The sequence below is a fragment of the Rattus norvegicus genome, chromosome 15, assembly GCF_036323735.1.
Source record: "Rattus norvegicus strain BN/NHsdMcwi chromosome 15, GRCr8, whole genome shotgun sequence".
NCBI lineage: Eukaryota > Metazoa > Chordata > Mammalia > Rodentia > Muridae > Rattus > Rattus norvegicus.
In genome coordinates, this window is record NC_086033.1 from 78,230,058 (window position 1) to 78,374,236 (window position 144,179).

Consider the following 144,179-nt stretch of genomic DNA (forward strand, 5'->3'; position numbering starts at 1 on the left):
CCATTCTGTGGACCATACCCCGACTTTCTATGCTGATTTCTTCTAGATGCCTCTGGGTGATCTCCCTGTGATATCTACATTAATTACAACACGGAATAGTCATGTATTTCATTTATACAAAAGTTGTGTTATAAGTGTTATACTGCTCATACAACTCAGAATTTTCTACATATATGGACATATGCATGTTAATAGAATAAGATTATATATATGGGTGTGTGTAAGTATAATTAATTAAGAATATATTTCTGAACTGCACTGTCTTCCTGTCAATACACTAAATTCTCTGTGTACTATAATATACATTTGCTTATTTTCCATAGTTATGCCATTAATAAGTAAAATTTTAAAAATCACTAGAAATAATGTGTCACTATCTCATAGTTCTTACTGGAATCTGAATAGAAGTTAATTTTCCTGGTTTACTAGCTATTTCAGATGACTTTTCTTCACAGAATGTGTTATAATTATTCAAGTAGTATTCTAAAGTGATGGAACCATAGGTACATAAAAAAATCATAAATGAGAAATCATCCATAGAACCTAGTTTAGATTTCATTCATAGTCTCCCTGTATTAATGAATGTATTTTTAAATATTATCATTAGAAAATGTTGTTTTTTCCTGTAGATTTTTCAATTTATGCATATCATCCAGTTCCAGCATTCTAAACAATTTTTAGATAAAAGTTTTGGGAAAATAAATAAGAGCATGGAAATGACATTACTGCTTAGAGTTCTTTGTTCAAGTTTTGAATTTCTTTGGATACTTTTTGCCCTTGTGCATTTTTCATAGTCTTTGCAGAATTGATCTGAGAAATTCATCCAAAAGGTTGAATTCTAGGCTGTGGGGAAATTAATCCCTAATGGGTTTACATCACCTTGCAGCACCAGAATTTCAAGATACAATAATTTAATCAAAAACGAAAATTTGCATTACATAAAAGGAAAATATTGCTGCCAATATTGGAATGTTAGACTAGAATTATTTAGAAATAAATGCTGACAAAGAAAATTTGTAATATATATTGAATATCATCTCTGTGTCTAATAAAATCTTCAGTATATTATTTGTATTGCATTATTTGAGTATTTTAATGTGTAAACTTATTTAAATATATAATTAGTATTCAGTTTGAATCCTCATAATATATTAGAAACTCAGTAAATAAATAAAAATAAAATAATATAAGTAACATTTCTATTAAAAAAGGATGTGCTGGGCAATGATGTCACTGCCTTTAATCCCAGAACTTAGGAGGCAGAAGGATACAGATTCCCAAGTTCTAGGGTAGCCTGCGCTATAAAGCAATATCCAGGGCACTCAGTATTACACAGAGATATCTTATTTGGCAAACCAAAAATCAAACAGAAAAGAAAGAAAAAAGACAGAAAGACAGACAGACGGATAGAAAGAAAGAAAGGAAGGAAGGAAGGAAGAAAGAAAGAGAAAAAATCAAACGGATAAAGGGAGGAAAGAAACAATAATATAATAACAAGTAATAACTGGATAGTATTAAGAAAATCTTGAAATGATCTAAGAAAAAAAGATATGTCATATTTTACATTTATGAAATAAAGTATTTTTATGTTTTGTACATAAATAATTATGTATATTTATAACCTTGTAAATATTTATGTATTTAACAAGATAATTATATAATGTTTGATTGTTATATTACAAGTAGCCAATTTAAATAAAAATATCCAACACTGAATATTAATTGTATAATGTCTATTTAAACTGTACTAAGAATAGGGTATGAAATGTTCTCTTTCTGTGTAAGGTTGTGTCTCTGCATGCATTAAAGTTAACTAACTTAATGTTTCAATAAAAAGGGCCACATACATGAGCCAAAGACAAACAGTACACTGACAACATCTCTGTGCTAGTGAATGTCCTATTTACCTTGGCTGCAGCATCCCATTAAAAGCCATATAAATTATTATCCAGTTTTGCTCCAGTGATTCAAAATATATTACTTACACATCTCTTAAGGATTAACTTATCTCAGCATATACCTATAAGTCACGCAGAAAAATCAAATTATCCTCAAATGCCCATAGACTCAAATTCTTCATTTATAATGACACACATTTCATGTACAGACATTTAATGGTGTAGCACAGTTAATATGTTTCCAAGATGACCCTATAACACTCAGGATTATTAACTACAAGAACCGAGCAGCAATTCAAGGCTGGTAGTTACTTGACAGTATAATAGATCATTTTAATACAAAGTATACCTGATAAATTTCTGCTACTCTACACATCAAAATACTCTTTCTTTTGCCTTCTCCCTTTAGAAACAATAAAAGAAAAATTTTAATTTTCCTTTACTTATTCTAGATCAATACTGCTAAAATCTACCCTGCTCCATAGATATTTTTCAGCTTTCTAAATGTATTCCCAAAGTACATATTACCAACTTATAAAAAACAAAACAAAACAAAAAAAAAACGCAAAGCTGTTACTTTTGAAAACACATTGCATTTTTATTTTACTTTAAAATAATCTCGTGGTAGTATTTCTGTCAGAGCCATCAAAGTAAACTTGAGAACCATACTGAAACAAATAGAAATGTAATTAACATGATCTGTTCACTTAAACTTACATTAGATAAAATGTATATGAATTAAAATTACAAATATACACTAGAACTTCATTCAGAGGTATATATGTGGTACATAAGTTCTTAATTTCCTAATTCTTAGGAACTAGCTATAAAGAAAAATAAACACAAAAATTGTCAATGAAAGTATTATGGATTTATCTCTGATAAAATGTTTATCCTGCTGGGGATCAACTGTATACTGTAGACATTGAAAACAAGTACTCCGAAACTGAGAGATCTACCATTTTGTTTCAACATGAATTGTAAGCATTCTATGTATTTCTCATTTTAAAAAACCATTTATTTCGTTAGTTTTATATGTTTTAGTACATAAATGGGTATGTGTATTCATGTGTGGGTGTGACTGTGTGTGTGAGTACTTGCTTGCTTGCTTGCTGTCAGCGTTAGCATGTGTGCATGGGCATGCCTCTGTGTGTGTGTGTGTGTGTGTGTGTGTGTGTGTGTGTGTGTGTGTTGTATGAGTTCCTGCTGTATGTATGTGTACCTTATGCGGTGCCTGTTTGGTGGACCTGGAGCTCTGAAAGGCTGTCAGAAACTTTGAGCTCTGGTTACAATCTGCAATGATAGCCATGGAGGGGCTAGGAATCAAATCACAGTTAACATGTAATACTCATTTCCAGCATCTTGATTCATGATTAACAGATGTTTAGATTTCTGCATAGCTCTAAAAATAATACAATATTCTTCAAAATTATTTTCAACCTTAAGAATTAATTATATAATGAGAAGAACGGTAAATGTTAAATGAGATTCAAACATGTATCATAGAATGTATAGAACATTAGGAAAATGCAATAGCAATGGCTAAAGGGATTCACTAATAATAAACAAAATATTCTTCTTAATTTCCAAGAACATAAGACACCCCAATGAAATTTTGATCCTGAGCCTTGATCATATTTTTAATCAAGAAGCAAATTGTTTCATTAGCAGATATTCTACTAATAGCTAATTTAAAAGTCATTATATTATTTTTCCCTTTAAAAGTCACATGCACATTTTAATATTTTGGTGTAACATTTAGATAAATACTAATAGATTGACTTCAGCATGATTTTATTATACTAAAAGCAAGTATTTAGTCTGCTAAAGTGTGATAACTTTACTAAACACATAGATTTATTCCGAACAAAATTAGTGGATAAATGAAAGAGTCAAAAAATGGGTAATAAAGATAATTTGAAAGAAAGACTTTTATAAGAGGCAATAAAAAAGTGAGTAATAAATGTTTCATTATATCTATGATCAACATACTAGTAGCATACTGGTTCATGTTTAGTACTTCTTAGCATGGTGAACAAAATATTCAGGAGGAAATACAGAGACAAAGAATGAAGCAGAAACTGAAGGAAAGGCCATCCAGACACTGCTACACATGAGAATCCATCCCACATGCAGTCCTCAAACCCAGTCACTATTGTGGATGCCAAGAGAAGCATGCTGACAGCAGCCTGATATAGCTGTCTCCTGAGAAGCTATGCCAGAGCCTGACCAATACAGAGGCGATGCTCACAGACAATCATTAGACTGAGAACAGGGTCCTCAATGGAGTAGTTAGAGAAAGGACTGAGGTAGTTGAGGGGGTTTGCAACCCCATAGAAAGTACAATATCAACCAACCAGACACCCCAGAGCTCCCATGGACTAAACCACCATCCAAAGAGTACACAGGGAACTACCCATTGCTCCAGCCACATATATAGCAAAGCATCATGTGAAGAGAGGCCCTGGGTACTGTGAAACCTTGATGTCTCAGTGTAGGGGAGTGCCAGGGTAAGAAGGCAGGAAGTAGTGGGTGAGTATGTAGGTGGGGGAGCACCCTCATGGAGGCTGGGATGGGGTAGTGGGAGTCCCTATCTCTGAACTCAAGCAGTATTACACAGCAATAGTGATAAAGACTGTATGGTATTAGTACAGAGACAGGCAGATAGACCAGTGGAATAGAACTGAAGACCCAAAAATGAACCCACACACCTATGGTCACTTGATTTTTGACAAAGGAGCCAAAACCATCCAATGGAAAAAAGATAGCATTTTCAGCAAATGGTGCTGGTTCAACTGGAGGTCAGCATATAGAAGAATGCAGATCGATCCATGCTTATCACCCTGTACAAAGCTTAAGTCCAAGTGGATCAAGGACCTCCACATCAAACCATATACACTCAAACTAATAGAAGAACAACTGGGGAAGCATCTGGAACACATGGGCACTGGAAAAAATTTCCTAAACAAAACACCAATGGCTTACGCTCTAAGATCAAGAATCGACAAATGGGATCTCATAAAACTGCAAAGCTTCTGTAAGGCAAAAAACACTGTTGTTAGGACAAAATGTCAACCAACAGATTGGGTAAAGATCGTTACCAATCCTACAACTAATAGAGGACTCATATCCAAAATATACAAGGATCTCACGAAGTTAGACCGCAGGGAGACAAATAACCCTATTAAAAATGGGGTTCAGAGCTAAACAAGAATTCACAGCTGAGAAATGCCGTATGGCTGGGAAGCACCTAAAGAAATGTTCAACATCTTTAGTCATAAGGGAAATGCAAATCAAAACAACCCTGAGATTCCACCTCACACTAGTCAGAATGGCTAAAATAAAAAACTCTGGTGACAGCAGGTACTGGCGAGGATGTGGAGAAAGAGGAACACTCCTCCATTGTTGGTGGGATTGCAGAGTGGTACAACCACTCTGGAAATCAGTCTGGAGGTTCCTCAGAAAATTGGACATTGCATTACCTGAGGACTCAGCTATATCTCTTTGGGCATATACCCAAAAATGGTCCAACAAATAACAAAGACATGTGCTCCACTATGTTCATAGCAGCCTTATTTATAATAGCCAGAACTTGGAAAGAACCCAGATACCCTTCAAAAGAGGAATGGATATCGAAAATGTGGTACATTTACACAATAGAATACTACTCTGCTATCAAAAACAATGACTTTATGAAATTCATAGGCAAATGGATGCAACTTGAAAATATCATCTTAAGTGAGGTAACCCAATCACAGAAAAATATATATGGTATGCCCTCTTTGATAAGTCGATATTAGCCCAAATGCTCGAATTACCCTAGAACATATGAAACTCAAGAAGGATGACCAAAATGCAAATGCTCCACTCCTTCTTTAAAAAGGCAACAAGAATACCCTTGGGAGGTAATAGGGAGGCAAACTTTAGAACAGAGGCTGAACAAACACCCATTCAGAGCCTGCCCCACATGTGGCCCATATATATACAGCCACCAAACTAGGTAAGATGGATGAAGCAAAGAAGTGCAGGCTGACAGGAACCAGATGTAGATCTCTCCTGAGAGACACAGCCAGAATACAGCAAATACAGAGGCGAATGCCAGCAGCAAACCACTGAACTGAGAACAGCACCCCCCAGTTGAAGGTGTCAGAGAAAGGACTGAAAGAGCTTGAAGGTGTTTGAGACACCATATGAACAACAATTCCCACCAACCAGAGCTTCCAGGGACTAAGCCACTACCTAAAGACTATACATGGACTGTCCCTGGACTCTGACCTCATAGGTAGCAATGAATAGCCTAGTAAGAGCACCAGTGGAAGGGGAAGCCCTTTGTCCTGCCAAGACTGAGCCTCCAGTGAATGTGATTGTTGGGGGGAGGGTGGTAATAGAGGGAGGATGGGGAGGGGAACACCCATGTAGAAGGGAAGGGGGAGGGGTTAGGGAGATGTTGGCCCAGAAACTGGTAAATGTAATAACAATTGAAATATACATAAGAAATATCCAATTTAATAAAGATTGAGCAAAAAATACAAATAAAAATAAAAAATAAAAATAAATAAAAACACTTTCATAAAAAGAAAAAAAAAAAGGAGCCTCTCTTGCAGTTTTCCATTGCCTGCACATTTTGACGGTTTTACCAGCTATTTCCCCATCTGTAAGGGGATTCCAGTAAACCCAATATTGGGCAGGACTCCAATACTAATTACAGCAACTGGATGTTCAAACTGCACATTCCTCAATTCTACCTATTCATTGAGCTGGGCAAATTTCCAGAAGAATTCATGATTTGATGACTCGAACTCAATTTACAGAGACATTTAAACACTATTTACACATAATAATCTATGTACCTATAAATTAATTTAAGGAAATATTCCTAAATTTATACATTTGCATTGTTGCCTTGGCTCATTTTTTCTTCTTAATGTTTCTCTGAAGAAATTGAAATTATTCACACTATTTTATAAAATAAGATCTCACTAATGCAATACTTTGTAAATGGCAATCTTGTAATCTCTTAAGTATATGAATATATGCTATTGATATCCACATATCTGCTGCATAGATGAGTGAAAATGTATTTAATGTGAGGCACACTGATACTCCCTTGGATCTGGCTTGCCATTGGTAGGCCTTCTTGAGATACAAAATTTTACTTACAAATTTAACAAACTAATAATATTTCAATCAACTTGTATACTTACAACCAGCCTGAGAAGTGGGTGGAGTAAAAGACAAAGGAGCCAGTCATCTATGATGTTATAGAACATGTAGGGTTTAATATTTAATGAATGAAAAATGGAAATAATTAATTCAGTTACAGCCCAGTGAGCTGATCTTCACCCTGTGAAAGTAATGCCGTCTATGGAAAGCTAATGGATGAGAAAAGTGAGCCTCAGAGGAATAGTTTGTGTTGTTCCAAGTTGTAGTTAACTACAACGATAAAGTTGTCACACATCTATTTTTATCTTAGGAAAAGAAAAACAAAAAACTATAATCTGCCAAAATACTAGCCAGTAACACCTTACTATAAAATAACAGTTTATTACTAGAAAGCTTCGAATACAAACTTTATGATTTAGGAGTCATATGATCTCATTACAGATAATTATATAGAGAATATTTTCTCTGTGTCATTATGGGACATTATTAAAAGTGCTGAGCCACATTTATTTAAAAGATTTCAGGATTTTATACTGTAAAAATTTCTTTTGGGGGGTTAGAGGAATTCTTTTTTTTTTGGAAAAAGATCTCAGTATAATAAAGCTGAGGAAAGCAATATTTTGCTGCAATTTTTTTCTTCAGATTGATTTCTTATACTCTACAAGAACCCAGCAAATGATAAACAGACTGTTGGATAAATTCCCCATAAAAAAAGCAGTATCATTTACAAGATCGCTGCAGTGACTAGCAAGATATCGTCCAGTCCTGTGAATGGTGAGTGGTTACTTTGTAGGCTGCTTGGGTACACTGTTTTGTGGGATATAGCAACGATTTTGAACATTGTTCAATTGCACTATTTCTTACACATATAGGTAACAATGGTTCAATATTTGCTATACTATTTTTATTTGCTATATTTTCTTTTGTAAAATTCAAAATATTTTCTCACTTTGGAAACAGTTTTAACTTTTCTTTGAGAAATGTTCTTATTTCTTCTAGTGCTTGGCCATACTCTGCATAGGAGGCAGAAGCAAACCAAAGGACAGATAACAGTGTGCAGAGAAATGTTGTTTTTAAATGTACAAGGTCATGCCAGTCCCTTTAAAAGAGGACACTCTCCTTTCTAAAACATAATTCACTTTTTCTTTCATGAAAACCCACATAATCCACATATAAAAGCATGTATTTCTCATGTAAAATTGCTTCTCCCATGATGCACGTATTGTTCCTCGGCTTCATTCTTTTTGTCTATTTTATCCTGCATTTTGCCAACTTCTGGAAAACTGTGAATTGATTCCTTTGAGACAGCTGAGATTCATTTTTAGACTATTAATAAAGCATACATAAATTTTTGGCACTATATCAATTTTGGTCAATGTTTTTGAAAAACGCATTTGTGATAAATAAAACCATTTTAGTTTAAAAAGGGCTTTCAGCAAAGTTTTCAGCTTACATCGAACTTTTTAAATTTACATTCCAGTTGTAACATCCTGTCCTCCCTCCCACAATTCCTCACCCCATTCCTCCTCCCCCTTGCCTCCAAGAGGGTGCCCCCCCAGTCCATTTGAGCAGGAATCTCCCTTCCCCGGGGTTTCAAATTTCTCAAGGATTAAGCTCATTTTTCTCCCACTGAGGACAGACTAGGCAATCCTCTGCTTATATATGTGCCAAGGGCCTCTGACCAGGTCTTAAGTGCTGCCTGGTTGGTGCCTTGGTTGGTATCTGATAGCCCCTCCCCCATGCAACCCCACTCCAGTGCTAACTCCTGTTCCCCAAGCCTACATAATTCCATTCATTCTCTTGGCCCTCTGTTCTTCTCTCCTGTTTTCCCCATAACTAACCCTGTTCCCCCTTTGGCTTTCCTCTCCCTTCTCCTACCCAGGTCCCTCCGACCCTCTGCCTCCTATGATTATGTTCTTTTCCCTTCAAGTAAGTGGAATTGAAGCATCCTTACTTTAGGTTTTCTGCTTCTTAAATTTCTTATGTTGTGTGGGTTATATCCTAGGTATTTTGTACATTTTGGCTATTATTCAGTTAGAAATGAGTACAAACCGTGTATGCCAGCTTGAGGCTGTTACATTACACAGGATATCTTCTAGTTCCATCCATTTGCCTAAGAATTTTATGTAGTCATTGTTTTCAATAGCTGAGTAGTACTCCATTGTGTAGATGTACCATATTTTCTGTATCCATTCCTCTGTTGAAGGGCATCTGGGTTCTTTCCAGCTTCTGACTATTATAAATAAGTCTGCTAAGAACATAGTAGAACATGTGCCCTTGTTTTATGTTAGAACATGATTTGGGCATATGCCCAGGAGTGGTATAACTGGGTCCTCAGGTACTATTATGTCCAATTTTCAGAGGAACCTCCTGACTGATTTCCAGAATGGTTGTACCAGCTTGCAAATACCACCAACAATGGAAGAGTGTTCCTCTTTCTCCACATCCTCGCCAGCATCTTTTGCTGCCTGAGTTTTTCAATTTAGTCATGCTTACTGGTATGAGTTAGAATCTCAAGGTTGTTTTGATTTTCATTTGCTTGATGGCTAAGGATGTTGAACATATTTTAGGTTATTCTCAGCCATTCAGTATTCCTCAGTTGAGAATTCTGCATCGTATTGGTTCAGAGATAGGCAGGTAGATCAATGCAATAGAATTGAAGACCCAGAAATGTATTCACACACCAATGGTCACTTTATCTTTGACAAAGGATCTAAACCCATCCATTCGGGAAAATATAGCATTTTCAACAAATATTGCTGGTTCAACTGGAGGTCAGCATGTAGAAGAATGCAAATGGACCCATTTTTATATTCTTGTACAATGTGCAAGTCCAAGTGGATCAAAGACTTCCACATAATACCAGATACACTCAAACTAATAGAAATAAGGGGACTGTGGAGAACCTTGAACACGTAGGCACAGGGGAAACTTTCCTGAACAGAACACCAATTACTTATGCTCTAAGATCAAAAATTGACAAATGGGACTACATAAAACTGCAAAGCTTTTGTAAGGCAAAAGACACTGGTCAATAGAACAAAACAGCAGCCAACAGATTGGAAAAAGATCTTTACCAAGACTACATCTGATAGAGCGCTAATATCTAATTTATACAAAGAACTCAAGAAGTTATACTTCAGGGAACCAAATAATACTATTAAAACATGGGGTACAGATCTAAGCAAAGCTTCTTGCACCTTTATTGTCATCTTCTTTATGTTAGGACATTTTTTATTTGCTTTAAATTATTTTCTGGTCCTTTGAGCTTGGAATTATTTCTTTCTCTTAGTTTTATTATTCTTAGGTTTGGATTTCTCATAGCATCCCAGAATTCCTCAATTTTTTTGGGTCAGGAATTTCTTTTAGATTTAATATTTTCTTTGACAATAAATCAAAGTCTTTGTGAATGTGTGTGTGTATGTGTGTGTGTGTGTGCGTGTGTGTGCGTGTGTGTGTGGATGTGTGTGTGTAGTGTTTATACTTTTTATTGGTTATTTATTTATTTACAATTCAAATGTTATCCCCCTTCCCAGTTTCCTCTCCACAAACCCCCTATCCTATCCCCCTTTGTCATTTCTTTGATGGTGCTCCCCACCCATCCATCCACTTCTGCCTAGTACCTTCTCTGCCTGTGATTCTCTCTGCTATCTCTTCTACTGCATTGGAGATTCTTGTGTCTGTCGTTCCTTTGCTTGGGTTCAGCTTTGTTGGAATACCCAGGCCTTGCTGTAATAGTGGAGTTGGGCTCTGGTGCTGTCTTATTGCCCTGGCTCTTGTTGCCTGTTTTTTTATGCATGCCTTCAGTCATCTGATTTGTAATGATTGTAGGTGTTGGTACTGATATCTGAGATAGTCTTTTCTGGATGGATTTGGGGGAGTGTTAATTCCCTTGCTTTCTATTTTGTTTCTGGATTCTGGTCTGAGTGATTTATTGTTCTGGGGACCGGAGTCTTCAGAAAGTAGCATGTCTTTATTGAGGTTTGACTAGCATGACCTCTGGGATTCTGAAGTGCTAGGGTTAGATATAGCCTCTGTGGTTCTAGATAATAGAGTGAGTTCTTGTGCTCCAGGTACCCATATGGTTTCTGGAGTTCTGAGTAACAGATTTGCCTCTGGGATTCCTAACGCTTGGGCTACTGTAGAGCACTCTTCTTTTGCCAGATTTGTGAGCAGGGTTATGAAGCATTGAGGTGGTATCACCAAGAGTTATTTTATTTGATGTACTGTGATAAAGAAAGAAAAGCAAGACCATTTAATGAGAAAATAGATTACAGAAAGGGGATACAAATAGATTACAGTGAAACGAGGGAAGACACCTATATTTTCAGCTCTGAGTTTATAAAGTGTTAGAGGTCCTATTAAAAGTATAATAGTAACAGTGTCATAATATATTAAATCTCAAGGGTAACCTCTGGTTTTACCACTGAACCAAGAATCTTTCCATTTCTATGTTTCTCTCTCTCTCTCTCTCTCTCTCTCTCTCTCTCTCTCTCTCTCTCAGTGTGTGTGGGGGTGTGTGTGGGGGTGTGTGTGTGTGTGGGTGTGTTGCTCTTTCTGCAAATTTTTTCAGAAGATACCATAAGAAAATTTAAAAGACAGGTTAGGCAAATTCATAGGCGAATGCCAGCAGCAAACCACTGATCTGAGAATGGGACACCCGTTGAAGGAATCAGAGAAAGGACTGAAAGAGCTGAAGGAGCTTGAGACCCCATATGAACAACAATGCCAACCAACCAGAGCTTCCAGGGACTAAGCCACTAGTCAAAGGCTATACATGGAACTACCCTAGCTCCAACTGCATAGGTAGCAATGAATAGCCTGGTAAGGGCACCAGGAGAAGGGGAAGCCCTTGGTCCTGCCAAGGCTGGAACCCAGTGAATGGGATTCTTGGGGAGAGGGCAGTAATGGGGGGAGGATGGGGAGGGGAACACCTACATAGAAGGGGAGGGGGAGGGATTAGGGAGATGTTGGCCTGAAAACTGGGAAAGGGAATAACAAGTGTAAATAAGGAATAACCAATTTAATAAAGATGGAAAAAATTAAATTAAAAGAAAAAGAAAGAAATGGCTAATAAAAAGACAGGTTAGTGATTGAGATAAGATATTTATAACTCATTTAAGAAGCAAAGGATTAAGATTAGGAACTTATATACAAAAATAAAATTTCTGTAAAACTAAGGGACAAAAACCAGTCAAGAAGAAAACAACCATAACCTACAAGCCTATGCAAATATGCCTACTAATGCCTAAAGCTGAAGCAGTGATAAGATATTCCAACAATGCTGCCATCATTTTAGAGTTAATTTTTTAAAGAGAAGGTCTTGTTTTTCCACCTATAGTGGGATAATTTAACTTTTTGGCTGCAGTGATCCTCTGTCTCAACATTGTAAATGGCTGGAACTATGAGTGTATGCCACCCTTACTCTAACCACGTGATATATATAGTTTTAACTTCACATTGTAATGATGGATGACAAATATTTTAGTATTAATATATAAATTAGTTTATAATTTTGAGAGCAATTTGCAGAATCTGCCTGATATTCAGACACTTTTACGAGGAATGTAGACTTTCAGAAAAATTTTTGTCTAGAAGTTTTGGATCAATGGATTGGTATAGGACAGAATGGGTCCTCGTGCAGTTGTGTTCATATAGATATACGTAAGGTTAACTGAAAACAGTGTCATAACAGTTGGGAAAATTAGAAGTCCAGTTTTAGGCAAGTTGGGTGTAGATGCTACACCCATATTCCTCAGTAATTAAAAAGAATCAAGTAGGCCAGATATGAACACCTAAAGAAATGAACAGCTTGCTAGGTTTGCATAATTAAAGCTGCAGGAGTAAAGTCCACAACATCAGCACATTAAAGCAACAGCTGATTATATTTTTGTTTACAGTTTCTAGAAAGTTCTAGATGCTGACAGAATGTACTGTGCAAATATAAAGGGTCTCAGAATCAAAAGCCAGCTGTATGGTCTCTGGTTCATGCTGGTTGGTGATAATCAGATAATCTTAATGCACTTACTTGAAGCAGTTAAATATCAAGAAAGAGCCTTTTTGTTTTTTTTCAAAATAAAATTTTTTTATGATATAACAAAATTTTGTCATTTCTGTCTTCCCTTTCTTTTTTCTAGAACCCTTTATCATTGTCAGTACCATGCCTTTGTGGTAAAAGGCCTTGTGTCTTCAAAGCCTACAATTTTTTTTGTTTAAATAAAGACAAAACAACAAAAAACAAACAAAATCGTTGAGTATTTCCACAACTTCACATATCTGATCACTCGAGTCTTAATTTTACTAATTGTAGAATTGCCTTCTTGGCAAGAATAAATAGAGAAAAAATAAAGTATTTCTTTATAAAACCACAAATAAATCTGAATGTGTATTTATTGATCTAATGTAGTTAAAATACTACCATGGTATAATAGATACTGTATATGCTGGTTAGCTTAATATCAACTTGACACAAGTTAGTCTTATCTGACAAGATGGACCCTCAATGGAAAAAAAAGTCTTCATAAAATCAGGCTGGAGGCAAGCTTATAAGACATTTTCATAATTAGTCATTGATGGGTAAGTGTCCAGTACATTATGGGTGAAGGCATCCCTGATTTTATGATCCTGGAGTCAACAAGAGTACACACTAAACAAGCCATAATGAATGAGTCAGTAAACGGCACTCCTCCACGGCCTCTGCATCACATCTTGCCTCCAAATTACTTCCCCGTTTGAGTTCATGTCCTGATATTTGCAATAATGAACAGTGACATAGAGTGTAAGCCAAATAAACCCTTTCTCACTTAAATTGCTTTCATCATTGTGTTTCTTCACAATAATAGGAGACCTAAGTAAGAAACTGGTCATGTTTTCATTTCAATGTCCTTTAGCTTACTTGAAGTCCTATGGCTATGAATTATTTATCAATAATCTTTTTAAAGTAGTGTTTGAAAATGTAAAGACCCCTAAAATGCATTTTGCCTTAATATAACAAAGAAATCTTGCCAAGATGCAAATGACATGGCATATTCTTATTGAACAATACTTTTCTGGACACAATAATTAGGAAGGTTATTCAGCAATTTTTCTTTTTAATTTGGATTGTTTTTAGCCCTTGTTATTTAACAACAGAAACTGAGGAATTCAAAAAATCATCAGATCCTACTACAAAAGCCTATACTCAACAGAACTGAAAAATCTGGATAAAATTGACAATTTTCTAGACAGATACCAGATACCAAAGTTAAATCAGGATCAGATAAATCATCTATACAGTCCCATAACTCCTACAGGGACAGAAGCAGTCATTGAAAGTCTTCCAACAACAGCAACAAGACACCCAGTCTTGGAGGGGAATAAAATCTGGAGTATAAAAATAAGTAAATAAATACAGAAAGAAAGGAAGAAAGAAAGAAAGAATAAAAGAAAGGAAGAAAAAAAGAAAGAAAGAAAGGAAGGAAGGAAGGAAGAAAGAAAGAAAGAGAGAAAGAAAGAAAGAAAGGAAGGAAGGAAGAAAGAAAGAACAACCCTGAGAATCCTCCTCACACCAGTCAGAATGGCTAAGATAAAAAAACATCTCATGTGACAATAGATGCAGCCCAGGATGTGGAGAAAGAACAACACTCCTCCTTTGATGGTGGGATTACAAGCTGGTACAACCACTCTGGAAATCAGTCTGGATGCTCCTCAGAAAATTGGACCCAGCAATACCACTCCTGGGCATATACCCAAAATATGCTCCAACATATAACAAGGACACATGCTCCACTGTGTTCATAACAGCCTTATTTATATTAGTCAGAAACCGGAAAGATCCCAGATGTCCCTCAACAGAGAAATGGATACAGAAAATGTGGTACATCTACACAATGAAGTACTACTCAGCTATCAAAAACAATGACTTCATGAAATTCTTAGGCAAATGGACTGAACTATAAAATACCATCCTGAGTGAGGTAACCCAAACACACAAAAAATAATCATACATGATATGCAGTCACTGATAAGTGGATATTAGCCCAAAAGATTGGATTACTCAAAATAAAATCCACAGACTATATGATGCTCAAGAAGATGTATGACCAGAGTCCAGATGCTCAGCCCTCCTCAAAAGGGGGAAACAAAATATTCACAGGAGAAAATACAAAGTTTGGAGCAGAGACTGAAGAAAAGGCCGTCCAGAGACTGTCCCACCTGGGAATCCAGCCCATAACAGCCACCAAACCCAGACACTATTATTGATGCCAAGAAGTACATGCTGACAGGAACCTGATACAGCTGTCTCCTGAGAGGCTCTGCCAGGGCAACACAAATACAGAGGCACATGCTTGCAGCCAACAATTGAACTGAGTATGGGGTCCCAGTAGAGGAGTTAGGGAAAGGATTGAAGGAGCTTTAAAAGGGTTTGCAACCCCATAAGAACAGCAATACCAACAAACCAGAGCTCCCAGAGACTAAACCACCATCCAAAGGATACACATGGACAGACCCATGACTTCAGCTGCATATGTAGCAGAGGATGGCCTTGTGAAGTAACAGTGGGAGGAGAAGCCCTTGGTCCTGCCAAGGCTGGATCCCCAAGTGTAAGGGAATGTCAGGTCAGGGAGGCAGGTCATGGGGGAACGTACTCATATAAGAAGGGTAAGGGTGGGAAGGGATAGGCAGTTTATAGATGGGAAGCTGAGAAAGCAGGTAACATTTGAAATGTAAATAAAAAATTCCAATAAAAAAGTCGATTTCACTCAATGATTTCATATACATTTCTCTTATTCACACTAATACTTTCAATTTTCTTCACACACACACACAAAAGCACATACAGACACACACATGCACATACAGACACACCTACACACACACACACACATGCACTGGTATGCATACAGGGGTTTAAGAAAAAGAAATGGAATAAGTAAAAGAAACAAGAAGTACTATATTACCCAGAAATATTATTCTATGATACACTTTGTATCAATATAACATATATTACTGGCCCATCTACTTCTCTTACTGTTATCATTAAGAATTATAGCAAATTATGAAATCATGAAATCAACCTAGGAATCCATAAAATCCAATAAATTGAAAAGAAAAATATATGCTGAGAACCTAGTGGTTGCCTCTGTGATTGCTGCTTTGGTCACTGTGACCCTTTATGATACCTTCTTAGTTGATTCTGTGGGATGTGTTTTTCTGTTGTTTTCAGCCCCTCTACCCCCTACATTTATTTCTCACCCTCTCCTAAGAGGTTCCAGGCACTCTAAGAGGAAGGACACTGTGAAGAGTGCTTCAATTTCAGATCTGTCTTCCCCTACTGAATGGCTTTGGGTTTCTACTTCTGCTCCAATAGCTAGTACAGGAAGCCTCTCTGATGACGATTCAGCTATGCACTAGATTTATTTGTACAGCAGAATGGCCTCAGGAGCCATCTTACTGGTTAATTTTCTTCCCTGTTTCTCTAGCTTCCGGTTCCTTGTCATCATGGTGGTGTCAGACATGGCTCCATCTGGTGATATGGGCCTCAAATTACGTGATACATGGAGTGACCACTCTCACAAGTTTTGTGCCTCTATTTTCCCAGCGCATCTTTATAAGAAAGATTGAAGGTTTGGGGCTTTGATGATGTCCTTATCCCAATAGTGGAAATCGCTAGATTACAGAAGATAACCCAGTTCAAATTCTGCACTCCATTACTTGAAGTCATAGTAAAAGTCACACTCATAGAATCCTGGGAATTTCAACTGCACTAGGTTTTGACATTGCCTCCAAATGCCCTCCAATTTCAGTTGAGTAGGTGACATCATGTTTGGTAAGAGAAAATAAATTTTCCCCTTTTATTTTTTGAGATTACAATAAAATTACATCATCCCCCTTTATCTTTCTTCCCTCTGAAACTTCTCATAAAGTTTTCCTTGAACATTTTCAAAGTAATGGATTTTTTACATACACATATGTATTCCTCATATATTTAACATATATTAATTATACATATATTAATTATACACAATTGGCAAATGAATGTGTTTATATATAATTAAATATAATTAGTATTATACATTCCTAATATATATTTCTAAATACAGTCTTCTCTGTCAGTATAATTTTACTGCAAAGTATGTTTGTAGAGCTGACCCTAGATACCATTTGTTATGCTCAAACTTCTTAGAATTCTTTTAGGGTCTTAGAAATTAAAATGATTGATCCTTCTTACTAGGGTGCAAGTATTATGCATTAGTCCTCTTTAGTAATGGATCAGGGATGCTAATGTGAAGATGACTATCAGTTTAGTCTTCACACATCAGGGACTCTTCCTGTAGTCTTCCTTCAAACTCTCTAATAGTGGACACATACTGCCTATTTTCCTGGAAAAGAGAATTATGTTTTTGAATCACAGACAGTGAAATGAAAAGGAGCTTTATCATTAATTAGGAACTTTGTATTATGAGCACAGTTCTATTCTTTGTAGCAGCCTGCCTTCAGTGTCTAATACTTTTCATGTCTGAAAAGATTATTTCAAAGTTGAAATGATACTTGTACTGATTAGAAGGGAACAGATTTGTAATGAAAGGCCATTGATTCAATGGAGAAGCCTCCTCTCTTTAAATATATATCACCATCTCATTTTTGTATTCACTGAAACACAATGTCAAATTATTATTGTTCAAAATCCCAGCAGGTCTATATTATACAAGGGAATAAAAGTTTTCACAAATACATTTGTGGAATGTTGAGTGAAATCTCTGTGTTTTTATTAATTTTTTTTATAAAACACCTTCAACATATCTGCTTAATGTAGTTTCCCAAAGTAAATGAATGCTCAAAAAATAATGAAATTATTAAATATGAATGAAAAATATACAAAATGTGAAAAAATACATGAATAACCCTGTCACAGAAACTCATCCTTGAAAGAAAAATTTTAGTATGACTATTTCTTCTTATCCTTCTTTCATTTATTCTTCTCTTCCTCTCTTTGGGATATATACAAAATCCTATATTATGTGCTATATATTACATGATAAAAATTACCATAAAAGTAATCTAGTTTGCTAAATACATGTATTATTCACAATTCTCTAAAGTAATAGAACTGAAAGAATGAAGATATTTGTTGAACTTATTACAATGATTTATAGGGTGTTGTCCATCTGGAGGTCTCAGAATTCCTAGTGTTGGAATCCCAGAGAATTACACTTAAATAAAAATGACCCACATAAATAGAAAAAGAAATGATTTTAGGTCATTTAGTTAAATACTAAAAATAACTAAAGAGGAAAATTTTGGAAATGTAAACTTACATTCAACTCTTGGAAAAGCCATAAAATACATAAATTATAAAGTAATGCAATTAAATAAAGATTAAGTCAAATGTAGTAGTCATAGAGCCCAGTTTCCACAAAAAGCAATGGATAGAGAACCTGTACAATGGGATCTGCAAAAGCATAGGAGATTTGAATTCCAATGTTCCTGAGCTTAGCTTCGGTCAGGTAATGGGTAAGTTCACATCTCTTCTATTTGCAGACCCTTACACTGTTTCTAAGACTCTTCCACAAAGTTTTCTGAGTATTAGAGATGTTGACATTTAGAACATTCCACACAGTCTGTATTTTCAGGACCTTAAGCATCCATAGATAAGCATTCATCCCTAGTGAGTAATATGATACATGTCTCTGATTAAAGTTAACATAGTATTCTATTATACATATATCAAATTAGATATTAGATGCTAGTTTGAAACTATGACAAAAAATAATTAGTATGTTGCCGCTGGAACCTATGTATTTACAATATTAGTCATAGATTCCATAGTTTGGTCAGAACTCAAATCTAAGCATAGAGCTGGTAGTTAATCTTTAGGTTTATCATGGGTTTATCTTGATCTAGAAGTAGGAATTGTAGTTAGCATCTTTGATGACAATTTATGATTTACCTACCCTAGTAGTCTGCATAGAAATACAAAGCTAGCAAGGAAGATGATGTCTCAAAATTAGTTCCAACTTGATTTGTCATTGTGATCAATGATTATTAGCAAACAGGCCTAATCAACTAGTTCTGATGGGAAATCAAGAAGAGTGTTATAATCAGCAACCTGTAGCAGCTGGGGTTACCTAAACTGGGTTTGCATAAGACTGGCCCTGTCAATTGTCATTCATAGATGGAGGAGATATCCATATAACCATGCCCCTCACTGTTGAACTATAGGGTCATGAAGTTTTATATTTTGTTTTATGTGTATTAGGTCAGTGTCTTGTCTATATGTATATCTATACACTAAAATTATGGTATGTCTATGGAAGCCAAATGAGGGCATTGGATATGAAATGGAGTTAGAGAAAGTTCTAATCGACCATATGGATACTGGAATTGAACCAAGATACTTTCCAAGTTAATCCCATACTTTTAATTGCTGGGTCATGTTTTCTACCTTAGAAGTGTGTCCTTGTTTTCTGTTACATGGCTATTTGTAATACTACTGGGCTACAACAGATATTGTAAAACTATAGTTGCACAAATAGCCCTTGTTAAACTCAGTGAAACACAAGCAAATAGATAGGAATGTGAAAACCAGAATTTTTGAAGGTGAAGGGGATTTGATAAAAGTGGGCTGGAGATAGAAGTGGTTATCACAATAATCAGAATGAATTATCTACATACATTAAATTGTCAATGAACAAATTCAACTAATAAAACAATAAAAACAGGTATATCACACACTCACAGTAGTTTGATAATTTCTTGAGGCACCTGTTAAAAATCATAATATCATATACATAATAATCAAGGGAGCTAATAATAGACACAATACACAGACCACATGAAGCTCAAGAAGAAAGGTGACCAAAGTGTCTTCAGTCCTTTATAGAAGTGGGACAAAAATTTCCATAGGAGGAAATATGGTGACAACGTTTGGAGCAGGCCATCCAGAGACTGCTCCACCTGGGGATCCAGCCCATATACATATAGCTGCCAAACCGAGACAATATTGCTGATGCCAAGAAGTGCATGCTGACAGGAGCCTGATATATCTGTCTACTGAGAGGCTCTGCCAGGGCCTTACAAATAGAGAGACAGATGCTTGCAGCCAACCATTGAACTGAGAATGTGGTCCCCAGTGGACGAGTTAAAGAAAGGATTGAAGGAGCTCAAGGGGTTTGCAACCACAAAAACAATACTGACCAACCATAGCTCCCAGGGACTGAACCACCATCCAAAGAGTATACATGGGCAGACCCATGGCTCCAGCTGCAAATGTAGCAGAGGATGGCCTTGTTGGACACCAGTGTGTAGAGAAGTCCTTGGTCCTTCCAAGGCTCAATGCCCCATTGTAGGGGAATATCATGGCAAGGAGGTAGGAATGGCTAGGTGCATGGGTAGGGGAACACCCTCATAGAAGAAGGGGGAAGGCGATGGGATAGGGGATATATGACAGGATACTGGGAAAGGGCATAACATTTGAACTGCAAATAAAAATATATCCAATAAAAATAAGATAAAAAGGAGAGCTAATGACAATAAAGAGTTTAAGTAATATTAAGAAATAATAATGCTGTTATTTAGCAACATGTGTTTGTCAATAAGGTGTAAAAATAAAACTAATGTTCAAAGTTTCAAGGAAAATTTGATTAGATTAATGAAATAATCTCACCCCTGGAGGTGAGAGACTCAAAGGGAAGAACCTTAGATGATCTGCCCAATAGGGCAGAGAGGGAACTTGTTAAGTTTACCTGAAGTAGAAAGACGGGACATCATGTAGGGAATGGAGTTGCCATCCCTCACTCAAAAACTCTGGCCCAGAATTATTCCTGTCTAAAAGAACTGCAGGGACAAAAATGAAGATGAGACTGAAGGAAAGGAGGTCCAATGACAGGCCCAACTTAGAAAACCCGTCTCAAAGGGATGCCCCAAGGCCTGATACTATTGCTGATGTTGTGGTGTGTTTACAGACACGAGTCTATCATGGTTGCCCATAGAAGGGCCCAACAAGCAGCTGACTAAGACAGAAGCAAGTACTTAAATCCAACCAACTGAACTCACAAAGATCTCTGTAGTGGAATTAGGGAAAGGCCTGAAGAAGCTGAGGAGGAGGGCTACCTCATAGGAAGACCAGCAATTTCAACTAATCCTGTCCCCCAAGATCTCTCAGACACTCAACCACCAACCAGGCAGTATACACTAACTGGTCAGAGCCCCCACCACCACCCTTGATACGTTTGCAGCAGAGGATTTCCTAGATCGGTTTCAATAGGAGAAGATATGACCAACCCACGGGATACTTGAGGTCCCAGGGAGTGTGGGAGGTCTGACAGAGGTAGACGGAGGGACATCTTCTTGCAGACAGGGGAGGGGGAATGGGATGAGAAACTGTTCTAGGGCAGAACGAAAGAGGAAAAAGGCTGTTCTGTAAAAAAAGATTAAAGATAAAAAAGCAGAAAAGAGGACTGAAAGTGAACCCAAATTTCTCTACTATGTAGCTGTACAGCATTTTCTACTTGAAATATTTTTTTTGAAAACTGAAAACAAATGATAGATTGTGGAAAAGAAAATTGTTGGTGAAAATATATAGAAAGAGAATATATGTACTGTTGTTCAAAGAGCGAATCAGCATGGGTTCTTAATTATTTTTAAACAGAAATGCCATGATTTAATATTTAGATATATACGAAGTAGAAAAATCCTCATTTGAAATTTTTTTAACCTTTTAGTGAGAACTACGACTGTCCTTGAAATTGATTTGTGGGGTTTGACAATGGTTCAATTGGTAGCAGTTGAGGCTACCAAGCCTGACAAGCGAGGTTTGATCCTGTTGGCCATGGAATACAAGGAGAGATCCAACTCAGGCAAGTTTTTTTCTGACCTCCACATGCATACCATGGCAAGTACACACATGCAAAGACCCAAATAAATGTGTATTTAAAAATTGGATACTTTGGTGGATTTAGTTGCACATATTTTATATTCAATAACATTTCTGAGTTCTTGCTTACCGAGGTGAGAGGTTTCTGCATAGCATTGGACGGTCCAAACTCAGGGTCCTCACCGATGACTGGAGTGCAGCATATCAAACATACTGTGTCTTAATCAGGGTTTCTATCCCTGCACCATCATGACCAACAAGCAAGCTGTGGAGGAAAAGGTTTATTCAGCTTACCCTTCCATGGTGTTGTTTGTCACCAAAGGAAGTCAGGACTGGAACTCAAGGTCAGGAAGCAGGAGCTGATGCAGAGACCATTGAAGGATGTTTCTTACTACCTTGCTTCCCCTGGCTTGCTCAGCTTGCTCTCTTATAGAACCCAAGACCATCAGCCCCAGGATGGCACCACCCACAATGGGCTGGGTCCTCCCGACTTGATCACTAGTTGAGAAAATGCCTGACAGCTGGGTCTCCTGGAGGTATTTCCTCAATTAAGCTTCCTTTCTCTGTGATAACTCCAGCTCCTGTCAAGTTGGCACATAAACCAGCCATTACACTCTGCATTCACTATGTACTTGTGTTCTGTTTTGTTAATTTCTGTCTTTAAAATTTTATATATTATGTCAGCTACTGAAAAGCTTTGCTCTACCATGCAATCCCTTCACTATATCATTAATTGCTTGTAAAAATTACTTTCATGTATTTTCTACTTGGGGGAATCTAAAGCTACATATGTATAGTCTGCTTAAGTATTTGCTTTGCCCCAAATTTTCACCCATGTAGCTTGATGAAGAACATTTAGTCAATTTACCTCTCTAATCTTAAGAAAATTCTTAAGTCAACTTATAGATTTACTTTAGTGAGCAAATATAATATATCCAAAAATATGAATACTTATTATTTAGACACATGGAATTAAATTTGTAGAAAATTTTTTTCTTTCTTTGATGCATCTTCAGAACTGTGATTTTAATTTGAAGGTTCTTATTCCCCAAGACCTTCCATTAGAAAATTAAATATATGTATATAGGTAAGAGAATAGGCAGATTGATAGATTTGAATATAACAAATCATCATTCTTATTTTGAAACCAATTCATGCATAAGTATAATTCACCATTAATCTAATTATCATGAATTTAATAATCAAAACATAATTAAAATGATTATGAATGTTAACAGACTTCTTTACCATATAATAAGAAACAATTTTAGTTTTCTTTTCCATTTGGTTACTAATGTTAGTGATTCATTTATTTTTAATTTATACAGCTTTTCCCATTTGGCTTTGGCATTTTAGTCTCTAATTAGGAATTAATGTACGGTATGTGGGGAATTAATAAGTGTTTTCATGATGCTAATGAATACACATTTGCTAGGGAATTAGTTTCATATTATCCCAGCTGCAGAGTGGATACATACAATCTGCATAATCCACAGAGTCCTGAAAACTAGGAATAAGGTTTCTTATTATTATTCCCTTTAAAAACATAAAAATTGTATTACTTTATAATAATATAACATTTTATGTTACAAAATTATGACTATCTTCTAATGTTTCTGTGACTAAGGATAATTTATGACTTAGTTCAAAATTTATGAGATTACAATATCTTTTGGAAAAACATGTTTGATGTGGTCAGAGTGAACAAAAATTTCTGACTATATTTTTGCTGAATTTATTTAGTTTTGTATTGCATATAAATTCTATGTTAATTTATTAGATTTTGATTTGTTTTTGCTTGCTAGGAATGAAAGCCAATGCTTTGAGAAGAGAGTGCAATTGTTTAAGACTGGTACACATCTCAGTCCTGATTCATTGTTCTTTAAAACAAAAATAGTTTTGATTTTTAATTAAGAACAGCTCAGTCTCCATATGGGTGCCCCAATAACTGTATTTGGAATCTTTCCCCAACAGAGCTGCATTGTCTGGCCTCAGGTTGCACCTAACCCTGTAGAGACAATGCTCCAGGGAGGGGTGGTATGCAGGGTGGGGTGGGTTCCCTCACATTGAAGAAGGGGAGGGACTATATGACAAGGTAGGCAGCAGACCAGGAGGGGGTGGTGGTGATTGGGATGGAAAGAAAGAAAGAAAGAAAGAAAGGCAGGCAAGGAGGAAGGAAGAAGGAAAGAAAGGAAGGAAGAAGGAAAGAGTTGTCTGGACCCAATAAATCACTGAAAATTACTGAGTAATTTAATTTGATAAGGATAATTAATAAACATTTTGGAGAATGCAAGCATTGTACTTATTTTTATATGCAGCACTTCTTGATTTAAATTCTGTAATACTGTTTAAACTTATGAAATGTTCTATCACTGATGGACCATTGTTCCAGACAATGAATATATCATAAGAACATATCTATCAGAAAAGTCTAACATCTAGTGCTTACAATATTATAAAACACCATTCCAGGTTTCAAATATTTTGAAAAGAACAGTACTTCAATGAAAATATGGATCATTCACATAAAAGTTCATATATATATACATACATACATACACATGTATTCTATATTAGTTTGTGTATACATACATAAATATTCAATAATATCACTTAGTAGGACTACATATGTGTGTATGTTGTGTCATAACTGTTGTTAAGTAGGTAGTAAAAAGTTATTAAAAACAACTATAAATGTGTCTTAATAAATATTAGATAGTATTTAATGTTTGTAAACAAGTAAAATTCACTGACAACTAAGCTCCAATGAAAATAGTAAGTTAAAAAAGTACCAAAGGAACTTCTAAATTTTAAATTGTGTTAAGAGTAATAATGATATTTAGAAATAAAATTAAAACGACATAATAACAATAATAACAACAACAACAATAACAACACAATGGATTAATGATACAGAGTTGATTCTTTGAGAAAATGAATGATTTAGAAAAAATCTTATCCAAGTTACCAAAAAGGCTGAGAAAGCATAACTGAGAAAACAGAATTAGAAATGAATGTGGAGACTTAAGAACTGTATGAAAAAATTTAAAGAAAAGGAAATTGTTCTGAATCTACCTACAAAAGTTAAATCAAGATCATATAAGTAAATCTACCAGACCCGTAATCAATACTGAAACAGAAGCAGCCATTAAAAGCCTCCCATCCATAAAAACCCATGTGCCAGACGGTTGTACCACAGAATTTCTGCAGACTTTCAAGTATGTACTTAATGCCACTATTCCTCAAAGATTATTCCACAAAATAGAAGGAACACTGAAACAGAAGAAACATTGCCACAGTTAATTTTATGAAGTCACAGTTACCCTGATTCTGAAAAGACATAGTGACCAAAGGAAGAAATTTACACGCCATGTTGTCGTGTGAGCATAGATGCAAAAATTATCAATAAAATACTTGCAAAGTAAGTCCAAGAACACCCCTTGCCCTAAAAATGTACTATGAAGAAATAGATTTCATCAGAGATGCAGGGAAGATAAAATATATGCAACTCAATAAATGTAATTTAATACACATACACACACACACTCACACACACACACACACACACTCTTTAAAAAATTTAATCGTCCCATGAGATGTAGAGAAGACCCTTGAAAAAATCTTACATTCCTTTATGATAAATTTGCTACAGGGATGAGGACTACAAGGACCATACCTCAGTATAATAAAGTTAATTTCCAGCCAGGCATAACCAACATGAATAAACTTTTGTGAAGAGAAACTCAAAAGTAATTCCACTAAACTCTGAAACATAATGAGGTTTTCAACTCTTTACATACTATTCAATACAGAACTTGAGGTCTTAATTAATCAATAAAACAAATGAAGCAGGTCGAAAGGCAGACAGATTGAAAGGAAGAAATCAAAGTTTATTTTTGCAGATGATATGATGGTATATATACATGACCTGAAAAATTGTCCTTATAGCTGATAAAAACTTTCAATAAAACAGCTGGATACAAAATGAACTCTCAAAAGAATCAGAAGACTTTCTTTCTTTTTTTTTTTCTTTTTTAAATTCAGACTTATTTATTGTTTAAATTCTGTCAGTTTTTTTTTCTTTATTAACTTGAGTATTTCTTATTTACATTTCGAAAGTTATTCCCTTTCCCGGTTTCTGGGCCAACATCCCCCTAACCCCTCCCCCTGCCCTTCTATATGGCTGTTCCCCTCCCCATTCTCCCCCATTACCACCCTCCCCCCAACAATCACTTTCACTGGGGGTTCAGTCTTAGCAGGACCAAGGGCTTCCCCTTCCACTGGTGCTCTTACTAGGCTATTCATTGCTACCTATGAGGTCAGAGTCCAGGGTCAGTCCATGTATAGTCTTTGGGTAGTGGCTTAGTCCCTGGAAGCTCTGGTTGGTTGGCGTTGTTGTTCATATGGGGTCTCGAGCCCCTTCAAGCTCTTCCAGTCCTTTCTCTGATTCCTTCAACGGGGGTCCTGTTCTCAGTTCAGTGGTTTCCTGCTGGCATTCGCCTCTGTATTTGCTGAATTCTGATTGTGTGTCTCAGGAGAGATCTACATCCGGTTCCTGTCGGCCTGCACTTCTTTGCTTCATCCATCTTGTCTAATTGGGTGGCTGTATATGTATGGGCCACGTGTGGGGCAGGCTCTGAACGGGTGATCAGAAGACTTTCTACTTACTAATGACAAATAGACTGAGAAAGAAATCAGAGAAAAACACTTACCACAATACCATCAAATAATATAATATATCTCAGGATAGAAAGATGCTTTCCATAAAATCTTCAAGGCTTTGAAGAGAAATTGAAGAAAATAAAAGAATATCTCTCATATTCATGTATAGATAGGATTACCATAGAACAAAACAGCCATCCTGCCAAATACTATCAACAGATTTAATGTAATCCCAGTAAAAATTCTAACATAATTCTTTACAGTTTTTCAGAGCATGGTTTTTTTTTAATTTTGTTTCAAAAACTTATAATAGGTACTATATTTATAAATAATAAATTAATTCTTGGCAGTATCTCCAACTCTCTCCTCAGATTGTACTACAGAGCTATAATAATAAAAACAGTAGTAGCACAAAAACAGACATGTTAAAAATGGGATAGGATTCAGAACCAGATATAAAATGAAGCACCTATGGATATTTGAATTATTTATTGGACATTTTCTTTATTTACATTTGAAATGTTATCCCCTTTTCAGATTTCTTCTCCAGAAATCGCCTATGCTATTGCCGCCTTGCTTCTATGAGAGTGCTTCTGCACCCACTCCTTCTTACCTCCCTGTGCTAGCATTCCCCTACACTGGGGTATCTAGTCTTCACAGGACCAAGAGCCCCTTCCCCCATTGATGCACAACAAAGCCGTCTTCTGCTACATATATGGCTGGAGCCATAGGTTGCTCCAGGTACAATCTTTGGTTGATGATTTAGTCTCTGGGATATCTGGAGTGTCTGGTTGCTTGATATTGTTCTCCAAAGGTGTTACAAATCCCCTCTTCTACTTCATACCTTTCTCTAACTAGTCCATTGTAGCCCCATTATCAGTCTAACGGTTTGCTACAAGTGTCCACCTCTGTGTTTGTCAGGCTCTAGCAGAGACTCTCAGAGACAGCTATATCAGGCTTCTGTCAGCATGCACTTCATGGCATCAGCAATAGTGTCTGAATTTGGTGACTATACCTAGTATGGATTCACTGGTGTGGCAGTCTCTGGATGGGCTTTCCTTCAGTCTGTTTCACATTTTGTCTCCATATTCCCTCCTGTGAGTATTTTGCTCTGCCTTTTAAGAAGGACTAAAACATCCACACTTTGGTCTTCTTTCTTCTTGAGTTTCAAGTGGTCTGTAAATTGTATCTTGGGTATTCTGAGCTTTGCGGCTAATATTCACTTATCTGTGAGTGCATACAATAGGTGTTGTTCTGTGATTGGGTTATCACACTCAGGATGATATTTTCTAGTTCCACCCATTTACCTAATAATTTCATGAAGTCATTGTTTTAACGAATTGGGTACTCCACTGTGTAATGTACAACATTTTCTGTATCCATTTTTCTCTTGAAGGACATCTAGGTTCTTTCCAGGTTCTGTCTATTACAAAATGTAAATGAAAGGGGGAAGGCGGTAATGGGGGGAGGATGGAAAGGGGGAACACCCAAAGAGAAGGGGAGGGGGAGTGGTTAGGGGGATGTTGACCTGGAAACCGGGAAAGGGAATAACAATAGAAATGTAAATAAGAAATACCCAAGTTAATAAAGATGAAGAAAAGAAAGAAAGAAAAAAAGGAGCTTGCAAATAAATAAATAAATAAATAAATAAATAAATAATACATACATACATACATACATACATACATACATACATACATACATACATAAGGCTGCTATGAACATAGTAGGTCAAATATCCCATTTACATATTGGAAAAACTTTTTGGGGATATGCCCAGGAGAGGTATAGCTGGGTCTTCAGGTAGTATCATGTCCAATTTTCTGAGGAACATCCAGACTGATTTCTAGAGTGGTTGTACCAGCTTGCAATCCCACCAAAAATGGAGGAGTGTTCCTCACTCTCCACATCATCACTAGCATCTGCTGTCACCTGACTGATTGGTGTGAAGTTGAATATTAGAGTTGTTTTGATTTGATTGCCCTGATGACCAAGGATGTTGAACATTTTTTTATATGTTTCATAGACATTTGATTTTCCTCCGTTGAGAATTCTGTTTACATCTGTACCTCATTTTAATAGTATTATTTGATTCTCCTAAGTCTAACTTCTTGAATTCTTTGTATATATTGGATATTAGCCCTCAATCTGATGTAGAATTGATAAAGATCTTTTCCCAATCTGTTGGTTGTCATTTTGTTCAATTGACAATGTCCTTTGCCTTACAGAAGATTTGCAATTTTATGAAGTCCCATTTGTCAATTCTTGATCTTAGAGCATAAGCCATGGTTCTTCTGTTCATGAAATTTTTCACTGTTCCATGTGTTCGATACTCTTCCCCACTTTCTCTTCTATTAGTTTCAATGTATATGGTTTATTTGGAGGTCTTTGATCCACTAGTACTTGATCTTTGTACATGGAGATAAGAATAGATCTATTTGCATTCTTCTATATGCTGTCCTCCAGTTGAAGTATCACCACTTGTTGAAAATGCTCTTTTTTCCACTGGATGTTTTACATAATTTTCAAAGATCAAGTGACTATAGGTGTGTGGGTTCATTTCTGAGTCTTCAATTCTATTCCATTGATCTACCTGCTTGTCTCTGTACAAATAACATGCAGTTGTTAGCATTATTGCTCTGAAACGCAGTTTGACATCAGGGAAGATAATTCCCCCAGAAGTTCTTTTGTTGTTGAGAATAGTTTTTGCTATTCCATGTTTTATGTTATTCAAAATTGATTTGTGAATTGCACTTTCTAACTCTATGGTGAATTGACTTGAAATTTTGATAAGGATTGCATTGAATCTGTAGATTGCTTTCTGCAAGATACCCATTTTTACTATATTGATCCTACCAATCCATGATCATGTAAGTCCTTTCCATTGTCTGAGAGCTTCTTAGATTAGATTTCTTTCTTCAAGGACTTGAAGCTTTTCTCATACAAATCTTTTACTAACTTGGTTTGAGTCACACCAATGTATTTTATATTATTTGTGACTATAATAAAGTGTTGTTTCCCTAATTTCTTTCTCAGCCTGTTTATCCTTTGAGTAGAGGAATGCTACTGATTTGTTTGAGTTAATTTTTAAATCACACCACTTTCCTGAAGTCCTATATCAGGTTTAGAAGTTCTCTGGTGGAATTTTTGAGGTCACTTAAGTATACTATTATGTCATCTGCAAATAGTGATATCTTGACTTCTTTCATTCAATTACTACTCTTTGAACTCTTTTTCTTGTCTAATTGCTCTGGCTAGGAATTCGAGTACTATATTGAGTAGGTAGGTAGAGTATGGTCAGCCTTGTCTAGTCTCTGATTTTAGAGGGATTGCTTCAAGTTTCTCTCCATGTAGTTTGATGTTGGCTACTGTTTGCTGTATATTGTTTTTACTATGTTTAGGTATGGGCCTTTAATTCCTGTTCTTTCCAAGACTTTTATCATGAAGAGGTGTTGAATTTTGTCAAATGTTTTCTCCGCATCTTATGAGATCATTATGTGTTTTTTTCCTTGAATTTGTTTATATAGTGGAACATGATGATGGGCGTCCTTATATTTCCCTGTGTCCATGGAATGAAGCCTACTTGATCATGATGGATGATTGTTACAATGTGTTATTGGTCTCGGTTTGTGAGAATTTTATTGTGTATTTTTCAGTTGATATTCATCAGGGAAATTGGGCTGAAGTTCTCTTTCTTTGTAGTGTCCTTGTATGGTTAGGTATAAGTGTAATTGTGGCTTCATAGAATGAGTTGGGTAGTGTTCCATCTGTTTCTAATTTGTGAAATAGTTTGAAAAGTATTGTTATTAGGTCTTCTTTGAAGGTCTCATAGAATTCTGCACTGAATCTATCAGGTCCTGTGTTTTTTTTGGTTGAGAGAGTTTTAATGACTGTTTCTATTTCTTTAGGTGTTATGGGACAGTTTAAATGGGTTATCTGATCCTGATTTAATTTTGGCACTTTGTATCTGTCTAGAAAATTGTCCATTTCATTCAGATACTTCAGTTTTGTTGAACATAGGCTTTTGTATTAGGATCTGATTATTTTTTGAATTTCCTCAGTTTCTGTTGATATGTCTCCCTATTTATGATTTTGTTGATTTGGACACTTTCTCTGTGCCCTCTGGTTAGTCTGACTAAGGGCTTATCTATCTAGGTGATTTTCTCAAAGAACCAGGTCACGGTTTTCTAGATTCTTTATATAGTTCTTTTTGTTTCTTCTTGGTTGATTGTAACCATGAGTTTGATTATTTCTTTCACTCTACTCCTCTTGTGTATATTTGCTTCCTTCTATTCTAGAACTCTCCGGTGTGCTGTCAAGCTTCTATTCTGTGCTCTTTCCAGCTTCCTTTTGAAGGCTTTCAGCACTAAGACTTTTCCTCTTAGCACAGCTTTCATTGTGTTCCATAAATTTTAATATGTTGTGTCTTCATTTTCATTAAATTCTTAAAGTCTTTAATTTCTTTCTTTTTTTTTCTTGATCAAGTTGTCATTGAATAGAGTGTTGTTTGGCTTCCATGAGTATGTGGCCTTTCTATTGTTTCTTTCCCAAGGTAATATGATAGGATGCATGGTATTATTTCAATTTTCTTGTATCTGTTTATGCCTGGTTTATGACAAATTATTTGATCAATTTTAGAGAATCTAAGAAGTCCTGAGAAGAAGGTATATTCTTTTGTTTTAGGATGAAATGTTCTATAGATATCTGTTAAATTTATTTGAGTCATAACTTCTGTTAGTTTCACTGAGTCTCTATTTAGTTTCTGTGTCCATGATCAGTCCATTTGATGAGAGTGGGGTGTTGTATTCTCACACTATTATTGTATGAGTTGCAATGTGTGCTTTGAACTTTAGTAAAGTTTCTTTATGAATGTGGTCACCCTTGCATTTAGATCACGTATGTTCAGAATTGAGAGTTCATTTTGGTAGATTTTTCCTTTGAAGAGTATGAAGTGTCCTTCCTTATCATTTTGATAACTATTGGCTGAATGTTGATATTATTCAATATTAGAAGACCTACTCCAGCTTGTTTCTTAGAACCATTTGCTTGGAATTTTTACACTGAGGTAGTGTCTGTCTTTGTCACTGAATTGCATTTTTTGTGTGCAGCAAAATGCTGGGTCTTGTTTATATAATCAGTCTTTTAGTTTATGTCTTTTTTTTTCTTGGTTGTTGTTGTTAGAGGTGGAATTATGTTTGTGTGGCTATCTTCTTTTTAGCTTGGTTAAAGATTATTTTCTTGCTTATTCTAGGGTGTAGTTTCCCTACTTTTGTTGGAATTTTCCATCTATTACCCTTTGTAGGGCTGGATTTGTGGAAATATATTGTGTAAATTTGGTTTTGTCATGGAATATTTTAGTTTATCCATCTTTGTTAATTGAGAGTTTTGCTGGATATAGTAGCCTTAGCTGGCATGTATGTTTCTTAGGGCCTTATTACATCTGCCCAGGATCTAACTTTCATAGTCTCCGGTGACAAATCTGGTGTAATTCTGATAGGTCTGCTGTTTTACGTTACTTAACATTTCCCCTCATTACTTTTAATATTCTTTGTTTTGTTCATTTGTTATTTTGACTACTAGGAAACAGGAGGAATTTCTTTTCTGGTCCAATCTATTTGGAGTTTTGTAGGCTTCTTGTATGTTCATGGGCATCTCTTTATAGTAGGGAAGTTTTCTTCTATAATTTTGTTGAAGATATTTACTAGTCCTTTAATTTGGGAATCTTTGCTCTCTTCTATTCATATTATACTTAGGTTTGGACTTCTCATTGTGGACTGGAATTTCTGAGTGTTTTGGTTTAGGCGTTCCAATGTTTTCTAAGGTATCTTATGCACCTGAGTTTCTCTCTTCTGTCATCCCAACTTTTTTGTAAACCCGAAATACAGATTGGAACAGAAAGAATATCTTTAAGGAATGTTGTGGCTCAACTAGATGATGTCATCCAGAAGAATCTAACAATATATGTATAACTATCACCCTATATAAAGTATAACTTCAAATGGACTACAGACTTCAACATGAAATCAGATACATTGCATATGTTAGAGGAGAAAGTGGGAAACTGTTTGACCTCACAGACACAAAACCGAAAATGATTTTCTGAACAAAATATCATTAGCACAAGCACTGAGATAAACAATGAAACTGAGAATTGTTGTTTTGTAAACAACACCTACAGAATGGAAAAATATTTTTACCCAGTACACTTCTAATAGAAGGCTAATATTCAAATATAAAACTTGTGACAACTCATGATATAAAGAATGTGAATTAAAGGAAATACTCAACATTGTTTGTGGAGTACAAACTTATCCATCTACTGTGGAACTTAGTGTGGCAGTTGCTCAAAAAGAAAATTTCTATCTACTGTAATATCCAGCTATAGAACTCTTGGATATATATTACAAAAGCCATTTTAAAAAATGACATCATTCACAGATAAGAGGATGGAAGAAGAAACAAGAAATCATCCAGAGTGAGATCTCCCAGATACATAAAGACAAATACTGTATATATTCGCTTACGTATATAAATTTACTGTTAAGTCAATGATATCCAAGCTATTATCATTGGAAACACAGAGGTTTGGTATAGAATAAGAGAGTAGGAGACAGGAAGATCTCCATAGGAAAGGGAACCAGAATAGATAGGGATGGAGCGAGGTATAAGAACCTCATGGTGAAGTGGGAAAGAGGAAAGAAAACTGAGATGCTGAAGGCAATACAGGGAAGTGCAGCTTAAATTAAACGGCATTTGAAAAAGTAGTATAGAAACTTTATAGAGTAGAAGCATCCTAGAATATATCCATATATGAAGCAGCTCTAAATGAAGTTTCCAAATAATGTGGGAGGCAGAGAACTAATGGAACATCTCTCATCACCAAATGAAGCGTCCAATAGTAGAACTGTGTAGCATTTAATTCAGTGATTAATTAAAGAGATCCCAAGGGACCCCTTTAACCTAAACCCAGCTCACCCAAATCCAAGGTTGTTGGCAATGCTATAGGTTGCTTTGCACAAAATATGCCACCAAGGTTCTACTAGTGAAAACAATCTGACACTACTCAAGAAACATGGTGCTAACAAAGAGACTTCACTCCTACTTTCTAGTATTTTTGGTACAAGAAGTGACTCTAAATGCTATAAAAGGAGAACATAAATTAAGTCACATACTCTTTTTTGTTGTTGGATATAAACTTGAAGCAATCCCACTAAAATCAGGGACTACACACGACTGCCCACTCTCTCACTATTTATTCAATATAGTACTCGAAGTCCTAGCCAGAGCAATCAGACAGAAAAAGAAGGTCAAAGGGGTACAAACTGGAAGGGAAGAAATCAAAATATCACTATCTGCACATGATATGATAGTGTACTTAAGTGAGCCCCAAAGTTCCACCAGAGAACTACTTAACCTGATAAACAACTTCAGCATCCTCTATAGTGGTTACATCCTCTATAAGATAGTGTCCAGAAAAACATTACATGACACAAGAGAGTCCCCAGAGAAACCAGAAATTTCTACTTCACTAAGGTTGAATTGCTATTTTCCTTTGCATTCAATGTATTTAAATTAAAAGGTTACAAATTGCCATGAAATCTACTCAGCAGTGGAACAGCACTAGGAATATCACAGTGCAGATATTATTACCTAAGATTATATGGAACAGATAACACAGCATTGAGACCTTCAGAAATGATAATATAAATCAGGTACAGGAAGACATTTCCTAACACTTTATTCTTTGACTTGACTACTGATTCCATTTTATATTAAAATGGTGATGATATGATGGACACCTTCTGCAATTGTCCCACATCATCTTCCCTGACATTTTCTAGGTAGGAGAGGAAGACAAGAAGCCATCCTCAAAACTCACTTCATCTACTATGCAAATTACGTTGGGAGATCAGGCATGTGCACATACTCCTTCAAGGATGATAATCTCCAGGGATTGTTTTGTGTCTGTAGGTGACAAATTAGAAAATTATCCTTCTTTTTTGAAAGAATTCAAAGACAAATGTAGAAGCAAAGACTAGAGTTGGACAAAAATTTATCAAAGAAAATTATGACATTTGGCTATGAATTCATGTAAGAGAAATGAAAGCAAAATAATTGTTTCTTATAAACCCAAAATTAACTTGACACCAAACTGCGAGAGACATGATTATAGAGATGTTCAAGGAATATTTGAAGCATAAATATCTGCTATTGCTGAGAGGAACAAAGCATAGAAATAAGCAATTTTTATCAGTGTCTTAGTTGTATGTAAGTGCTCCCTCCCTTTTTGGAATTGTGGCTAACAAAGTTAGATACCCACATGTTAAGTCAAACAGAATTAACATAGAGTGGCAGTCATTATTAGAAACATTTGTGCTTTTCTTTTAGTCTTGAAAAGGATAGAAATGACCAACAGGAGTGCCAACATTGGCTTCACGCTGAGTAAGAGCTCCTCTTACAATAAGAAGAAAACAGTTTCAGAATAGGCAGTGATCACACCCTGTTATTCTGCCAGAGTGGATTTCAGGAGGTCATGCAGGTAATGATCTTCAATGTGATAATAAAGTGAAATATAAGGCTTACTGTTTTTACTGTTTTTATTTTCCATTTGTAAGAAAAAAAAAGAGGAAAATATGAGGATACATGAACAAGAACAAAAAAGAAATCCTGAATCTGAGAACATATAAAGCAATTAGTGGTAAACTTGAAAGAATATTTTATGAATGTTAAAACCATCAAAACAAATGTCAGCTAATACTGAGACTGGTTACTTAAATGTGAGGTTATTTGCTAAAGGGAGAATTTATTTATTTCGATTTTACAACACAGTATGTATATCTGGCTAGTGATATATGTACAAAATTTTAATATGGATTTATGTAAAAATAATTTAATGCCTCAAAAATATTTTCTTTCTTTTGTTCCAGAATAACCCTATACAATGGTTTATAAATTAATAATATAGTCCTGTATTCTTTAGAATAAAATTTGAAATGGTACCATATTTTAAAACCATAATTTTCTCCTAGAATTCAGTATGTCAGACCCACTTTAAGCTGCATCTTCCTTTGAACAAGCTCTTTGGTATGTAGAGATTTTCGTTTCCTGCTGTCTTTTTGCAGCACGTGGGAATCTGTATTAATTTAAGACCAGATCCCTTTGTTCTGTCCATTTCATGCTCCACATCCAAAATATTAACCTGCGGATTACGACAATTTTCCCTCCCTGAGAATGCGTTTTCCTGTAATACAGAAAGGAAATGAAGAAAGAAATTCGAAATGTCCAGCTGTTTAAAAGCCACAAAGAAGCAATTTGCTTTAGCACAGAATGTATGTGTTGTCCTTGAGTGAAGATTAGGGCAATTAATTTTGGTTGTTACCTTACCTGAAAAATCAATCAGGCAATGATGATATCATCGTGTCCATCAAAGGTTTTAAAGAAAACACAGTAAACAAGACTTAATTACCTCACTCACTACACAGGGGTTCACTCTAGGAACCTAAACTATGAGGCAGATTAATTTTCCTCTTTTTACTTTGCTTTCCCTGTAGAGATTGCTATAGCAACAAAACTGAAAAGCATGTGAGGCCAACATCTGCAGATTTTAAGGCAAATAGCTACTGCCTTGCACTTCGAGGTTTTAGTGCTAAAGAATCAATAGTCATCCCAAATGTTGAAGGATCCGCTCCAAAAAAGGTGCGGTTTAATGTGTATTTAATATATTTTATTGTTTTAAAAGATAAAATCTTTGAAAATTCAATTGCGTTTATGGACATTGCACAAGTGGTTGCTAGGCAAAGAGTTCCTTCTACAGAAAGTGTAAAAAGAATGCAACCTGCTCTACAGAACGAATTAAATATAACTGTAGTATTATTTTGGCAAGGTATTTTCCCCTCAATAAAACAAACTCCAGAGAAAGTAGAGCCATTGGAATATATATATATATATATGCATATATAAAATATATAGTATATATGCATATATAAAATATATTATATATGCATAATATATAATGAATTTTGCTTATTAATTTATTTATACAATATAAAAATTTTGAAGAATATGTAATATACTTAATATATGTTATGGTTTTTTTTTTACATTTTTTTTTATTAACTTGAGTATTTCTTATATACATTTCGAGTATTATTCCCTTTCCCGGTTTCCGGGCAAACATCCCCCTCCCCTCTCCCCTTCCTTATGGGTGTTCCCCTCGTAACCCTCCCCCCATTGCCGCCCTCCCCCCACCAGTCTAGTTCACTGGGGGTTCAGTCTTAGCAGGACCCAGGGCTTCCCCTTCCACTGGTGCTCTTACTAGGATATTCATTGCTATCTATGAGGTCAGAGTCCAGGGTCAGTCCATGTATAGTCTTTAGGTAGTGGCTTAGTCCCTGGAAGCTCTGGTTGCTTGGCATTGTTGTACATATGGGGTCTCGAGTCCCTTCAAGCTCTTCCAGTTCTTTCTCTGATTCCTTCAACGGGGGTCCTATTCTCAGTTCAGTGGTTTGCTGCTGGCATTCGCCTCTGTTTTGCTGTATTCTGGCTGTGTCTCTCAGGAGCGATTTGATTGTACTTAAAAGATACTTTATCAACATGAGAAGAATCTATGATTAATGTTTGTGGAGATAAATATAGTTTGATTATATTTTATCTAATATTATTTACAAATTTAAATTTGTAAAATTCCAATTTTTTCTTCCTCTTCCTCTTCTTCCTCCTCTTCCTCTTCTTCTTCTTTTGAGACAGGATTTCTCTCTGTGGGCTTGGCTATCCTGAAGCTTGCAGACATTGAACTTAGAAATCACCTGCTTCTGCCTCCCATGTACTTGGGTTAAAGGTATGTGCCATCAATGCCCAACTGAGAAGAATTCAATTTTGCAACAAAATTGTTGTATCTGTCTGAGCTGGTATTAGATTAGTTTTGAAGCCAAGTCTTTTATAGAAATGACAGTTCATATCCTTTTGGAAACATTAACTGGAAATGAACTGCAGCATTTGCAGAAAAGTATAGGCAAATAAGTAAAAATACACAAAAGTTTTTGATGTTTTGTTACATGACCTAGGAAATTTTAAAATGTTTGCTTTGAACTTGTTACTTATATCCATATATATTCTTGATGGTCTAACATCTTTATACTCCTTTTCTCCTACAGACCTTATAATCTCTCTCTCTCTCTCTCTCTCTCTCTCTCTCTCTCTCTCTCTCTCTCCTTCCCTCTCTCTCTCTCTCTCCCTCTCTCACTCTCTCTCTCTCTCTCTCTCTCTCTCTCTCTCTGCCTTTCTTTCTTCCTTCTTCCTTACCCTCTGATCAGTTTTTATTCTCTCCCTTCTTTCCTTCCTTCCTCCACTGATTTCTGTGTATTCCTCTTCTCCTTCTTTCCTCTCTTCTCCTTTCCTTCTTTCCTTCTTTCGTTTCGTTTCATATTTTATCTTCCTGAAACACAATGTAACTAAGAAAAAGACCACTTTTACCACCCCAAGCAACACTCTTGAGATCTTTTCTGGGTCTCATACTTTTTCTACTGCGTTTTACGAAGCAACACTTCCATAGCATAACAATTGTATGTTTTAAATAAAATTTACATCACATCATACCTAAGGAACCCCCTATTAAACTAGGAAAATCAGAATTATTGCACACCACTTGTCATCAAAACGTTTGAGGCTTATCCTAAAACAAAATGATAAGTTTAGGTAAGTTTACCTATCAAGATAACATTTGGTTTTAGTGAATCATAGATGTATCATCATCATCATCATCACCACTACCACCACCATCAACAGCAGCAGCAGCAGCAGCAGCAGCAGCAGCACCCCACAACCACCACCATCACCACCACCAACCCCAGAGAATAACTTCTTCATATTACATCCCCTCACTTATGAGGTTGTAATAATGATATTGATTGAGCAAAAAGCATACTCTATCAAATAAATCTCCTATATTATTAAAGTGCAGATAAAAATAAAAATGGCTTACAACTTCTCATGACACTCTGGAAATCATGGGTCATTAAATCTTCTACTTGATAAATATAAGTATAAAATCATCATTAGTATGTTACATTTCTAAACATAGATATGGTAGTCTTTATTGGATGCTTTTGTGTGTGTGTCTGTGCGTGTGTGTATGTGTGCGTGTGTGTGTGTGTGTATGTGTGTGTGTCTGTATAAGTGTCTAATGACCCCAAATGATTCAGATGACTAGTTAGCAGATATCCATATATCAAGCTTATGAAGAAATTTCAATTTCTTGAAAAGCAATGCAGTGAATGCTCACAGGAATTTCTCCACAGTCAAAGCCAGTGCTGGGGATTAATTTTGTCATCCCATTCTCAGTCCCTGTAACTCCTTATCTGATTGACCTTCTCTCTTCATTCAGGTTTTATCTTTTTTAGAAAATCAGAAAAGAGGACTCTTCAACAAGTGGTCATTAGAGACAGACTCCATCATCTTACCCTTTAAGATTTGCAAATATTTTTATATAAATCAGTGAAATCTGATTTGGCCAAATATGTTGGTACATCTACAAATGAGCATCCTTAATATTCTGAAACGTTTGATTTAATGAACACACTGCTTTCTTATATTTTTTTAACTTCACCAGGATGATATTTGATGGTTCCAGTTGTTTAAATTTTGAAATAGGAGTTCTGTAGTCATTTATGTACATGATTTTGTGTAATATGTTTTGTATAACACTGTTTGCTTTTCTTTGGTTCATTGTGACAACTGAGACTATTGACCCATTAGGTAGTAAAGGAATCACCTTTCGAATAGTAATCCTTAGCTTTGTCACTCAGTGACAATATAGGTTTGTACTTTCAGAGTTACAAGCCATTATTTTCCTTGTTATGAATCCACAGTAGTTCACTTGGTATTACCAAAACACAAATATTTCTAATTTCTTTGTATTGAAACCTGTGTAGATTTCCTTCCTGATAAAGAAAGTCACTTGATAGCTTTCTCTGTATTTCATATCCTTTTTATCTTTGTCTTATCTTTCTTCCTTTTTTGTTTTGTTCGTTTCTTTGTGACAGTCTCAAAATGCATGACAGGCTGCCCTGGAACTTACCACCAAACTGACTTTTATTTCACAGATATACTCAGTTTCAGGTTCAATTTATATCCCGTAAACACAGTAACTTATTACCCATGGGAGACTGTGGTACATATTTCTAAGATGTTTTTGACAAATATTAGTTAAATACTAGTAAGGGCAGTTTGCTACCTACATTTTTCTCATGCCCTTTAATTCTTCTTTTTAGACTTCATTTTGAGCAAAATGTAAATGGATTGATAAGAATGATTTATTCAGTTGATCTAAGTTGTTAAATACAAACGTACCAAGTTCTAGGCAGTCCGTGCTGATGACTTTAGTCCCCTATTGTTTGTCATGGTATCTCCATACTCATTCTTCCTCTTCGTATGCATCACTTTCTTGCTCATTATGTCATTCATGAAATCTATCAACTGAATTCAGTAGACCAACACATAATTGCTGTTATTTCTATCTATGGGTTTTCTTTCTGCTTCACTTATTTTCACATCTATTTTTAATCTCTTTCTCGGGACCTTCTTAAAATTAAACATCATATTGCTCACAGGAGACCCTGTATCTTCTTTGTTTTAATCATTTTCTGGCACGCAATTTTCTCAAGGCACTGGTTAAGCATAATTCTACAAAATTTTATATATTGTAATTCTATGGTTATTCAATTCAAAGTATTCTCTGGTGTCCTTCAGAAAGAGCCTTGATGGCTTTCTAAGTACTTTGAACTGAGGTGTTATTTTATTTCAAGTGTTTGGAGAATTTTCTTTGTGATTTTTATAGGTAAGATTGTGTTTTAATTCCTATCACCTTTCATTTTTTTGATGCCACAGCTAATATTTCTTTGTTGAATGCCTTTGCTAATTATGTCATACACTTTGGTTTTGATTTTGTCTCTTCATGTCACCAATGATTTGTCCAGTTGTTCACCCTTTTACATTTTTACTTATTTAAATATTTTACTTGTAATATCAACCAAGTCATTTTCATGAGCTCAATAATATTGTACAAGTCACATTAAATATTTTTATAGGTATGATAGCTACTATTTATTATCAGCATCCCAGGAGTTACAACTACCCAAGGGACAAACCTTTGGATATGTCTTTGAGGGAGTTTGTATATTGTGTTAATTAAAGTAAAAATACCAACTTTAAATTCAGCACCATTCCATGGGCTGAATTCTTGATCTCAATTAAAAGGAAGAAGCCGATTGAGCAGCATTTACTTCTCTCTGCTTCCCGTTGGTAGATGCTGTGTTATAAACCCCTGCACTTTGTGTTGCTATGGATTCCTTGCACAGATGAGCTGTAATCCTTGAAAACTGAGATGTTTTCCCTCTATTAACTTTACTTTTTGAGATTATAGTTTAACTTAAACATTTATTCCTTCCTTTTATTCCCTCCACATTGTCTCAAATGGTCTTCCCACACTTTTCAAATTTATGGCCAATTTTAATTAGTTTGTATTACATGCACATATGTATTTGTGTGGATATATAAATATATTCCTATGTATAAGCTATAGAGTCCCCCTTGGTTGCAAGAGAAGAATGTGAACTAATATTTATTATGCCACATTTTTGTGAGATACAATATATTATGTTTATATTAAGATAAGTATTTTATATTTACTCCAAAGTATATCTTTAGTTATTTTCAATATTACCCTAAACATCTTTTCAAATTTAATCCTTACTTATTTCTGTCATTATGTTCTTCTTAAATTTGGCAGTTGTTAGTAGTTTTGCTGAGATTTATAGGAATCTCTTTAGGATATGTTTGGTGAATGCTTTTCCATTGGGTAGGGTATTAAATTTTTAACTTTTCTGAAAATTAGCAATAATTTTATATCAGTAGTTGAATTTGACTGATATATCTGATTCAGACACTATGATAGTTATTTTTTAATGTTGACTAAATCTTAAAGGCTTTTCAGTGCTCCTCTGACTCGTTTTACATTAATCCTATCTGGGAGCTACACTGCGAGCTGAAAAGTTGTTTTATTCTTAGTCTCATACATTGAACTCGCTTAAAGATAAATAAAACATGTGATTTTCTAGGGTTTCGTTTACACAATCTCCAGTGGAGTCAGTTGGTATATATCCTGTGATTCTTCTTCTCTTCCATTCCCAGTACCAAGCCCTTCTGGCTCCTTTAGAAAGAGGTAGTAGATTATAACAGACATCTCCCATAAAATATTACAGTTCTCCTTGCCGTATCAACTCTGAAAAGAAGCAAACAAAACTAAATCATAGTTTTTATTCTGATGTGTTTTGTTTGTTTGTTTGCTTGTTTGAAATTTAGCTTATTTTTGGCTTTTTAGATTTAGTAGTAATTTCCCATACTTACACACATGCATACCATAGCTACTTACAGTGATAGTTATTCTTTCAAAAATAAAATTAAAAACAAAAAACATTTTACAGCTCTCCTGATATTTTTGCTGACTTTGTTGATGACAAATTTGAAAATTTTGGAATATGGTGGAGACCTGTCTGCCGACCTGAGGGGAATATAAAGAACCTCAGGGATATTCAAAAGTGTTTCCTAGCATGAAATTTCAGTCACCTCTCCTCTGTCAACCTTCAGGCCCTTCTATCACATCTACAAAGCTTGACATGTTTTTATATCTATACTTATTGATGGAGAAATAGTGCATTATTTTATGTAACCTTCAAGTTACTGACCTTTGAACCTACCGAATTATATTTTCCTCCACATAACATGATATAATAGTCTGATATGGCAATTTCTATGCCAGAAAATTACACACATCAGCTTTAATTAGTATGCCCAGGAGCTTTCTATGCATGATTCAAATGTCTAAGTATAAATGAGTACCTGTTTCTAAGAGACTACACACTTAATGGGGCTCTGACAATGTAGGAAGCAAATTCACCAGGGTTTATTTATATCAGCATGGTCATTTTGAAATTATTCAGAAATGAGTTTTTTGATAACAATCATTTCTAATGCCAGATGTATGAACTGTCTAGTTTTGAGCACAAAAACACATACCCAAACAAAAATCAAACCTTAGCAACGAGAGAGTCACTTAAATATAATTAGTCTGTGCTCAGAATTTAGGTTAACAGAAAACATATGAATAGTTCAATAGAAAGAATGGAACGAAATGTCTGAGCACCTATGATCTCCATCACAGAAATCTGAAACCTGACATTGAATAATAAAAAAAGAAATGCTGGACTAACTAATAGTATTTTAAAGAAGAAATGAGGAGACCTATGCTTGTTATAATCTATCCATATGCCAAGGCAGGAAGAAATGCTAAACTTAACCAAGTTTCTATAATTCCCTAGAGTAGTAATTACCTTATGACAGCCACGTACTGCATTCACTTTGTGTGTCTAATACCTGTCTGTTTTGTGATGGAAAATGTAACATCATTTTCTAGAAGATAAATTCATTTTGACAGTCTCAGTTTGCTTCACATAAAATAATCTATCATGTAAAATATTTTCTAGTGATCCTCGGCATCCTTTTTAACTTCCACAATTGTAAACCATCTCGACATTGGAGGATATAGAACAGTTGCCATTGATCATAGTCCATTAGGATCTGTGAACTGTCAATCCAAAGTTGATAAGACACTAATATGAACAGATTCAGATATTCGTCCTTTGCACATTTCATGATACAATGTGTGGCTAGAGTCAGAAAAGTACCAATTAGTGCTTGTCTTAGGAGAATAAAATAGGTCTTCCTTCATAAAGGTCATACAATTGCACTTTCACTGCAATATTCTGTAATGTTTTTCATTAGTTTTGGATTAGGTAAGGAGCCTTATTTCTAAATAGTAATTTGTTTTATGAAGTTTGAGAGAATGTGTATTTGGTTTAGTAATACGGAGATGGTTTTGGGTATTGCGAACTGTCAAGAATGTAATACAGAAAAATTGGAATCTTAAAATAATGTGGGAAAGCCCAGGTGCAAACACCAAAAAATTCATAACTGCCGTTAAAGTCATCAGGAAGCTCCCATGGTACAAGAAGATAACACGTGTAGATCCAATGCCTCTTGTGTCCAGCTGGAGGGTAGATATGAGGTTATTCATAAGATACCAGCATAATCTTCAGTCATGTCAGATCATGAGCTTACTTATTACTTCTAAAAGGGGTAAATTTGGTAAATTTAGATTCTAATTTTTGAACCTGTGTCATTTAACCATAGATTAAACTTAATTTCCTTCAATCACAGTATAAGCAAGGATTTACCAATAAGAAGTTGTGGTAAGGACCAACAGACAATAACATGCTACTTCATACTTCCGAATACTGTTCTTCTTATATTTACATGTAAAAGAATTAGCAACATACCATATGCTTTCTAGTTTTCCTACTTTTGTAAAAACCCGTGTACTAAAGTACCACAAACTAATTGGTTGAAACAACAGAAACTTATCTCTCCCTTAGTTGTGGGGACTGAAGATTTTAATTCAGTATCCAGCAGGTTTGGTCTCTTCTAAGAGTTGTGAAGAACCAGCTTCAGACTGACTGTCTCTGGTCACTGGATAAAACTAGATTTTTATGCAGCCAGGAAAAGAAAACCTATGAGCACTTTCATGAAGGAAACCCATTCATTTGGAAGCTATCTTTTTTAATAGAAAAAATATCTCTTATGATGAAAAGCATCTATAACTATTGAATCTCCTATCGTGAAACCTCTCCTTACAAACAGTGGCACTTTGAACCTCTACATTGATCATTTACTCTTATAAGTTGGGATCATCAATGCTTTACAGAGGGAAAGTTCATATAGGGGAGTCTATGTAACATACACACACACACACAAGTATATATATATACACTTGATATCTTACATATTTTGTTTATGAATTTATCAAACTCATACCAACACAGCTTGGAAACAACACTGCTGTCTTCAGAGAGTATCATCTAATTTAACTCATTATCCAGGGACTCATCATAATTCAGGGAGATTTAACATAAAATAAAAATACTATTATAAATTATATCCTTTTGACAGATCCATTCACTTATATTTCCCAGGAGTTCCACTCATTCATTTCTTCAATATTATTCCTTATAAGCAATTGACCATGTAGTCAAATGATTAGCCACTCGAAATGACATAAATTAGATCTGACCCGTTCATCATTGGACAAAATGCACACCAGACATGCATTCCAGGATAACTCCTGTGACGTTTTGAATCCTTTAAGATCTTGCACATCAGCTGCAAACTTCTAATTAGATTAGTGCAATAGTTTCACCCTAGGTGATGCTAAATTTTAAATGGCTTTAATATTATTGTATTAGTATGTAAGAATAATAGCTCTCATTTTTTGGTATTTATATTGGTAATATCAAAATCATTCAGTTAGTAAATGTTATGCTTATAAATTACTAAAATAAGACCTATTTGTCAGTTTTATGCTATGAGTAATATCTAGGGAATATTATTTCTTTTGTTTCTTTTTCTGTTTTTATCCAAAATCAGAAGTATATTGACTCTGTGCTTCCTATAAAATAATTTAATTTGTTTCATTCTGTTTTTATAGTCATTGTGAAAATCTTAATATATTACCTGAATTATTAATACATACATCATACACATAAGTTTTACATGTATTAACACATTTTTCTTCAAAAAATCACAAACTTAAAATCTTTAAAATGTGAGTAAAATATATTCATTTCTCTCATTAGCCCTGGACGGGCACTTCTTCAGTTGTTTCATGTGTATGTGACATGTTTTATATTTTAAAAAAACTCAGGATTGCTCCCACTTTTGTCCTGAAAAGTGGCAAACATTTCAGGCTTTATTGATTATGTGGTCATTGTAATACACATTTACACATTGTAGCTGTGTAAAACTTAACGCCCATTGAAAAAATTAAGAATGATATCTGTCACTAAAACTTTTCTGTTGTTGTATTTCTGGACATGGTCTTTTTGTAGCATGAGCTCAGAGCTGGGATTATGGTGAGAATGGAGTTAGATAATGATTAAGTAATTTTGGGTCAATCACTGTGAAATAAACAGTTTCATTCGTGTCCTTGGCTAGAGGGACAAATCTATAGTTGTTTATAGATTTGTTTTAAGATTTGTTTTAGATTTGTTTAAAGATCTCTCTTTTTTTCTCACTTCCTAAATTTAACACCCCTTCCTGGAGGTTATACATGAATGAGTGACTTAAATTCTGGTCCAGGTACTAATACCTTATAGTGAACATCTTTGTCAAAAGAAAGCTTGAAAACGTAGGGCAAAGCAGAAACAGAACCCACAGAGATGCCTAGGAATTCACTCCTGACACCAGCATTGGAGTGCCGATCCAGATTTCACTATTCAGTTCAATAAGGTATATACAACTTTTCAGCCAACAAGGGTATGGTTATGTAACCAAAAGCCAACCAGGTCATTAAACAAGCTGTCCTGCTGAAATTAATCTTGTCAGTAACTCTGTAGGGTAGGGGGTCGATCCTGTAGACAGTAGAAGTGGCCATTGCCCTGGGATTGGCTCCTTTGTTTTGTCTCACTGGTTTGACAAAAGCCATTTCAGATATTGGCCCTGTAGGGCTGGATTAACAGGCACAGAGGATCATGCTGTTTCTCTCTCCATCCCACTTTTTCCTCCAGGACGTTTATTCCTACATCCCCCATGTAGCTTAGAAAACTGGTCTCCAGGTCTTCATAGAGAAATTGAGTTTCAGCTGTTCTCTAATTTCACCCTTTCTTTTAATGATTTAATGGAATCTTGAAGGCTGGCTATTACAGGTTGAGTACTAAAAGTGGAGGCCATTGAATTTATACATGTAGTCTTGAAACGAGTATAGGAAAGATATTACTTCCTGGTTAAAAAAATAGATTCTGTCCCTGTCAGGTCTACTCTAGTGTAATAATTAGAATATTATTCTAATTGTTAAATTGTATTCACTGAGTCAATATAAATATGTAGATATTTGTGAAAAATATTGTTTTTCTAATATCCCATAATATCTAGGATCATATATTAGAATTACATAGTTTATTTTCATCACTTTCTCCATCTCTCTCAAACCTACATTAATCAGAGTTTACTGATTAGAATAAGAATTTTCCTAGATAATCTATACCTCCTTGGGGAATGCATTGTTACCCCAAGTTAAATATCTTCATTCAAACTACATATACTTAGCTGCAAATACATACATATTTTTAAAGTAAATGTAAAGTAGCCTGTGTCCTTATGAATTAACAAAAAACTCTTAGTGTTTGTGTCCCTCTTTCCTTATTCTGTGTATTGTCTTCCCTCCCCTTCCCATTCCTAGTAAGATTCCTCCTCCCATTTCTTTCTGTTTTGCTTTGTTTTTTAACCTATTTCTCTTTCTATAGCACATGAGTTCTCCTACTCTCTAATCTCCAGCTCCCTACCCTGCTATAAGGTTTCTATTCAATTTCTCTGTTTTCTGTGTTTGTTTTAGATTATATATTCATACCCAACAGTTTGCAGTAGACTCCACAAAGAAGAGAAAATGTTTGATATTTTTTAAATATTCTGACTCATAGATTTCAATAAAAGGTAATCTCTCATTCTAATAGAATTGCTAGTTATGTGACATGGGTTGTTTCTTAGGATCCTCCCTTTTCATTATTTATTATTTGTTGTGAGTGGTTTGTTTTCAGATTTAATCTGATAATGAACACTGTGCTTCTTGTATTTGTGTGGATATGCACTTTTGTAATTTGGGGAATTGTTTTTTGTTTTAATTTTGTTTGTTTCTTTTCCCCCTATACAACAGAAATCTGATATATACCACTGACCCGAGATTCTTCATCTTCATGATTCTTATAATCAGAAGATGTTATATTTTTTGTGTGTCAAATATAATTTCCCCTAATCTCTGTATTTTTCTTCCCAATGATGTGCGTGTGTGTGTGTGTGTGTGTGTGTGTGTGTGCGCGCGCGCACGCGCGCGCGGAATACTTGAGTAACCAAATTTTCTACTTTATTTTAAATTTCCATATTCTATTTGAATGATTTTATTTGAAAGACGTTCCTCTAATTTCCCTAATATACCACTGAGGTTTTCAATTCTATCTTTATTTTGACTTGACATCTATTAAATATTTATAGATGTACTGAATCAAGCCTTTAAATTTTGAATTATCTTTGTTATTTCATTTTGATGTGCACTTGTTTGTTTTGGGGTAACAGAACCATTAATATTAAACTTTAAATTCATTAAACTGATCATTCAGGCCTCCTTTAATGTTCTTGAATTCTTTGATTTAGCTTATTATTGATCTTTTCAATTCTGTGCCCTAGGGTTCATGTAAGTAATTCTCATTGGAGAACACTTCTGTAAGAATAGTGTGCCTTTTGTATATATTGGATAGTAGCCCTCTATCAGATGTAGGATTGGTAAAGATCTTTTCCAATCTTTTGGTTGCCATTTTGTCCTAATGACAGTGTCCTTTGCTTTACAGAAGCTTTGCAGTTTTATGAAGTTCCATTTGTCAATTCTTGATCTTAGAGCATAAGCCATTGGTGTTTGTTCAGGAAAATTTCCCCAGTGCCCATGTGTTAGAGGTTCTTCCCAACTTTTTCTTCCATTAGTTTGAGTGTATCTGGTTTTATGTGAAGGTCTTTGATACACTTGAAGTTGAGCTTTGTACAGGGTGGTATTCTTTTATCTGCTTATTGCCAGATGAAGCAGCACCATTTGTTGAAAATGTAGTCTTTATTTCCAGTGGATGGTTTTAGCTCCTTTGTCAAAAATCAAGTGACCATAGGTGTGTGGGTTCATTTCTGATCTTCAATTCTATCCCACTGATCTACCTTCCTATGTCTGAACCAATATCATACAGTTTTTAACACAAATATTTACAAAGAACTCAAGAAGTTAGATTCCAGAGACTCAAGTCACCCTATTTAAAATTGGGATCCAGAATTAAACAAAGAATTCTCAGTTTTACGGTAATTCCAGTGTAAGGGTATTCCAGTGTAGGGAAGTGCCAGAGTGGGGAGGTGGGCAGGGGTTGGGGGACACCCTCCTAAAAGAAGGATAAGGGGGAATGGAATGGAGGGTTCATAGATGGGAAACCGAGAAAGCAGATAACATTTGAAATGTAAATAAAAAATATCCAATAAAGAAGGAGGGAAACAAAAAAATTGAATTGTTAAAAAACAGAAACAGAATAGTGTGTTTTGTGGTTGAGCAATGTGACCTGGTATATTGACTTCTTTCCTTGGATGCCAGGCTAATGGGAGATGTTAGCCTGCTATGTTGATACCGGTGCACAAAAAGGAACATGGAAAAATAAGTTGTTGTTGCTTTGGTTTTAAAACATTCTTCAAGCTCAATTTATGCTGTTAAAAGACTCATAGGAATGGGACCATCACATCAAACATGAAATGTCTATTGAGGTGGAGGTGTCATTCCCATAAAGCAAACTGACTTTCCCTCTCCCAGCAACCACGCATTGTTAATATCTCCTGGTGGAACTCCACATTCATATCCTTAGTCAATACTTAGATTTTTGTCTGTCTTATGATTTTTCAGGTCTTATGCGTGGAGTGACAATCACCACTGTGTGCAGAATACACTGTTTCTTTATCATCCACCAGATCTGACTCTTCCAATCTCTATGATCCCTTTCATGAGGTCTCTGAGCGTTGGGAGGGGCAGTATGCCAATTTTTTTTTTTGTGGCAGTATGACATGCAATGGTGATGATTTAATGATCTCTTATTATCTACATGCTGAACAGTTGTGTGGCTCTGTGTTAATTACCATACGGTGCAGGTAGAAGCATCAGTAATGAGCATAAAGGGATGCATTACTCTGAAGATAATGTTCAGTCATTAGGATTTGTATATCTTTTTTACAAATGACTTTATTGAGTTTTAACCTTAGAGACTATGATCTTTCTAGTCACTGGATCTTTCAGTTAAAGGCATTTGAAGAACAGACCCCAAGTCCAGTCAGAAATGCTATTCTCATAACATTTGTATACGTACTGAACCAATGGGCATATTTTGCTCTTCCATTTACAGTTACAGTGTTAACATGAAAAATCTGACGTTTTTTGGGTGTGTGGCATACATATCATCTTCTGGATCTATGAAAGCTAGCCAGAAAGGTTAAGGACTCCATGTAAGTACCAAGTTGATTACTGCATGTTTTCTATCTCAAGTATATGGTATGGTCAGCAAAGGAGTCTTACCATCAACTTTGTGAAGGACAACCAAGAAAAGTGGCATTAGTCTCTAATATTTAGATTTCTGAAGGTTTGTTTATTCTTGAATCTGATTTCTTCTTTTGATTGTTTATATTTAGTATTTTTAGAAAAAGCAACAAACATGTTAGAAAAAATAAATAGGAAAAGGTAAATGCTTATATAAAGATTTTATGTGTAATCCTGTATACCCTTTGATTTTCAATTAGGAATGATTTCTATTTTGAATATCATTGAAACATCTTTACTTCTTTAAAATGCATCTTTTGTCATTGTATTAGTGACCAAGGCAACTGTGGTAATTAATCTTGATTGTCCATTTGATGAGATTTACAGACACATTGGAAACCTACATTTGAGTATGTCTGAATCCCATTCTACTGGAAATTTCTTTTTGTCCAATGTATTGATATAGAAAAAAAGAGTATAGCAACTTAAGGGAGAAAGGATTTTTGAAGCTCAACACTTTAAAGATGCATTTTATTATGGTTGAAAAGCATAACAACATGTTGCTTACTATGTATCCCCAGGAACCAAAGTTGATACACAGGCTTTTTTCTGACCTTACTTTCTCCTTTTTATTCAGTATTGACATTACCTCTTTGATGGTACAATCCAAGTTCAGAGTGACATTTCCATGTTCAGCTAAACATTTCTGAAAACACCCTCATTGACAGGTCTAGAAGCATGTCTTCAGGGTAATTATAAATGTCATCGAGTTGACATGAAATATTAAGTATCATAATTATATTGTACTGAATATTATGGGTACATGTGCAGTTCTTTCATGTGGCCATTTATGAATTCTCTTCAACTTAACTTTTTAACATAAAAAGCTTAAATCTTTTCCCCTTATCTTCAGGTTTTTCAAACCCTGAATAATAATTAGATAGAAATTATATTTTTATTACATTCTTGCTTGATAAATATTTTAAATATTTTTAATCTCTTTTTCTCTGCACCTTGTTTTTGCTTTTTAAATTTTAACTGGAAATGTCATGTACACAATTTACCTTTGCTGCAGTCACCCTTCCACCCCATCCTCCTCTCCTCTTCAACTCGTCATATGTATATCTGCCAACTTCATTTTTTCCCTTTATTTATTTTTATTTTTCACTTTTCAGCCTATTGGGTATGTTTAGTGTTGTTGATATGGTCATGGATTTTGGAATGGGCAATTTAATAGCAGCCATACTTTTTTTTTTTTTGGTTCTTTTTTTCGGAGCTGGGGACCGAACCCAGGGCCTTGCGCTTCCTAGGTAAGCGCTCTACCACTGAGCTAAATCCCCAGCCCCAGCAGCCATACTTTTAAACAATGTGACACTATCTTCTCAGATTCATCTATTTCCTGTAACTTCTCAGCTCCCTGTGGATCCTCAAAAATCCTTTCTGAACAATATATGCTAGAATTCGTTCTTTCTTTCTTTGTTTGGAAGAAAGGATTTCTCTGTGTAGCCCTCAAAGTCCTGGGAACTCATTCTACAAACCAGGTCGCCTCAACTTGGGATGAAGAAAAGATGGAAGATCGGAGCAGTGCGTGCACAGTGGACAGAGTCAGAAATGGAGCGTCAGAAGGCAGTGACGGGTGGTGAGAGAGGGCTGAGGTCGAGGGTAAACATATTGTTAGCCATGCTTGAGCTGTGCAAACACAGACTCAAAACCTGCTTGGTTGCAGGATAACCCTGGCTTTGGGCAATGACAGAGGCCTGAGATGAGGAATGGTTCACTTCCTGTACTGTAACTCTTCAAAGGTCTACCATGGCCCATGCTACTTCCTAGAGCCATATGAATTTGAGAGTGCATAGGGTTGCCTGGACACTTTTAGCCAGAGAGTTATATATGGCTCTGGGTTCATACTGCTGCCTAGGTCTTTATTAATGTCCATGTCCTGTAATAAAGCTGAAGACCATGCAGATGTCCATATTTTGTGATGTAGATGGAAACCACAGGCTGTGCTTCTTTCAGGGGTCATATTGCTCTGAGTAGCCTGAACTGCCACCTCAGGTCATGTTGATGTCTATGGTCCTGGCTGCCTCCGAGAGCATGAGACTGCATTCATGATCTGTGCTGCAGTAGAAACCACTTGGAAAACCATATTGCAGCTCATGGTCCACACTCCCTCTGACTGTAAAGAGCAAGGAATCTCCTTTGCCAGTGATATTAATGACTATAGGTGCGCAGCAGAGAAAGAAGGACATGGAAGTCTTCTGTGACACCCCTCCAACCAAACCAATATCCTGCCACCTTCATGTCCACCACTCCTCCTCCTCAAAAAAAAAGAAGAAAAGAAAAGAAAAGAAAAAAGAAAAAAGTACCAGTTTAAACCAGAAACCACTGATGAGAAATCTTAAAAAGTGAGATAAGGATGCTGAATTGTAATTGATGGTTTCCAGGCAGTGTGGGAGAGGAAAGACACAGCTCACTTTGAGGGGTAAGCTACTTAGAGTTTGCCCATGCCCCAGTGAATACAAAGATAATAGAAATGGGGAATAAAAAAAGACATCTAATTTCTTATAATTTCAGAAGGTTGGACTATGATAATCATGGAAGACAACAATGTGGTGGCAAACTGGAAGGCATGATGCAATTTTATTAGCTTAGAGCTTACCTTCTGATCTGCAGACATCAGGCAGAGAAAAAAGGGAGAAAGAGGAGGGAAAGAGGTGGGGAAGGAGTGGAAAGAGAGAGAGAGAAAGAGAGAGATAGAGAGAGAGATACGGAGAGATACAGAGAGACACACAGAGAGAGACAGAGACAGAGATAGACAGAGAGAGGAAAGAGACAGAGAGACAGAGACAGAAAGAAAGACAGAGACCTGTCTTCGGCTTCAGAAACTTCAAAGCCCACCACCAGGAATACACACACCTCCAACAAGAACACACCTCTTCTAACAAGGTCACATTTCCTAATCCTTCTCTACCAATTCATCAACTGGGAAATAAGCATGTAGATATATGAATTATTAGTATCATTCTCACTTGCACCACTATATATGGGCTGCATCTGTTAAAACTCCTCTTAGAAAACAATTATAATTTAATTGACTATCTAATATTCCATATGGTTCGTAAGTAGATCATCAACTTTAGTTAATGTCCCTCACCCATAACTCCTTACCTAGATGTCCCTGATCTCATCCTTTTGCTTAAATTTTGAGTTCTTTAGTATTTCCTTCTGTTTTCTGAACATGCTTTGCTGCATACATTTCTCTTCCCTGGCTTTTGTCTCCCTAGTGATTATCCATTGTTGATGTTTACTTACTTCTAATTTTAAATATATATGTTAATATTTTAAAAATAGATTTAGAGTGATAGTAAAATTGCAAAACAAATGATATTAGCATTTCCAACTTAATTTTTTATTAGCAATGTTTGATAGTGAAGACTGATTGTTCCTATAATGAAACATCTTTACAGTACTATTAAAAAATGGTCCATACTTTATTCCGTAGTCCAGTACCTTCATATATTTTGTCATGTGTTGGTTAGTTTTTGCCAATTTGACACAAACTAGATTCACCTGGGAAGAGGGGAACCTCCGATGAAAAATAGCCTCCATTAGGTTGTCCTGTGGGCATATCTGTGGGGACACAGTCTTGATTAACGATTGAAGTAAGAAATCCTGCCCTTGGTGGGTAGTGACAGATGTATTAGGAAACAAGTTGAGCAGTCCATGAAGAGCAAGCTACTAAGTTGTGTTTCACTGAAGTTTCTGGTTCACTTATATGCCTTGAATTACTATCCTAACTCCCATAGATGACAGGGAGGCACTTGTTTCAATGTTTTTTGCCTAAAGTTTCAGAGGTTTAGTCCATTATCATCAGGGTGTGGTCATAGTCGCAGGCAGAAAGACATGATGCTGGACAAGTAGCTTAAGGTTCTTCACTGGGAACTGCAGGCAGAGAAAGAAAATGATACTGGGCCTGGCGAGGGCTTTTGAAACCACAAAGCCCAAACCTAGGGATGCGCTTTCTCTAACAAGCTACTCCACCAAGCTCTGGAACCTCTTAATCCTTTTGAGGTAGTGCCAGGACCTCATGCCAAACATCCAAATATATGAGCCTACCGGGGCCATTCTATCTTTTTAATTTATTAATCATTTTATAAGTTTATATTCCAAATGATATCTCCCTCCTTGGTTTCCCCTCTGCAAACCTCACATCCTTCTTTTTTTGATAGCATCACAAAATTAAAGGGAAATAAGCAATACATTATACTTGCCTTTTGCAAAAAGACCACGACAATAAAGATGTTTCCATTAAATTATATCAAAGTCATGTAAATTACACGGTTGATCACTTTCAGAATTGTTTTTGTTATTGTTGATGTGGTATTGGTTGTTGTTGTTGGTGGTGGTGGTGGGTGGTAGTACTGGTGTTGGTGATGGTTGTGTTGGTAGTATTGTTGTTCTTGATGTTCTTGTTGGTGGTGGTGGTAGTGGTGATGGTGATAGTAGTTGTTGGTTGTTTTTTTGTTTTGCTTTACTTCATTTTGCTTCGTGCTTACAGACAAGTCCCTGCCATGCCATTCCATGGCTGGACAGGAAGAATATGTATAGCAGACTTGCTTCAAACGTTTAGAGAAATAATTGTGTCTGTTTCTCAAGTGCTTGGATTAAAACCAAGAACTGCAATGTCTGCTTTGGAGTTGATCTTGAAACCTGAGTCATGTGGTACTTGATATGTTATTCTGTCACTGTCTGCTCATCATTGTTGATCCCAGCATTCCTATTTGTTCTTGGATCATCTTTTCTATACTCTGCTTAATCCTACGCCAAAAATATTTTAGTTTTCTGTGGTATAGTTGATGTAGTCAAGTAATGTTGATTCTATTCCTTCCTTGTCATGTCCTGTCTACAAATTAATATTACAGAAGACATTCAGTTCCAACTCATGGTGATTAGTTTGGGATGTGATGCTAAATCATTCTTATGACTTAGGTCTAATTATTCAAAGAGGTATTTTAAATCTAGTATTTCTGTATAATTACCTTTTGAGAGAATCTCCTGAAGCACACCTTTGTTCTCAACCCTGAAGTGTGATTGTTTTCTGTGACACTCAGCTTGTTCAAGATACTGAGGACGGTCACATCTACCTAGGGAATCAAAGATAGTCGGATAGAAAGCCTCCTGAGTTCAATAGATACATTGTCTCTAGCACAAACTCTAATTCCTTGCTGATGCACATAAAGAAATACTGGGTGGGGGGAACACCCTGATAGAAGCAAAGTGAGAGGGGATGAGACAGAGGGTTTGCTGATGGAAAAGCAATCAGGAAAGGAGATAATGTTTGAAATGTAAATAAATAAAAGATCCAATAAGGAAAGAAATATTACTAAACTAAATTTATCACATCTATTTACATTATAACCAACCAAGCTAATCTTATATTTACCACTGCTGTAATTACTATAATGTCTTAGGGTGATGAAGAAGACTATGTAATACAACTTTATATTTTGGCTATTTTTTCTTTATTTTTAGAGTGTTTTGTTCCTAAGATGATTTCACTTGATTTTGAAACTATTGGGTATAGTGAAATACTTTATTAATTTAAGAAAGAAATCAGGGTATATTAATTATCATTCCATAAATTTGTGAGAGAAAATTAGGTTTAAGCAAATGTCTAATATAAGGACATATTACTCATTTATTTCTAAGAAGACTTCTCTAAAATTATCCAAACTGTTTCTTTTAAACTTTTTCAGTACTTTTAAATTAATTAACTTTATGTACCAGCAGAAAGAGTACCTCAAATGAATGTTAGCATATTTTCTCACCTTGAAAACAACAATCAAAACTTTATCTGTTTAATTCTAAACCACATAGGACTACTTAGAAACTATGTTTTAAATGAATTATGAAAGTTGTACCAATTATATAAGTTTATGTCATTGTTCTTTGAATTTACAGTTACAATTGTTAAATGAATTTGGAAATGTTTTCCTTTATTAAAAATCTCTCTGGAACTGTGGATTTGTGGTAACGATGCAAAGGGCCATTCATTTATATCTCATAATTCCTGTTTCCATAGCTTGTCATTTCAATATGTTTCAGTGCTGAGTCATGAGGATGTATATCCCCTTTCATACAGCCCCTCATCTGAAATCATTATCTTCTCTCAGTTGCACTAGGACCTACACTTTGTTACCCTGAAGGTGAAATTCTGAAATCAACAAGCAGCACAGTTACACTTTGTGTGCAATGTGGCATGTGAAACATAATTTGGAAAAGACCATCTTTCATTTTAATTTAAACAAAAGGATAAAATGTCCATTGCTATAAAATTTATTTGAAACATGACACATAATGCTAAAATTTAGTTTTTACTACCTCAGTGTTTGAACCATTAATAATAGGTAGAGTCAACATAAATTAAGGCAAATAATTGAGATTATCTAGTATATTCCTAATATATTGGTATTTAATCCCTGTTGTGGTGTTTTGAATCACAAACTAACCTAAATAAAAACATATAAAGCTGAACATGTAATTACTTTTTACATTTTTTACAATCACATACACATTCTAGAACATTTCACATATAAAAATATTTTATTAAATAATCCAATAAAGGTTATTTTTCTTCTAAAGACAAATCTATTTAAATGAATTGCGTAGGTTCTGTGATATTGTACATACCAGAATATACTACTTAAATTGTATTTTTTCCTTGAGGATAAACTTTAAGAAATGATAATAAAGGAAATATTTTTTAAAAGATGTAAGGTACAGTGGTAACATCATGTTAGAATATTTGCTTCCTCCAAATGTGAAAGACTAAAGGGAAATTGGAAGAATGTCTCCCTTCCCTAACCCTTCTTTCCTCTAGGGTAGTTTCCCTGGTCTAAGGCTTTGGGGCCGGAGAACATGCTCACCTAAGAGCAGCTTCGTAATAAAACTGCCTTTAATATAGTCAAATATGGCTAGAATTGGCACATGTAAAATGTGGTAGATAAATAACCTATCAGTATTTATTTGCTTATAAGTGGATATTAGCAATTAAAAACATGATAACAAAGCTAAAATCATAAAATCAGAAGCATTAGGTAAAAGGAATGTTCTAGGGAGAATTCATGGATCTCTGAGGGAATGGGAAAATCTCCAAGGGAATGGATTTTATGGGTAGACTGAGGCAGGTGGAAACAGCACTGATGGATCAGATCAAGGGGACAAGGCAGAAGAAGAGGTCAAAGAGAGAGATTGCTAGAATTTGGGGAGTCTTGGGGGATGCATGACAATCTAGACCAGTATAAAGTTTCTGGAATGTATGAAGGAGATACAAGTGAGAATTCCTAGTGAGAAAGAATAAGGAATCAATCTGACAGTTCCTCAGAAAATTGGAAGTAGTTTTACCTGAAGTCCCAGCTATACCACTCCAGGGCATATACCCAAATGATGCTTCAACATATAACAAGGAAACATGTATCACTTTGTTCATAGCAACCTTAATTATATCTGGAAAGTGGAAAGAACACAGATTTTCCTCATTAGAAGAATGGACACAGAAAATATACATTCACACAATGGATTACTACTAAGCTATTAAAAAACAATACTTTCATGAAATTCTAAGGCAAATGGATGGAACTAGAAAATATTACTCTGAGTGAGATAACCCAAACACAAAAGAACACACATGGTATATACTCACTGGTAAATGGATATTAGCCCCAAAGCTCACAATGCCAGGATAAAACTTACAAACCATATGGAGTTTAGGAGGAAGACCAAGCTTTGGATGATTCAGTTATACTTACAGGAGAGGAACAGGATGAAATCTGGAGGTAGAGGAAGGGGTCCTGAGAGGGAAAGAGGATAGGGAGAGAAAAATGTTGGAGAAGATCGGTACTGAAGGAGACAGGAGAGAGGTAGGGTCAGGAAATCAAATAAAAAATATGTAGCAGTGCATGAGAATAGGAAAATTTTCCATCTTTGTAGATCTTTTTCAATTTCTTTCTTCAGGGATTTGAAGTTCTTGTCATACAGTTCTTTCACTTGCTTGGTTAGAGTCATACAAGGTACGTTATATGATTTGTGACTACTGTGAAGGGCATCATTTGCCTAATTTCTTTCTCAGCCTGTTTTATCTTCTGAGTAGCAAGAAAGGCTACTGATGTTTTTAAATTTATATCCACTATTCTGAAGTCATTTTTCAGCTGTAGGGGTTCTCTGGTGGAAATTTTTGGGTCACTCAAGTATACCATCATATCTTCTGCAAATAGTGATATTTTGACTTCTTTTCCAATTTGTATCCTTTTGATCTCCTTTGTTGTCTAATTGCTCTGGCTAGGACTTCTGTATTGAATAGTTAGGGAGAGAATGGGGATGGTCCCTGATTTTGGTGGGATTGCTTCAAGTTTCTGTCCATTAAGTTTGGTGTTGACTACTGGTTTGCTGTATATTGCTTTTACTATGTTTCAGTATGGATCTTGAATTCCTGTTCTCTCCAACACTTTTAACAGGAACGGGTGTTGTATTTTTTCATATGCTTTTCAGCATCTAATAAGATGATCATGTGGCCTTTTCTTTGAGTTTGTTTATATAGTGGATTATATTTGTTGATTTCTCTATATTGAATCACCCTTGCATCCCTGGGATGAAGCCTACTTTTTCATGATGGAAAATTATTTTAATGTGCTCTTGAATTCAGTTTGTGAGAATTTTTTGAGTATTTTACATTGAACTCATAAGTGAAATTACCTTTCTTTGTTGGGTCTTTACGTTTTAGCTATGAATGTAATTTTGACTTCTTAGAAGAAGTTGTGTAGTGTTCCTTCTGTTTCTATTTTGTGTAATAGTTTGAACAGTATTGGTATTAGGTCTTCTATGAAGGTCTGATAGAGTTCAGCACTAAACCCATCTTGTCTTGGGCTTTTTTAAGTTGGGAGACTTTTAAGGACTGCATTTAATTCTTTAGGGATTATGTGACTGTTTAGAGGGTTTATCTGATCCCGATTTAACTTTGGTACCTGGTATCTGTCTAGGAAATTTTCCATTTCATCCAGATTTTTCAGTTTCATTGAGTCTAGGTTTTTGGAGTAGGATCTAATGATTTTTAAAATTTCCTCAGTTTCTTTTGTTATTTCTCCCTTTTCATCTCTGCTTTTGTTAATTTGGACACTCTCTGTGCCCTCTGGTCATGCTCATGGATTAGAAGGATTAATATAGTAAAAATAGTAATCTTTCAGAAAGAAATCTACATATTCAATGCAATCCCCATCAAAATTCCCAATTGGAAAAGACCACCAATCATGGAGAGTACAGGCAGGGATGCATGGACCCAGACACATATGTAGCAGAGGATGGACTTGTCTATTATCAATGGGAGAGAAGGCCCTTGGTCCTGTGGAGGTTTAATGCTCTGGTGTATGGAGATGCTAGAGAGGTGGGGCAGGAGTATGTAGGTGAGTACCTTAATAGAGGCAAATGGGAGGAAGGAGAGAGCAGATGGTTAGGGAGTTTGTGGAGGGGTAATGAGGAAAGGGAATATCATTTGAAAGAAATGGTATAATTCATATAAAAATAATTAAAAATCCTATAACCTGTAATCAGTCCTGCATACAAAATATTCTATGACAATGGTGGCATAGAATTGTGGAAGTAGTTAATCAATGTCTGATTTTATGTAATATCTGATTCATGAGAGTGAATCTGTGCCCTATAAACTGCTTAGGTAACCAAATATCAGAGACTAGATAACACAAAGACCTAGGGTAAAAACAAATACTATTAGTTAAAAGGATAGAGGAAGCAGAGAAGGAGAAAAGAAGAGGAAGAGATAGAAGAGGAGGTAGAGGAAAAGGAAAGGCAATAGAAAAGAAAAGAAATATATATTCCTATAATATTCTTTTAGTTTGAAAGATTAGTGCCTTATCCTACCATCATAAAGAATACTACCTCTGTAGAAGATGGCAACAGATGGAAGGAATCACAGGTAGACAGTGCAAGGAGAGTCTAAATGTTAAGTCTTCAACAAGTTCCTCTCTTAAGAGATCCTGAGGAAGAGGAGGAAAAAATATTAAGTGTAAAAGCCAAAGGCAATAGAGAACAACAGGATAGCAAGGTCACCCAATTCTACTAAGCAAGCACCTATGAGATGACAGAGACTGAAGCATAGCTATATTTCCTACATGAGTCTATACCAGGTCCTCTACATATCCTAGTGATTCACTTAGTATTTGTATGGGCCTGATGACTGTGATACTGAGTGGGTCACTGACTATTGTGCCTGCTTTTGAGACTCTTACCCTGTTTGTTCCTCATCCACCTTTGGCACTAGAGTTTTTGCATATATATATATACATATACATATACATATATACATATACATATATACATATACATACTACATACATACATATATATATATATATATATATATATATATATATATGTTGTCATGTTTGGTTGTTATCTTGTGGAAGCCTGCTTGCTTCTAATGAGAGAGAAAGAGCATGTAGATCCTGAGGACAGAGAGATAGAGAGGGACTGGAAGGAGTAGAGGCAGGGAAAACTATAATCAAGACTACTGTATAAGAAAATAAACTATTTTCAACAAAGGGGGGAGGAAAACAAAAAGAAAAAGTATTATCTAACCACGGGAGAATTTATCTTGCTTTTAGAAAACATAATACTAAATTTCAAGTATAAAATGGATATTTGCCAGTGACTAATAACTGGATATTACTTCAGGGTTAGGGATAGAGTTTGTGTCCACTTCTCTCAGCCCTGAGATTGGATGTGGTACAGGCCTGTACAGGTTTGTGCACATGCTATTCTGTCTGTGAGTTAGCATGTTCATCAGGCTTCTTGCCTTGCTATCCTATGTCTTCCTTTTGACTTTTTCCTTGTGCTTTTCTTCAGTTCATTTTGTTCTATGTGTTTGTTTTTTCCTAGTCCAGTGAGTTTAGTTTACTTTAGTTTTTTTTTTTTTTCGATTCATTTTTAATTCATTTTTTTTAAGCTGGTAAGTAGGATTTCATTTCAATACCAACAACACTGAACACAAACAAGCAACCAAACAAAAATTAAAGCCAAATCACTGGACATTTTCTCTGGGTTTGGGAAGAACAACTTGGTGGAGATGGTTAAACAAGATCAAAGGACTTTCGCTTTCTAAATTTGCTGATTCTTTAAGCCATCTTTCCCATCTCTTTTTTTTTTTCTGTTCTATTTTTTCTTTTTTTTTAAATTTAGAGAATATTTTATTAGTTTTTGTAATCAAACCCACGTAGATAAGACCTTACATATTTAATACAGTGTGTTACCCCTGTACAAATGGAAAAAACTTACGTTCAACATTTCTAGACCAATATGGCTGTTAATTTCTGTACAGTGCCAACTCAACACAGTAAACGGGGATACTTTTTTCCAAAGTTGACAGCACAGCTAAAGTTTCAAAAAATTCAAATTATATATCTGTATATATATATTTATATTTATATAAAAAGACCAATAATAGCAGTGTGTTATGCATCAACAGCAGCAACAGCTTTTCCAGGTTCTGCAGTCATCTGAACAAAACTGTAGAGACATCCAGCACACTCCATTAAAAAAAAAAAAAGTAAAAAAACAAAACCCGAGAAAACAGCACATTTCTGTTACTCTTGTGGTACCTGGCACCATTTTTTTAATTAGCTTCTCAATCATCATCTGGAAAGAAAACATTCTGAGCAACATCATTAAAAACAGCTCTGATAAAGCACGGTCACTACTACGTATCATAAAGCAGGTACAAGCTATTTTACATCCGCAGAGGTATGATACAGTACTGTCCTACATCTATAATACTTGAGGATACAATTTAAAAGGCATTATTTGAGACTTGATTCTACTTTTCCAGCAGAGGGCCCAAAGGATGGTGTGACACAGCTTTGTAAAGAAACATACTCTAGACAGGATTTCCTTTCACTAGTGGCACAGTTCTAAGGATTCATTCTCTCCATGAATGTCAGCTAAAACCGTTATTAAAAAAATGAAATATCCCTAGAACAAAACCGTATAACCACCGGATTCACATGAAGATGACCTAGTGGAGACAAGCTGGACCTCACCTTACCAACAAGCTATCAAATCTGTTATGTTTAAACAGTGAGACCTCCAAGGAAGGAGATGCCAATTAGTGCTTCAAAGCTTCGGACCACAATCAAACACAGCATCCTTTTCAACAGAAGCAGAATCTCATCTGAATATGCTCAAGGATGCTGACATCAACATTTAATCATCTCCTCACTCATCCAGGAAGAAGGGGAGATCAGTTACTACTGTACTTTATTGTGTTCAACCAAATCACCATGTTACAAAAATAGCAAGCTGCCATAATAAAAAATAAGGCTCCTCTATCCAGCACCAGATAGCATCATTTTACTTTCAAGCCTAGAAATTGCACACTTGTATATAAACCAACCGAAGATGAGGATTGAGAGTTGATGTTTTTCCATATATTAAACCATCCCTGCATGCCTGGGATCAAGCCTACTTGGTCATGGTGGATGATTGTTTTGATGTGCTCTTGGATTCGGTTTGCCAGAATTTTGTTGAGTATTTTTGCGTCGATATTCATAAGGGAAATTGGTCTGAAGTTCTCTTTCTTTGTTGTGTCTTTGTGTGGTTTAGGTATAAGATTAATTGTGGCTTCGTAGAAGGTATTCGGTAGTGCTCCATCTGTTTCAATTTTGTGGAATAGTTTGGATAATATTGGTATGAGGTCTTCTATGAAGGTTTGATAGAATTCTGCACTAAACCCATCTGGACCTGGGCTCTTTTTGGTTGGTAGACCTTCAATGACTGCTTCTATTTCCTTAGGAGTTATGGGGTTGTTTAACTGGTTTATCTGTTCCTGATTTAACTTCGGTACCTGGTATCTGTCTAGGAAATTGTCCATTTCCTGAAGATTTTCAAGTTTTGTTGAATATAGGTTTTTATAGTAAGATCTGATGATTTTTTGAATGTCCTCTGAATCTGTTGTTATGTCTCTCTTTTCATTTCTGATTTTGTTAATTTGGACGCACTCTCTGTGTCCTCTCGTTAGTCTGGCTAAGGGTTTATCTATCTTGTTGATTTTCTCAAAGAACCAACTTTTGGTTCTGTTGATTCTTTCTATGGTCCTTTTTGTTTCTACTTGGTTGATTTCAGCTCTGAGTTTGATTATTTCCTGCCTTCTACTCCTCCTGGGTGTATTTGCTTCTTTTTGTTCTAGAGCTTTTAGGTGTGCTGTCAAGCTGCTGACATATGCTCTTTCCTGTTTCTTTCTGCAGGCACTCAGGGCTATGAGTTTTCCTCTTAGCACAGCTTTCATTGTGTCCCATAAGTTTGGGTATGTTGTACATTCATTTTCATTAAATTCTAAAAAGTTTTTAATTTCTTTCTTTATTTCTTCCTTGACCATGTTATCATTGAGTAGAGCATTGTTCAATTTCATAGTATATGTGGACATTCTTCCTTGATTGTTATTGAAGACATGTTTTAGGCCGTGGTGGTCCGATAGCACGCATGGGATTATTTCTATCTTTCTGTACCTGTTGAGGCCCGTTTTTTGACCAATTATATGGTCAATTTTGGAGAAAGTACCATGAGGAGCTGAGAAGAAGGTATATTCTTTTGCTTTAGGATAGAATGTTCTATAAATATCCGTTAGGTCCATTTGGCTCATGACTTCTCTTAGTCTGTCTACATCTCTGTTTAATTTCTGTTTCCATGATCTGTCCATTGATGAGAGTGGGGTGTTGAAATCTCCCACTATTATTGTGTGAGGTCCAATGTGTGTTTTGAGCTTTAGTAAGGTTTCTTTTACATATGTAGTTGCCCTTGTATTTGGGGCATAGATATTTAGGATTGAGAGTTCATCTTGGTGGATTTTTCCTTTGATGAATATGAAGTGTCCTTCCTTATCTTTTTTGATGACTTTTAATTGAAAATTGATTTTATTTGATATTAGAATGGCTACTCCAGCTTGCTTCTTCTGACCATTTGCTTGGAAAGTTGTTTTCCAGCCTTTCACTCTGAGGTAGTGTCTGTCTTTGTCTCTGAGGTGTGTTTCCTGTAGGCAGCAGAATGCAGGGTCCTCATTGCATATCCAGTTTGTTAATTTATATCTTTTTATTGGGGAGTTGAGGCCATTGATGTTGAGAGATATTAAGGAATAGTGATTATTGCTTCCTGTTATATTCATATTTGGATGTGAGGTTATGTTTGTGTGCTTTTCTTCTCTTTGTTTTGTTGCCAAGATGATAAGTTTCTTGCTTCTTCTAGGGTATAGCTTGCCTCCTTATGTTGGGCTTTACCCTTTATTATCCTTTGTAGTGCTGGATTTGTAGAAAGATATTGTGTAAATTTGGTTTTGTCATGGAATATCTTGGTTTCTCCCTCTATGTTAATTGATAGTTTTGCAGGATACAGTAACCTGGGCTGGCATTTGTGTTCTCTTAGGGTCTGTATGACATCTGTCCAGGATCTTCTGGCCTTCATAGTTTCTGGTGAAAAGTCTGGTGTGATTCTGATAGGTCTGCCTTTATATGTTACTTGACCTTTTTCCCTTACTGCTTTTAATATTCTTTCTTTATTTTGTGCGTTTGGTGTTTTGACAATTATGTGATGGGAGGTGTTTCTTTTCTGGGCCAATCTATTTGGAGTTCTGTAGGCTTCTTGTATGCCTATGGGTATCTCTTTTTTTAGGTTAGGGAAGTTTTCTTCTATGATTTTGTTGAAGATATTTACTGGTCCTTTGAGCTGGGAGTCTTCACTCTCTTCTATACCTATTATCCTTAGGTTTGATCTTCTCATTGAGTCCTGGATTTCCTGTATGTTTTGGACCAGTAGCTTTTTCTGCTTTACATTATCTTTGACAGTTGAGTCAATGATTTCTATGGAATCTTCTGCTCCCGAGATTCTCTCTTCCATCTCTTGTATTCTTTTGGTGAAGCTTGTATCTACAGCTCCTTGTCTTTTCTTTTGATTTTCTATGTCCAGGGTTGTTTCCATGTGTTCTTTCTTGATTGCTTCTATTTCAATTTTTAATTCCTTCAACTGTTTGATTGTGTTTTCCTGGAATTCTTTCAGGGATTTTTGCGATTCCTCTCTGTAGGCTTCTACTTGTTCTCTAAGGGAGTTCTTTATGTCTTTCTTGAAGTCCTCCAGCATCATGATCAAATATGATTTTGAAACTAGATCTTGCTTTTCTGGTGTGTTTGGATATTCCCTGTTTGCTTTGGTGGGAGATTTGGGCTCCGATGATGCCATGTAGTCTTGGTCTCTGTTGCTTGGGTTCCTGCGCTTGCCTCTCACCATCAGATTATCTCTAGTGTTACTTTGTTCTGCTATTTCTGACAGTGGCTAGACTGTCCTATAAGCCTGTGTGTCAGGAGTGCTGTAGACCTGTTTTCCTGTTTTCTTTCAGCCAGTTATGGGGACAGAGTGTTCTGCTTTCGGGCATGTAGTTTTTCCTCTCTACAGGTCTTCAGCTGTTCCTGTGGGCCTGTGTCTTGAGTTCACCAGGCAGGTTTCTTGCAGGGGAAAAGTTGGTCCTACCTGTGGTTCCAAGGCTCAAGTTTGCTCGTGGGGTACTGCCTAAGTCCTCTCCGCTGTGGCAGCAACCGGGAAGATCTGCGCCGCTCTTTCCGGGAGCCTCTGTGCACCAGGGTTCCAGATGACGTTTGGTGTTTTCCTCTGGCGTCTGGACGTGCACAGAGTGCAGTCTCTTCTGGTTTCCCAGGTGTGTCTGCCTCTCTGAAGGTTTAGCTCTCCCTCCCACGGGATTTGGGTGCAGAGAACTGTTTATCCGGTCTGTTTCCTTCAGGGTCCGGCGGTGTCTCTGGCACAGGGGTCCTGCCGCTCCTGGGCCTCCCCTAAGGGAACCCAGAGGCCTTATACAGTTGCCTCTTGGGCCAGGGATGTGGGCAGGGGTGGGCAGTGTTGGTGGTCTCCTCTGCTCTGCAGCCTCAGGAGTGCCCACCTGACCAGGCGGTTGGGTCTCTCTCCCACGGGGTTTGGGAGCAGAGAGCTGCTGCGGGCTGGGATCCGCGGGTGTGGGACTTCCGGTAAACACAGGGAGTGCCTGGTCCTAGAGGAATTTTGCCTCTGTGTGTCCTGAGTTCACCAGGCAGGTTTCTTGCAGGGGAAAAGTTGGTCCTACCTGCGGTTCCAAGGCTCAAGTTTGCTCGTGGGGTACTGCCTAAGTCCTCTCCGCTGTGGCAGCAACTGGGAAGATCTGCGCTGCTCTTTCCGGGAGCCTCCGTGCACCAGGGTTCCAGATGACGTTTGGTGTTTTCCTCTGGCGTCTGGATGTGCACAGAGTGCAGTCTCTTCTGGTTTCCCAGGCGTGTCCGCCTCTCTGAAGGTTTAGCTCTCCCTCCCACGGGATTTGGGTGCAGAGAACTGTTTATCCTGTCTTTTTCCTTCAGGTTCTGGCGGTGTCTCAGGCGCAGGGGTCCTGCCGCTCCCGGGCCCTCCCCTACAGGAACCCAGAGGCCTTATACAGTTGCCTCTTGGGCCAGGGATGTGGGCAGGGGTGGGCAGTGTTGGTGGTCTCCTCCGCTCTGCAGCCTCAGGAGTGCCCACCTGATCAGGCGGTGAGGTCTCTCTCCCATGGGGTTTGGGAGCAGAGAGCTGCTGCTTTTAATTCATTTTTATTGTTAACATGTTTGCTTATTTTCAAAAGAGAGATAGGATGGACATGTGTGGATTTGGATGAAGTGGAGGTCAGGGAAACCTGAGAAGTCCTGACTGTGGGGGCCAAATTTAGAATATACTATATTAAAATTGATTTTCATTAAATAATTACAAAGGGCATTACATAGCGATCAGTGTTATAAGAAATGTTTGCCTGAGAGTTAACTATTTTATCTAAGGCAGTGTTTGATAACCCCAGGAAGCCCTTGAAAAATAGGTAATTATAAGTTTTTCGTTTTGTGTGTTAGGAAATATTCAAGAAGGTTGTACAAATAACACCTGGGTTACTTAACAAACTGCCTCACTATGAATAAGGAGATTTATAATAGCAAAGGACATATTTAAAGTTTAAACTACGTGATCTAACTTATTGACAGGGCTGGTCCCCAGTGTCAGTAATAAACACAAAAAGTAATTAGACAGGACCAATCAATTGCGTTGACAAAGACTCCTATTGTTTTCACAATGGATTCTGACAAAGTAACAGGAAAAGATGCAGAATGCACAGTAATTCCCTCTTGATTGCAAGGACTGATAATTCAGAAGCTGTAAGAGAAATGTGTTCCTTCTCAAAGACCTTCAAAATTGAATGATGCTCCAGCTGAGGAAAATAATGACAATAAGAAAGAGCAAGACAGTCAGGGATTATGCTATCCCCTGATAAAAGACAATGCAAATACAATAAGAAGTCTCTGGGAATTAGTGAGCCTGGTGGGTTTGAAAACACTGGGTGACAGAGAAATGGAATACATGGTTAAGAGGGAAGATGTCTCAAAACTATATATATATATATATATATATATATATATATATATATATGAAAATTCCTTAAGAAATTCTGCTTTTGTATGTAAATTAAACATAAATATATAAGCACATCAATCTTCGCATTCCTCTTGATATTTTAAAAATCAATTTCTATCACTATATCTGCAAGAGGACTCTAAATTCATTAATATTGGTATAAATGAAAATTTCCATCCTGATTCCAAGTGATTTTTTTCAATGTGTTGATGTACTCTTCTACTTATATTTTATATTTATAAATTCTTTTTTACTTATATTTTTGAAACATGTACTATTTGTTTCACAATTCCACAGAAGCAAAAGAATTTTGCTTCAGGCAAGTGGACACAAAGCCTCAAATGATTTATGAGTTAAAGAGAATTTTTTTCAGTTGGATATTTTTTAGGTAAGATTAGAGTGGATTAAGGATCTTGAGAATGTTATGATGGAAAACTATATTCTGTGTGAGAGAAATGTGTGCTACGAAGACTTTAGAAGAAAGGCTAATTTGAATTAAATTTTGAAGTCAGCCATTTCTCAAAGTTTAAAAAAAAATCTGGGAATTTGTCCTGCACATAGGATGGTTGCAAGCTTAATTAACTGTGGACAGAAAATGAAGTTTTTTGATCTTCAAGGAGATCCAGAAATTGACACTTTATTTCTTTCAGTTATGGCATCAGTGCTCAGCAATCCACTTTCCTGAATAAATTGCAGTGCTATGCATTACAGGAATTAAGTTCTCATATCACTTGTACATATTAGTTGATTTTCTATTCAACTAAGTTTATAGAATTTTAAAGAGAACATATGTGTCATAAATCCAGACACCCTGTCATATCTGTAAGAGACAGATTCCTAGATCCCTTTGGGTGTGTCTAAATCCAAAAATGTGCAAACCTCTGCATAAAAGTATATTATATTCCACTTTAACCTGTGTCATTGATATATACATATATACATACATATATATATAATATTGTGCCATTGAGATATATATATTCTTTATAAAATATTCACGGATGAGAGAGTAGGTTTTTTTAAAGTACAAAGAAATATTTTTATTTTCATAAATGTTCTATTTTCCATTTTTTAGTGATGTAGACATGGAGGCCACAACTGTGAAGATCTGATTGTGGGTAATAAAGTTCTAGGCAAATGTTTCACAAACATTCTTTGTAAGTATATATATTTCAGACTACAGACATTAATAAATGTAAGAATTTACAGATGAAATTCCAATGAGATTTACATTTAAATTCAGTGTCTATGTTAAGTTGGATAGACCTGATATTTAGAGAGATCTATGACAAACGTAAAGGTATATTTTTAATTTATTCTTGTTTTACATATTAATTTTATCATGAACTTATTGTCAGTCATGTTTATAGACTTTAAATGTTTTCATAAGACATTTAAATTTTGTCTCTTATGAATTAATTTCAAATATTTATACAGCAATCAATACTGAGGTATAGACCTGTTTGTATGGGCCCTTATACACATATACCTTTCAATTAGTAGAAAGAAACAATAACTGAGGGTGTTAAGAACCTCATACCTATATTATTTACTAAACTCATTGATTTGTACTAAAATAATTTTATTTCATGTCTCTATTATCAAATTATCTACTAAATAGTAACAATCATTCCTTTTATTTTGTAATTAATTAATCTGTTTATTAATTTATTTATTTATTCCTATACTGAGTTCAGTTTTCCCTTCAACGTCTCCTTTCAGTACCTCCCCTGCATTTCCATTCTTCCATCCACATCTAGTTCTCCATTTGTCTTTAAAGGTGCAGGCCTTCTATCAATATCAACCAGCTTTGATATACTAAGTGGTAGCAAGACCAGGCACCTCCTCTCCTATTATAAAGGTAGATGAGATAGGCAGGCAAAGGTGTTAGAGACAGACTGTGGTCTCACTGTTAATATTCCCACAAGACTGTAGCACATGCAGAGGGCCTAGATCAGACCCATCTAGGCTCCCTGGTTGGTAGTTCAGTCTCTTTGAGCCGCTATTGGCCCTCTGGCTTTTGCAATCCTTCCTCCCCTCTTATCTGTGTTTCTACCTAATATTTCGCTGTGTATCTCTGCACCTATTTCCATCAATTGCCGGGTGAAGCCTTTTGGATGACAATTGCGCTAGGCACCAGTGTAGGAGTGCAGCAAAATATCATTAGGAATCAGATCATTGACTTTATATAATTTATTGTTTTGTCAGTTGTATTTGATTCTATTTTAGGTCTCTGGGTTCTTGGGCTACGTAGCATCTGGGACTTGGCTCTTCATGGAGTAGTGTCAGGATCGGGCTCCCACTCATGCCATGAGGGGGAGGCTCAATCTGGACCAGTCATTAGTTGGGCCACTTCTACAATTTCGGTGCCATTATCCTGCAGAACCTGCCGGTCAGTAAATTCGAGAACCAAGACTTGGGAAGTGTGGAAAATTATAGGGAAGATAGAAAGAAGAGACAAGAGACAGAGAAAGAAGCGCTGCTGGTGAATACCATGCCAGCAAGCACGTGTACTTTTTCAATGTCTTTTAAAGGCAAGCAACACAAACCATGACCAATTTCAGGAAACAATGATCACAAATCCTTAGGTGGCAAGGTTATAGAACACCATATCTATGTTTGACTAAGGCTGTATCCTTCAGGCTAGAACATTCTCTCAAGAACATCTGCATAAAGCAGAGGAACTTGTCAGGTTATAACGCACGTCTTAATTAAAAACAAAGACAGATGTCGGCAGACTCATTCATGATTCATCACAAGCAAGAAGTCAAAGTTAACTCCGGAAATGCTCCTCACACATCCAGATCTTGGCTCTAACAAATAACGCTGCTATAAACATAGTTATACACGTGTCCTGGTTGAATGGCGCAATGTCCCTTGGGTATATATGACCAGGAATTGTATAGATGGATCTCAACACAGATCAGTTCTCAATTTTCTGAGAAACTGCCATATTGGCTTCGAAATTGACTGTACATGTTTACACTCCCAACAGCAAGAAAGGATTATTCCCCTTGCTCCACATCTTCAACAGTGTGAGCTATCACTTGTTTGTTTCATTTTAACCTTTCTGAGAAGTGATGAAGTCTGAGAGTTGATGTGATTTGTATTTCCCTGATGGCTAAGAGTGTTGAACCTGTCTAAGTGTTTCTTTGTAACTAGAGATTCCTCACAGAAAATTCTGTTTGAAATCGTACCCCATTTTTAATTGGATTATTTGATTTGCTAATATTATATATATATATATGTGTGTGTGTGTGTGTGTGTGTGTGTGTGTGTGTGTATGTATATGTGTGTGTGTGTGTGTGTGTGTGTGTGTGTGTGTGTGTGTGTGTGTGTGTGTAATTAACCCTCTATACAAATGTGGGATTGGTTAAGATTGCTTTACCAATTTGCAGCTTACCTATTTGTGCATTGGACAGTGCCTGTTGACTTACACATACTTTTCTATTTCATGAAATTCCACTTTTTAATTGTTGATCTTAAAGCCTGTGCTGGGTACTCTGTTCAGAAAGTGATCTCCTGTGCTAATATATTAATGGCTATTCCCCACTTATTGTTCTATCAGTTATAGTATATTGTTTTTATGTTGACATCTTTCACCCATTTTGACTTAAACTTTTCTGCAAGAAGACAGATATATAAACTTATCTGCATTTTTCAACATGGAGACAAGGAATAACACCAACATCATTTGTGGAAGACACATTCTTTTTTCCATTGTGCAATTTTGGCTTCTTTGTCAAAAATAAAAGGTCCAAAGGAGTGTAGATTTACTTTGGGTCTTTGATTCCATTCAGTTGATCTGCCTGTCTGTTTTATGCCCATCCCATGTGTTTTTATTACTCTACCTCTGTAGTAGTGCTTGAAATCAGAGAGGACAACACCTTTATTGAAATTCATCTTTTGTGCAAGATTGTTTTTTAGCTATCCTGGGACTTTTGGTTTTCAATAAAGTGTTGTCCTTTCAAGGTTTGTTAAAAAACGTTGGAATACTGATAGGAACTTTTTTGAATCTGTAAGTTGCTTTGTGTAAGATGGCCATTTTTAATATGCAAATCCTACCCATCCATGACCGTGCGAGATCTGTTCATCTTCTGATATTGTCTCAGATAGACTTACAGTTCGTGTAACATAGGTCTTAGATTTGCTTGGCTGGAGTTACACCAAAATATTTGATGTTATTTGTGGCTATGGTGAAGACTGTTTCCCAGAATTCTTTCTTAGCTTGTTTATTGTGTGTGTGTAGAAGGGCTATTAAATTTTTTCCAGTTAACTTTGTATCCAACTACTTTTTTGAGTTTGTTTATTAGATATATGAGTTCCCTAGTAGATACTTTAAGGTCTCTTATGAATACTATCATAACATCTGAAAATAGTCTTTGACATCTTCCTTTCCAATTTGTATCCCCTTGATCTCCATTAGTTGCCTTATTGGGTTAGCTAAAACTTCAAAACTATATTAATGAAATATAGAGAGAGTGGACAGTCTTGTCTTGTCCCCACCTTCAGTAAAATTGCTGTAAGTTTCTCTCCATTTATTTTTATGTTGGCTATTGGCTTGCTTTACATTGCCTTTATTTTATTTTTATTTGTTTGGTATGTCCCATGTATACATGATCCCTCTAAGACTTTTATCATGAAGGAGCATTGGATTTTGTCAATGACTTTTTGAGCATCTAGTGCCATTATAATTTGATTTCCATTTCAGTTTTTTACATGGTGGATTACATTGAAACAGATTTTCATATGTTGAAATACTCCTACATTTCTGGGATAAAGCCTACCTAATCTAGGTAGATGATCCTATTGATGTATTTGTAGACTAGGTGTGTGAATATTTTATTGAGTATTTTTATATCTATGGTCATGAGGGAAATTTGTCTGAATTTCTCTTTGTTTAATCTTTGTGTTGTTTAGGTATCAAGATGCAATTGAGTCATAATAAAGAGTTATTTCTCTGTATAATTTCTGTCTGGATGAACTGTCCATTGGTGAAGTCTGGTACTGAAATCTCCTATTATTAATGTATCTGTTTCCTTCTGTAATTTATGCTTTAGTAATGTTTCTTATACAATTGTAGGTGATTGCTCTAGCATTTTTCTGCACAGACATTGCAAATTGAGATGCCATCTTCATGAAATATCCCTTTGATGAGTCCTTTCCAATCTCTTTTGATTAATTTTGGTTGGGAGTCTATTTTGTATGATAGTAGAATTGCTATTCCAACTTGCTTCGTGGGTTCATTTGCTTGGAATTTTTTTCCAGCCCTTTATTCTGAGGTAATACCTTTCTTTTATGTTGAGGTATTCTCTGTAGCAGAAGGAGGGATCGTGATTCTGTTATCCTATATCTTTTTTTATTAGAGAAGGAGACCTTTGAAGTTCAGAGATATTAATGAGCAATGATTGTTAATTCTTGTTATTTTGATTACTGTAGTGGGTTTTATTGTTGTTGTTGTTATTGTTGTTGTTGTTGGTGGTGGTGGTGGTGGTGGTGTTGTGTGTGTGTGTGTGTGTGTGTGTGTGTGTGTGTGATTTCCTGTGTTATCTTGGGTGTAGTTAATTTACGTGGTTTGCAGTGTCACTTTTAGTACCTTCTGTTGAATTGGATTTGTAGATAGATATTGTTTAAGATAGTTTTTGTTTCTGATTAAATATCTTGTTTTCACCATATATGGTAATTGAAATTTGGCTTAAAGCACTAGTCTGGGCTACCTTCTGTGGCTTCATTAGGGGCAGCGAGGCATCTGCCCTGTCCCTTCTTGCTTTTAGAGTTTAGGTTGATGATTTGGGTATAATTCTATTAGATACACCTTTTTTATGTTACTTGTTTTCCTCTTGAAGCTTTAAATGTCCTGTCCTTTTCTGTACATTTAGGATTTGGATGATTTATGTGGTGGGGCATTTTCTTTTCTGGTCCAATCTATTTGATGTTCTGCAAGTATCTTGTACATTTATAAACATCCTTTTAGTTTAGGGGACTTTTCTTCTATGATGTTGAAAATGTTTTCTTGGACTTTAAGTTAGGAATCTTTATCTTTTATTCCTATTCTTAGGTTTGGTGTTTTCTTAGTATCCTAGATTTCCTGAATGGTTTGAGTCACAAAGTTTTCATATGTCATATTTTCTTTGAAGTTGTATCAATTTCTTCTATTGTATGGTCTACACCAGAGATTCTGTGCCTAATATCTTGCATTTTGTTGTTGATACCTGGGTCTGTATTTCCTTTTTACTTATCTTCATTTTCCATATTCAGAATTTCCTTAGTTTACATTTTCTTTATTGCTTCTATTTCCACTTACAGGTCTTGAACAGTTTAATTCCATTCACTTGTTTGTTTTTTTCCTAAATTTCTTTAACACATTTATTCCTTTCCTCTTTAAAGACCACTATTTTCTTCATAAGATTGGTCTCAAGGTCATGTTTGTACTTCAGCTGTGTTGGAATTCCCAGGGCTTGCTGTAATAGGATAGCTGTGCTTTAGTGGTTACAATATTGCCCTGGCCTCTATTTCAGAGTAAAAGGTTATTACAGATTTAGGTGCTGATTTTGCAAGCTTTATTAGATCAATCTTTTTCCACTTTGGTTTTTTCTTGCTCTTTTGTCTTCTAGCCTGAGTGAACTGTGGTTCTGCTGGAAAGGAAGTCTTCTGGTCCAGTAGTGTGTCTCTTCTGGGAAATATAAGACTCAGGGGAGATGGTCAGGTTGAAATGCATTAGGTAGTATTTAAGGAGTGTTAGGAGGTAATAAACAGTGTGTTACTTAGTACCCCTAAAAGCTGCTATGTATTCTGGGCAAGCAAAAGATTTTTACAGAAATTGTGGCCCAAAATGTAGTACGGATTAGAGTGTGTGCAGTTTGGTTCTATATGTGGGCTTGAAGGAGAGTTAGTGGGTAGTAGATAGTGTCTTATATGGGGTCCCTAGTAGCTCTGTAGCCTCTGGTAAACCAGCGAGGGTTGCTGGCTGTAAATATATTTTTACTCTCACATGGGGTATATTTTCTATAGTATTTTTTTCCACTTCGAAAATATTGAATATTAGAAAGAGTGAATTTAGTTTGTCTAGTCAATTGTTGAGAAGATAGAAAGATCTCCAAAGCTCATGGATTGGCAGGATAAATATAGTAAAAATGGCCATCTTGCTGAAAGTTATCTACATATTCAATGCAATTGCCATTAAAATTCCAGCTCAATTCATTCATATAGTTAGAAAGAGAAATTTGCAAATTCCTTTGGAATAACAAAAAAAAAAAAACAAAAATCAAACAAACAAACAAAAAAAAAAACCGAAGAGCAAAATCTAATCTCAATAATCCAAGAACTTCTTGGGGAAATCACCATTTCTGACTGCAATCCTGAGGGTAATCTTGATAAAAGCTGCATGGTATTGGTACAAAGACAGGCAGGTAGATCAATAGAATAGAAATGAAGACGTAGAAAAGAACACACACACATATGGTCACTTGATTTTTGACAAAGTAGCTAAAACCTTCCACTGAAAATAAAGACAGCATTTTCAACAAATAGTGCTGCTTCAACTGGAGGTCAGCATGTAAAAGAATGCAAATCAATCCATTCTTACTACCTGTACAAGGTTCAAGTGCAAGTGGATAAATCACCTCCACATAACACCAAATGCACTGAAACTAATAGAAGAGAAAGTGGGGGAGAACCTAGAATCCTTGGGCACAGGGGGATATAACCTGATTAGAACATCAATGGCTTATGGTCTAAGTTCAAGAATCGACAAATGGGATCTCATAAAACTGCAAAACTTCTGTAAGGCAAAGGAAACTGTTGTTGGGACAAAATGGCAACCAACAGATTGGGAAAGGATCTTTACCGATCCTACAACTGATAGAGGGCTCATATTCAAAATATACAAATAACTCAAGAAGTTAGACTGCAAGGAGACAAATAACCCTATTAAAAATGGGGTTCAGAGCTAAAAAAGAATTCACAGCTGAGGAATGCCGAATGGCTGAGAAACACCTAAAGAAATGTTCAACATCTTTAGTCATAAGGGAAATGCAAATCAAAACAACACTGAGATTTCACCTCACACCTGTGAGAATGGGTAAGATCAAAAACTCAGGTGACAACAGATGCTGGCAAGGATGTGGAGAAAGAGGAACACTCCTCCATTGTTGGTGGGATTGCAGACTGGGACAACCATTCTGGAAATCAGTCTGGAAGTTCTTCAGAAAATTGGACATTGAACTACCTGAGGACCCAGCTCTACCTCTCTTGGGTATATACCCAAAAGATACCCCAACATATAAAAAAGACACATGCTCCACTATGTTCATAGCAGCCTTATTTATAATAGCCAGAAGCTGGAAAGAACCCAGATGCCCTTCAACAGAGGAATAGATACAGAAAATGTGGTACATCTACACATTGGAATACTACTCAGCTATCAAAAACAATGACATTATGAAATTCGTAGGCAAATGGTTGGAACTGGAAAATATCATCCTGAGTGAGGTAACCCAATCACAGAAAAACACACATGGTATGCACTCATTGATAAGTGGCTATTAGCCCAGATGCTCGAATTACCCTAGATGCCCAGAACACATGAAACTCAAGACAGATGACCAAAATGTGAATGCTTCACTCCTTCTTTAAAAGGGGAACAAGAATACCCTTGGCAGGGAAGAGAGAGGCAAAGATTAAAACAGAGACTGAAGGAACACCCATTCAGAGCCTGCCCCACATGTGGCCCATACATATACAGCCACCAAACTAGACAAGATGGATGAAGGAAAGAAGTACAGTCTGACAGGAACCGGATGTAGATCTCTCCTGAGAGACACAACCAGAATACAGCAAATACATAGGCGAATGGCAGCAGCAAACCACTGAACTGAGAATAGGACCCCCGTTGAAGGAATCAGAGAAAGGACTGAAAGAGCTTGAAGGGGCTCAAGACCCCATATGAACAACAATGCCAAGCAACCAGAGCTTCCAGGGACTAAGCCACTACCCAAAGACTATACATAGACTGACCTTGGACTCTGACCTCATAGGTAGCAATGAATATTCTAGTAAGATCACCAGTGGAAGGGGAAGCCCTTTGTTCTGCCAAGACTGAACCCCCAGTGAATGTGATTGTTGGGAGGGTGGTAATGGGTGGTGGATGTGGAGGGGAACACCCATAGAGAAGTGGAGTGGGAGAGGTTAGGGGGATGTTGGCTCAAAACTGGGAAAGGGAATAACAATCGTAATGTAAATAAGAAATACCCAAGTTAATAAAGATGAAAGAGGGGGGCCAAAATGCTCGTGGGAGGAAATACAGGGGCAAAGAATGGATCAAAGACTGAAGGAAAGGCCATCCAGAGACTGCACTACCTAGAGATCCATCCCATGTGAAGTCACCAAACCCAGGTGCTATTGTTGATGCCAAGTAGTGCTTCCTGGCTTCCTGAGAGGTCTCTGATATGGATGTCTCCTGAGCAGAGCCTTAAGGGTACAGATGAGGTTGCTTGCAGCTAACCGTTGGACTGAGCACTGCGACCCCAATGGAGGAGTTAGAGAAATGACTGAAGGACTGGAGGGGTTTGCAACCCCCTAGAAGAACAACAATATCAACCAAGGGACTAAACTACCAATCTAAGAGTACATATGTAGTGACTATGAATCCACCTGAATATGTAGCAGAGGGTGGTATTGTTGACATCAATAGGAGGAGAAGTCCTTGGTCCTATGAAGGCTTGATAATCCAGTGTAGTGGAATGCCAGGGTCTTGAGTTGGAAGTGGGTGTGTGGGAGGGGGAACCTCCTCATAGTATCAGGGGGAGCGGTATGAGAAAGGGGAGAACGGGGTAAGGGGATAACATTTGAAATGTAAATATATAAAATATCCAATGAAAATATTTAACAACTGTTTCATTTATTTAAGTGAAGACGCTTTTATTAAGACTCCATTTATATTTGCATTTTAATTCACAGAAATACTTTAATGTCTCATCTTTTTTTTTGACTGAATGATGTAGTTTTCCAAATGTTGAATTGATTGCCAGTAATAATTCCTATTTGAGTTAAAAATAATACATATCCATTGCTGTCTACTAAAAACAATGCATCTTTTTTATTGGAATGGTTCACTTGTTTACTTTTAATTGCATTTGTTTATGTGTGCCTGCATGGGTTTTTATTACACGTTGAAGATACTAGGGCGTCCAATTGTATGAAACTGAAATTACAGGTACTGTGTTGTCCTGTAAATGTCAAGAACAAAGCTCAGGCCTCTACAAGAGCTGTTTACAATCTTAATGGCTCACCAGTGCCAAACATTATTTTGTTTTTGCCACTCTTGAAAATGAAAAAAATTTTTTTCATACAATATAATCTGATTATAGCACCAGTTCTCAACCTGTGGGTCCTGATACTTTGGGAGTTGTGTATCAGAAATACTACATAGGAGATATTTATGTTATATAAGCATTACATTCATAACACTAGCAAAATTGCAGATATAAAATAGCAATGCAATAATTTTCTGGTTATGGTTCACAATAACAGGAGCAATATTATTAATGGGTAGCTATGTTAAGAAGATTATAGTTTCCCCTCCCCCAACTACTTCCTGGTCCTCCCCAACTTCCTGCCAATACAGATTCATACTCTTTAGGTTTCTTTGTAGGAAACCAAAGGCATAAGAACATTAGAAATAAAATAAAGTAAGATATAATAAAATAAAAAGAAAGTAATTCAAATAGTACAAAAGAAATTAACAAGAAAATGAGCCACAGTTAAAACTACACAATACACATATAGAAACAGACATATACTTTTTCATGTACACAATACCCAGGAGCATCAAAAAATGAATCATAATATATATATATATATGTATATATATATATACAATATAAAAAATAAAACAAATAAACCAACCAATATAAAACAAGTAAATAAAATTTAGAAATATAAAAATATTCAAAATGCCCCGACAAAACATTATGAGACAAAGAACCTCCAGAGAGGTCATTGAGTTAATTTTGTGTTGACCCTCTGAAGCCTGACATTAAGCTAGACCTTAAGAATGAATTGTATCTCCAATGAGACTGCATTTAGAGAAACACATTTTTCATTTGTTTATGGTTGTCTATTGGATATAACTACATGTTTAGCAATAAGGACTTAATGTATAATTCTCAAAGGGCTAAGATTCCTGCCTGATCATGGACCGGAGTAGATCCTGTGCATTCTGCCACATTGGAAGTCATATGCTCATTGGTCTTGTTGTATTTAGAAGGCTTGGTTCCATGGCGCCCTCTACCTGCAATACTTATTATCTCACAAAAAAAATTCCCTGATCCCTCTGAGGAGAGACATGATGAAGATATCTCATTTAGGACTGAAAGTTCCTAGGTCTCTTAGGTTCTGCACATCGTCTAGCTGTTGAACTCTGTATTTCTTCTGTTCTCCAGGAGGAAGCTTCTCAGATGATGGGTGAGCAAGGCACTGATCATTGCATGGGTAGAACAGAATGTTGTTAGAAGTCATGTTATGACTATGTCCCCTGAGCAGTGGAGTACTGTTTGGTTTATCCTAGGTCCATGACCTATCTACTGTCAGGTTTTTGTGTTCCATCTCATGAACTTACCCTTGAATCCAATCAGAAATTGATTCCACAAGCTTTGTGTCATCGTTGTTCCAGCAAATTTCGTAGACCCTTGATCATTTTAGGTTGGACGATTTGTAGCTGAGCTGTTTTCATTTCTCATGTGGTAGCATGCAGAGTACCTTCCAGTCCTATGAACATGAATCTATACAGATGAAGGCTTTAGATAGGCACTGGGTCATTTTCTTTTTGTTCAATGTGTCATGTAGATATTATCTTCAGCAATAAGACCTTATAACCAGCTTATGGAGAGTAACCAAGAGTCTTGGCAATTATCTGAATTGTTTCAAGGTTTCCATTTGACTCCTTTTGCTTATAACTCTAAACTCTATTATGAATCCTATTATTGGTACTGGAAGCTTCACTTAGGGATGAGAGATGTCCAGTTAGGACTCTCATTTTTTATGATATCATTTAAATTGTCTTCATATGTAGATATATTTTAGAAATTTTCCAGTAAGTTAGGGTTTTATACATCCCTTCAAATGGCTTAGTTTTAGTTGTCCTGACTTGTATTCACTCCCTTGCTTCATCGTCCCTTCACCTCTCTGTTTCATCCTTCCATTCCATTCCTGATACCTTTATCCATTAATAATTTGCTACTTAATTAACACTTCTCACAAAAATCTATTCTTTCCCTTTAGTCCACTGATCTATACCTAATTTTGTAGTTCTAAGCATTATAACTTGCTTATAGAAAGCTTAATGTCTAATATCCATATATAGGCATATGCATACCCTATTTGTCTTTGATGGTCTTTGATGTGATGACCATCGAGGTTTAACTATTCTATTCACAGCTGATATGCTTTCTCATGCACTCTATCTATATCCATCTGTTTGTCTACTTCTACTTATCACTTTGTCCCTTCTGGTCCCATCTCCTCTGTGTTTTTGTGTCAACATTTAAGTCCTCAACTAGTGATTTAACACCATGTTTTCCTGCCTGCTGGCATCTTTTACAGCATGATGATCATAAACGTACCCTCTAAAAAGTAATCAGGCCCCCAAATAAATGCTTTGTCTTAAAAATTGCCAAGGTCCATGTGCTTTGTCACCATAATAAAAAGTAAAAAATATAATGCCAAGGGTTTAGACATTGATTTATTGAAAGATGAAGAAGAAAAAGAAGAAATAATTTATAAACTTTCTTTTCTCTCCCACATCAATTAAGTACCACATATTTTTACTTCCCACAATTTCATAATATGGTCATAACCTCTTCCAAATAGAACACTTGAATGTGCTACTGAGTGATTATGTGTATAGTTAATAAACATTAGTTTCTCTTACCCAGATATTAGTTAACTACTTTTATTAGACCTTTCCTTTTCTTTCTAAATGTTGATCAGCATTTTCTCCCCATGTTCAGAACATATGGAGTTATCAAACCAGGAAGATGATGCAAAATGTTCATTATTGTTTACAAAATGAGCACGGTTTTCTGATTATTTAAAAACATTCTAATACACAATTCAAAAAACTTATTTTAACTTGTTGATTACATAGGATATATAAATTTTGGAGACACCATTAAAATGTAGCTTTACCCTTATTTTATTAAGGAATTAAATTAGTCAAAATACTGTATTATCCACAGTAATTAAATCACCACTTTAGGCTATGAACTTATGACATCTACAATTTTACACAAGAATTTAAGATCTACTTTTCTTTTTATTTTACATATTTTAGAGGATGACTCAAGTTATCTTCTTTGTGAGGATATGGACTTTTTAAATTAGGCTTTTTTATTATAATTTTTCAAGTCATTATTACTACAATTTGACAGTTGATGTAAAATTTTTGTAGTAAGATTTCATTACGTTTCAAAATAACTGGTTATTCTAACAGCCACTTGAAATATATATATATATATATTCTTTTTATGAATTAAGACACTTTGGAAATTAATTTTTAAAGTAATGTTATCTTTATAAATACACCAGACATCATGTTTAGTTATTTCACTGTTATTGTGATAAAATACCATGAGCAAACAACTTATAGAAGAGTTTATCTGTTTAAGGTAGGACATGAAATATTGAGGAAGTCACGTCAGCAGATGGCAGGAGCAGGGAACTAAGTAATCACTTCTTCAAATACAGACATAAGGAAGACAGAACAAACAGGAAGTTTATACTCAGGGTATAAATGTCAAAGCCCACACCCAATGATCTACTTTCTCTAGCAATGCTGTACGGCATACTACATGGTTATAAATCTGCCAAATGAACATTCGGCATCATATATCACATGTTTGTTACATATTTTAGTGTCAACATTATGTGAGTTAAAGTGATCTTGGAGCAGAAATACTTAATTGAGAAAATTACCAACGAGACTGTCTATCTGCAAGTATGTGCTGCACTTGGAGATTGGTGATTGATGTAGGAAGGATGAGTTCATAGAAACCAGAGCTATTCCTGAGCCATTTAGGGTTGGACAGAATAAGAAATCAGTCTGAGCAATTCATGAAGAGAAGGCCTTCCTTCAGGACTTTATCTCAGTTCCTGCCCTTATGTTCTCACCTTAATTCCTGTCCTGATCTTGAAAGAGATACTCTATTCTAGACTTGGAAGTGAAAGAAGTCCTCCATTTTCCAAGGTGCTTATGGTGTTGTTATCATAGCAATAGACAACCTAACTAAATCAATATATTATCATGTTTCCTTATTTTAAATTCTCTAGATAACTATGGACAGTGGATAATTTTCTTTTTGTGAATACCCTGATAAATTTCCTCCTAATGCTTCTAGTATGTCTTAACTAGGCCATGGGCTGGTGAACCCGCCTTTGACACCCGGACATTTATTTAGCATAAAATCAAATAACACTTTTGAATAATTTGAGAAAACCAAGAAATTTGTAATGTTATCTATTTTTTCCTACCATTGACAGATAAAGAATGAATAGAAAGGAAGTTTGGAAGATTTACATTCCAAATTCAGGTTTATATATGTAACCTGAAAGTTTCTAAGTCTACCCTGAAGAATAATCTCTCCTATCAGAGGACCCTAAAGATGAAAATGAACAAAGCTAAACAAACCCAAGGCTAATTAATCTACAGTTAATTGAGAGCATTGATCTTGAATAATGGAATCCTGTAAAATGGTATGCGCATATGCTGGAGGACAATCCTGAGGTCAAAATCATTGATTATTAAGTTCTGGTGTGTTTATTTCATCAATAAATCAACATCAGGTTATCAGGGGTCAGGTAGCATTACATCTACCAAAGCCAAAGTTGATGTAATTATCTTAACAGACAGTGGAGACAAAGCAACAATGAGAGGCATCTGAGTCATGGAGACCTATGCCACTGGATAATTTAGCAGAATATTCACAGACAAGAAATAGATTGTGGGGGGGTGGGGATTTAGCTCAGTGGTAGAGCGCTTGCCTAGGAAGCGCAAGGCCCTGGGTTCAGTCCCCAGCTCCGAAAAAAAGAACCAAAAAAAAAAAAAAAAGAAATAGATTGTGAGCTACTAAACTCTTACTTGATATATGTAAGTAGAAAGCTTTTTTTGTCAAGTGAACAGGAGTTAAGCTTGAATTAAAAGATCAGAATGTTTGATTCTTTAGTAAATTTCAAAATAAGCCAATTTATAGACCAATGGTTGTTTTGAACGGAAAGGAGTTCAAATATTCTTGAGGAAAAATCCTGGCAAATAGAAAAATTTTATACAATATATTTTTTACATTAATCCCCAATGTCCAATGCCAACTGCTCAAGGTAAATGATGTGGGGGAGACCTATAAGGAAATACTGGATTCTGTCTATAAGCTGGTATTAGCTACAAGAGACCCCCAGATGGTATTATGTGGAAAAGTAAAACGACATATTGGTACTACCTATAGCTTGGAAACAGAAATCCCCCAATACTATCAAATTTATTTATCAAATTTGTATTAAAAATTCAGAAAATTATTGGCACCATAAAGAATTTGAAGTATGATGGGTTAACCCTTTTAACTTCCCTCTGTCCAGGATTATTGCAGAGATCCTGAATGGAGATAGTTGATTGTTTTAAACTTTACCATTTGTTTCCATTAACTGGAGTTACTGTCGTGTATGTGGTATTTTGAACACATGAATAGAAGCACAGCAGTCTGTACTTTTCTCTCCTAATTTCCAACATTATCCTTTCTTCTTGATAACTTCATCATCAACTTTTGAAGATGTATAAAACATTTTCCATCGTCATTTATGTATTCTCAGTAACTTTGTATGTCCAGGCTTTTATGCTCCTACTGAAGTGGTTACTATTACAACTTTTCTGTCCATCCATTTCCCAGTGAATTTTAAAAGGCAACATTTAAATTCCATCTGAATGTTTACTATCCAGCTAAGTTTTAGACTCAAACACACCCATCTTTAAAGATTCTGTTTCTCCAGTTCACTAGGAAAATTGCCACTTCATTTTTATTTAAACCTCTGGGAAGTGTGAGTGAAGTTGTTATGTACCTATATTAAATAACTGGAATGAGTGTAAACACAGTAATCTTTGTGAATCAGCTACAGTCACAATATTTATAACAGACATAAACTTAAAACTTTTACCTATTTATATTCTATTCTTAAGTAGAAACAGCAAATTTCAATATTTCTCTACTACTATCCAGTGTGATAAGCTTATTTTAAAATATGTAATTTACTGTTTTTAATGTCTTCATTCTTCAGTTTCAATGTATCAAGAGAATGTGACTATGTAGTAGAATCAATGGATCTCCTATGTTCTACTTTTAGATATGTTGGCACATAATATATTAATATGAAATATTGGTTCAACTACAATAGTTATATCCTACAACATGTATAAAATGATCTTTATATTTGTATTTTTATGATTTGACATTTATACATTGTAAACGATTGCAAGCTTTGCTGACTATAATAGCCTGACCAGGTATGTGTGTTGTTTCAGAATCAATAGCATATCTATATAGATCTGTTTTAGTTTGAGTGTCCAATGATAATGTCCCCAGGTAATACTCATATATATATACACACACACATATATATATATATATATATGTTTTCCCATATTCCAACTTTGAACACCCTTTCTTTGTTCTGTACATTTACTATTTTGATTATTATGTGCCAGCGGGACTTTGTTTTCTGGTCCTATCTTGTACTTTCAATCACAAAAGATGGAGGAAGTAATATATACAGTGATAACCTCAAATTCAGGCAAGACCTGTTTATAAGTCTATCCCTAAGCAAGGTGTTTGAAGCAAAACTCATATATATATATATATATGTATATATATATATGGAAAATATAAGGAGTAAATCATCTCAGAGAGTAGAAAATTAAGAGAAGAGACTAATAATAAGGCAGGCAGACAGACATATACACACAAACGCACATGCATGTGCATGCACATGCATAAGTATACTCACATGCACACATGTTCATGTGCAAGCATGCACATGTGCACATACACACACACACAGAGACAGACACACACACAGAGCATTTCAAACAAGAATTAAGAAATATTCATTAAAATTTCAACTTTAGTAAACTCACCTTCTCAATAAAAAGACACACACACACACATGCACAGCATTGCACACATAAATTAATAAATACACTGCTCATTAAAATCTTGCAACTTCAGTAATCACAACTTCCCAGTGAAAAAACTAACTAACAGTGGATGTAGGAAGATCTTCTCCTGCATGCAAGAAACAAATCTTAACACTTAGGATAAATATTATCTCCAGGTAAAAGGATGGAAAAATATTCCAAGTAGACATAAGAAACAACCTTTTGTAGACAGTTTAATATCTGAAAAAAATCTTCAAACCAAAACTAATCTGAAGAAATAAGGAAGAGCACTACATACTCATCCAAGAAAAAAATCCAGCAATAAGTTATTGCAATTCTTAAAATTTGTTTACCAACATAAAGGTTGCCAATTTCATAGGAAAAAACACTCCTAAAGCTTAAATTAACTTCAAACCCTGATATTGTGAGGCTTCCATACCTCAATCTCTCCAAAAGAGAGATCATCCAGACAGAATAAAAACAGGCAAGTGCTGGAGCTAAGAGAAGGTGTCCAGGTTATCATAATCCCTGACCTCAAAGTATACTTCAAAGCTATAATAGTAAAAATGCTATGGTACTAACACAAAAAGAGGAAAATCACTCAATTTAATCAAATTCAAGGAACAAGTCCATATATCTATGAGCATCATATTTTTAATAAAGATGCCAAAAATACACACTTTTTCAGCATCTTAAACAAAGGATGTTGAATGTCTGTGTACAGAAGGATCTGTAGAATTCCATACTGATTCCCTGAGCAAAACTAAGATCAAAATGGAAAAAAGGCCTCAACGTAAGTAATAGAAATTTTTATCAATCTGAATAGGAAAAACAAACAAAAACAAGACAAAACAGACAAGCAAAAGAAAAACAGCAGAGAATGGCATTGAACTCATTGGCATAGGAAAGGACTGTATGAAGAGAATATCATTAACACTGGCACTGAGATTAACAAATAATAAATATGTCCTCATGAAAGGAAAACTATTCTGCATAGCAAAGGGCATCTTCAATAAAATGAAACAGCAGCATATGGAAAGGGAAAGGATTTTCCTATCTTCACACTCAATACTGGGCTAATGTCTAAAATATATTTTCAAAAACATAATTTAGATATCAAGAAAACAAATAACTCTTTAAAGTGGAGGACAGATGTAAGCAGAATTCTCAAAAGAGAAAATTCAAATGGTTGACAAACACAGAAATGCTCTATATCCTCATTCAGAAACATTCAAATCAAAACTACTTTGAGACTTTATCTTATACAATTTGAAATGGCTAAAACAATGACAGCTCATCCATGTCAAGAGGAGTAAAGCTAAAACCCCTCCATCAATGATGCATGCATACACTTAATGGAAATCACTCTGGTGGAGTCTAAGGAGCGTTAAGAGTCCAACTACCTTAACATCCAGCTATAAGACTTTTGTACATACATCCAAAGGTCTTTTTGTTCTGCAACAGAGACACTAGTGTAATCATGGCCATCACTGCTGCTGCATTCAAAATAGCTGAAGATTGGGAATAACCTAGACATCCTCCTCCAACAAAAGAACAAATTTTAAAAAGTCATTTCATTTACACATTAGAATGTTCTTCCGCCATTAAAAAATTCCATTCATGAAATTCACACATACACTCACAACAACAACAACAAAATTATTCTGAGTGAGAGAATACAAACTAAGGAAGAAAGACTTTAGTATGTATTTACTTATGAATATATGTATTTAAAGTATAGTATATATGTTCAATGATACCCAACCTACAATCCACAGATACATAGAAGTGAGTTATAGGATAATGAACTGATGGGAAACAGTTAGATCTCCCTAAAAAAGGGATGTAGAATAGACATTTATGCATAGATTGGAGCGTCTGGAGCAAAAGGATCAAGTGTAGAAAAAGGGAAGTGGGGAGAGGAGACTCTGGTGGGAGAATGCTAAAACTAAGGGCCTGTCAACTGCAATTAGATGAATGGACATTAATTAACATTGGCCAAGACTGTAGAGGCAAAGCCCCAACTGTCCATCTCTTGCCATCTGATCAAGCTGCCAGTATAAGGACTGTTACAACTAACTGAATCATCCAGCAAAGGGATCCTTTTAGAACCAAACCAACCCATGCTATTGCCAAGATTACAGCTTGCACTATAAAAAATGAAGGCTAGGCTCTATTGATAAAGACAACACCTAAAACACTTGTTGAACATAGAGAAGTCAAATTGATGCCTACAAAGAGTATCTTTCAGGCTTATGTGCTAGTCTCTGGTACAGGAAATTACTCTGGAAACACAAACCCAATTTAGAAGCCTAATGAGAGAAAGAGGGGTGAATCTGAATAGAAGAGGAGGTGAGGGAATACTAAGTGGAGAAGGGGGGACAGAAACTGTAATCACAATATATTATTTTATTTTCAATAAAAGAAACAATGAAAAAATATACTTACACACATACATGTTGCAGAAACAACATACTAATTATGGACTCGGAAAAAAAAACATAAAAATAGGAAGAAATTTATTCTTCTGTAAGACAGTGTATTTTAGTAATATGCTCATTTAATTTACAGTAGAGGAACTGAACAAACACTGCAGCTTATTTTCCATAACCAAGCAGTTGGGGTAAAAAGTCTCTAACTGGAAGAAAGCCCCCATCTTTCCTGTTTTTAGCAATCAAACCACGTCATCTCGTGAACAACCGATGTTTGCTGAGGATGTCTGTGTAGCCATTCTCAGTTTATAATATTGAATATAAAGGTGACACTGAACAGGAAACCGCTAACAAGAATACTATATATAAGAACTGATGTCAAGAATCTCCAGGATGAGAGCAAAATGTAATTGTGGAATATTATTAAGAGATGAAAATGTGGGGTTGGTGATTTAGCTCAGTGGTAGAGCGCTTGCCTAGGAAGCGCAAGGCCCTAGGTTCGGTCCCCAGCTCCGAAAAAAAGAACCAAAAAAAAAAAAAGAGATGAAAATGCAAACACCATCTCCAGAGGTAAATTACAAACAAGATCTTGGGGATTGTCTGACATTATTACTGAGTAAGGGTGAGGATAATGTTGAAAGTACAAACGGTTACCACAGCGATCGGGTTTTTTTTTTTTTTTCCGCGTGGCCAATAATTGCATAATAATGTGATCTCAAATCGTGTTCCCAATGATTTAACTAATTTCGCTCGTAGATTATGGTGATTTGTAAATATTTGTATTTTCATAAGAATTAATTATGAGTAATAGATGGAGGTGGCACAAACAGATTTGATTTTATACCAGCTGCTCGGAGCAGCAAAGGGAGAGAACTGTGGGAACAAATCCGATTTCCCGAAAGTATGCAAATAATGGATCTTTTTGTTAAGAGTGTCAAGTTTAATTTGACACCGCTGTGGCAGAGCAATGCTCTTCAGCGTGCGTTTATTCGGGGCCGTGTGCCAGCTACCTGGATGGAGTCCAATTCCTACTGCGTGAAAATCTGGCTTGTCTACGGAATGATTCCAACTCATTCAAAATTGAAACACAACGTAAACATCGTCTGAATAGACTCGAACTACTGAGAGCTGTTTGAACGATGAACTTTGGTTCAGTTTCTAAGGCAGGATCCTGTTTTATTTGGTTCTGATTACACCGTTACAAGTTCTATTCCCTGCCCCCTCATAACTGCCCTGTTGCTGAACAACCTTCCTTGTCATGAATATCTTTTTTATTCACTCCATTTAAAGACAATCTAGGCTTCACATGCGCGGGGCTCTATTACCTGATGAAGATCCGAACAGCACAAGTTGATTTATTTCCTCTATGCCTGTGTGACGCTGCTTTTACCTATATAGTAAATGTCAAAATGCTTGTAGCGCTTACAAGACACAAGTAAATGTGGGCATAATCTGAACCACAAAGTGAAAGAGTGTGAGTGTAAAATGGGGATTTCAAATGATATTACAGGAAAATAAAACACATAATAAGTAATAGATAATCTAATTTTACAATACCAGCTATTGTGTTCTAATAAATTGTTCATGATATCTAAATTCTGAAAGGTTCCTTAGCATAAAATTTTAAGTAGCTCTTTTAGAAAAGAGAATGAGATAGTAAGTTTCTTGGTTTTGTATTGAAAAGTATTAATTGATCACATTAAAATCTGTCACTGAACAACCTGCTTAGGTCCTGTAATAATGACCCGTTTTATTCAAATGGATGTGAAAAAAAAGTACTGACTGAATGGGATATTTGCAATTAAAAGCATTTCTTCTCTCTTGGACTCTTGTCTCATTCACTTGAGCCTCAACTGTTGCCCAGTACAAGACTTGTGGTAACAATGTACGCAGGTATTCACACAGTATACTCAAGGTTACTTTCAAGACAACTGTAATGTGAAGGATTCCAGGACACAGTTTTTTGGGGGAAGTCAGTCTAATACTGAGCAGCATCCTATTATTAACCCTGCTTCTTAACAGAATGCTAATGAGCAAAAGATTTAATGTCTATAGCTACAAACCGTTCCTCAACCTAATGCTCAAGGAACATTGCAGAAGAGGAAAAGGAAAGGTTGCAAAATTCTGTGGATCAGGAGTTTTGGCAATGCTCATAAAATCTCACCAAGATCTGCCCCAAACATGACAACAGCAAAAGGAAATAGGTCAAAGTGGATGGGGAAAAAAACCTGTCTCCAGTGCCACATACAACTAAGAAAGATATGCAACTAAGGAGTGCTGAGTTTTCTAGAAATAGATATCACATGGGAGGAGCATACCAATATAATCATTAATAATAAATATCTATAGCCAATATTAAATGGTCAGCCCTGAAAATTAGCTTGCATGTTATATCATACAGACACAGTATGCTAGGTTTTTGAACATGTGCACACAGGCACACATGCGCACATGTACTTTTACACACACACATACACACACACACACACACAAAAATGATGAATGAAAACATAGATCATAAATCTGAAAAAGACAAAAGGGAGGGATATAGGGTTGTGTGTGGAGGAAGAAAAAAAAGGAGAAGTGATATAAATATATTATAATCTCAAAAAATACAACTGCTCCTTGGTTTAAAATATATCTCACACCAAATTTACTTACAATTTAAAAGTGTTAGAATTCTTTGTTACAGGCTCCCCCAACCCCTGTTAGGTGCATATATCCATTCATTCTCCTTGCCGTGTGGCTTCTTTCCTATTTTCCCTAATACTTGATCCTGACACCCCTCCCCCTCTCCCACCAAGTTCCCTCTCTCCCTCTGCAACTCCTGATTATTTTCTTCCACTTTCTAAGTAAGACAGAAGCATTCTCACTTGGGTCTTCCTCCTGGGTGTATTTGCTTCTATTTTTTCTAGAGCTTTTAGGTGTGCTGTCCAGCTGATGATATATGCTCTCTCCTGTTTCTTTCTGCAGGCACTCAGAGCTATGAGTTTTCCTCTTAGCACAGCTTTCATTGTGTCCCATAAGCTTGGGTATGTTGTGCCTTCATTTTCATTAATTCTAAGAAGTCTTTAAATTTCTTTATTTCTTCCTGGAGCAGGTTATCATTGAGCAGAGCATTGTTCAAATTCCATGTATATGTGGGCGTTCTCTCCTTATTGTTATTGAAGACCAGCTTTAGCCAGTGGTGGTCTGATAGGACACATGGGATTATTTCTATCTTTCTGTATCTGTTGAGGCCTGTTTTGTGCCCAACTAAATGGTCAGTTTTGGAGAATGTACCATGAGGTGGTGAGAAGAAGGTATATCCCTTTGTTTTAGGATAGAATGTTCTATAATTATCTGTTAAATCCATTTGGTTCATAATACCTGTTTAGTCTGTCTATGTCTCTGTTTAGTTTCTGTTTCCATTATCTGTCCATTGATGAGAGTAGGGTGTTGAAATCTCCTGCCATTATTATGTGAGGTGCAATGTGTGCTTTGAACTTTAGTAAGGTTTCTTTTATGTATTTGGGTGCCCTTTTATTTCAAGCATAGATATTTAGGATTGAGAGTTCATCTTGGTGGATTTTTCCTTTGATGAAAGTGAAGTGTCATTCCTTACATTTTTTGATGACTTTTGGTTAAAAATAAATGTTATTCAATATTAGAATGGCTACTCCAGCTTGCTTCTTCAGTCCATTTGCTTGGGAAGTTGTTTTCCAGCCTTTTACACTGAGGTAAAAGTAAAAATGTATCTGTCTCAGGTGCATTTCCTGTGGGCAGCAAAATTCTGGGTCCTCATCACCTATCCAGTTTGTTAATCTGTATCTTTTTATTGGGGAATTGAGTCCATTGATGTTGAGAGATATTAAGGAATAGTGATTGTTGCTTATTGTTATCTTCGTATTTAGAGGTAAGATTTTATTTTTGTGCTTGTTTTCTCTTTGTTTTGTTGCAAAACGATTAGTTTCTTGCTTTTTCTAGGGTGTAGCTTGCCTCCTCGTGTTGGGCTTTAGCATTTATTGTCCTTTGTAGGGCTGGATTTGGAGAAAGATATTGTGTAAATTTGGTTTAGTCATAGAATATCTTGGTTTCTCCATCAATGTTCATTGAGAGTTTTGCTGGATACAGTATTCTGGGCTGGCATTTGTGTTCTCTTAGGGTTGTATGACATCTGTCCAGGATCTTCTGGCTTTTATACTCTCTGGTGAGAAGTCTGGTGTAATCCTGATAGGTCTGCCTTTATATGTTACTTGACCTTTTTCCCTTACTGCTTTTAATATTCTTTCTTTGTTTTGTGCATTTGGTGTTTTGACTATTATGTGACAGGAGGAGTTTCTTTTCTGGTCCAATCCATTTGGAGTTCTTTAGGCTTCTTGTATGTTTATGGGCATTTCTTTCTTTAGGTTAGGGAAGTTTTCTTCTATGATTTTGTTGAAGATATTTACTGGTCCTTTGAGCTGGGAGTCTTCACTCTCTTCTATACCTATTATCCTTAGGTTTGATCTTCTCATTGAGTCCTGGATTTCTTGTATGTTTTGGGTCAGTAGCTTTTTCCATTTTCCATTATCTTTGACAGTTGAGTCGATGATTTCTATGGAATCTTCTACTCCTGAGATTCTCTCTTCTATCTCTTGTATTCTGTTGGTGATGCTTCTGTCTATGGCTCCTTGTCTCTTCCTTTGGTTTTCTATATCCAGGATTGTCTCCCTTTGTGCTTTCTTCATCGTTTCTATTTCCAATTTCAATTCCTTCACCTGTTTGATTGTATTTTCCTGTAATTCTTTCAGGGATTTTTGTGTTTCCTCTCTAATGACTTCTACTTGTTTACTTGTGTTTTCCCACATTTCTCTAAAAGAGTTCTTTATGTCTTTCTTAAAGTCCTCCATCATCATGATCAAGTGTGATTTTAAATCTAGATCTTGCTTTTCTGGTGTGTTTGGATATTCAGTGTTTGCTTTGGTGGGAGAATATCGCTCCGATGCTGCCATGTAGTCTTGGTTTCTGTTGCTTGGGTTCCTCCGCTTGCCTCTCGCTATCAGGTTGTCTCTCGTGTTACTTGTTTTGCTATTTCTGACAGTGACTTGACCTATAGGCCTGTGTGTCAGGAATGCTATAGACCTGTTTTCCTGTTTTCTTTCAGCCAGTTATGGGAACAGAGTGTTCTGCTCTCAGACGTGTAGTCATTCCTGTCCACTGGCTTTCAGCTGTCCCTGTGGACTGGAACCAGAAGGGCCTGCCCCTCCTTCTTTGGGGTCTCTGTGCATTGGGGGCCCAGATGGCTCTAGGTGTTTTCTTCTAGAGTCAGAAATGTGGGCAGAGAATAGTCTTCTCTTGTTTCCCTGGCGTTTCTGCCCCTCTGACGGTCTAGCTCTCCCTCCCATGAAATTTCGGTGTAGGGAGCTGTTTATCTGAGTACTTTCAGATCAGGGTGTAGTCTGGACCACAGGGCTCCACACTATACAGTTTCTTCTTGGTCCAAGGATGTGGGCAAAAGTGGGTAGAAGTGGCGGTCTTTCCTGCCCTGTGGTCTCAGGATTGCCCACTATTCTGGGCAATCCATTCTCTCTCACAGTGGGTTTGTGAGCAAGAGCTATGGGCTGGGTTCAGCGAAGTCCGAGGGCCAGCTTGAAACCGGAAGTGTCTGGTCCCAGAGGAATTTTGCCTTTGTGTGTCTGGAATCCACCAGGCAGGTCACTTGGCGCAGAAAAATTGGTCTTACCTCTGGTCTCGGTCCTGAAGTCGCTCCTTGGGGCTGGCTTTCAGCTGTCCCTGTAGGCAGGAACCAGAAGGGCCTGCTCCTCAGGATGATTATTTTCTAGCCCCACCCATTGGCTCACAAAATTATCAATTTTCCTGTTTTTAATAACTGAATAGTATTCCATTGTATAAATGAATGACATTTCATGAATCTGTTGCGAATTTCTTAAAACCTGGGATGTGAGAGGTGCCCAGGACTCAATGGGGGTAACCTTATCTAAATTTCCCAATAGTGGGTACATGAAATCTGAGGAAACTACCCTCTGTAGTAAGATAGGGTCCCCAGTAGTGGGATGAGGACACCATCCCAGGTTCAAAATTTTTACCTAGAATTATTCCTCTCTGAAATGCAGGAGACTGTGACAGAATGACAGGGAAGTGACCAGTCCAACGTGGGATTCATTCCATGGGCAGGCAATAATCCCTGACACTATTACTAATGCTATGTTGTTGCCTTCGTCAGGGTTTCTATTTCTGCACAAACATCATGACCAAGAAGCAAGTTGGGGAGGAAAGGGTTTATTCACCTTACACTTCCACCTTGCTGTTCATCACCAAAGGAAGTCAGGACTGGAGCTCATGCAGGTTAACAAGCAAGAGCTGATACAGCGGCCATGAAGGAATGTGTCTTACTGCCTTGCTTCCCCTGGCTTGCTCAGCTTGCTTTCTTATAGAACCCAAGACCACCAGTCCAGGGATGGCACCATCCACAATGGGCTGGGTCCTCCCACCTTGACCACCAGTTGAGAAAATGCCTTACAGCTGGGTCTCATTTCCAGAACTGAGGACCTTTTCCTGTGATAACTCGAGCTTGTGTTAAGTTGACACACAAAACTAGCCAGTACAATTGACCCCTTGTCAACTTGACACACAAACCCATCACAATTAAGCCTCAACCCTTAGTTTCTTATTCATCCCCAAGATCTATATAAAATTGAGAGTCCCACAGTCTATATATATTAAAGTTCAATCTCTTTAAAATATCCAATATCTTTTAAAATTCAAAGTTGTTTTAAAATTCAAAGTCTCTTAAGTATGTACTCCACTAAAATATTTCTTACTTCAAGAGGGAAAAAATACCAGGGTACAGTCACAATCAAAATCAAAATAAAACCAAATGCCCAATGTCTGGGATCCACTCACCATCTTCTAGGTTCGTCCAAGGGCTTGGGTCCCTTCTCCAGCTCTGTCCTTTTTGTAGCACATGCCTTGTCTTCTAGGTTCCAGATCCTGTTCTTCACTGCTGCTGGTGGTGGTGGTGGTCATCTCATGGTACTGGCATCTCCAAACTACTGTCTTCCATTGCAGTTAGGCTTCACCAATAGCCTCTCATAGGCTCTCTTCATGGTGCCAGGCCTCAACTCCTTTGTATGACCCCTTCAATCCTGGGACATCAGTTGCAACTGAGGGTGCACCTTCACCGATGGCTTTCCATGGCCTCTCCCAGTGTTCAGCCTCAGTTGCTCTTCACAACCCCTTCATGCCTTCAAAACCAGTACCACCTGGGTGACGCTTACACATTACCAAGTCCAGCCACAGCACATGGTACAACCTTTGCTATCTCTGGAACACAGATTCTTTGCACTCTCAAACACTTCCCAGAAGATTTCACCCCAACGATGCTGGTCTCTTCTTAATCACCACTAATTTCTTAGCTCCAGCTAACCAGCATCAATTGTCCCAGTAACTCAAAGGTTTACTTTAGTAGTTCTGGTATCTTGTTAATCACAGCTGATTCTTCAGCCTCAGCTAACCAAAACCACAGAATCTTCACAAAAAAAGCAACATGGTCCTGACAAGAGTTTTAATCTTCCCTCTGAAATTTCACAAGCCAGGCCTCCATCTTCTGCACTATTCTTTTTTTTTTTTTTTTTTTTTTTGGTTCTTTTTTTCGGAGCTGGGGACCGAACCCAGGGCCTTGCGTTTCCTAGGCAAGCGCTCTACCACTGAGCTAAATCCCCAGCCCTTTCTGCACTATTCTTAACATTATCTTCCAAGCTCCTCCAGAAGTTCTTAACATCCCAATAGCTCTTCTAGCTCAAAGTTCCAAAGTCCTTCCACAGTCTTCCCCAAAACATGGTCAAGTTTTCACAGGAACCCCACTATGCTGGTACCAATTTGTCTTAGTCAGGGTTTCTATTCCTGTACAAACATCATGACCAAGAAGCAAGTTGGGGAGGAAAGGGTTTATTCAGCTCACACTTCCACATTGCTGTTCATCACCAAAGGAAGTCAGGACTGGAACTCAGGCAGGTCAGGAAGCAGGAGCTGATGTGGAGGCCATGGAGGGATGTGTCTTACTGCCTTGCTTTCCCTGGCTTGCTCAGCTTGCTTTCTTATAGAACCCAAGATCACCAGCCCAGGGATGGCACCCCCCATAATGGGCTGAGTCCTCCCACCTTGACCACCAGTTGAGAAAATGCCTTACAGCTGGGTCTCATGAAGGCATTTCCACAACTGAGGCTCCTTTTCTGTGATAATTCTAGCTTGTGTCAAGTTGACACACAAAACTAGCTAGTACAGTTGTGCTTGCAGACAACAGCTAGCATGGTTGTTCTCTGAGAGGCTCTACCAGCAGCTGACTGAGACAGATTCAGATTTTTGTAGCCAAGCATTGGACTGAGGTTGGGGAACACTATGGAAGAGTTAGGGGAGGAATTGAAACAGCTGAAGGGGATGGTGCAACTCCAAAGGAAGGCTAACAGTGTCAACTAACTTCAGCCCCTGGGAGACTACCACCAATCAAGGAGGATACATGCACTAGTCTTTGACCCCTGGTGTATGTAAATATCAGAGGACTGCCATATCTGGCCTCAGTGAAAGAGGATGTACTTAATCCTGTACATTTCATGGCCCAGTGAAGGGGGATACCCAGGCAGAGGGGGCACCTTCTCAGAGGCAAAGGGGATGGGGGGATAAGGTAAAGTACTCAGGGAAGAAAAACTGGGAAGAATGTCAAACTTTGGAATGTAAATAAATAAAATAATTAATTACAAAATAAAAGCTGTAACAAAAATTTCTTTTATATTTTATCAAATTTAGTGAGTGTATAAAATTAGAAAATGCACTATATATTATGATCTTATGAGTTTGCATTGCAACATAATAAATAACAAGTAAAAACTCCAATCCAAATACAGTTTGATTTTATTAAAGTGAGAATAAATGGAAATGTTAGCGCGAATCCACAGAAGTAAGTCCTTAGTCCAGATTCAGTGTATAGCAGATAAATCAAATTCTGAGTAAGCAGTGAATCCAGACGAACAAAACGATACATATATCAAAGTAGTATTAAGAGAAGTAACTGCAAAACATTCAAAAACATTTTCATTCTTTCACAGTTTTCAATAGACTCCCATTTAAATGATAGACATTGTAAAAGAGTATTCCTATAATGAAGGGTATATCGTACTTGCTTTTTAACAGCATATTTTCTCCAAAAATGTTGAATCAACCATTACAAGCCCTAATATTTACAGAAAATAACAGTTCAGTATTTTGTCGGGTTAAATTACATTATGATAAACACTTGTGTATCCGATGCCCTGAAATTTGAAATAACTATTTCCTGCTGTGAAAATGAGAAAATGTGGTTGATGATATCAGATTTCAGGAGCACATTTGATATTGATTTGTCAGAAGGAGAATCAGTAACTACAGGCCTGGGAGACCCCACTCCTCAGACCTTCTGGCTTGAAATAAGCCTGGAGATGAGGAGTAAATAATAATGAGAAAAAGGCAAAGACCCTGGGATTAGTATAGGAAAAGCTGTCTAGACCCAGGCTGTAGGGTATGTATTCTTGGAATGCCCTGTAAACAAAGAATGTGTACATGAATATAAATTTATTATACATATTATCCAATAGTAGGTATGTCAAAACCAGTAACAAAGCTTGCATTAAATATATTTTTAGTTTGCTGTGCCTCATACGTTAGCAATGAAACTGCTGAGAAATAATCTTAATCTTGGGAAGGTTTAATTTATACTTTCTACTTGAAAGATGTAACATCCCTGGGAGGTAGAATAGTGCTCCTTTTATACAACAAGGGCTATGTCAAAGATGTATTACTCTGTCTGAAGTCTCTTTTCTTGATGTCAGAATATGAAACATTTTTCAATCCATAAAATTAATCTGTATACATCCACTCCTGAATAGAAACTAAGGATAATAGATTTCTCAGTGGTAATTTTACTGTCTTAGAAAGCTAATAAATCAATGACTTGTCTCCAATACTTTCTTCATGCCAAGAATTAGGACAATACACATTGTAAAATTCACTCTTTTAATTTTGAACAGAAATATTAAATACCACATATTATTACAATGAAGCCTCATCTATGAGGCCAGTGAAAAGTATAATGAAGGAAAACTTTTCAACATCAAGACCAGCAAAAAAGTTATTGCCACAAAAAAAATCCCAAATAAAATTATTGTATACAGTTACCTGATGGGATTGAATTGTGGTTACAATCCAATTGTCTCTGATCTTTGTTCAAAGAGTAAGAAAGGTGAAGCAGAGTTGAAGTTTCTAACCCACTACCCATCGACAGAAACATCTGCTGAAATATAACAAGGCTGAGCAGAGAGGTTTGCTGAGCGCACACCAGAATGATGTACTTTCTTAAAGACCCTGCATTAAGATACATAACCTAGGGCATTACTAAATGAAGTATGCAAAGAGGACTGTAACTATTTTTATACTATGTGATTCTGTGTGAATAATTGATAAGACTTTTAATTCGGCTTCTAGTAAATTTTTCTTCAACTTTAAAATAAGTACAAATTATGTTTTTCAGATATATTATGAACTGAGTCTGTTCGGCTTTAAGTCTCAATGATGGGTATATCATCATAAATACATAATCAACGTAGTTACCTTAATCTACAAAAAGGTTTTGCTCCATAAACTTATTGCATTACATTGCCTATAAGAAACAGCAGGATGGGGGTATGGTAAGGGGGGTGGATGGGGGGGAACACCCTTATGTGGGAGGGGGAGGGGATAGGGGGCTTATGGACAGGAAACTGAAAAAGGGAATTGCATTTGAAGTATAAATAAAGAAATATATCCATTTTTTTAAAGAAAGAAACAGTAAGGTGCTTTAATGCCTTGTCTTGAGTCAGTATTATTTCAAATGTCAATGTGCAAATTTTTGCTGATGTGGGGGTAAGCAGCTAGCACTGTATTAAAAACAAAATAAATACACATATTCTTGATGATGAAGTTATTTGTTAAAACAAATAGAAGAGAAAAGAGAACCCACAGTCTAAGAGGTCTCTTGGTCCATGCTCTTAACTTTTAAAATGTTTTCCTTTCTTGTAAGATGAGCCTTTGTTCTTTATTTAATGTTTTTGTTTAGTCACATCATTTGTTCAGCAAATTAGTGATTTTTTTCTTTATTAACTTGAGTATTTCTTATTTACATTTCGATTGTTATTCCCTTTCCCGGTTTCCGGGCCAACATCCCCCTAACGCCCCCTCTCCTTCTATATGGGCTTCCCCTCCCCATCCTCCCCCCATTACCACCCTCCCCCAAACAATCACGTTCACTGGGTATTCAGTCTTGGCAGGACCAAGGGCTTCCCCTTCCACTGGTGCTCTTACTAGGCTATTCATTGCTACCTATGAGGTCAGAGTCCAGGGTCAGTCCATGTATTGTGTTTGGGTAGTGGTTTAGTCCCTGGAAGCTCTGGTTGCTTGGCATTGTTGTTCATATGTGATCTTGAGCCCCTTCAGCTCTTCCAGTCTCTGATTCCTTCAACGGAGGTCCCGTTCTCAGTTCAGTGGTTTGCTGCTGGCATTCGCCTATGTATTTGCTGTATTCTGGGTGTTAAGTGCAAGGTTCCAAGGACTACAATCATAGCTCCTACTTCTTTCATTTGCATAAAAAAGAAAGAGAGAGAGAGAGAGAGAGAGAGAGAGAGTGGAAGGAAGGAAGGAAGGAAGGAAGGAAGGAAGGAAGGAAGGAAGAAAGGAAGGGAGAAAGAAATGTCACATTTCAAAATTGTCTTGCTGTCTCCTCAAAGTATCAATACTAACCACAGCCCTTCAACCAGCTACGTTAATGCTGGACTTAAAGAGCTTGAAACAGCTTGTATGGCCCCTGTGGTTTTACCTGTCCTCGCACTATGTGGTCTTGGGTGGGTGAAGTGATGTAGTCTTATCTTTAGCTTCTATCCGTTCCTGACTGGAGTTTTCCTGAACTTTGATCACATAGATGAATTGTTCTCCAGGCTCTCTTTGTGTGCCTTTACTTAGGCTTGTATTGCTTGCTTCGTCTTTGCTGAATTTGAAAGGATTTTTCATCCCTGAGATAAATAAATGTTACTCTTATTTTAAAAGAAAGTTATTCTCTCAACTCCTTGAAGGAACTGTCACCAGTTTTTTTTCATTTTTGTGCATGCACCTGTACTTGTGTGTCTGGAAGGTAGAAGTTGATACTGGAAGCTTTCCGGGTTTATGCTGTAACTTATTCACCCACACTATCTCTCTACTGTGTCCTGTGTTGGCTACCTTGTTTGCTCTGTGTCTGTTCCAGGTATGCTGGGATATCAGGTGAACCTCTACATCCACATGAAATCTGTTAACCCTAAGTCAGTCTTAATTCTTTTATTTGTCTGGAAGATTCCACTCTTACAGTACTGTGAATTCCAGAACCACAAGTTTGAATCATGGAGTTTTCACTAAATGCGTTAAATTAAATGAAAGAACTTGCCTTGTTAAAACCATTTTATCTTTGAAAGTCTGTCATCTTTTGCAGTAATGTTTGTTATGTCTCTGATAATAAAGTCTATTTTAATTTCAAAAAAAAAGAAAGTTATTGCTTTTATACGGGGTCTAGATAACACAGGTGAAATTTTTATTGAAAGTGTTTTGAAGGGAAATAAGAAAGATGGAGTGTTTTCATTATGGTAACATTTTAATATTAAGAATTAATTTCTGAGCTAACTTTTAAAACATAATATTTATGGGAAGTAATTATTTGTAGTTCATACTTTCTGAAAAATGAAAATAACTACATTTGATGAAACCATAAAGCATGAATGTCTATTATCAGCATTTATTATTGAATATACTAGTTTTCACTTAACCAAATATTAGAACTTTTTAAGAACCTAAAGGAAGGCAAAAAAGTTTTCAGATCACATGCTTATCTGAACACATAACAGAAAAAAAATCTGCAAAAGTAAAGCATTCACAATCAATTAATAATTGTGTTTCTTTGTTTTGCTATTCACAAAGAAAAATATAATGATATATATTGGGATTTAGTCTCTATATCTATAAAATAGTAGCATACAAATACTTGATGGAAATTATATTTAAAGATACTTTATGAAAAAATTACTTTTATTCTTTATGTGAAAGTTCTGTAAAAGTAGCTATTACATAGTATTGAATTAAAAATGTATATTCATATAGAACCTCTCTAACTTGAAGGTCTACTTTATTCCCAATAAAATTTTCCATCTTATATATTGCAGGTTATATATAACTAGAATATTTGTAATATTATTTAAAAGATTCTAAAGAAGGAAATTAAGCATAGCAAAGCACACATAACAACAGATTGATTTATAAAATATGTAATTGGAGTTATATGACTACTTGTAATGGGCAATCAGATGTATAACCTGAATATCTCAAAAATTAGCTAATGCTTTTAAAATATTGGTATGTTTTAGAAGCAATTACAGATCTGGATTAGAAGTGATATTTTATATAGACATCTATATAAGTAGAGAGTAGGGATAGGTTAATCACTGACATAAACAACAATTCCATGTCAAGTACAGTTATCAGTTCAGTGACAAAACAAATTATTAAATATTTATATTATAATGTAAAATACATTTACCAACTTCTGTTGAGGATTATTTCTCAACCATTTAATATGCTATTTAGTCCAAAGGTAAAATCTTCAACTCCAGTATAAAACCAATTCTATTCAAAATAAGAAAATTACAATTACACAAATAATTTTATTTTGAAGATGTTGCTAAATATGGAATAAAAATACATACTATCTAAAAGATATAAATAATCTTAACATTTGAAATAAGAATTAGTCACTAATAGAATTTGCTATCAGAGGTTATTTTTATGGTATTAAAGATCATATTTAAATAGAAAGTAAAGCAATTGAAATGGGAAGCACAGTAACTTGAAGATGTCATGAACCCAGAACTTACTAGAAAGTGAAGTGTGATTGATGAGAACAGAATACTAAGGGAACTGTGGGTTACAGGACTTATAACATCAGCAACTCACACACTTCTGCTTTAGACGTTCTTTTGTTTAAACTCTATTTAATCTTTCTTTTTCTTTTTTTTTCTTTTTTTTTACAATCTAGAATTTTTCCCTTCCTGGTCCACCCTCTGACTGTTTCACATCTGATACCTCCTCCCCCCATCTCCATGAGGACGTCCTCACCCCACCAGACCACCCCACTCCCTGGGACCTCCAGTCTCTTGAGGGTTAGGAGCATCTTCTCTGACTGAGTCCAGACCTGGCAGTCCTCTGCTGTTTATGTGTTGCAGGCCTCATCTCAGCTGGTGTATGCTGCCTGGTTGGTGATCTAGTGTCTGAGAGATCTTAGGGGTCCAGGTTAGCTGAGACTGCTGGTTCTCCTACAGGGTGGCCCTCCTCCTCAGCTTCCTCCAGCGCGTCTCTAATTCAACCAGCTTGTCCCAATTCAGCTTCGCCATTGGTTGGGTGTAAATATCTGCATCTAACACTTTCAGCTGCTTGTTGGGTTTTTCGGAGGGCAGTGATATTAGGCCCCTTTCTGTGAACACACCATAGCCTCAGCACTAGTGTCCGGTCCTACCCCCCTCCCCAACTCCCAGCGGGATCCCAACTTGGGCCTGCTGCTTCACCTCCTTTTCCTCAGGCTCTTCTCTATTTTTATCCCTGCAGTTCTTTCAGACAGGAAAAATTATAGGTCAGATTTTTTGACTGTGGAATAAAAACCCCATCCCTCACTTAATGCTGTCTTTCTCCTGGCGGTGGACTCTACAATCCCCTCACAACCCTTGCTGTAATGCTTTTCATCTAAGGTCCCTTTGAGTCCTGAGAATCTTTCAGGTGATCGCCATGAACACAGAAGATTGTTACTCTGCAAGTGCAGGGAGCAAAGTTGGACCTTCCGGAAGAGTAGCCATTGCTCTTAACCAATAAGCCATCTCTCCAGCCTCAGAAACGAATTTTTTAGTGTCTTTGTAAAAAGAATGTCCATAACAAAACTATGAATTAGCTGTATAAGTATTGTAAATGTACATAAATATATATCAGTATATATTTTAACAAAACCCAATGCAGACTAACTAGAAAAAGACTGCTTTACTGTGCTCCATGCCAAAGTAAATGAGACAAAAGAACCCCCAAAAGTGGGTGTAGCATTATTATTTATGTAAAAATCAAAAAATACTCAATAATATCTAAAATCATTAATGTATTTACATTTATAAAATTCTTAAGGTAATTATTAAAGGATGAACATAAACTGTAAGGTAGAATTTATTGTAGATGTGTTTTAAATTGTTAAACAAACTATGTTTCTACATCAATACAGGGTTTAGTCACTTAATTTAAGTGGCGAATTTCTATATATTTACTGTCATAGGGTCTTGCATAAATCATGGCCATGTCTGAAGAAAGCAAGGCGTTACATATACCTTTATTTCTACTAAGCTCCATGTACAGACTGTGTTAATTTCTGTTACTATATGCTTTAAAAATCAACATGGCTGTTTAGAGTAAATAAGAGATGCTGCTAACTATATCAGAAAATCAGATGAGTTCAAAATCCAGTTCTGTAAGTTTTTGTGTTTTGGAGATCAAGTAATTGAAACCTCAAGCCTCACTTTCTTCACCTAAGTGAATGCCATATAGTACCCAGCGTGTAGAGGGTTGGTTTTGGAAAGTGGCCAAACCTCATTGAATAATGCTACCGGTGTGCCACATGGGCAGCATTTATTGGGAGTAGTAGGTTATGTATGCAGCAGAGAACATGAAGATGGGGATGGCTTCAGGCAGAGATAACTGGAGAGGCAAAATCCATTAAATTGTATATATCTTTGATAATTAAAAATATTAGGAATGATTAACACAATTTTATGTGAATTAGAGTAAGGTAGAAGTATAGTAGAAAAATCATTAAATTAGTTGTATAAGGTATTATATAAATTGTCACATAGTTTTAAATATTTTTAAAATATATTAATTCTTTAACTAAGAGTAAAGTTTCTGAATTTGGGTAAATTATATAATAACTTCATTTGGTTTTCTTGTGAATGAATAAAATACATGCATTGATAAAATGTAATACTTTGTTATTGTATTATGTATTTTCTAATCATAGCAAATTCACAAAATGTGAAGTCTTTCTTTTAGTCTTTTAAAAACAATACTAAGTTTAAATAGGAACTATTCTAACTTTTTCAGGAAACTTTGCAACTGGTGTTAAAAATACACTGTTATAGATATAAGTAACAGGCAAAAAGACATAATTGCATGTGGCCCTTAGATGTAAAACCAATTCCTTGATGTTTAAATGCCACAAAGAGATAATTTTACTGAATATAAATGCATACAGAGTTATATTTGTGATGTATCACAGTGCCAGACTACTGACATATGTGCAGAAAACCAGTCACATCATTTTATCATTTCTCACAATGGCTATTAACACTTGGACTCACCTTTATTTTTTATCATGTCACTGAAACCTCAAAAAGATTTGTAGATGAGTAGATTATTGAAATTGAGCCTTAATTAGAACTTAATCTCCATAATCATGCATAATTGCTCATGTTTATTGCTCCTATGATGAGGACACATATTTCTTTAGCTTTCGAGAACCAGCACAAAGCATCACAAACAGTGTTAGGTAATATGATTGTGCACACTTCACTGGCTTTATTTGATTATGTGTATTATTATTCAAAGTGAGACACAAAGAGATTATAGTTCAATGGCCTCTGCCTTTGTTAAGCAACTTCAACAAAATCAAAGAGAATTTCAAAAAATCCTTTAGACTGTATTCACAGAATTATACTTAAATTAAATTAAAACAGTATAAAATGTATTGCCTGTTTTTCTTATTCTTGTTTCAGCATGTCAGGAAGACATTTTCTGGGATGAAGGATTGAATAAAATTGGTTGATGTTTTTATTAGATAAGATAAATTTATTAAGATGCTTTTAACTCATTAGCCATATTTAAAACACTTGTGGAGGAAAAAAGTGATTTCAGAAACATTGGTGTTTTCTGATGACAGGAATGTGTGGTAATTGGCATAACTATCAATAGTGATCAGTATGTGATTATAGTGCTTTATCATGTCCATGCCAGGCAAGTCATTATTTCAATCGTCATTTCAGATCTTGTAATTAGCAACTAAAATTAATGTAAACTATGTTTCCCAGTTCAAAAGGAATAAAAAGGTGTTTGTTCTTAAGCAACCAGACTGACAATGGCCCAGGAATTTAGATACAGGTCATCTTAAAAAATGGATAGATAGGGAGAGAGAGGGAGAGAGAGAGGGGGGGGGAGAGAGAGAGAGAGAGAGAGAGAGAGAGAGAGAGAGAGAGATAGAAAGAGACTCAAATATACTTTCTTCTCAGCTCCTCAAAAAGCTTTCCCCAAAATTGTCTACATACTTAGAAGCAAAGGAAGTTTCAAAAGATACAAGAATATTGAAATAGTATGCTGGTTTCTGTCTGACCACTATAGAAAAAGAAAGAAATCATCAATAACAACTAAACCAAAGAAACAAACAAACCCTTACAGACTGATAAAACCTGAACTTCTACTGAAAGAAGAATGGGGGTTAAGACAGATAGGAAGAAAAGAATGCATTTGCTTATTTTTTAACAAAAAATTAACTTTTATATGTATAAATAAAAACCTTTAGGTAGTAGGTAGAGCAGGTGCCTGGGTTCTTTGAAACCAGGTGTGGGTTTTTGACTCGTGTGAGATTTCACAAGGTGATCAGTGAATTGTTGATAAGGAGACTTGGTGAACAGTCTTTTTCCAGAGGTCAGCAGTTAGGTAGCTGTACGTCTTGGAGATAGTATCAAGGGGGACGGGGGTGTCATCTTTGGAACTAGTCAGAGAAATGTGATGGAGGTAGACCTCAGGCATCTATGGGGGTGATCCAAGCTGAGACTACAAGAAAGTTGGGGTGTGGAATCTTATGTGGCCACTTCCGGTAGTCAGGGAAGGCTAAAAGAGGGAGAGGGACATCAACTCACACACAAAACTTTCAACCGCAAATTTGTCCTGCTTACAAGAAGCACAGGATTGAAGATAGAGCAGAGATTGAGAAAACCATCAAACAGTGACTGGCCAAACTTAAGATCAATCTCTATGAAACTATGCTTGCATATAGGAGCCTAGCATAACTGTTTCCTGAGAGGTTTCATTCAGCAGCTGATGGAAACAGATGATGCAGAGACCTATAGGCATATATGATGCAAAGCTCTAGGAGTCTCGTTGAAGTGTAGAGCATAGGATTGAGCAAGCAGCAGGGGTCATGAACACTACAGGAATTCCTACACAGTCAACTTACCAGAGCGCGTGGGGGATCATAGAGAATGAACCACCAATCACAGAGCATTCAGGACCTAGACCTAGGCTCCTTACATATTTATAGCAGATGCACTGCTTGATCTTTATGGGTGTTTCCTAACAATTTAAGCATGGGCTGTCTCTGACTTTGTTACCTACAGTTACTTCCCCTAACCCTAGCGGGACTGCCTAATTGGACCTCAGTAGGAGAGGATGCTCTTAGTCCTGCTGCAAATTGATATTCCAAGTGGGGTAGTACCAAAGAGGGGAGGAACTTTCCCTTCTCTGATAAGAAGTGAAAGGAATAATGGGGAAGGTATTGTAAGAGTAGGACCAAAAGGAGAGGAGGCAGGGGGAGCTACAACCAGGATGTGAAGTGAATAAATGAAAATTGAAAAATTAAATTTTTAGAATGGAAAGCACATAAAAACACAACATACCAAAATATATGGTATGTACTAAAGGCAGTACTAAGAGCTGAGTCCCTAGACCAAGGTGCCTCCATAAAATTATTGGACTGAATATATGAATGACTTAATGGCTTAATTGAAATCTGCATAGTTAAAAATAAGAAAGAAAATCACACCCAGAAGGAGTTGAAATAAGGAAACTCTGGGTTGAAATCAATATAACAGAAACAACAAAAACAATTAACAATACAAGTTTCAATGAAACAATTAATTGTATCTCATTGAGAAAATCAATAATAGTGGGAAAATCTTAGCTAAATTGACAAAAAGTTGAAAAAAGACCATTTCTTTCAGTCCTTGCCAACTCCTCTATTGGGTTCCCTACACTCAATCTGATGGATGGCTGCGAGCATTTGCTTCTGTATTTGTCACCCTCTGGCAGAGCCTCTCAGGTGAGAGCTGTATCAGGTTTCTGTCAGCAAGCACTTCATGGAATCATCAGTAGTGTGGGGGCTTGATGATTGCATATGGGATGGATCCCCAGAAAATATCTGGGTGGCCATTCCTTAAGCCTCAGCTCCACTCTCTGTCCTTGCATTTCCTTTAGACAGGAGCAAATTTGGTTTAACATTTTAAGGTTGGTGGATGGCCCCATGCCTCAACCAGGGACCATGCCTAACCTCTGGATAAGATTGCTTCAGGTTCTTACTCCCCTTTATTGGACATTTCAGCTAATGTCATACCTGTTGGGTCCTGGGAACCTTTTGCTTTCCTGGCATCTGGGACTTTTTGGTGGCTTCACCCAGTTCCCCATACCCCATGGCTAAACACTGCTTTTCAAGTTCCTGACACTTTGTACATCTCCCCAAAGGAGCTGGAGAGGTTTACAACCCCATAGGAAGAACAATAATATTAACCAACCAGACCAATCAGAGCTCCCAGGGACTAAACCAAAGAGTTCACATTGAGGGATTCATGGCTCCAGTTGCATACTTAGCAGAGGATGGCCTTATCTAGTATCAATGGGAAGGGGTGCTCCAATGAAGGTGAATGCTAGGGTTGTGAGGCAGGAATTGATGAGTTGGGGGTGGGGTGGAAGAATACCCTCATAAAAGTAGGGGGAAGGGGACAGTTTGGGGATTGCAGAGGGAAAATTGGGAAAAGGGGATAACATTTGAAATGTAAGTAAGAAAAATATCCAAAAAAGAAAACACACAGAGAGAGATAAGTTGAAACATTAGAGAAAAAATAGGTATATAGCATTAGATAACGTGGAATTCTAGAGTACTCTAAGTTTATACTTTAAAAACCTGTACTCAGTCTGCTCATGGAGCTGACCCTGTGCCTCACCTCTCTGTACCCAGATCCTGCCAGGACAGAGCTGGTCTCACAGGAGTGCTGGCACACCTGAGAGCACAGGTGAGACTACATCTTCTTCTCAAAGGCACCACCCCTGAGCCCTCAAGGCACAGGAACTGAGCAGCAGTCTGGGACAGGATGCTTCCAGTTTCTGTTTGTGCCCAGTGCTGCCCCTGTGCCACAGCTCTCTGTACCCAGTTACCGCCAGGAGAGAGCCTGTTGGTTTCCTAGGAGTGCTGACACATAGGGTCAAGCCACTGTCAGTGACAGCAAGACAAGCTAATATAAGAGACAACCTAATCAACAGAAACCAAGGCCACTAGGCATCATAAGAATCCTGCTGTCCTACTACAGCAAGTCCTCTGTACCTCAATACACGGAAAAGCAAAATTGTGATTTAAAAATCACACCTCATATTGTTGTTAGAGGGCTTTAAGGGCATAAATCACTCCCTTAAAGAAATACAGACACACAGAAAAACAGGTAGAAGTCCTTAAAGAGGAAACATAAAAATCTCTTAAATAATTACAGGAAAACACAACCAAACAGGTGAAGGAATTGAACAAAACTATCCAGGATCTAAAAATGGAAATAAAAACAAGAAAAAAAATCGCAAAGGGAGACAACCCTGGAGATAGAAATCCTAGGAAAGAGATCAGGAATCATAGATGCAAGCATCACCAACAGAATACAAGAGGTAGAAGAGAGAATCTCAGGAGCAGAAGATTCCATAGAAAACATTGACACACCAGTCAAAGAAATTGCAAAATGCAAAAAGCTCCTAAGGAAAGCTCCTAGAAAATCCAGGATGCAATGAGAAGATCAAACCTAGGGATAATAGGTATAGAAGAGAGCAAAGATTCCCAACTTAAAGGGCCAGTAAATATCTTCAACAAAATGATGAAAGAATATTTCCCTAATGTAAAGAAAGAGAAGCCCATAAACATACATGAAGCCTATAGAACTCCAAATACATTGGACAGTAAAAGAAATTCCTCCTGTCACCTAATAGTCAAAATACCAAATACAATGAACAAAAAAAAAAAGAATATTAAAAGCAGTAAAGAAAAAGGGTCAATTAACATGTAAAGGCAGACCTATCAGAATTATACCAGGCTTCTCAACAGACTATGAGAGTCAAAGGATCCTGGGCAGATGTCATACAGAGAACACAAATGTCAGCCAGTCTACTATATCCAGCAAAACTCTCAATTGGCATAAATGAAGAAACCAAGATATTCCATGACGAAACCAAATTTACACAATGTCTTTCCACAAATCCAGCCCTGCAAAGGATAACAGACAGAAAACTTCAACACAGGAGGAAACTACAATCTAGAGAAAGCAAGAAAGTAATCTTGTTTTACCTAACCGCCCCCCTCAAAAAAATAGCCACATGAACATAATTCCACCTCTAACAACAAAAGTAATCATTGGTCCCTAATATCTATCAATATCAATGGACACATTTCCCCCAATAAAAAGACATACACTAACTGGATACATAAATAAGACCCAGAATTTTGCTGCATAAAGGAAACATAACTCAGTGACAATGTCAGACACTAACCCAGAGTAAAAGGAGAGAAAAAAAATTCCAAGCAAATGGTGCCAAGAAACAAGGAAAAATCCAAGAAAATGAACTTTCAATTTTGAATATCTGTGCTCCAAATGCAGGTGCACCCACATTCATAAAAGATACTTAATTAAAGCTCAAAGCACACATTTCACCACACACAATAATCGTGGGAGACTTCAACACTCCACTCTCTTCAATGGACAGATCATGGAAACAGAAAATAAGCAGAGACACAGTGAAACTAACAGAAGTTATGAGCCAAATGGGTTTAGCAGATATCTATAGAACATTTCCTCCTAAAACAAAGGGATATAACTTCTCAGCATTTGATGTTACCTTCTCCAAATTTGACCATATAATCAGTCACAAAATATGCCTCAACAGATACAGGAAGATAGAAATACTCCCACGCATCCTATCAGATCACCACGTACTAAGGCTGGTCTTCAATAACAACTAAAATGACAGAAAGCCACATACATATGGAAGTTGAACAATGCTTCCTTAAGTAGATGGTGTCAGACAGAGATTCCCAGCTATGCAATGTGTGGCTATTAAGAGACCTTGAAACATTCAGTTATACATAAGACCTCTCCAGGCAATTCTTCACTCAAGGGCTCAGGAAACCTTGCAAAATAGTAAACATAAAGATTGAAAGTGTCCTCACATGTGGCGCATACATATACAGCCACCAAACTAGGTAAGATGGATGAAGCAAAGAAGTGCAGGCCGACAGGAACTGGATGTAGATCTCTCCTGAGAGACACAGCCAGAATACAGCAAATACAGAGGCGAATGCCAGCAGCAAACCACTGAACTGAGAATAGGACCCCCGTTGAAGGAATCAGAGAAAGAACTGGAAGAGCTTGAAGGGGCTCGAGACCCCATATGTACAACAATGCCAAGCAACCAGAGCTTCCAGGGACTAAGCCACTACCTAAAGACTATACATGGACTGACCCTGGACTCTGACCCCATAGGTAGCAATGAATATCCTAGTAAGAGCACCAGTGGAAGGGGAAGCCCTGGGTCCTGCCAAGGCTGAACCCCCAGTGAACATGATTGTTGGGGAGAGGGTAGTAATGGGGGGAGGGTGGGGAGGGGAACACCCATATAGAAGGGGAGGTGGAGGAGTTAGCAAAAACAGAACTGTGTCTTTGTGTGTGCATTGTGCTTCCTGAAAGCTTTAGGAGCTTTTCTGGAAAGATAATGGGCTTGAGTAAAATAATGAAAAGCCTCTTAATTTTGTATTATTGTAAAACAAGTAATTGTCTAATCAATAAAAGACTGACATGAACTCAGAGAGACAAAAGGGGAGACACACACGGGGGGGGGAGAGAGAGAGAGAGAGAGAGAGAGAGAGAGAGAGAGAGAGAGAGAGGAAGAAGAAGGAGGAGGAGGAGGAGGAAGAGGAGGGGGTGGGAGAGGGGGAGGAGAGGGAGAAGGAGAGGGAGAGGGAGAATGAGAGTGAGAGGGGAGGGAGAGGGAGAAGGAGTGGGAGAGGGCGAGGGCGAGGGAGAGGGAGAGACTGAAAGCTGACACAAATTATCAATGAATCGCCCATCAACATGCACATGCATTTTTCCCTGAGACTCTGATATCACACTGATCCCATCCTCCCATTTCGAGAATTGTGAAATGACTGATCCTCAGTAGGGTCTGTGGACTGTAAGACGGTTATCCTGTAATTTATGGTTAATATCCACTTACCAATGTGTGTACACCTTACATGTCCTTTTGGGTCTGGGTTACCTTTCTCAGGATAGCATTTTATGGTTTCATTTTTTTTTGCCAGCAAAAATTCATGATGTCATTATTTTTAATAGCTGAGTAGTATCCCAATTTGTAAATGAACTGCATTTTCTTTATCCATTCTTCAGTTGAGGGACATCTAGGTTATTTTCATTTTCTGGCTATTACAAGTAAAGGTACTATGAACAAAGTTAAGCAATGTCCTTGTGGGATGGTAGAGTGTCTTTTGAGTATAGACCCGGAACTGTTTTAACTGGGTTTTGAGTTAGCACTCTTACCAATTTTCTGGGAAATCACCAAGTAGGTTTTCAAAGTGGTTGTAAAATTTTCCATTACAAAATGCAGCTTCCTCTCCTTCCTCTCTTCCTAGCCCCCTTTTATCCCCTCTTCTCACCACCTTTCACTTCTCCTCCTTTCCTGCTCAAAAAGGTGTGGCCTTTCATATATATCAGTTAGCCTGATATATGATATATATATAGCCTGATAACATATGAAGACTAGGTGCATGTTCTTCTATTGAGACCATATGAGGCATCCTGGGTAGGGGAAAGGAATCCAACAGTGTAGGCCATGTAATAAGAGACAACCCCTGCTCCTGCTTTAAGAGTCCCATATCTTCATATGGGACAAGCTGCACAACTCACACGTATATGTAGATGGCGTAGGCAAGTCCCATGAATGCATTCTGGTCGGCAGCTCAGTCTCCATATGCCTCTATGCTCCTACGTTAGTAGTTCATGGTGTAGGTTTTCTTTTGGGGTTTTTAACCACCCTGGCTCCTTCCAATTCTTCCTCCACATTTTCCACAGGATTCCACAAACTTCGATTAGTGTTTCCCTTTGTGTCTCTCCATCAGTTTCAATCAATTGTTGGGTGAAGCCTTTCTGATAAGTCATGCTAGGCTCCCGTCTGCAAGTAGAGCGGAACATCGTTACCAGTGCCAAGGGCAAGCTTGCTCTCACGCCATGGGTCTCAAGCTGGGCCAGTCATTGTTTGAGCTTTCGCTCCAATTCTGCTCCATCTTTTACCTCTGCTCTTCTAGTAGTCAGGACAAATTGTGGGTCTAAGGTTTTATGGCTGGGTTGGTGTCCTAGTCCCTCCAGTAGAACTCTTGTCTGGTTGCAGGAGGTGGCCCTTCTGACTCCGTATTTCCAGGAGATTTAACTAAGATCACCCTAAGAGATTTCAGGATTTCAGGATTTTTCCATTGCTCTAAGTTCCGAGCTAGTCCTAGAGATATCCACCCAAATCCAATTGTCTCTCCAGTACTCTCTCCCTCCGTGCATTCCCAACTTCATCCTTCTTATTCCTTTCCCCATTACATCTCCCATCAATCCCCCTCCACCCATCACACCCATTTTCTAATCTATTTCCCCTTCTCAGTGAGATTCAAGAGTCCTCACAGCCCTCCTTCTTTTTTTTTTTTTTTTCCTTTCCGGAGCTGAGGACCAAACCCACGGCCTTGTGCTTGCTAGGCAAGCGCTCTACCACTGAGCTAAATCCCCAACCCCAGCCCTCCTTTTATAAAATTTATTATTTTTTTTATTTATATGAATACATTGTCGCTGTCTTCAGACACACCAGAAGAGGGCATCGGATCCCATTACAGATGGTTGTGAGCCACCATGTGGTTGCTGGGAATTGAACTCAGGACCTCTGCAAGAGCAGCTGGTGCTCTTAACCGCTGAGCCATCTCTCCAGCCCAATTGGGTCCTCCTTACCTTCTTTAGGTTTGTGTTTGATAGCATGGGTTTCTAGTATCTGAGTATTAGAAACAAAGTTGCTGTAAACATAATTGAGGACGTGTGTTTGTGGTATGGTGGAGTGACTTTTAAGTACATGCCCAGAAGTGGTACAGTCGGGTTTTGAGAGAGATCTATTCCCGGTTTTCTAAGAAGCCACTAAATTGATTCCCAAGAAGCTGGACACGTTTTTACTCCCACTAGTTAAGGAGGGGCGAGCCCTTTGCTCTACATTCTTGTCTTTATGAACTGCCACTTGAGTTTTTGATCTTATCTGGTCTGATAGGTTTAACATGGAATCACAGAGTTATTATAATTTACCCTTTTATTGTGACTATGATACTGAATGTTTAAGTGCTTATCAGATGTTTGAGAGTCCTCTGTTGTTAAGAACTCTCTCTCTCTCTCTCTCTCTCTCTCTCTCATATATATATATATATACATAGATATAGATATAGATATATAGATACACACACACAGAGGGGAAGAAAGAGACAGGGGTTGGGGAGAGGAGGGGGAGGAGGAGGGGGAGATCAAGAGGAAGAGGGAAAGGGAGAGGGAGAGACTGAAAGCTGACACAAACTATCAATGAATCGCCCATCAACGTGCACGTGCATTTTTCCCTGAGATTCTGATATCACACTGATCCCATCCTCCCATTTCGAGAATTGTGAAATGACTGGTCCTCAGTAGGGTCTGTGGACTGTAAGACGGTTTTCCTGTAATTTATGGTTAATATCCACTTACCAATGTGTGTACACCTTACATGTCCTTTTGGGTCTGGGTTACCTTACTCAGGATAGCATTTTATGGTTTCATTTATTTGCCAGCAAAAATTCATGATGTCCTTATTTACTAGCTGAGTAGTATCCCAATTTGTAAATGAACTGCATTTTGATACATATATATATATATATATATGTATGTATAAATATCCCATTTTTAAATTGAGTGATTTGATTTGTTGATGTCTAGGTTCTTGAGTTCTTTATATATGCTTGATGTTAGTGTCTGTCAGGTGTGGGGTTGGTGAAAATATTGTTCGATTGTATAGGCTGCTGTGTTGTCCTTTTGTTCACGTTCTTTGCCTTCAGAAAATTTTCAGTTTTATGAAGTCCATTTATTATTTGTTGATCTTAGTACCCAAGACGTTGATATCCTGCTAAGGAAGGTGTCTCCTGTACCAGGCAGTTCAAGGATATCCCATGCTTTCTCTCCTATCAGATATAATGTATTCAGTTTCATGTTAAGACTTTAATCCAAGTAGACTTGAGTTTCATTCAGGGTGAGAGACATGGATCTATGTGCATTCTTCTACATGCAGACACCCAGTTAGACCAGCAACATTTCTTTTTTCCATTGTATAGTTTTGGCTTCTTTTGTAAAAATCAAGTATCCCTGGTTGTTTGATTTACTAATGGTTCTTTGATTTGATTCCTTTGATCAAACTGTCCGTTTTTATGCCAGTATCATGCAGGTTTTATTACTGATTTTCTGTAGTACAGTTAGACATTAGGAATGGAGATACCTCCAAAAGCTCTTCTATTATAAAGATTGTCTTATCCTGGGTTGTTGTTTTATCATATGAAGTGGAGAATTGTTATTTCAAGGCCTGTAAAGACTTGTGTGGAGATTTTGAGGAGAATTACATTGAACCTGTAGTTTGTTTTTAGTAGGATGAACATTGTTACTATGTTAATCCTACTAATAAATGATCATGGGAAATCTTTCCATCTTCTGACATCATCTTCAATTTCTTTCTTCAAAGATTTGAAGTTCTGGTCATATATGTTTTTCAATTGAATGTTTAAAGTTAAACCAAGACTCAAATGAACCTAACAGGTATCTACAGATCATTTTGGCCAAACACACACACACACACACACACACACACACACACACACACACACACACACACAAATATTATTTCTTTTTCTCAGTATTTCACACAATTTTTTTTCAAAACTGACCATATACTCACTCACAAAGCATGTCTCAACAGATACAGGAAAATTTATATACCCCCCTGTATCTTATCAGACCACCATGGATTAATTCTGGGTGCCGAAAAAAGCAGAAACATCAAAATGCCTACAAGATCATGGAAACTGAATCTTTACTTAGTGACTGCTGGTTCATGGGAAAAAAAAAGGAAAGACTTTCTTGAATTCAATGAAAATGAATGCATACCATACCAATACTTATAGGATACAAAGAAAGTAGCAGAGGAAAGATCATTGAATTAAGTACATTCATAAAAACAATAGTGACATCTTGTACGATGGACTAAATAGCACACTTGAAAGCTCTTCAACCAAAAGGAGCAAACAAACCCAGAATGAGTAGAATATTGTAATAACAGTAGAATTGTAGGAAATAATCAAACACAAGGCTTAAATCAATAAAATAGAAACATGGGAACAAAATGGATTCAATAAAACAAAATTTTGTTCTTTCACAAAAATGAACAGCTTAGAAAACCCTTAGCCAAACTAACTAAAATGCAGAGAGAATATTCACATTCAAAATCAGAAATGAAAAGGAACACTGAGGAAATCTAAAAAACAACAACAAAAATACAAAAAAAAAAACAGAAAACAAAAAACAGGTCTTACTTGAAAAACCTCTACTCCACAAAATTATAAAATCTAAACAAAATTTATGAATAGTGAGATAGGTAAAGACTTGCCAATGCTACCAGAAATCCAGGTAAACAGTGCTCTTGTGTTTCCTGTGGTTCTATTTTTCACACTATTTTTGTGTAAGCTTTTTCCTTTTATGAATTAAATTTTACTGTTTTAGTTTGCTTTGTTTTGTTTTATTCTATTTTATTTTATTCTCATTCTTTAAATGCCTGTTTATTTTCTAAGGAGAGACAATTTGCATTTGGGTGGAATGGGAGGTAGGAAGAATCACAGTAATTCAGGGAGGTGAAATATAAATCAGAATACATTGTATCAATATATTTATATTTTATGAAAAAATAAATATAGAAAAATTATAGAAAAAATGGAGAATACAGAAATATATCCATTAATGTCTATGCTTGAAGTTGACATTTTAAATATTTGAAAATCATGTTTTAATAATTCAGGAGATAAAATTTATATTCTGGATGTTAAAAGATAACAAATCTGTTTGGTATGTCAAAATAGCAACATGTTTTAATATTTCCCAAAATTCGTTCTCCTGTGTTATACATTAATGTTTCATAATAAATTATGAATTGTTTTTATCAATTTGAATCAGTGAGCAGACTTGAGTCACACAACAGATTGACGTGACTGCTAAGTTAATGGACCAAAAGCCTACAGTAGAATAAACCAACAGATACTTTTTACCATTGAAGACAAAAATGTAGATTGGTATATAAAAATAAATATGGCATTAAGAATGAGAGGTGGATGGCCTGGTAGGGGAATAAAATCTGGAGTGTAAAAACAAATAAATAAAAAATAAATTTAAAAAATAGTTATAAAAAATGATTGATAGGCTGACATACTTATGAATACACCCTAGGTATTTATTTCTATATACTTCTAAGTGAATTTTCAAAAGTGGTTTCTGCAATAAAAATATTTCGAACAAGAATATACTGCATGGGTTACTTACTCTAATTCACCACAATCTTGCTCATTCAGTGCATGTATAATTTATAATCCTCAGATAAGATGCTGGATTTTTTCCTAAGACTTAAATGTCATATGAATAATGTGGTAAGATTTTATTTCTGCCACAGATTTGTTATCATATCATGTTACTTTGTGTATGTGCTCTCAACACTATGAAGAATAAGAATAAATAGAAGCCACTACCCAAAGACTATACATGGACTGACCCTGGGCTCCAACTGCATAGGTAGCAATGAATAGCCTAATAAGGGCACCAGAGGAAAGGGAAGCCCTTGGTCCTACCAACACTGAACCCCAAGTGGACAGGATGCTTGGGGGAAGGGCAGCAATGGGGAGAGAATTGGGAGGGGAATACCCATATAGAAGGGGAGGTGGAGGGGTTCGGGGACGTTGGCATGGAAACCGGGAAAGGGAATAACATTTGAAATGTAAATAAGAAATACCCAATTTAATAAAGATGAAAAAGAAAAGAAAAAGAAAAAAGAATAAATAGAAGACCCTAATCATTCAAATAAAGTCAAATATGACCAACCTAAAGATATTCAGGTATCTGTAAGTTTAATGGGGTGCTGAATTGCAGGAAGAAGAAAGTGTATCTTGATGTTATTAGACATGGTTCACAATGCTTGTCCTTGACATTATTACATAAAATAACAGTGCAGAAATCTAAGGTACATTTATGGTCAGCAAATAAAATTGTTGGCAGAGATTGAAATGCCCTGAGGAGGACACTGTGATCTTCCAGTATAACTGAAGCATATCAGTAATCAAGAATGGTAAATTAAGATAAACAGTAAATGGTAAATTAAGATAAACAGGATTGAGAAGGAAAGTTAGCCGAATGAACTGGAATGCTAGAATGCCTATCTTTCTAATGAGCTAGGTAGATACAAATTTTAAAACATAATTAAAATATACAGTTTTTAAAAAGCATCCATGATTTCTGTACTTTTTCAAAATTACCTAGTAATTTTTACCTTACAAAATTTAAGAGCAATATTTCATCTATTTAATGATAGTATGTCCTAGCATCCACTCTTAACTGAGGAAAATTATTATGGTCATTTTAGGTCCACTAAGGAATATAATTCTCATATGATTTGTCTCAAGTTTATAAAGAGTTTATGTAATTATGATTAAGCAATATAAAGAAAAACATTCTAAGTAGCATCATTATTTTGCTTTATCCCTGTTTCTCTATGCCTGATGACGTTTATCTTACTGACAGTTTTATTTTTCATGACTTAGAATGTCCTTGACACTTAATTTTACATTTAACATTAAGTTGGTCATTATTATCCAACTGTTTTAAATTTTAAAAAGTCTTATCTATGATACATCAAATAAGATATATAAAAAAATTTGAAAATGACACAAGCAGAAAATGATAACCAACTTATAATCTCAACACCCTTAAGGTTGAAAAATCAGTGTGGTTTTACCTGGTCTGCACAGGATGATCATGGCCTGTATCTTAATTAATAAGCGAAGTGTAAAATTGACAAGTATGAAATTTACCTTTGCGTTATGTCACATATTAGAGATAAAAAAAATTGCAGAGAACTGTAGAAGAAAGCTAGTAAAATTTGAGCTTAGTGTGTGCCTTAATTCGTGTTAACCTATCTGTGTTATTTGTTTTACTATTTCAAATATACCATAAAAAAGCAAGTATAAAACAAAGGAAAATGAAATTGGACTGTAGCAAAGCTTTGTGATAGCAAGAGATGCCTACTTGGACTTAAGGTCTGCTCCATAGAAGAAATTCATGCTCACTACTGGACACCTAGTCAGCTACCTTTGGATGTTGAGTCCATTGACTATAGAGGGGTCACAAACTACTGCAATTTTCCTAAACCAATATAATTCTTAAGCGTGATGTAAATCTGTTTTCTTATATACAGAGATAAATGCAGTTTTAACCCTTCATCAGAGAGGTTTCGTTTTGTAGACCACAGGGAACATTACTGTCACAGTGAAGAACAATTGACCTTGTGGCTCAACCCCACTCAAAATATCCACGGCACAGTACTTACACCCAAGGTTTAGTGATCATTCTGGAATATAGGGCAGAAAGAATTTACTAGCCCAAAGACAAGATGCATGCTACAAGATGATGATGATGATGATATATATATATATATGTGTGTGTGTGTGTGTGTGTGTGTGTGTGTGTGTGTGTGTGTATGTGTGTGTGTTACCATACTTAAAAAAGGAAATGTAAAATTACATTAGTTCATAATCAGAGATTATGATCAAAGTATAGCTTACTTATATTGTCAATGTTTATAGATATTCAATCAAAAATAATAAATAAAAGAGTATTAAAACAAAAGGTACATGTGCCTTTGTAGTTATAAAACAAACTTTGAAAATAAGAATATACCAAAAGTCTCAAAATTTGAAGTACATCATAAAAATCTGCTGTGTAACAGAAGTTCTACAGATTGTGTCTCAAATCCCTAATGGTGATAAGTTAATTGTGATATTTGGCAAGTTGCCTCTAGTCTAACAATGACCAAGTATCCATCTGGATGTAGTAATAATGAGTGACAGAAAGTGAAAAGCAAATGAACTTACAAGGTACACAGAAAAGAGAGAGAAAATAAATTCTTACTATTTCAACTTACACTATTTTATTGTAGAAAAGCTGTCATGTAAAATTGGAGTAAACATTTTACCTAGGTGTCTTTGAAATATATGCTTTACCGAGTAATTTCTTGGATTTGATTTCTGATCTGTCCATAATTTGTTTTAAGAAATGTACTCCAAATCAAAACAGTCAAGTGGCAAACAAAACTTTCCCAAGGTAAAAAAAGAAAACACTAACAAGTCATTGTTAGTAACATAGATCCCCAAAGGACTGTCTAATTAACATCCTCAATTTTTTGTTTTATTCCTTTAAGTTGCTTGGTAATATTTTTACCAATTGTTAAAATTCCATTCCTCTGGAGGCAGTGGCAACTTCAACTCTCCTGCTTTGGGAGGATTAAGTTCTAATCTTTTAAAATATTTGTCATAATCTCTTGAGTCTTCAGAAGCACAAGAAATTTAAGGATAATGGTTATGATTATTATGGAGTTGAGAGTACAAATTGTCAATGAAGCATAGCTGAAGTAGGTAATCAAAATGTAACTGTGTGCATTGCTTAACATTTTTCAAGTATATATTGTTTACTGGTCATTACCTAAAGCAATTTCCTAGTAGAATCAGCATTTTAATCATACTTTAGTAGAATCAGGCCAGCATTATCTTTATGTTTCATTAACAGATGAAGTAACTGATAAGAAAAGACGTTTCCATATATGGTTAGTATAACAAAGAATGCATTATTTTCTGAGAGAGTGACTCATACATTCCAATTTGATCTCACACTCGGGACAGAGCAGGTTGTTCTTAGACTTCTGATGACCTTCTCTCCTTAGGAGATAAGATTACAGCAATCTGGCATAGCAGCCTGGTTTATGTGCAAAGGTGACTGAACTTAGAGCTTTGTGCATGAGGGATTAGCACTTGACCAACTAACCCAAGTTCGCACCTGCAAGAATGCCTTTTTAACTGCTGTACTTGAAAATGTTGACGTTAACAAGGAAACAAGGAGCTATAGAAAGAGATGTGCATATCTAAAATATTTTGTTAATTTATTCTCTGATGTATGATTATATTCTGACTGCAGTTTCCCTTCCCTCTCTTAGCCCCTATTTCCTCCTCCACACTACCTTCTTCATTCCCATCCACTCTTCCTCCATTTCCAATCAGGAAAGGGCAGGGATATCAACCAATCGTGACATAACAAATTGCAATATGATTAGTCACTTCCCTTCATGTTAAGACTGAATGAATCAACCCAGTGTGAGTTCAAGGACCCAAAAGCTGGTAAACTTTAAGAAACTCTCTGTGGTCCCTCTGTTAAAAGCTTCACAGAAACTCGAAGCCACACAACTATAAGATACACCCAGAGGGTCTGAGGTAGACCCATGCAGGCTCTGTGAGTGTTGGTCCTGATTGACGTGTTCAGTCTCATGAGCCCCTACGAGGCCAGGTATGTTGATATTATGGGTTTTCTTGTGAGTCCTTGATTCCAGTGGCTCCTACAATCCATTCCCTCACTCTTCGTTAGGATTCTCTGAGTTCTGCCTATTGTTTAGCTGTAGTTTTCTGTATCTTTTCCCATAAGTTTTTGGATGAAGCTTTTCTGATGATAATTAAATTACCACCAATCTATGAGTACAACAGAATATTATTAGACATCGTTTCATTGACGTTTCTGTTTGTTTGCCAATTGTGTTTTGTTTGCCTCTGTGCTGGATCACTGAGCAATCTCAGCTTTGGTTTCTGAACACTTTCATGGGTAAGTATCTTCTTGTGGTATAGTTCTCAAATGGAGTCAGTTCTTCATTGGTCATTTCCACAATTTTTGTGCCACTTTTACCCAGGCACATCAGCAAGCAGGATAAATTATAGGCTAAAAGATTTATGGCTGAGTTGGTGTAACCAACCTTCCATCTGCAATCTTGCCTCATAATAGAAGGCAGGTTCAGGTTTTGTAACCCTTATTATTGGTGTCCTAGCTATGATTGCACTAATAGATTCTTTGGATATTCCACTGCACTAGATTTCTACCTTGACCCCAGATCCCACCATCCATTACAGTACTCTCCTCTGTACTCTTTCCCTCTATCTTATCCCTGTCCCCAGTCTGACTACAATATCTAATCTATTTCCCCTTCACAGGGAGATCCATATATCTCTCCTTGTTACTTATCCTATTTTTGTGTGTTCATTGTGCATGGTTATCTTTTACACCTGATATCTACTTATTAGTTTATACCATATTTTTTTTCTGAGTCTCAGTGACCTTACTAGGTGACTTTTTCTAGCTCCATCCATTTGTCTGCAAATTTCATGATGACATTGTTTTAAAGGCTAAGTAATCATCAATTGTGTAAATGTCCATTTTCTTTTTCCATTCTTCTGTTGAGGGACATCTAGGATTTTTCCAGTATCTGGCTAGTGTGAATAAAGCTGTTCTGTATATAGTTGACCAAGTGTCTTTGTGGAAAAATAGAAGGACATCTTTCGGTTATATACTTAGGAGTGGTACAGCTCACTCTTGAGGTAGATCAAGTCCCAGTTTTTAGGAAAAAAACACCATGTTGATATCCAAAGTGACTGTACAAGTGGCCCATGCCCATAGACTTTACTAAAGGGGGAAAAGACAAAAAATTATAAATTTAACTTATAAACACTTAAAAGCAAAACTAAAGGTATCTATGATCCAATTTTAAAGTGACTGCAACAATCTCATTATCAATGAAGTAAGATTTGATTACTTGTTTTTACTTAATGTTAAGATATAAGATAGTTTTAGCCTACAATGACCAAGAACTGGGTACTGCATTGAGAATTATATTTAGAGTTACCTAGCCTTCTGTGTGAATCCATGTTACTTAACAGAATACAATTCACATTTAAGGGCAAATAGAAACAAAACTGATAGTTTTACTATATCCCTCTAGATAAGAAACAGAATTTCTTAAAAACATAATAAGATCTATTGAGAAAAAAAAAGTTATCTCACCTGTTACTACTGATTAAATATTGGATTAGAAACAATGCATATTTTAGAGGAATGGAATAGATCAGCGGGCAACTGAAAGAAAAACAACAAAAAGAAACAAACAAACAAACAAAGAAAAACAAACACTGAATGGCAACCACTTGGATGGTTTTATAACAACCTACCTGAAAACAGAAGGGCTAAGTTTATTGTTGGTTAGAAGAACTTGAAATTTCAACTAAGAAATCATTGGGTAGGATGGATCCTCTCATTACATTGCTGGAAAAATGGAATTAGAGTAAAATTCTTATGTTATGAAAGAAGAATATTAGTTCAAAAGTACCAAACCATTTTTCAGAAATCCAAAGATTATTTAGAAATCTTGAAGAAATTTGAGATTGTGAGACGCTGAGAAACAATCGAATATTTGTTTGCACTAATAGATTCATTGGGGTTTCAATTGTACTAGATTTCTACTTCCCCCTCCCCAATTACAGTTTTACCAGCAGTTCTCTTTCTCTCTCCTCTCCCCACCTGATCCCTGTCCCCAGTCTACCTATTATCTATTCTAATTCCCCTTCTCAGGGAGATCTGTGTATCCCTCCTTGAGCTGTCTTTGTTACTAATCCTATCTGAGTGTGTTCATTGTAGCATGGCTTTTGACGTAGCCTAAACTTCTGTTTTGCATATGTTGAAAAATTTTGTATGTATTTAAAGTAAGAAAAATGTTGTATATCTACCATGAAAAGAATTGATTGCAGATTCCTGTGATTATTAAAATTACATCACTAGTTTCATAAGGGAACCCTGAAAAATTTTAAGCAGGTTCTAGAATTTTATGAAAAACACAATGTATGGAATTTTGCAAGTCCTGCCTTTTTATTACATTTGGTATGGAAACACTATTTAAATTATATTATAAACATACAATGTAATTATGAATTATTTAAATAAAGTAGATAAAATATTTTATAATGTTTTCTTCAATTTTTTCTTGAAAGACTTAAGTTCAGTTGCTTTGTTTGAGTTACACGTGATATTATATGTTGTTTGTGACTATAGTAAAGTGTGTTGTCTACCTGATTTCTTTCTCAGGCCACTTATCATTCGTTTAAGTTTCCCCTCTACAAACTTTCTTGTCCCTAATCTCTCCAAGGCTTTTATCATGAAAGGGTATTAGATTATGTCAGGGCTTCTTCAGCATCAAATGGGATAATCGTGTTAAACTTTTTTTCCTTAAAGATTTTTTTTATATGATGGATTACATTGACTGATTTCCATATGTTGAACCATTCTTGCATCTATAGTGGATGGCCTTTTGATATGTTCTCAGTTTGCATTTTTCAGAGTATTTTTGCATCTGTGTTCATGAGAAAAATTGGTCTATAATTTTCTTTTCTTTGTTGAATCATTATGTTTTTTGGAAATCAGACTGACCATGGAATAATAAAATGAATCTGACAATGTTCCCTCTGTTTCTATTTTGTAGAATAAGATGAGAAATGTTGGCATTATCTCTTCTTTGAAAGTCTGGTAGAATTTTTCATTAAAACTGTCTGGCCCTGGGAGTCTTGTTTGTTTTGTTTGTTTGTTTGTTTGACAGATTTTAATAACGGTTTCTATTTTTTTAGGTGTTACAGTTCTGCTTAAATCATTTTTCTGATAATGATTTAACATTGGCATGTAGAACTTGTCAAAATATTTTTTTAATTTTTTTTCTCCAATTTTGCGGAGTAGAGGTTTAGAAGTATAACCCAATGATTCTTTGGATTTCCTTAGTATCTGTTCTTATGGTTTTTTTTTTTGTTTTGTTTTTCGTTATTCTTTGATTTTGTGAGTTTGAATATTGTCTCAATGTCTTTTAGTTAGTTTTGTCTATCTCATTTTACTTCAAAGAACTCACTGTTTGTTTCATTGATTTTTTTTGAGTTGCTTTCACATGATTTCCTGATTATGTTGTCTTGAACTCAACCAACCTTTTTTGGATTATTTGTTCTTTGTTTTATTTGTGTAAAAAGGTATAGAGAAACTGAGGCAAAGTTGTCTATAGCATAGACTGTAATTTGCCACATTCTTTAAGGTCCTCAGATCCCTGGTCCATCTGAAAAGACCTGCATATGTCAAGAAAAGTCAACAAACAGCCACCAATAAGAGTAACCTCATGGAACTTTAAAGCTTCTGCGAGGTACTGAACATGGTCAATAGGAAAAAATGGCATCCTCCAAACTAGAAAAAAATGTAATCAATCCTACATTTTATTGAGTGCTAGTTATCAAAATACACAAAGAACTCTAGGAACTAGACACCAACAAACCTAATAATCCAATTTCAAAATGTGGTACAGATCTATACAGAATCCTCAACAACAAAAAAGAAAAAAACTTTTAAAAATTTATTTATTTATTTATTTATTTATTTATTTATTTATTTATTTATTTTACATTCTATAGTTTATTCCCCTTGAGGTCCACCTTCAACTGTTCCTCCCATACCCCCTGCATCCCATACCCCTATTTGTAACAGGATGTCCTCATGCTACCCACTCCATGAGACCTCTAATTACCCTGGGCCTCAATCTCTTGAGGGTTAGGTGCATCTTCTTTACTGAACGTTGACCTGGGAGTCTTCTGCTGTATATGTGTTGAGGACCTCATATCAGCTAATGTTTGCTGCCTGGTTGATGATCCAGTGTCAGAGAGATAATGGGAGTCCAGGTTAATTGGGCCTGCTAGTCCTCCTACAGGATTGCCTTACTCCTCAGCTTTGTCTAGCTTTTCCCTAATTCAACCACAGGGGTCAGCAGCTTCAGTTCATTGGCTGGGTGCACATATCTATCTCCATCTGACTTTTCAGCTTCTTGTTTGGTCTTTTGTAGGGCTGACATTATAGGTCCCTTTTTGTGATCATATCATAGCCTGAGTAATGGTGTAAGGCCTTGGAGCCTCTCCTCAATCTGGATCACACTTTGGGCTTCTGGATCTTCTTTTCCTCAGGCTCTTCTCCATTTCCATCCCTGCAGTTCTTTCAGACACGAACAATTGTTGGTCAGAGTTTTGATTGTGGGATGTAAACCCCAACCCTTACATGATGCCCTGTCTTTCTGCTGAAGGTGGGATCAATAAGTTCCCTCTCCCCACTGTAGGGCATTTCATCTAGGGTCCCACCCTGTGAGTCCTGAGAGTATTTCACCTCCCAGGTCTCTGGTACATTCTAGAGGGTCTTCCCAATCTCCTTCCTCCTGAGGTTGCCTGTTTCCATTCTTTCTGCTGAACCTCAGGTCTTCAGTCCTTTACCCCACCCAATACCAGACCATGTTCTCCTTCTCTCCCTCCCCACCTCCCAACACGATCTACTTTCCCTCCCAGTTCCCTCCCTCCCTACTTGTGGTTGCTTTTTTTCTCCTTCCCAATTGGGACTAAGGCATCTTCATTTGGGCACTTTAGCTTGTTGAACATTTTGAATTCTGTGGACTATATTTTGGCATTATGGGGTTTTTAGTTGTTGTTTTTGTTTGTTTGTTCATTTGTTATGTGTATGTATGTATGTGTGTGTGAATGTGTGTGGTTGTTGTTGTTGTTTAGCTAGTTAATGTCCACTTATTAGTGAGAACATACCATGCATGTCTTTTTGTGTTTGAATTATCTCACTCAGGATGATATTTTTTCTGTTCCATCCGTTTTTCTGTAAAACTCAGGATGTCCTCATTATTAATAAGTGAGTAGTATTCCATTGTGTAAATGTACCACATGTTTTGTATTCATTCTTCTGTATTGGGATATCTGGATTGTTTCCAACTTCTGCCTACCATAAATAAGTCTCCTATGAACATAGTGGAATACGTGCCCCTGTGGCATGGTGGGACATCTTTTGGGTATATTCCCAAGAGTGGTATTGCTGGGTCTTTAGATAGATCTAGTTGATCAATGGAATAGAATTGAAGACCCAGAAAAAAAGCACACACTTACAAACACTTGAACTTTGACAAAGAAGCCAAAAATATACAATGGAAAAAAGAAACCATTTTCAAATAATGGTACTGATCTGAGTGTCTACTTATATGTAGAAAAATGAAAATAAAGCCATATTTGTCACCATGCACAAAGCTTAAGTCCAAGTGGATCAAGAACCTCAACATAAAATCAGATACACTCAATCTAATAGAAGAGAAAGTGGGAGAGAGCCTTGAACTTATTGGCACTTGCAAATTTTCCTAAACAGAACTCCAAACGCTCACAGTCTAAGATAAAGAATTGATTAATGGGACCTCATGAAACTCAAATGACATAGTCAATAAGGCAAATCGGCAACCAACTGATTGTGAAAAGTATCTTCACTAATCCCGTGAGTTAATCTAATCTAATAGAGGGCTAATATCAAAAACATAGAGAGATGTGCTCGCTTCGGCAGCACATATACTAAAAACATAGAGAGAACCTAAGAACCTAACCATCATAAAACCAAACAACCCAATCAAAAATGGGGTATAGAACTAAACAGAGAGTTCACAGCAGAGGAATCTTGAAAGACTGCAAAGCACCTAAAGAGATGTTCAAAATCCTTAGTGGTCAAAGAAATGCAAATCAAAATGACCCTGAGATGCCACCTTACACCAGTTAGAATGGCCAAGGTCAAAATCTCAGGTGACAACATATGTTGGTAAGGATGTGCACAAAAAGGAAGACTTCTCCATTGCTGGTGGGATTGCAAACTGCTACAACCTCTCAGGAAATCAATTGAATGTTCCTGAGAAAATTGGAAATAGATCTACCTAAAGACCCTACCAAAAAACTTAAATAGCTGAGACTTGCTTACAGAAATATTCAAGACTTAGATATCAGGGAAAGGTTAATCAAAACAACTTGGAGAGTCCATTATAGAATTGGCAGAATGGCTAAGATAGAAAATACATGTAGCAACGTATGCTGGCAAGGGTGTTGAACAAGGAATACACAGATTCATTGCTGATAGGAGTACTAGCTTATACATCCAGTATGGAAATAAATATGGCAGTATCTCAGAAAACTTCGAATTGTTCTACCTCAAGACCCAGCTATATCACTCTTGGGCATATGCACAATATATCCTTCATCCTACAAGAAGGACACATGCTCAACTATGTTCATAGCATCTATACTTCGAATAGGCAAAACTAGGAAAAAGCCTTGATGTCCATCAACCAAAGAATGTATAAAGAAGATGTGATATATTTATAAAATATTGCACTACTCAGGTGCTAAAAACAATGACATCATAAAATTTGCAGACAATGAATGAAAGTAGCAAAAATTATCCTAGATGACATAACCAAGACCCAGAAAGAAAAAGAACTTATAAGTGCATATTAGGTATAAAATAAAGGATAACCATACTATAGTCTGCAGATCCAGAGAAACTAAGAAACAAGGAGGGTTCAAGTGGGTATGTTTGACTCTCTCTGGGAAGAGGAAATAGAATAGATTTTATAAGTAGAGGGAGTTGGCTGGATGGGAACATGAAGCATCAGGTCGTGGAAAGATGATAAGAAAGAGTACTGGGAGAGACAACTCAAATTGGGAGAAATCTTTGGCTTAATGTGTAAACTCTGTGCAATGGAAACTCCTTGGAATCTACCAGAATGATTCTAAAGAAGTGTCTTAGTAAAGGGCAATATGAAACCTGAGATGGCCATCTCCAGTAATCAGACATTACATTGGGACTTGGGACTGGCACAACAACCTAGCCACAAAAGCTCAACATACAGTCTGTCCTGCCTGCAATATATTACAGAACTTGTGTTAGTGACCAACCAATGACTGGTACAACTTCAATTCCACAAGATTAAAGGGAACCCATGTTTGCCTTTGCATGGAGGATTAAGAGCAAGAGGCTAGAAAGTCCAGAGCCCCAGTATAGAACCAAAAATCACTGGCAAAAGAAAAAATGTTAATTGATTCCTAATGATTTCCCGCTTTACTCATTCACATAGTTCAGGGTCTATCTCAATTGTTATCATAGAGGCATCGTTGAACATCTGATAGAAACGGGACCCTTAAGAAGATTGGGAAGACAGATTTTAGGAGGTAGAAGAAGTAAGAGTACTGCTGGAGTCCAGCCCCAGCGGGGTTCAGAATCTGAAGGAGGATGCATTGGAATCAGCGAATGAAGACTTAGACCAAGAGGTGCAGTTCACACACCCAGGCACTGCAACAACTCAGGCCACCTTTATTTATTGATCTCTTTCTTCACAACAGACAAGGTTTTACATTTTTTTCTCATTTTCTTACATACAGTCTCTTTTAAGAGCTTCCTGTGTTTATCAGTAGTGTGACTATTGTACTTTTTCTGTTTCTTCTCACCCTCAATCCCAGTGGTTTTCTGCTAACCCAGGAACTATAACAAGAAAGAGGAAAGATGGATTCAGCAAGCCGTTAATATTTAGCCCAGAATATTGGTACATTACCATGTGACCCTGGTGTTTGGTAACAATTGCAGCTAGAGTATAGAGAGATAAGAAATTCTAATTTAATTATTGAAACCTACATCCTGATGAGGAGATCTAATGCCCAGAGCTTCCTGCTAGAAGCAGGAAACTGAAAGAAAGAGATAGCAAGGAGCCTGAGGGTTTAAGGATACCACAGAACCTGACCCACAGAATCAATTAAGGAGGGCTCATAGGGGTCACAGAGACTAATGAGACAATCACAGATCTTTAGTGGCATTGATCTAGATCCTCTGAATATATGTTGTGGTTTCATGGCTTAGTATTTTTGCGGGACCCCTAACAGTGAGAATGGAAGGTATCTTTGAGTCTTCTTCTTTGCTTGGGTCTCTTTTCCTCTTACTGGGTCACCTTGATCAGCCTTGATAATGAGGAGATGTGCCCAGTCAAATTGTAATTTAAATGACATGTTCAGTTAATATTCTGGGAAGCCTGCTCTCTTTTTTTTGGGGGGGGGGGATGAATAGGGAGGGGGCCTGGGAGGAGAGAAGGTACAAGAAACTAGTTAGCATTTAATTTATGAAAAGAATAAAAAATAAAATTAAAAATAAATATTTTATAGAGCTGCTTTTACATTGTCTCTGCTATTTGTAAATAATCCTCCACTGACATTTCTGTAACAACAAACTAAAGTCATAAATACACACACACACACACACACACACACACACACACACAGCATAGCACAAGTATAATGCTCAAAAAGAAAAATAAGTACTCAAAATTTAAAACTAAAAAGCAGAAAAACATGTTGCTAAACAGTTACAAAAGTAAAGAGAAAGTATTCTTTATATCTAAAATATGTTCAATCTATTTTTATTAGATGTGTAAGCAAATGGAAAGAGTAAAACTAAAATCTGAAATCTGAATGTTTCCTTAAGTGATAAGAAAATGATACCTATAAATCAATCATATGTTAATACTATAAAACATATTCTATGAATGTAAAGTTATATGATATATCTATCAAAGTAATAGCTCCCAATACCACTATAAGCGCTTTGGTTATAGTAGTGAACTATGATATCTTTTTTTTTTTATTAACTTGAGTATTTCTTATATACATTTCGAGTGTTATTCCCTTTCCCGGTTTCTGGGCAAACATCCCCCTCCCCCTCCCCTTCCTTATGGGTGTTCCCCTCCCCACCCTCCCCCCATTGCCGCCCTCCCCACAACAGTTCACTGAACTATGATATCTTTATCAATTCTTTATACTTAGGGTCAGGGTCTATGTGAAATAGGAGTGAGAACGTGAGTAACAGCTAGAAGTGGTATAATACTCTAAGAAAAAAAATGTCCTTAGGACACATCCAGGCTGGGGCACATCTGAACTCACAGAGACTGTGATGCTATACACATGTTCTACATAAATTCAAGCCAGAAATAGGAAAGTTTCACTTCTAACAGAGAAGCTATTTGTTTTGCCATCTGCTGGAAGATGGCAGTGATCCTTATGATCTGGATTGCATCTTTTCCTTACACTAGGAAGTCAGGCACTGTCACTAGATCATGATTGTTCTCAAGGATGAGATCAACAAAGTCAGGTGACAACTGAGGGTATTTGTACATAGACACATAACAGAATGACATTATGAATACATAGAAGAAAATACCTCCCGATAAGTCATAGAGAATATCCCATTGTACAAGTATTTAAATATTGCTAACAACTTGATCTCAGTGTGTTACCAGTACCAAGTACAATTTTTTGAGAGCCTATAGTACTTTAGAAGCAGTCATAGAAATATGGAAATATGTCTATCTATTACCAGATGCTTTCAAGAGTAAAACTGCAAGACTAGCTATACAACTGAATTTCACATTTCAGTCTCCTTTAAAGTAAACCAGGTGTCATACTTTCACATTCTTTAGATTATACTTCATGGTTACATATCAGCATTTGATAATGTTCTTTTACAATACACTGTATGTAATCAGCATCCTTTGCTATTCATTTTAAAATACAAAACTGACCAACTATTATTCTTTACATTATTAATTCATTATTGTCTTTATATATATTTTATATATTCATTTATAGCTTTTCAAATATTCTCTACAATTAGAGAAAATACTCTTGAAAGAGATCAGAAAATCAGCTGTTAAACATGAGGTCTACAGTTGAAGTACTGTCTAGAGGAAGATCATGGCAGATATAATAGCAATCAGATAGCCTAGATTGTGTAAATACTATGGTCACTAAGATAGAGCTCTGTGATTAAAAAAAGTTATACGATAATTCAGAAACTATACCTGACATAGATTAAGTTATAAAATCTTGCCTTGGTGTTTAAGATAATTATCTGTAAGATTCCCACATATTATAGTAAAGTTGAGGAGCAGAATACAAACAATAATTTTTCTCTCTGTACCAAAGTAAATTCTGTTTAATGCTACCATTGATGCATATATTTATGTATGTAAGCAAAAAGAATGACAGTGCATATGTATTCATTCATTAATATTTAATAATTTTATCAATAAATAGAAAAATCATTGAAATGAGGCTAAGTATGTAGTTCATTGTTTGCATGTGGGCTTATCATTTTGTGCATGCCTAGATTCAACACATACAGTTTCAAAGAAGATAAATAGAAACTGTTAAAACTTTAAATTTGTCATTAGATCACAATGATTGTCTTTGTCTGTATTTTAAACATTTCTTCCTACTGGAGTCTGAACAAAAATAATTCCATTAGCCAGATTTGACTTTATAAATTATATATTACTCCTTCATATTTTCAATTTTTAATGATTAAAAATAATTTGTACATTAATCCTATAAAAGTTCTTCACTTTGAATTTATCTGATTCCTACAATTTGGAAATGTAAAGGTGTCATAAGATTTAGGATAAGTATTGATAACTCTGGAAGTGACGCTACAGAAGTTATAGCTACATGAATGACCCACTAAATGGGATTCTAAAACTGATCAGTTCTTAAGAGCTCAATATCTCTATTACAAATGGCCCCATAAAAGTTTCCAGTGGTGGTTTTATTATCAACTTCATAGATAAATTGCTTCATTCAAAGTTCAAAAGTGGTTATTTTCTAGTTCTACCATTACCTAGGAATATGTCACAAAGAACATTCTCTTGAACTTAGACCAATTATAGCTTATATTTACAATAAATGCAAAGCCAATTATGCACAGGGACTATTTCAGAATATAACTAGAGGATGCATGCATTCCCAGGATTTTTTCCTTTTGATTTTTTCAGTTATGCAATTTGAGCAGTGCACATATTTTCATTTGCTAGGTAAGCAAATTAACAATGTAGGAAGGCAATAGAAAATTAATCCAACAAATCTGGACCTAGAACATAAAAATAGCTTGTCCAATATGCATTGATAATCTCAATAATACAATCTCAGAACACAGCATAGCCAAATGCAGAAAAAAATGCTTCCTATGCACTGAAGCCATTTCTTAAGAGTTTTCTTTCAAGGCAGTGTCCACCAACATTTATTTATTTAAAGTTTAATAGACATGTGAACATCAAAGAGTAAAAATAATGGGACCAATGACTGTTTTAATAAGTGCAAATAACTAGAGAATACTGTTAGAGGGAGAATTAGTCAACTCCAAGGATGAGTATTTTAATTAGATATCTAATACCAAAATGTCACCTTGAAAATATAATATGTAATATGATATAGTTGGAAAGCTCAGTTAGTGTTTTATTTTGTCACACTATAATAAAAAACGGTTTTGCCTTTGTCTTTTCAATTTCTCATAAATTTCCTTTTACTACAGACATATATTGGAATTCCAGGAATATTGGACCCACAGAAAAATATTCAACTTACCTTCTTCTTTTCATAACAGGTTCATTGGTTGAAAATGATGAAACTGGCTTTGATTGTTATCAACTTAAATATATTAATTAATATATTAATATTATTAATATATTACTATTAATAATTAATATTATTAATATTTAATATTAATGTTATTAATTAATATATTAATGTTATTTTATAATTATAAAATAATTTTGTCCATGTTTAAATAAACTCAGTGTAAATGTAAGGAAAAAATTATTATAGATTGGTTATAAGCAAAAGTCATTCGCTCTATTTTCCTTGTGAATCTTAATACTGTTGGTTATCATAACTGCCCCTCAAGTTTGAGTGGCAGTGACAATGGTTGTATTAAAGATCCTGCCTTGTGCAACACAAAAATAGAGACAAATTTATTAACTAGGAAACGTCAACAACAATGTTGATATGAGCATTTGGAAAATAGAAATACTAAAGTCATTTTTAAAAGAAAATTATGCCAAGGGAATGAGAAGCATAATATAAGCAAGAGAGTTGAGTGTGCTAATCTTCAGCAAATAATGTGCATAAGCTCTGATAAAGATGCTGAAGTACTTAAAATTCAGAGCAAATAGACTTACAGGTAGTAATATCACATAATAAACTAAGAGATAGTATGTCTTAAAGTCTTAGGTTTGTGTGAATATATGTATTAAAGTAAAACAGTCTTACAGATTTATTATGAAACGAGTTAGTATTGCTACAGATCTATTTCTGGTTCAACTAAAGACATGTCTTTATTATAATGTCACATTCTGTCCCAAAGGTCATGTCAGGAATTAAAGCTGAAATTAATCTACTGGAGTCCCATTATTTATTCACCGTGAGAATCTTTAATAACGTAAATGGACTGACTTGTCTCAGTAACGTTTCAAAATATCTTGCTAAATTTCCCTTTTCATTATCATCTTCTCTCCAAAATATACTTTCTTCTACATATTCATATATATTACTAACATATGTATATTAAGTTCAGACTCACAGTAGTCATGTTTCTACCTGTAGAACATATAGATTCTCCTATAAATTATGAAATATCAGGGGCATTTTTGCAAGGTAACTTCCATCTTTTATCTGCTTTTTCTGAAGCTTCGAAGCATGCTCAAACATTCACGAAAGTGTTTGTATCCTTCAGAACACAAGAACTCTTCAGCGGAAAAAACAACTGGATATTAGAAATATACTCTTTCATACACTAAAATTACGTTAAATGTATAAGTGCTTTATCTCATTTTTTGAAAGAAATATTGTGTGTGTGTTTGTGTATGTGTGCGTTTGTGTATGTGTGTTTGTGTGTGTGTTTGTGTATGTGTGTGTTTGTGTGTGTGTTTGTGTGTGTGTGTGTGTGTGTGTGTGTGTGTGTGTGCTCTAGCCCATGTATGCATGCATGCACATGTTTAGCCAATGCTACCACACATGTATAAAGGTCAGAGGCAACTTTGCGGAAGTCAATTCTCTCCTTTTCCATGTGGGACACAGGGATCGAGCTCATGTCATTAGGCTTCCTGTAAGCACATTTACTAGCTGAGCCGTCTTACATGACCCCATTCTTTCTATCTGAAACCTTTTCCCTCTTAACTTAATTTTCTTATTTGGAAAACAGTCTATTCTACTGAAATGTTGTAAGAATACAGCTGTTCATTAAAAATAATTTAATGGTAGAATGTATGCCTTAATTTTATTTTAAAGTAATTTAAAATCTTATTACTAGATTTAAAATTTTATAGGATGTTACTCATAAAAATAATCTCAAAGTCTATGTAATATAATCGTTGGACACTTACTCTTAAAAAAATTTCTTGAGTATCCTCCCTATGAAAAACACATAAAACAGGATAAAACTATAATTATGCAACAAATCCCCTGAGAAATGTGATCCTGATTTACATACAAAAAGAACTATTTCATCCTCAATCATCAGGCGAGTAATACCAGATGAAGAGTTGAGTACGACTATGGCAGGTGAAGACTCACATGTTCATAGAGCAGCCTTCGTATGACTGGTATATTTAGAAGTGCAGGTGGCAGAATCAATATTATGTTAAGTGCAAATAAATAATTTTAATTAAAGTGATTATGTTCATTTGTAAATACAGTATACTCTTGTTAACTGTCAGTTAAAGATGACTCGGGTTACAAAAAAGAACTCAGCATGTTGCATTTTTTCTAATTTTTTCTTGTATTGGATTTTTTTTAAATTTACATTTCAAATGTTCTCCCCTTTCCTGTTTTCCCTTCCAGAAACCCCATATGTCACCCTCCTCCCTCTGGTTCTATGAGGGTGCTCCCCCCATTTATCCACCTACTCCCTCCAAGCTCCCCACCCTGGCATTCCCCTACACTGGGGTATCAAGCCTTCACAAGACCAAGGGCCTCTCCTCCCACTGCTGCCTGACAAGGCCATCCTCTGCTACATAGGCAGCTGGAGCTATTGGTATTCTTTGGTTGGTGGTTTAGTCCCTGGGAGCTCTGTTGGGTTGATATTGTTGTTTGTTTTAAGGGGTTGCAAACTTCTTCAGTTCCTTCAGTCCCTTCTCTAATTCCTTCATTGCTAACCCCATTCTCAATCCAATGGTTGGCTGCAAGCATCTGCCTATGTACTAGTCAGGCTCTGCCAGAGCCTCTCCGGAGACAGCTATATCAGGCTCCTGTCAGCATGCACTTCTTGGCATCTGCAATACTGTCTGGGTTTGGTGTCTGTATATGGGATGGATCCCCTAGGTGGGACAGTCTCTGTATGGTCTTTACTTCAGTCTCTGCTCCACATTTTGTCTCTGTGTTTCATCTTGTGAGTATTTTATTTCCCTTTCTAAGAAGGACTGAAGCATTCACACTTTGGACTTCCTTCTTCTTGAGCTTCATGTGGGTAAATATCCACTTAACAGTGAGTGCATACCATGTATGTTCTTTTGAGATTGGGCATGTTGCATTTATATGTATGAATATCTATTTAACAGTAACTTAAGAAAAACAGACAATCATCAGCTTGAGAAGGAGGAACATGGAAAGGGTTCTATAAAAAGTCCTAGGAACTTTTTAAGGTAGGACAGGAGAATGGAAAAGGATAGCATTAAATTTTAAAAAAAAGCATAATTTTGAAAAGGTAATTGTAAAACTGTACATTCTACAAATTAAAGAATACTAATAGAATGTTACCCAAATATGTTTCACATGACCTGTTTACTACTATGGACTTATTAATTCGTTTTTTACTTTAATTTTTGGCTATAATGTATTGTTTCTTGGCATTCCTATTTGAGATTTTTGAAAATGTTCTCTATTTGTATTCATTCATCAAGTCTGGCTTTTAAAATCACTTCTGTGGTTTTAGATTAGATTAAATTAGATTAGGCCCTGGACTAGGTCAAAATTAGTACCTATAGTTATTTTTCTAGTGCCCCATGGTTGCTTCCTCCTAATATTCTTATTAATACAGATGTTAGTAGCCTTTTATTTTTGTGTGATAAGCAGAAGCATGCATCTCATACACAGGAAATTCCTTCATGTCTAAGGATATAATTAATTGTCTCATTAATTGATATTTACCACCGAGCAAAACTTTATTTGCTTGAAATTATTCAATAATTCCAAACTATGAAAGGGTGAAATAAATGTGTTGGTGCTGGTGACAAAAGATAAAAAAAATCTGGTGCTACTTAGAGCTTAAGAATTAGCAAATGAATAAAAAAATGAAAAATAATATGTTAATAAGCTTTATTCTATGATTTTTTTCAGTTTTGCTTAATAAATTTCCACTTATTGCTATGACACGAATTGAATCTATTCAGGATTCATATACTGAAGTGTTACTCTTTATAGCCAAGAAGAAATCAATACTTGGAAGGAATCACTTTTTGAAATGTGATTAAGTTAAAATGATATTTTAAAATGAGGTCCTACTGGAATAAGGTTGTTGTCCTCCTGTAAGAAGGTTCTTTGAGTACATACTCTAACTTTCAATTTTATGCTTTATGGAGTCACCATGTCTGTATGTGTTGCTTGTCTTTTAAACTCTTTTTTATACATTTTCCTTTTTTTATTTATTTTTTACACTCCAGATTTTATTTCCCTCCAGTCTACCCTCCGACTGTTCTACATTCAACACCTCTTCTCTGCCCGCCTGCCTCCATTAGGATGTCCTCTCCGCCAAACCCCAACCAAGCCAGACCTCTAAACACCCTAGGGCCTCCAGTCTCCTGAGTGTTAGGTGCATCTTCTCTGACAGAACAGATACTTGTACCCAAGCAACGAACAAAAGCTGCTGACCCCTGTGGTCGAATTAGGGGAAAGTTGGAAGAATTTGAGGAGGAGAGGAACAGTAGTCTCAATTAATCTGGACACCTGGAGATCCCACAGATGCTTGTGTTTTTTCTTTGATTCTTCTTAGTGTTTGTTCTGGCCTATTCAGATTTTTGGTTTGGTTTTGTCTTATTTTATTTTATTATTATTCTTTATATACCTGTTTGTGGGCTCAGATAGGTAGTGGAATGGAGAGGATCTCAGAGGATTTGGGGAAAGTGATACCTTAATTATAATATATTCTATAAAACAATTGATTTTCATAAAAGAAAGAAAAGTGATAAATAAATTTCTCCATATGGAAATAGGCCAGAAGCCCTCAGATGGGCCTACAGGGAACAAACAAAACAAAACAAAAAACAAACAAAAACAAAAACAAAATAAAAAAGCAAAGCCATAAGTACAGAGCACAAAGATGAACATATGTAAGCACCAATAAAAACATTAAAGAAACTGTTAATAAAAGGAAAAAAAGAGAGGGGAAGGAGGGGGGAAGGGAGAGAGTGGGGCAGGGAGGAAGGAATAAAGGGAGAAGTAAACTGCCAGCACCTTCATCCTGCATTCTAGGATACTAGTTAAATTGTTTTGATCAAGTCTCTTTGCCCCTAATTTTTTGTTTCTTTGTTTTTCTTAAGCTAAGGGTAATATATATTTCCCAATACACAATATTTTCCAACGGAGATGTGTCCTACATCATTTTTATGGAATGTATAGTTTGCAACAATAAAAGTGGAGCTTGACTACTTCATATTTCAATGTAAGTTAACACATCAATTTCTACAATTCCTCTTGCGCTATTAACATAATTTGCTCTTGATTTTCATTGTTTTGTTTCTTTGCAATGGATGCACATGTGTGTGAGTTGATAGACATAAAAATGTCTTGGGGTAAGGAGTCCTTTAATGCCAAATAAGAGAAAATATGGATATTTGTAACTAATATGCTGCCTTAAATACTGGTTAAAGTAGCCATCTTCGCAGTGAACTACCGGATCAATGTCAACATTATTATAAAAGTATCATTGATAATAGTTTGACCCCTCACCTCTAATTCAATAATTGCTTAAAATTTTGCTTTGTTTATTTTTAATATACGAGTTGAAGTCAGTAATAGCATGTATAATCTCTTTGCATTCCAATAGGTAGGCACTGATGTGATCTTCATCATAGTTTGATTGCACACAAAAACCTCATCATGTAAACAATAATACATTTTAGGAAACTCACTTGGCAAACAAATTTTTGAAGAGTAACTTATTTTACTTATAAAGTCAGTAAGAGCTTCTAAGATAGTGTTGTACATCTCGAACATACAAATTTTACAAAAAAATAAAAATAAAATAGCAAACAGCAGTTTAGGGAGCCCATTAGACTTTTCTAGGTCACAGAAATGTTTAAAAAAGTCTGATATGCCAAGGGATCTATCATAATTTAAAATAAATTCTATTTGTGGAAATCAACCTATATAGCTTTTCCCCCAAGTTTTCATAAAAGCCAAACATCTTACTTGTATATTCAGACAAGATTTATTAACACTGGATTTTAGGTACTTGTTTATATCTCAAAATAGTATTTTGTAAGGAAGTAGTTGTTATTCATTAGCATACTCTGAAACATGTCATAAATAATATAAACTATAGTTGTCAAATGAAATGAAAAAATTTATTTTGTACTCACTTTACTGTTTTATTATCTGTATTTTTGCTTACTTAATAGTGTACCAATTCTAATAAATCATATTTTATATCATTTTAGAATATTAATGTACATCATTTTAACATGACTGATTAAGTGGAAAGATGTCAAGAATCGCAGTTTATCATTTAGACATTCTTTTAAAAGTATATGTTAATAATTATAAAATGGAAAAATCAAAATATATTCAGTAAGTAAAAGTATAATATCAAAAAGAATATTTAAATTGATTTTTTAACATTGTGAAAATGATAGAAACATTTCAAGCAGAGAGCATATCAAACTAACTCAGAATGTATTAATGCAAAAAATGTAAAGTTTCATAGACTCACTGTGGAAGGAAAGTATATTACAGAAATAATTTTTGCCTAAGCATACAAATTAGGGGGGGTTGGTAAAAAAATTAGCTTCGTATTTCATTAATTTCTCTCTTTCTTCTATCCTTATCATTGCTATTAAAAACTTTTTAAAAAGTTTGGACTTCCTATCTAGTTCCTAATCTTCTTCAATATGTGACCTTTATTAATTCTTTTAACTTGTTCTTTATAATGAAAGTAAATCATCCTTTACTTCCTGTCAGGATATTTGACATATGGTCTTCTTCTGTGATGTTATTTTTAAGTTTGTTCTCATTTTATAACTAATTTCAGTGCTTATATTTAATTTATATATTATCAATATCACAAGTATCAGTCTAATTACCAAGTGGGTAATTAGTTTAAGCATTCTCTTTTCTGTAACCTGTTTGTTCAAACAGTACATGAGACAAGTGTTATGGTTATATTAAGGAGAGTACTTTAGGTCAGAATTAGGTAATTTATTGATATTATTTTGTACTCTTTCGATCGCCCGTATTTTCAGTGTCCAACTGGGCATTTTAATCATGGCTTTTTAGAGGAACAGATCCAATATAACAGACATAACAGACTATGTGTATAAACACACACACACACACACACACACACATACACACAGAATTTATTAGAGTGAGTTGTAATTTGTGGTCCAGCTACTCCAACTATGACTGACTATATAAGAAAGTCCAAGTCCAAGCATACAGTAGGTTTTCAGTCCACGAGGCTAAAGGTTCAGCTGATCGTCAGTATAACAGAATTCTGAGAAGAAAAGTCAGTGTATTCATGAACTTAGCAACAGTAAAGACAAGCCACTGAAGAAAGAAAAATCTTTCTTCTTTTGTGTCATTTATTTGGGCTGCCACCAGGAGATAGCCTACCTTAAAGGTGGATCATCTCACCCTAAAAGAACAGAATTAAAGGTGAGTATTCCTATCTCAAATCATCTAACAAAGAAAATTTTCTCATAAATGAAACTAGCCAGCCACTTGAATTTTAGCTAATTCTAGATGTAGTCAAGTAGTTCTTGAAGAATATTCATCACATGGGACTAAGTTTTAGCAGAGTAGGAATACAATTTTCCTCTATCATACCAGAAGTATATAGATCAACAGCTAAACCCTTAGTCCACATCCTTAGAGTAGCAAGCTTGATTTGCATCACCATTCTAAGAGTAGATTACTAGGTGCAGAAGCAGACTTTGCTCGTTAAAAATTTGTTCTTTCTCTTAAAGAATTTTGGGGGCTAGGGTGAGAATAGAAGGAAAAACCCTCATACAATGCAAACTAAGATGTATGTTATTAAATCTAAGAATCCAGGGGAAAACCAGGAAATGACTACTCCTTAGCACTAGAGGAGCGAGAACTTCAAAAGGGAGAGAAACCTAAAATAAGAAGAACCATTAAAGAGGAAGGGCTACAGTAGAGCATCCGATGCTTATGATAGAGGAAAGAGAGAAACAAGGGAGAAATATTAATCAGCCCAGTGTAGAACATCAGTGGTCCCAAGCAAAGGAATGCAGGGTGACACAGTGGCCTGAGGCCAACTGCTGGTCTTCAGAAAAACACAGTTTCAAAATAATCACAGTAACGACAATAGCAGCCACCAAAAACAACTTCAAAAATAATAGAATCTGATCAGCAAACTGAAGTTTGAATGCAGGAAGGGACATAGACAGGTGGGGAAGATCCTGTATTTCTGCTACCTTTTGCCTGGATGGAGGTGCTTTATCAAAGTTCTAGGTTCAGATGCAGAACCTGCCTCTATTCTGCCCACTTATGCATGCAAGTACTCTACTACTGAGATCCAGCCCGCTCGCACAGAGCCCGCAGGTTGTGTGCAGGCCGTTGACAAAGTCAAAGCATCAATTTCTTTACTTACTTTTCCTAACACAAAAATGACAGCCCCAGTCTTTAGCAAATTGTGAGCGTTCATAGATGCAGGGAGTTAGTGAGTGCAACACTCATGTCATGGCCAGAAGACTTTCTGACCTTCACATTCTTTAGGGTTTCTACTTTTTGAACAAACATTTTCTGAGCATTGCAAAGGCTGAGATGTAACACACAGTTAGGAGTGAACAATCAGGTACTTCTTAAGTCAGTTATGATTCTCTGGAAACTGTTATCCACTGACACAAGAAGTTTCTCTTCTGAAGGATAAGACGATAGCAATATATGAACATAACCACATACAATGAAAAGACACTTTTTTTAACATGGCCATCTGTCTAAAAGTAGCAATGCTTGGAAATATTTCTGCAGTAAGATACAGAGAATTTTCAGTATTTTATCAGGAATGGCATAGCATCTCAACCCTTATTTATACAGGGATTGATCAGTTTAACATGATCTCTATAGTGAATCTAGGCCAGTCAGTGTTACAGTGAAAACCCTCAGCCTAAATAACCAGAAAGAGAGGCTTTGGGAAAGAAAAGGATGGTGGAAGAAGGAAGTAAGCAAGAAAGAAGGAAGGGAGGGAGGAGAAAGGGAGGGAGGGAAGGAGGGAAGGAGAGAAAAGGAAAGAGAAGGAAGAAGACAGAAGGAAGAAGAGGAGGAGGAATAGAAGGAAGAGATGGGAAGGGATGGGAAGGGAAGGGGAGGGGAGGGAAGAGAAGGAAGGGAAGGGAAAGAAGAGAAGAGAAGAGAAGAGAAGAGAAGAGAAGAGAAGAGAAGAGAAGAGAAGAGAAGAGAAGAGAAGAGAAGAGAAGACCAACTAATTATCTCTTGGTCAAGAACTCATTAATTTATTTTTGTGTTTCTATCTAGTTTTAGAGATATTTGAGTTTGCTTTCCTGTTTTTTTCTTATCAATTTATGCTCACTAGTGCACTAAACATTTTTGTTGTTTATATGCTCATTTTGTCTTCTACAACATTACTAAGTTTGAATATTAGCTCCAACAATTGATTTGTGAAGTGGATAATATTTTTTATACACAGGATTTTGTTGTCTGTGAAGGAAATTAATTCTTGCTTTTAGTTTGGGTGTCCCTTAATGCCTTATCTTCCCCAAAGGACTGAAGGTTTGTAATAACATGTTCAAAAATTGTTAGAGTGGAAATTTTTATATATTCCAAAGCTTATATTTTTTCCACAATTGAATCATATTAACAAATTTATAGTAAACAGTTTTGAGCATCCCTCTATAACTCTTTGAACCACTATTTGTTTTAGATTTCAGGCCAATTTTGAATATTAATACATTTGCTTAGACTTTTAATATTAAATACCTATAATAGAAAAGAGATCTCCATGATTAAACAGTTTTCAGTATTGGAGAATTTTACAGCTTATAGATTTTTGAAGGAGGAATTTCAAAGCATAAAGAATTTCTTGAGTTGAGGGTCTTTTTCTATAATATTTTGAGAGATATTTTACTTTTAAAAGGAGAGAACGTGGCAGCTAGAGGTTTTTCTAGTTTCTACTGAGCACAGTTTTCTCAGGCTTTGGTACGTTTGTATTTCTTGATGCTCAGTTTGTTTGATTTTTTTCTCCAATAATGATTTGTAACGTAATCCCAGGCTGTTCTCAGATTTGGCATCATTCTCTACTGTCTCCCACATAAATAATTATATATACAGCACTTGTATGTGTGTGTCTGTGTGTGTCTGTCTGTATGTCTGTATGTAGCCACATACAGATCTCTTTTTATTTTATATTATTTTATTTATTTAAACTTGTATTTAGATATATGCTTTTGTTCTCCTGCAGACTCAGTATCTCATGTCCCTGAGGTTGACTGCCCTTGGCCTGATTGTCATGTTGATTATGACCTTGGAAAATATCATCCTGAGTGAGCTAACCCAAACACAGAAAGACATACATGGTATGCACTCACTGATAAGTGGCTATTAGCCCAAATGCTTGAATTACCCTAAATGCCTAGAACAAATGAAACTCAAGACAGATGATCAAAATGTGAATGGTTCACTCCTTCTTTAAAAGGGGAACAAGAATACCCTTGGCAGGGAAGAGAGAGGCAAAGATTAAAACAGAGACTGAAGGAACACCCATTCAGAGTCTGCCCCACATGTGGCCCATGCATATACAGCCATCCAATTAGACAAGATGGATGAAGCAAAGAAGTGCAGACCGACAGGAGCCGGATGTAGATCGCTCCTGAGAGACACAGCCAGAATACAGCAAATACAGAGGCGAATACCAGCAGCAAACCACTGAACTGAGAATAGGACCCCCGTTGAAGGAATCAGAGAAAGAACTGGAAGAGCTTGAAGGGGCTCGAGACCCCATATGTACAACAATGCCAAGCAACCAGAGCTTCCAGGGACTAAGCCACTACCTAAAGACTATACATGGACTGACCCTGGACTCTGACCCCATAGGTAGCAATGAATATCCTAGTAAGAGCACCAGTGGAAGGGGAAGCCCTGGGTCCTGCTAAGACTGAACCCCCAGTGAACTAGACTGTTGGGGGGAGGGGGACAATGGGGGGAGGGTGGGGAGGGGAACACGGATAAGAAAGGGGAGGGGGGAGGGGGATGTTTGCCCGGAAACTGGGAAAGGGAATAACACTCGAAATGTATATAAGAAATACTCAAGTTAATAAAAAAAAATTAAAAAAAAAAACTTCATATTCTCTTACCTCCTCTATCTAGGTGCTGGATCCATAGGTGTACTAGCATTTTTCTCATGACTTACATGATTTTGCAAGCCTATGTGATATTTCCCAACTAGTATGTTTCCACTAATACCATAAAGATTTGTATGCTATAGATATAATTGTGTTTTGAGATGACATTTTATGCTTCATGCTTCCAAAGTGTTAATAAGTTCTTGGCTTTTTTGTTGTTGATACTGTTAGTTTTGTTTTGTTTACTGATTTATTTATGTATTTATGTATTTATTTATATTACAAATATTATCCCCCTTCCAAGTTTCCTCTCCACATACCCCTATTCTCCCCCTATCCACCCATCCATTCCTGCCTCAGCACCCTAGCATTCCCTTACACTGGGTCATTGAACCTCCACAGGACCAAGGGGTTCCCTTCTCAGTGATTCCAGATAAGTCTATCCTCTACTACATATGGAGCTGGAGACATGGGTACTGCCATGGAACTCTTTGGTTTATGGTTTAGTCCATGGGAGTTTTTTTTTGGGGGGTGGGTCTTATTGGTTGATATTGTTCTTCTTCCTATGGGGTTGCAAACCCCTTCAGCTCCTACAGTCCTTGCCCTAACTCCTCCATTGGCATCCCTGTGCTCAGTTCAATGGTTGGCTGTGAGAATCCTTATCTGCATTGGTCAGGCTCTGGCACAGCCTCTCATGGGACACAACAGGATCTTGTCAGCAAGTGCAGAAGAGTGTGGGTGGGTGCGTGAGTAACTTCATACAGGCAAAGGGGGGGGAGGAGGGCAGATGTGAAATGGGGAGCAGATGGAGGCATAACCTGGAATGAAATATAATGGGATGGGTGGTTAGTGTAAGGGTAACCGGGAAGTGGGATATCATTTGAGATGTAAACGAATGGAATGATTGATAAAAAATAGAAAAAAAAATAAAGATACCACAAATTACTTTGCTGGAGGAAAAAAATCCTTATTCCATTCAGAGTAAAAGATGTAAGAAATTTTGTATCAAGTTCATAATCTACCATATCGAGAAATTTTAAAAGAGAAGAATATGTTCTCTGTACCTAGCAGGATTTAGTTCAATAGCTAGGGAGGCAATGGCAAGCACGAGTAAGCAGAGATGAACTCGTTAGATAAACACTTACTTGGATAGAAGAACAGAGAGATTTACCACAGTTAACAACCCAAAGTACAACCAAATTAGCAAAGCAGTTTTTGAGGAAATTAATGGAAGATTTTTTGCTTATGAAGTAAACTCTAGTGTGTTCGTTTTTAAACTGTACATGAAGTAGAATAATATTTTTGAATCATTTCCCATAAGTAAGTATTGGACACTGTTTGAGCTACATATTCAAGGGCTTCCTCCCTTAGTCCTCCATATTTGGCTCATTTGAAGTGGACCCAAGGAGTAAGAGTGCCCTTCATACCTGTACAAATGTGAAGTTCGTTGTGTAACAGAAGATTTCTATTAACTTTCAATGCCAAATGTAGATTATGATCAAAGGTCATTTTTCTATATTATACATCGAGAAAAGTATGATTCTTCCACATTTCCTAATAATAGCAAGTTTTGAGCCTTACATAATCAAACAAAAAGCTTTTATGAGAATTTAAGGGCCATGTTCTGTATTTTCTCCTTTCTTCTGTATGCTACAAATTTAATCAATAA